Below are 143,105 nucleotides of genomic sequence, written 5' to 3'. Positions count from 1 at the left end.
ATAAAATGGAACCAGTCTCAGAATCCCAAATGGTGCCTCCCTAGCAGTCTCCAACCAAAAAACAAATAAATAAAAGATGAAAATTATAACACCACAAACAGGCACCAGCCACAAACATTCGATGCAAAAATCTGGAAAGTGTTTTCCTATAACCACGAGACTAAAGGAGGTGGACTGAGAAACGAATTTTGGCCTCCACATGTGCCACCCTCTGAAACAATGCAGCTGCCCTGGGCCGGGCGAGACCTTAAGAAGCCCCCGCCCGTGAGCTGCCTGGCTGGCCTTGGCTCAGCAATGTCAGGACACTCTTAGGAACTTCTCCGAATCAGCACCTCTTTTTCTATGTCATTTTGAGGCTGCAACTCCAACAATACATGAGGCAACTTGAAAAAGAGACGATAAAGCCAGTCTATTCCAGGAGACGTCGACATACAAATTATGGGGGAGGGGTGCATAGAACAAGACAGCCATGGGCAGACTGAAAATGCAAATGCACCTATACCCGCTGAAATCAGTAAAGACATGAAGTTGGGAAATAAATGATGTCACGGCCACCGCCGTGGGAAACCCATTCTCGTGATGCTGAGGAAGAGAACAGAGGGCTTGATCGTTTTCTCTCCCAGGAAAATAAGGTCAAGATGGTTACTTTTCAATAATGCATATTCCTGAGTGGAAACAAAAAGAGATGAATGATTTCACAATTCCTTATGAATTAAGGCACCTTCGCAATAGCTGATGGGGCCTGAGGGTTTTCTTTCCTATGTGTTCTTTGTTGTTTCATCTAAGGTTTCGAGTCTTATTAAGAAGAGGAGGGGCTTCCCTGGTGGTCCAGTAGTTAAGACTCTGCGCTTCCACTGCTGAGGGAATGGGCTCGATCCCTGGTCGGGGAACTAAGGTCCCACATGCTGTGTGGTGCAGGCGAAAAAAAAAGAAGTGGAACTGAGAGAAAACATAGAGTCCTTTCACGTCAGGTCCCACGTATGCAAGCGTTTCTGAGTGGGATGTGGCACTGCACCTTGGGTGTAAAGGCAGAGCGGTGCCCCTGGCGGCTCTGGGGCTGTGATTCTGCCACAGTGACGCACCTTCCCAGCACCCATTCCAGGAGCAGAAGACTCCGTTCCCTCTGTGTGGCCCTCTTTCACCCACACGGCACGCAGTGAATCGCCATCCCACAAAGGAAATATTAATGCCAGAAAGACCAGCAATGCAACCCAGGGTGGTGCTGGGACGCCATGGCAACGTGAGTTTTTGACGTGCCAAGAGGGTTCATACAGAAGAAAATGATTTGTGTTCATTTTCATTTTCTTAACTTATCGTCCAATCTATTAAGGGTTTACATTTTAAAACCTAGTTTCCTAAATTTATGAAAATCTGTTAATAGTGTGGGTTAGATGTACTTATCTCTACATTTAATTCTAAGCACTAAAGAAACACTTTCTGATCTGAAGGAAGTTGGGGTCTCATTCTGGGGGAGCCAGGCCACATGCAGACGTGCAGGTGAGCCCTTTTCATCACGGCGATGATGGCGGGGTCCTCAAGCCTACGCCCTGGAGGGCTCTGTAAGTCTGAGGTCAGGGCACAGCTGCTCCTGACTCCCCTGCCCTGTTTGCAGGCAGCTCACTTGCTCCTGACCTTCGGTGACCTTTGCTGTATTTAGTCTTCCTGAGGTGTGTTGCTGTCTCCCCACACTGCCGAGAACAGCTTCGAGTTACGCTCACACATAACTCTTCGTGACCCCCCTCAACTTGACCACGTGCTTGAATGCTGCTTCCCTCTGAGCTACTTTTCTGGTCTTTGTGGTCACAACGCACGCAGATCCAGCTCGACTCTCCTGCCTTCTCCTGATTCCACGATCAAAGTCACGGGCACAAGGAATCCACAGGCAGCTTTCCCAGAGAATTTGGGGAAGAGCACAGCCTTCCAGGAAAGTCAACGAGTGAGGACCAGGTAGCGAAAAACCGAACTTTGAACCAGGACAAACACAAGGAGTAAGACAGAAATAAAACACAGACATTTCAGCATAAATGAGTAATCTAGACCACGCGACCCAGAGAGAAGACAGGGCTTGGAAACGGGGCGTCTTTCTTACCACTTTGCAAGGAGACAAGAAAATCCAGTGTGCCTGGTGCCTCCTGGTCTGGAAACACTTTCAGTAAATCATCTATTCTCTTTACGGAACACAGATGTACTCATTCTCAGCCAATCCTGTGTGTTGTCTTTGAAAAGCAGGAAATCTGTCTGCCTGCGGAGGGAGACCAGGACCAGGAGCCCCGGCCGCGCAGCGGTGGTGGGAACAGCACAGCCGGGCAGCAAGTATCTCGAGGAAGCTCCCCGAGCCTGCCCTCGGCTGCTCCAGACCGTCACAAGAGCAGCTCCTGTGCATTACGGGCACTTAGACGGGACTTACAGATCCAAACTGACAAAACAATCATAAATATCACAAACTTTAAATTTAATTCCATTTAAAAATGCCATCATTTCATTAATTATTTTATAATTGACATGTACAGACTTTTTCCACGTATAGACTTAGGTTCTTTTTCCTTGGAAGAGCTAAACCATAACTCTCAAAGTAACATGGCCCAATTAAAACAGGCGATTTAAATTTCATCCTCATATTCTTTAGTAAATAAAATTTTTGAAAGAGAAAACAAGATAATAAAAAGCAAAACCAAATCTGGAAAAAGCATTGACTCTAATACAAAGGACAAAGTGTCAATTTTAAATTAAAAGCTAGAACAATCAGTAAGCAAAACTTTGGGCCCAAAAGATAAAGATATGAAGGATATAACAAGTAATCTAAAAATGAAACAAAGGGCTTCCCTGGTGGCGCAGTGGTTGAGAGTCCGCCTGCCGATGCAGGGGACACGGGTTCGTGCCCCGGTCCAGGAGGATCCCACATGCCGCAGAGCAGCTGGGCCCGTGAGCCATGGCCGCTGAGCCTGCGTGTCCGGAACCTGTGCTCCGCAACGGGAAAGACCACAACAGTGAGGGGCCCGCGTACCGCAAAAAAAAAAAAAAGGAAACAAATACTCAACAGCATATGAGATAATGCATATTCTCCCTAATAGTCAAAGAAAGGCAAGCCAAAATAATGGGATACTATTTCTTGATAATGAATTTAACAAGATAATGAAGGTATTAATAATCGAAGCTGGTAAGGAAACAAAAAACTCTTCGAGAAATATTTGTCTATATTTATCAGAATCCTTTCAAAGTTTCACTATTTTACTCAGCACCACTACTCCTAATAATCTTGAGAAGATACATCTAGATACAGAAACCCCTGTATACTCAAATATGTACATCAGAATATTACTTACAACACCAAAAAACAACTTAAATGTCTACTGTAAGAAGATAGTGAAGTATCACTTTCTTAAAGCGAAATAATTTTTCAGATTTCCATTTCTTTACTTTCTCCTCTCTTTCCCCGGGTACTGCCAGGCTGCAGGGGAAGGACAGCCGTCCCAGCATCGGGCGCATGTCCCGTAACTACTCCTGGTTCTTCCCCCACCAGGTACTAAACCACGCCGCGCTCTGGACTCCACCTATATCTTGTCTCTTTGCATAAACTATTTGAGGTCTCCCGTGTTTCTCCTCTGTGTTCTAGGGTAACATTAGCGACATGGTTAAATGCAACCCAGTAACGCTGGAAAGACCAAAGCAGAATATTCCATAGTAAACCCCACATGATACAGAAATGGAAAACTGAAAATGAATACCTACTAAATACCCTAAAAGCCACTGTCAGCAAGAAAGGGCTCTTATATTCTTTCATTAATGCCATCATTTCATTATTTTATCATTGACATCAGATGAAATTGGTGATTGTGATATTAATGTAAGATAAATTTGATGGCATAAGGTATATTTGTGACTCTCTGTTATACCTGCCAACAAATTTCATGCACTTTTGTCCTCGGAGGAAATCGTGTGGAGCGGTTTTCCTCCGTGCCTCACCTACAAGTTCCCTGACCTTCTTTCCTGCACTTCTCCCGGGTCTGCAGCCCTACCCCAGACCACACTCTCACCAAGGGCACCCATCCCTCTACATCATGCTCCTCTGTCTTCTTTTGATCTCTGGTTTCAATACCATGCATCTTTTTTGCCAGAAATCACAGCCTTGCTTGGCTATCACCTCAGCAAGGATAGATTAACTATGAACTTATTCCCACCTCAACAGTGAAGTATCTAAATGGATATATCTTTTCTTTTTCTTTTTTTTTTTTTTTTTTTTTTGCGGTACTCAGGCCTCTCACTGCCGTGGCCTCTCCCGTTGCGGAGCACAGGCTCCGGACGCGCAGGCTCAGCGGCCATGGCTCACGGGCCCAGCCGCTCCGCGGCATGTGGGATCCTCCCAGACCAGGGCACGAACCCGTGTCCCCTGCATCGGCAGGCGGACTCTCAACCACTGCGCCACCAGGGAAGCCCTCTAAATGGATATATCTTAAGACAAATACACCAAAGCCCTCCGCATGTCCAGTAAGCCCAAATCTGACAACCGCCCTCCGGGGCCACACTGGACCAGGCCCACGTGGCACAGCTGCGTTTCCCGGCAGGACTGTAGCGGTATCCTAACAGCCTCTCGGGTCCCAGCCGCCCTGCGGAGGCCCTGCTCCTCCTGAGCTGGTAGGATTCCCCTTTCATTTTCAGAGCCCGACTCTTAGCCGCATGCATTGCTAATAATAATTCCATTAGTACAAGTATAATCTTCTTCCAAAAGACTGACAAGTCTTACTCTGACAACTGAGCAATGTCAATGATGAAAAATACTACTTTTGAACCATATCTCGTAACTTATTCTGAGGGGCTCAAATCTTTCATTTTTGAAAGGGGATAATATCTCTCTCAATTAAAATTTATTAAAAAAAGGAAAAACTAGTCATGGGATCTGTCTCCTGCTTTCTCCAAAGTTATGTTATGTCCCTGGAATAAAGTCAGCACCATGGCAGCCACTTTGAATCAGCTCCTGAATAAGTCCCAGGAGCTCCACGTCACCCTCCTGACTGAGATGCAGGAGCTAATGCCCCCTTTGCCGACGCTTATGGACACAGCTGATTCTCATGAGGGCTGGACTTTCGAGCACCCCAGCAGGCATGCGGGGCTGGCGGGTCCCTCTCTCCACAGTCCAGCAAGAACAACCTTGGGCAGGGCTGGGCATCACCAGCCACGAGGGAGCGGCCAGCACTGACCACACAACCAGGAGGAAGGGGCTTGGAGGGTTATGGCTCAGAACTACACGCATGTATTCAAATCCAGGGAAGTCACCTGAAATTCATGAGATGAAAAATATTAATAAAGAAAATGAGGAAGGGGTTGGAGGGGGGAGGGCAGCCATTTTAGCTGTGGCATTAAATCTGCAAGACTCAGAGGGATTAGAGCCATGCACCTATCCCACTAATCTGTCACGTGTAACTTTCCCTGCGGTAGTGCGCCCATGGTATTACTTGCTTTGCCTCTTGTGGAGAGGGGAACGTTTATAAGGCGCCTACCACAAAGCCAGCCCTTGCATGTTTTTACCCTCCTGCCCCTACTAGGAGGTAAGTATCAGCACCCAAGACGCAGACATCTCAGCCGTGGAAGGCGAACCTTCCAGGCCCCTCTCTGTTGGTCAGAAAATGGACCAAGCCACCCTCTATGCCTAAACATGCATTTTAAATGTTAATAGGCCTGGATTAGAACTCAGAGCGGTCTTTTTCTACAAGCAGAAATTTCAAATGGTTGTTTGATGGACCATTTAGTATATGTTTTAAAACCAAAGCTTGAGTCCAGTATTTCGTTCTATGGACACAATTTTAAACATCAGTGTGAGGTGCACCGGAGATTCAATAAAACAGAAGAATACTCCATGCTGAAAAGGAAGCGTGAGATTCTAAGGTTCACCCTGATCTCGGAAAAGTGTTAGTGAACGGATAGCACGTATCTTAAATCAGATAAATACGGTACTAAGAGACAAAGCCCGTTAAACACACCGTGAGTCTGTTACTGAAGAAGTGTTGCTCCTTCACAGAGATCTTCTGACCATTGTGCTCAGACAAAACACAGGACTTTGGAACAATGAGGGGTTTTGTTAGAAATTTCTATTACAAAGACATTTAGCACTGCATTATTTTATCATCATTCCTCCAATTTAATAGCAGTTCTACAAAAACAAGTGTGGTAGAGAGTATGAACGTTTGAAAACCTTCCTGCAGGTTCTGCGTGGCCTCGTGGTTTCCTGAGATGCTGAACGTGAACGTCGGCTTCTCCAACTGCTGGCTCTAGGGTGGCAGCTCGTCGGGAGCCAGCGCGTCCCTAAGAAGTGCTGGTCCTCCTTCCTCCCATTCCTTCTCATGTGTGTAGGTCACATTTGCTTCTTTCATTCATGAAAATAACCTCGATGGCAATAGAGACCTACACAACGTTTTCTAATTGAAAATTTTCAAGTATTCAAAAAAGTTCCTCTGATCAGTTATGCTAAAGGGTATTTTGAGGCCAACACTTAATTTTCAGTATTCCACCTGTCAATCACCACACCCAGCCCCCTGCCACACACCTTACTTGCCTCCTAGCCTAGCTCTTCTCTTCTGGCTCTGTCACTCATGACCACTCCTCAGTATTACCGGCTGTGCTACTGAAAGGCTTCAAAAAGGAATCCAACAATGTCAAAGACCACACTAAAAATTTCAAACAGGCAATTGCAATGCATACTATGAACTAAGAAAAGCTGGTACACTACAGTATATGCAGCACAACCTCATTTGGGGCTGAGTGAAGCCTATCCAGGTGCACATCCCAGGATTGTTTATAAGAGGATAGAAAAATTTAAACCTAAGTACCCATCAGCAGAGGACGCAAAGGCTAAACTAGGTCAGTGATGGATGGGGTACAAAGAACACTTCAGGTGACAGCGATGGAAGCTCTGTAGTCAAGGACACAAGCTTCGTTTATTCATTTTTCCAACATTCAATACAAATGGAAGGTAAACTATGTTGCCAGGCACCATAACACGCCCTGTATTGCAGCAATCCAGTGTCAGGGAAAGGAAGCAGGTACGGAAAACAGCATCGATGGTACAGCCCCACGTAGTACACACACACACTCGCGTGTGCAATCACACAACAGTGGCACTCTCGGAATCAAAGCTTCAAACTTAAAGGGACAAAGTGAAATCAATATTCCCAAATACTCAAGTTTCATTAATATCTAACATTGCTTACATCTTTTACCAAAAAATCTCCCTCTGCATTTTTTTTTTTTTTTTTTGCGGTACGCGGGCCTCTCACTGTTGTGGCCTCTCCCGTTGTGGAGCACAGGCTCCGGACGCGCAGGCTCAGTGGCCATGGCTCACGGGCCCAGCCGCTCCGCGGCATGTGGGATCCTCCCAGACCGGGGCATGAACCCGCGTCCCCTACATCGGCAGGCGGACTCTCAACCACTGCGCCACCCGGGAAGCCCCTCCCTCTGCATTTTAATAGAAGATCATTCACTTTTCTGGGTTGATTTGCAGTTGATGTTACTTTCTCTTAATCCTTTCTCCTAATTAAGATTCTTTAAATTTTGTGGAACTCCTTCTCCATCTAATTCTTTTTCACAAGAATTTCAAAATCATTTCCTTACTTGCCGTGTATTGCTTTCTTCCTTCAATGTTCCTGTCCATGGATACCTCATTATTTTTTTATATTTCAGTTAGAGCAAATGTCCATCGGCACCGAATGACAAACACTTTCACTGTAAAAGAAAACACCCTCGATTTCTCTTTCTCCCCAGTAAAGGTCTACTTCCTAAGTTCATCTCCCCGCACTCAATGAATGCTGGCATGTAATCTTTAATATTACAAAATTGCACCAAAATACAGGCTGACAGATAGAAAAGCTATGATGTGAGACTTGTATGAAACAGAGGAGACCATATCTGGGCAGCGGCTGGGCTGAAGGCCACGGCCGTGACCGTGTCCATGCGTCCTGCCAGTCTGCAGCAGAAAGTGCTGGAGCTGGTTTTGTACATGAACGCCTAGACGACAGAACGCACAGGTGTTCCGTACTGCAGACTCAGATGAGCCACAAGGAACTGTGCACAGCGGAAGTATGTTCGCCAGCTGATCAGGCATCAGAGCAGGAGCTCGTCGACAAAACGCCGCCTAAGCCACGGAAGTAACTTCATGAAACGTGCTTTCCTCTTTTCCCTTTTAGAAGTTTATCATCTTCACGAATTTACTTCATACTTTCTATTTTCTATCATAAGCTTCCACAATACCCTGTGAACAGCTTTAAATATATGCTCATTAGGTGGATGGACCTAGAGTCTGTCATAGAGTGAAGAAAGTCAGAAAGAGAAAAACAAATACTATATGCTAACACATGTCTATGGAATCTAAAAAAAAAAAAAAAAAATGGTTCTGAAGAACCTAGGGGCAGGACAGGAATAAAGATGCAGGTGTAGAGAACAGACTTGAGGACACGGGGAGGGGGAAGGGTAAGGTGGGATGTAGTGAGAGAGTGGCACGGGCATATATACACTACCAAATGTAAAACAGATAGCTAGTGGGAAGCAGCCACATAGCACAGGGAGATCAGCTCAGTGATTTGTGACCACCTAGAGGGGTGGGATAGGGAGGGGGGAGACACAAGAGGGAAGAGATATGGGAACATATGTATATGTATAACTGATTCGCTTTGTTATAAAGCAGAAACTAACACACCTTTGTAAAGCAATTATACTCCAATAAAGATGTTTTTAAAAAAACACTATTTAAACCTTTACGTATTTTTTAGCTTTTCAATTCAAATTAGCTGTCTTGTGTTACCTATTTACATCATAAAAAAATGCAAATGCAAAATCTCATTCAGACACAGAAAAAAAGAGTAATAGCCAATCAGATTTTTTAAATATATAAGGAAAAAACATCTGCTGCAATTCTTAGACATCAATAAATCATAAAAAAGATTTACATACTTTCATTCTAAAAATAAGCCATGTAATGATATAAAACAATTCAAAAATATGAAAATACGGCGCTCACTCTTGTGAACTGGATGATAAAATGAGTTAAATTCTGCTTGTCCAACACAAGGAGACAGCTACAGGGGTAATTCTCGGAAGAGGTCATTACAATGTAGCAGGATGCTTGCAAAAGAGCATCACTGATGCATGATAAATGTGGCTACACTTCTCAGTAAGCTCAGAAGAAATCAGAAATGACCTATTTTCTATTTTACTGGAAATAGGACATTTGGGCCAATTGTGATTTGTGCTTCCCCTGAATTTGGACTTGCAGGATGACAGGCCTTACGGGGCTGTGGTTAGTTGGAACTCTTTGATGTACACTGCGTAAATGAACAGAAATTTAAGAAAACAAGCTATTAAAACATGGCGTAAACCTCCGTAACCTTAAACTCCTGTCCTTTCATCCCATCATATACCATTCCGATGTTTATTTTCAGGAAGTAAAACCAGCTATTTTCCCATCAAAACCCCTCAGAACTGTTTTTCCCAACCTAACACCTCTCATCCAAGAGCACACCACGGTGAGTCCTGGAACCGCACTCGGCGCTGAGAGACCCTGGGGTCTGCGGTGACTTGGCCCCTGTCCAGTCCCTGTGTGAGCACCTGCCCAGCACAGACGACATCCTTAGCCATTTCCTAAAGCAAATGCACTGAAACTCCTAACGAAAAGACACGCGGTTTTCAGAGAGAGGAATTCTCCCCGCGCTGGCATCCCAGACGGTCACTCATGGCCCAGGAGGGAGCATCTGGAAGGAAACTTCCCAGGACCCCTGTAGGGTCACCCCCCTGTAGGGGCACTGGCTCAGAGAGGTGCCCACTGTGAGGGGGCCTCACAGCACTGTGTGAAGACGGGTCTAGTCACGGCCCACCTCCTGCCTGGACTGCCCCCATGCCCTCCCTGCATCGCCCCGTGGCTCTCTGGTCCAGACATGGCCACAGAGCCAGGGACCAGGGGGACAGGGGCCACGGCAGACGCTGGGCAGAGCACGTGGAATCTGGAGGATGGTCTCCCGGAGCTGCTTTGTGCTCTCCCGAGGGAACGAGGGACCCTCAGACTGCAACTGCAGGACCCACCCAGCACGGGGGACCTGGGAACACCCCCGACAGAGGGGAACCTCGGAGGCTGGCGCTGGGTCCCTGAGCAGGAGCCTGGCTGGGGCTGCCGCCAGTGTCACCAGGTGCCTGCTCTTGGGAGCATGAGGAAGGAGCTAAGTGCAAAGCCCCTTCACCCTCCTGCAGCCCGTTCCCGACCCCGGCCCCGGCCCCCAACACGCAGAGCCGCACCCAGAGGCTGAGCCGGGCCCCTGGCGGCACGACTGAGCCATTTCCAATGTCCGCGTAGACAAGGGGACGCGCAGAGCGCACGCACTCGGGCGCTGTGAGGGCACCGGCCTCCTCCTCAACCCCTCCTGATGGCCCCCCGCCCGGAACAAAACCCTATGTGACCAAGGCCCATGAGCCCAAGGGACTGACCCCTGCCCGGGTCAGCGCCCCCAGTCCAACCCCACTCCTCCGTGACCCCGCTTCCCAAGAGCTGCTCCCCCATCAGCCTGGCTCCCTTCCCCACGTCACACACCTGCGGCTCAGGTTACCTGTCAGGGAGGGTCCCCCAAGGGGCTCAGGCTCAGGGTGTCTGACCTGCGTTGAACCCACTTGCTTCTTTCTTTGTAAGACTACAAAATTCTCAAGTGTCAGGACCTTGCTGTGTCATTCACTCATGTGCCCCTGTACTCGGAACAGTGCCAGATACCAGTGGCTGCCAATAGGTGTGATACAACTAAAGGGATTCGTTCATAGGTAGATTACTATACATGTGCACACGTGCACACACACGTGCAGGCATATGCATATGTATACACACACACGTACACATACACAAAGGTGCATGTGCATATGTACACATAAAGCCTGCACGTGTATGTGCACACGCATGTGTACATGTGTGTTACATGGATATACACATATGTACCCACACACTGGCTTTAAGGCGGGAGTTGTTGAAATAAACACTGACAGAGTAAACCACCCTGGGTTATTTCGACTGAATTTTTTACAGAGAGAAAAGAGAAGCACTTGGAAAACCAGATCTTGACAAAACTTAATCTCCTCAAAGTTTCATGTAAAATCCACTATTACTCATTATTTTTGTCAGAGCTATAAAAACAGGGAGCCTTTAAAAGAAATAAGTCGCTTCTTAAGGTGCATCTCCTCGAAAGGGCGCTGCAGGGTAAGTCGGGCGGGGAGAGGCTCCCGGCGCACGGCCCTGGACTCTGCGGGCCCGCCGGCTGTTCCTGCCCTTCTCCCGAGGCGACCCGGCGGGCTCTGCTCGGAATCGAGCTGCGCCCGAGCCCCCACTGGAGAAAGCAGGTTATGGCCCGACCCGGGCGCAAGGAGAGCTGTGCTCCGCTAGGGCCGGGAAGAGCGCCACCGGCGCGTGCGTGCGGGACAGGCGCGCTGAGCGCTGCGAACCCGCGCCTGCCGCCCAGGGACGGGAGGTGCGCGTCGTAGCGACCCCTCCGGTGGAAGTGACACCAGATCCATGCCGAGCCGGCCCCGGCAGAGTGGGGGGAGACACAGGAGCTCGGCTTCCCGCGTAGGACACCCAGCCGCCTTCATCTAAGAGAGCAGCTCACCAAGCCCACACCCACGGCCCAGGCCACGGGGTCCCTCCTGCCTGAGGCGAGGCCCCTGACGGCTCAGCTGGGCGCTAAGAAGGAGGTGGCGTCCCAGCCTGGTTAAATACTGCACCATGGACCAAGGAGTTTAACATGAACGAACAGTGTTTGGGGGAAAAAAAGGCAATTTAGAAGAGCAAAAAATGTATTTAAAATGCCAAAATGCCAAAACATAAAACGTTCACAGGGTGTTAAAGGGACTTGACTGACCCCTGCTGAGGTTCCAGCAGAAACAGACTCACAGGCCGCCTTTACGTCAGGGCCGTTGTGAACCTGAGGCAGGATAGACCCTCCCAGTGCCCCGTGGGCAAACAGAAACGCGCCTCCGCACCATGCAGATGGGCCCCTTAAACTACCCGCGGCAGCCCCCTGGGCTCTGACTACGCAAGGCATTTTTGAGCGCCAACTGTATGCCAGCCAGGTACGGCTCTGTCCTCAAGGAGGTCGGAGTCTCAGGATCTCACGGGGAGGGTGCGTCACACACCGTCCCCCGGCACGGAGAGCTTTAGGGAGGCACGGCCGCTGGGCAAAGGAAGGCCCCGATTTCAACCAGACAGGCCAGGGCGGCCTCGTGGGGCAGCGATGGGGCCAGTCTTGACACAGAAGCAGGACTTTGCTGCTGGTCCAGGCCACGGAAGCAGGTGGTGGGAGGTGCAGTCTGGCCATCCGCCAAGACCTCCCGGGGGAGTGCTGTAGACGTGGAGCATGTGAGCTCATCTGTGTTCTAGCAACAGCTCCCCGAGGCTGGACGGGAAGAAGCCGGCGTGGGGACCCTCACCCAGTGGCCTTCCGCCAGGGTTAAGAGCATGAGCTCTGCGGCCAGCCAGTGCCTGAGGTCACACTCACGGCCCACAGGTCTCGGGACTTGCCAATGCCAGGGTCTCAGCCGCCTCGTCTGTGAACTAGGATTCCTGTGAGGACACCACGCCGGAACATGTGGCACATAGGAACCCTCGGTGAGCAGTATTTATCACCATATGCACCCAAGAGGGGACAGGGAAACATCTGGGGTTTGCCCTTCTGTCCTGGTCAGTGCCCCTGGGGCATCTAAAACTTTCCAGGGCTTGGTGCATGTCACAGCAGCGCCCACGGGGCAAGAGAAGGGCCTGGGCCCAGCAATTCGGGCCCCCCTTGGATGCCCAGCCTGAGACCAGAGGGTCCACACCCACACCTGAGGAGACCAGGCAGGGATGAGACAAGAGCAGTGGCCAGAGTCTGCCTGCAAAGTTGATTCCAACTCGGAAGCAGCTGGGCCCTCGAGGAATTTAAAGCCAGACGTTGAAATGGTGGCGTGTGTTTTAGCAGCAGGGTGGCTGGGGAAGAGCCCGGTGCAGATGGGCTGCTTGGAGTGGCAGGAGACGGCTGCTGGGACAGGAAGGCTGACAGAGGGCTGGACCGCACACCCCTGTACCTCCCTTCTGAGGGTCTGCACTCACCGCGGTAACACACGTCAACCCTCTTCCGGGATTTTAAATACGAGTCAGTCTGGGAACAGACAGAGGCCTGGGGAGACCCGGGGACCAGTCCAGACCCTCCAATACATGGGAAGTTAAATGAGTTCAGTCAACCTGCTTCTCTATTTTATGTACCTTCAAAGTCCCCGTAAAATCAAGTTCTGTCTAACAATAGGAAGGACGTGGGATTCCAGCCAAACGCAGCCTTCTCTCATCTTCCAGACAGAATACATGTCCCAGTCCTCATCGCTATGAGGCGCCCTTTCCTCTCATTTTACGACGCTTAAAGAGTCAGCTTTGTATAAATGTTATTCACGCCCACATCTACCACCTTCTAGATGACAATTTCTTTGAAAGCAGAAATCATTTCTAATTCAGCTTCTGACCTTCTACTGCAGGAAGCAAAATTCTGTGCACTTCTCCTTAAACTCGGGGGAACAAACAAATTGTGTGAAATTAGTTGCACGCAAAGATTGAAAGTTTTCTAAGGCAATGTCCACCAGCCTTCATAAATTTGTATTTTAAAAATGGCTTCCAGTTAATGACTTTAGCATACGCTAAGAAATTCACATGCATTATCTTATTTAATCCTTATAACAGAGAAAAGTATTCTATGCAAAAGGTTAAAACATCTTCTTTTATGAAATGGAAACAGAGGAAGATGTCAGACGAAACAGCATCACGTTACTTTTCAAAATGAAATAACTTCTCTGAGAATATGAGTAAAACTGGTTACCTAAGTTGAAAAGAATCGTCTTTACCATTATTCTAAAGCCAGGGCTTTATTTTTATAAGTAAAAGAGCATCTAAAGCTCCAAAATCATATTTTTCATTTTTAACTTAAACAGATGAAACAAATTTGGGAACCAAACTGAAAAAAATCTCACACTAGGCTCTAATATGCCAAGTTTCAATCAAGTCTTTATGACTCTGTGATAAACTCCAGAAAGAAATAAAGATTAGAACATGCAAAAAAAAAATTTATAGTGGAAATGCTGACAAGCCATTTTCCACACGCAGAAAATGATGACGGTGATGACGACAGTGATGATGATGATAGCTTCGAAATGACCACCTTTAATAAGTCACGTACAATACATTCAAAAGTTAAATGAGCAAAGAAATCTTTTTCTAATTCTGTAACTCATAATACTTCAGAGACAGCAAGTGTCCGAAAGCATGGAAAGAAGTATGTTTTAAATGTAACACTTAACAGCATTAAAGGAACATCACATGGGAGATTCCTATTTATCTTCATGACTGAAACATTTTAACTGAAGAATGGCAATATTTGGTAAACTTAGTCAATTCTTACTGCATTATATTAACTAAAGACTCTAAGAAACTCTGCAAAAACTGATCAAATATACAACCCATGTAACATTTCAAGAGAGACACTTGGATGTTAGAAATATGTATCTTTAAGATAAATTTTATGTACTGCATTTTGAGAATAGTACATTAAACATTCTAAATGCTATTCGTCAAACTGTAACCCCTAGAGTCTGTGTGCAGGCTGGTCTTTTCAAGAAACCCATTGCCCTCAGCACGTACATCTCATTTCCTGTAAGGGACTGTATCCTTTGCTTCCTGTTGGTAACAGTCAGTTGTGACTCAGGTCAGCAGATTCCAGGGATGGACAGCTATCCCGGGGCACAAGGACCTGCGTCTGGAGGTGAACGCCTCTGCCCTTTAAGATTCTGTGCCGGGGCTTCCCTGGTGGCGCAGTGGTTGAGAGTCCACCTGCCGATGCAGGGGACACGGGTTCATGCCCCAGTCTGGGAAGATTCCACATGCCGCGGAGCGGCTGGGCCCGTGAGCCATGGCCTCGGAGCCTGTGCTCCGCAACGGGAGAGGCCACAACAGTGAGAGGCCCGCGTACCGCAAAAAAAAAAAAAAAAAACACAAAACAGTAAAAAAAAGAGAGTCCTCTTAAGCAATGTGGTAAGACTTCACTGAAATAAAGAGGATACCCTTGAATCATCATGCAGATTTCAGAAGGCATTATACATTAAACCCTTAATTTAGAAAGCCATTCCAAATATATCAAAAAGCAAAATTGTAGCTGTCGTCCTACAAACAAAGTTTTGTTCACAAGTCTCTTAGTTGTTCTTTCGGGTAACAAAGTGTCTTCTGAACTAAACTATGAGGCAATGAATTCATTGAAGGGGCCACCTCCTCAATTCCCGATTTTCAACCGTCAGCTGTGAGTATTTTTAAACACATCCTCTGTAGAGACAGACTAGCTACAACCTACAGAGAGAACCTGCGGATTCACAAAGGCTGCTTCGCATTCCCGCAGCATCTCCATGGCTGTCACCCAGTCCGCCTAGCGCTTGAAACACCCAAATGCTCCACCACATTTTAAGTGAAAATGGATTATCAGTAAAATCAAAAACTGGGCCCACAAACTAATCAAAGACAAAAGTGTAAACATTAACATTCCATACAGAATTAAAATGTCTTCTAATGTCAAACATCAAGGCTTAGAAGAATTTCATGCCCAGTAAAAACTACCGTTGAACCTGGCAGCAAACTGATTGCATCGTACCTTTGCATCTGCTAAACACTTTAAACAAAGTTGACAAAGGCTGTGCACTGTCAAAAACTCACTCGCTTTCCTTTGACAAATTTGGTGGATGGGACAAGAATGGGCTCCCGCCGTGACGGCGGTGCTGCAGCCGCACTGAGGTCGAAACCTCCAGGGTCCTGCTCCAGCCAGCAGCAACCACGAGGCCTGTGACTCGGTTGGGAACTCCTTCCAACCAGAGACGTACAGATGGATGATTAGGTACGATTCTGAGGCCCAACAGGAGAGGCCTGACCACAGCCCCTCCCCTAGCTGATCCCAGACAACTGGCCGGAGCCAGTGGGCGCACTGCTCAAAAGGTGGGGAGACCCGGGCGGTATGGATTTCCAGGTGGGAAGCCAAGAGTCTACTTAGAGGTAAGTGAGGCTGCAGATGTCAGACACCCCATAATAGAGGTGGAACGGCCGTCCGGCATGTAGGTACTGAGCTGGAAGACAGGTCTGAGACAGAGGTTAGACAGCGAGGCCGTGGGCGGGAGAGACCCCAGGCACAGGCTGCACACATGAAGGACAAGCCCTCGACACAGCACATGGTGGGTAAACTTCATCAATGTGGCATAGGAGGGACAATGTACCAATGACCTAACCTTCAATGTTTAGCCCAGAGCACTGTCTTAAAAAGTATATGTGGGAGGGCTCCCCTGATGGCGCAGTGGTTAAGCACCCGCCTGCCAATGCAGGGGACATGGGTTCGAGCCCGGGTCTGGGACGATCCCACATGCCGCGGAGCAATGAAGCCCGTGGACCACAACTACTGAGCCCACATGCCACAACTACTGAGCCCACGCTCCAAAACAAGAGAAGCCACTGCAGTGAGAAGCCCGCACACGGCAACGAAGAGTAGCTCCCGCTCGCCACAACTAGAGAAAGCCCGCGCACAGCAATGAAGACTCAACGCAGCCAAAAATAAATAAATAAAATAAAATAAATTTTTAAAGAAAGTATATGTGGCAGAAAAGTACAGAGTAGAAAGAGTACTAGGTTCAACAATAAACCCAATGCTAACACCAAAATACGCAGAAATCCTCACTCAACGCCAGAATAATCAGGGTGACACATTTCTGCTATAGGTGCTTTTTGGTTGGTTGGTTTGGGGTTTTCTTTTCGCAAAAGGTTCTAGCATAAAAATGTCACATTTCTAACCAAAATATACTAGAACCTGTAACACCTTGTATCAGTCCTTCTGAAATTTCAAGTATAACACTTTTCAAAAGAATCTGACTTAGACCTTTGAATAAATTAAAAGTTTATAAAATGAGTGTCTGAAGCTCAGAGCTTTGCTTCTAAATAAATTAAAATCAGTGCTCTTTAAGTTAAAATGATGATGTTAGCCACAAAAGCTCAAAACTTGAAGTTTTGGAATCAATTTCCTATCAACAGCAACTCCTATAATTTTTCCATCTTCCACATGAAATGGGGTAAACTGTTCAATTCAGCACAGGACGCACATACTAAGTGTAGCAGTTTACTTTTTAAATGTACTAAATTACTACGCTATTTAATAGGCCAGCAGCATCAGGTTATATCACCCTGCTGTATGTCATATGCTCTATTGCCTCCAGTTTTATTTTTCCTTTGAGGCTCTTTTCACGACTGAGATGAAGCCATTACACAAAGGACCATGAGCTCCCCGAGTTCCCGGCGCTCAGCCCGAGCCTGGGGCTTGGACCTTCAGTACATGCTTTTGCTGGAAGGGCAATGGTAAGGATGTGATGGGAGGACAGCAGGAGAAAGGATACAGGAATAAAAATCACTCACTGCTGATAAGCTAGTAATCTTCTGCTGCATCTGTCATGGGGATCCTGAAAATAGGTGTGCACCTGCTCTTCTGTTTATACCTGGAAGAGAATGAAATATGATCCATCATTTTGTTTCCCTTTCACTACAACTAAAGATTCTACCTTTAAAAAACTTGAAAATAAAAAAAAGGTTTTCATGCCACTTAATAATCATATTTTACTAACACTAAAGGAATAAGCGCAGCTGTAAGCACGAAAGGCGCGTCACACGCGACCCCTCCATCAAACCACAAGGACACCTGGATGCACAGCAAATACAGAGCAGGGATGGGAAGCGAGCACGCTGGTCTCGGGAAGAGGAAAGCGAGGGGGGGAGCGGGGCTCAGAGGGGAGGCCTCCAGTTTTCTCTGCAAGGTTTCGTTTCCTCAAAAAGTTTTGAAAACAAAGACAGTAAAGCATTAATATCTGCCAAAGTCAGGTGTGGCCAGGCAGGTGTTCAGTAGCCCACACAAACGTTCATCTGTGGATATATATGAAATATTCTGCAATTTCAACTTATTATAAACAGTAATGGTTCTACATACGAAATGAGTTAAATATATTGCTGAACCAGGGTGATGACCCCCTTTCCTGAGCACTGGCCACTGGCAAGATCACCCCAAGCCCAGGGACGGCCCTACAGGGAAGCTCCACGTGTGGAAAAGGGGGATTTCTGGTAACGGGAGGCTATTATCACATTTTGGATGGCATTTGTAAATGTAAACGCTTATTTACACATAACTCCTTGTTGCAATGCGGCACCCCGAGTCCAGAGAGGACAGGCCCGAGAGGAGATGACTGCCTTCATGCGGCGCCTTTGCTGGTGTCGATGTGATGCTCGAGCAGCTGAAACTCAAGGCCGAGGACGACAAAATAAACGCGTCTATGTAATAAAACTGCACAGACTGTACAGGCTTAGGAAATGTCTTTGCCCTGCAATGAAAATCAGTAATCATTACTAACAAAATAAATGTCAATAAAAACTCTACTGCTCTAAACATGAAATCCTTTCATCTTAACACCAAACATCTATTTATTCTAACTGTATAGAATGTACTTTGTTAGAACCAGCTTAGTTTTTGGTTTTTCTTCCTGACTTTCTAAAAGATGTTACATGATTAAATTTTACTGTAATGAATGTTTTGAATTCTGGCCGTCGAAAAACTCTAAAATAACTGGGCAGTAAACATATTCAAGCCAAAATTCTAAACCTGTTTTAAAACATAGTTCTGAGGTGTCTGCTGCCTCATTGCACAGCCCATGTCACAGGGTAGAAGCTGATAGGACTAAGGGCCTAAAACAAATTCCCTCTCTCTTCACTGCTGCCGAGCGCCTCACCCTGCAGAGGCCTGGGAATTAACCAACTTTCCCTTCCTGATTAGTTTCCCCAGGATTCAGTCCCTTTATACAAGACTCATAGAAAATAAATGCTAACAGCTTTCTTGAAAATATGCTTTTTGCCAGCACATAATCTGATGAATCGAAGCCGCGTCTCCTGTCATCACCTCTTTTCCGGTCATCTTCCTGTCCCCCTTTCCCATTCTATTTCCAAATGATCTCCTATAAGTTCACTGAAACACGGCATTTTTTTTCCCCAGAAGGTACTTCCTCCACATAGTATCCCTTGGGCATATTTTCATCTGTACTATAAAATCACGTTGAATTTATATTTAAATTATTCCAGTATTTTAGTATTAATTGCTATCATTTTTAGGCCACACAAACAAAAGGCTTATTTAACTGTGTGTACATTTGTGCACGCATGCATGTACTTGTGTGCTGTGCACGCATGCGTGTCACGTATGTGTACACACACACGCACACCACGCACGCACACACAGAAGAAAGTCCTGAACCATCGATCAGTGTCACTGTGCTGCCCAGCTGCCCAGCCTCCTGGTTAGGGTAGGACACGGGGACCCTGGAGAAGCTCTGCCCGGACAGCGGACTGCCCGACAGTCTCCCTGGGGTCACCATTACCAGACGCAGTGCCGGCTCTGTCCTGCGGACCGACCACACCTTCAGCGTCCGTCCCAGGAAGCGGACAGTGCTCACTGCTCTGTCGTGACCTGAGTGGGACAGAGCAGGAAGGACCGAGTACCTTCGTCCAAAACACCAGAACCGCACCTCGTCCAGGAAGAAGTAACGCTGGAAGCCAGAGGCATTTCCGAGCCAAGCAACCCAGGGGAACCAACACCCAAGGAGGTGGATTTTACTTCATTTAAAGGCTAAATATGGTTTCTGAAGAAGGTGTTGAACTGTGACGTAACCCATCGGCTTGACCAGCAATTACAGCATCAGAATAATTAAACTTGCAGATAACGGACCGGTTATCACTTACTGCATCCATCCCCTCCTTTTACAGGAAAATAAGCGTCTGCTCAGGAAGGGACAGGCAGTACTGCCCAGGTCATGCCGCTGGCCAGCGCGACGGCCGTCCAGACGAGGGGTCCCGCGCCCCGTCGGCCCCAGCGCTGGGCTGCCCGGCCCGTCAGCTCCGTCCTGATGAAGCGGCCGCAAGCGCTGTGGCTTCTGTCTGGGCCCCGTCCCGCCCCGCCCTAGTGACCAACTCGAAAGGCCTTCACAGCGGCGGCGGGGAGGGGCACCCTTAAAGTCATCCCCAGACGCTGCCACCGCCTGCCACGCTGAGGAGCCCGTGCGGCGAGAGGCTTCTTGGAGGTGGGTTCTTGGAGTCTGGGAAATGAAACTGCCGTCCTGCGAGAAGGGGTGCCAAACGGAAAGGGCAGGGCTGGGCTGCCCACTAGACTCCGGCGGGTGCGCCGGCGGGCGACGGGGAGACACTCGCTCCAGAAAACCAGCGATGCTCCCTGTGCTGCAGCAAAGCTGCGCTTCTGAGCCGCTGCCACGCGCTGGGAAGGGCTCCAGCCCCACGTCCTGGGCGCCGTGATCCTGGGCGATCCAAGGCCTCAGATCTCCCGAGTCTGACACTTCGTGACTGAAATCGCAGGGCTAGGAGACATCCTTGCCGTCGCAAGGAGCCTGTGCTCACGTGGGCTCGGCGTGTGAATTACAGATGGTAATTTAGAGATCAGACAGTGACTTGCAACATCACCACATCACACCTGTCAGAAAACTAACAGGAAGAACTGGAAACCCCGGGAAAGATGCACACTGCAGCTCTGTGACATGCCCTCGAGAAAGCTGAGCGCTAAAGTGTACCGAGCAGAAAACTATCCGAAATGGCTCTGCTGCCCTCTGGTGTAAGTTTCCGGGAGCTTCGCCGAAGCACCAAGGCCGGAGAAGGGGCGGCACCTCGGCGCTTCCTCGGGACGCCGCGCCCCCGCGCCCCCCGCGCAGAGACGGCGCTGCGGCCCCCGCGTGGGCGCGGCGGGCCCGACACCGTCCCTTCGGACCTCCAGACGCGCCCCTGTCGCGCTGAGCGGCCTTTCCTCGCACGTCAAACGAGGGCGCTCGCACCACCCACCTCCCCAGGCGGCAAGAGGCCGCGGGGCCACGCGTGGTGGATTCAGCGGGGCACCCAGTCATCCACTGCGGAGCGGGACACTCTCCTCTCGTCCTCCCAGCCCTTCCACCACTGACTAGCATTCCTCCCCAGCTCCCGACGGCGCGGCTGCGGTACCCAAGCAGGCAGGGGCGCCGCGGAGCAGACGCCGTAAGGAGCCTGCCCGGCGCCTCAGGACAGATCCGCAACTCCCAGTGACAACAACGGGACCCCAACGGGACCTTCTCCTCCAAGCTCCGCCTGGGCACACGAAGGGCGGAGCCGGAGGCCTGTGCCGACGCGTGGCCTCGGGGTGAGCGCCGGGACCCCAGGGACCCCAGCCAGGACGCGCTTTCCTCTGTGTCCACGTGGCACACACGTCTTCTCTTCTCTCGCCTCCGAAGAAGACCGATGTGCCAGGTGTGGGCTGGGACGCGCTCTAGAAACAGAGTGAGCGACACAAAACCCAGGCCCGCAGTCTTCCCTCCCCCAGGGAGGAGGCTCCCGCCCGGCCGAGGAGCAGGACGGACGGTGGGTGGACAGGGACGGGGCGCGAGGTCCCCACCAACAGGAAGGGCAGCGGGAAGGGGGCCAACTCGGCAGCGCCCAGACAGATGAAGGACTCGAGACCCAGAAGCAAGAGTTCTCAGCTCAGTTGCATCCTTTTATAAGAATTCGTGTTCATACAATTCCATAATACTTAATGAAATTTTAATTACTTTAATCTGGCTTTACACCCCTTGCCCTCAGCCCGACATGAGAGGGGGTGGGCCCCCCAGGGACGCGTTCAGACCCACCCAGCCTGTCCCCGCGTCTGCCCGGTGCCAGGCGCAGGCTAAGAGGAGGCATGGGGCCGGGCTCCCCACGTCTCCGTGCCGGACAGCAGCGTGTGGTGGGAAACGACGTTCTAAAGCCTAAAGCATAAACACAGACCCTGTTAGCAAATTAAATATCATTGTGATCCGTGGTTTTCACACGGGACACACCACCTGCTTGTGCTCTCAGAGGTCAGGTCCTCCAGGAGGGAATTTTAACTTAGCACCTAATACTGACCACAATCAAACTATCCAGAACACACTTCTCCTATTTCCCTTAGACGATGATGGAAACAAAAACCCACTTTCCTGCCTTCCGGGTAAACGCTGAGAGACCAATCCTATTTTCAAAGCTGAACCGTATGCCCATTAACCAACTACCCGCATGGGGTAAAATGCTGTGCTGATAACAGGAAAGGGGGCTAATGATGACTCTTTTCCCCAAAATGGAAATAGAGCCCATTTTAAAATGCAAGCTGGACTATCTACTGCATTTTCTTAACTCAGCAGAAGCCCTTTTGCCAACAATAAAATCCACAGAGAGACGTCCACAACCAACACAATCACCGTGGACACCCATCATGGGGGTTGCCTGGTGTACGTGCACAAGGGCCCCTAAGAGCGCACTCCCGACACAGGCACTGAGCCCGGCGGAGCCACGGGCCGTCCTGGAATTACATGGGCTAGAGGCTGGGTGGGTGAGGAAAAGAGACGCTGCAAGAAGCACGGCCCCCAGGCCCTGGTCTGCCCTTGGGAAGGGCCGCTCCTTCCCTCTGTCCGGAGCCGGCTGCAGACTCTGGGAAGAGCCGAGGCCGGGAACCCGGAGAGAGGCCAGGGCGTGCTCTCACCCACTGCCGGGTGTGGCCTCCCCACCGGCTGGGGCCAGTGACCCCTGGTTCCTCCTCTATAGTTCGCAAAAACGCACGGACTAGTGAAAGCTATTTTGCTTTTCGGCTGTTGTTACAATACCTACCGAGTGTAAGTTCTGAAGCAAGCAGCACAGGAGTCTCACGAAGAGGGGCGAGACCTCAAGGTTTAGGACCAGGAGTCTGCAGGTCCCAGTTACAAGGCCAAAGCGGCAGTGATTTTCACATCATTGCCCTCATCTCAAACCTGCCTGCTTAAAGAGGTTCTGTGCCTCGTTCCGTTCATAAAAATGTTTATTTACAAATGCTGCTAACTTCCAAACCATGTTTCTGTCCTGTCTGTAAGGCGACTTCACTCCCCCAAAACCTCGGGGCCCCTGCCACAAATATGCCCACGGTTCCGGTCTCACAGATTACACTCACACTTCTTGGTCTAGCGGAGCTCAGTGGAATCTGGTTTGTTAAATCTCATCATTTCATTCCCCAGTTCAAGCCATGGTTCTAGTCTGTCCTCGTCTTGAAGGGAACGGGAGTTGCACTTAGCAACTAATAACAGGACCATAATGAGGCCGAAACCATGCCCCATAGGGTTAAAAGGCCTGTCCAGAAACCATGCCCACAGGGTTAACAGCAATGGGTGACCAACAGAAACCCTCGAGCTCGTCCTACAGAACAGCAGGTGAGGGAAGAGCTGGTCAGGACCCTCACGGGTAACGCGTCCCGACCAAGCTCGCCTGATCTTTGACTCCCTAGCCAGCGCTATAGGTAACGCCTCTGACGTACGGGTTCCTTGGTTACTGGGGCTTCAGTCCCCAGCCTTGGGGAGCGAATCTGAGATGTGCTCTCCCGTCTCGTCATGAATAACCCCACGGCATCTCAGCGTCTGGCAAACGGACCTAGTTTGGTAACAAGGCCCACTCATAAATCCACATGAACTAAAATTCTACATTTTACCTGAAAAAACAGCAGGTGTCCCTGATCATCACTGAAGATCGTCATTGAAGACCAGGGACAAGTGGCTGACTAAGCCACAGGCCAGCTGCCGTCCATCTCCTGCTTAAAAACGTGAGAGGAGCTCCTTATAAATCATAACTCAGAGGAGCCACACTTGCAGCAGATAAAATGTAGACTCTCCAGTTAACCTGGTGCTCGTTTCCTCAGGTAGTGAGGAAGCCTGAAACAGGTAACAACACTTTCCCCATCCCCGGCCACCGAGGGCCCGCCGGGTGCCTCACGTCATGGCCCGACTTCTACAGCGAGGAGCCTGAGGGCGGGGAGCCAAGGGTCACGCCCAGGACGCAGGTCTGAGCCCAGGCCGCCCACTCAACAGCTCTTGAGAGGCATATGCTCGGCTAAGCCATTCCACGTGAACAGTTCCCTAAAACAAGGGAGAAATCAGTTATAGATCCAACATTCAAACTTGAGGGCCCACTTTTTAATCAAACACTCTGTAAGCAAGCACGTTGAGTATCACAAAAATACTCAGTTTCCTGATAACACTACATATCTAATTTCCTAAAATTATTCAAAACATGTCTTTGGCTAGAATTATATGAAAAACAGAAGGAAGTCAGCACAGTCATAAATAACCGTGAGCTTTTGGGATCTGCTCTGCACAGATGGCAAGCACTCATGGAGGTTAGGGTGAGGGGGTGCTGGTGCACGACAGACCCTGGGTTGGGAGCAAAGGCATGTTCTCACCTGTAAGCAAATCTAGGGAGAGAAATGACGTTTACTTCTGAAAAGAAGAGCTCAGAGTGAAGCTGCCTGGATGAAAACTGCCTCCCGACTTCTTCCAAACCTCACCGAGAAAATTGCTGAGGTCCCAGAAAGGAATTAAAGGCATTCTGATGCACCTGACATCACGGTGCTGCCACGAGGCCAAGGGTGCCCGGCCCTGCGTGCCCTACTCCACCTGGGGGAGGAAGGGCTCAACCCACTGAGGAAGCAGAAGACCAGGCCTCCAGGGGGCAGCTGGTGGCTATCCTGCAGCTTCCCTTTGTCTATGAATAAGCCTCTATGTGCAGCCCTCCTGCCAGGCTCCCTTGGAGCTTATGAAGGAGATGGCCCCACACACGGAGTGCAGACCTGGACCCAGTGCTCGTGTTGCAGGAACTGCAGGGCACACACAGACGCTCTGGGCTAATTCTAATAACGTTCCAGGGGAAGTGAGTTTTGATTTTAATCTCGACTCAAACAATGTCATATAACTTCAAGTAACCAAGATTTTTAAAATCTGTTTAAAATGGAACAGTGGGCAGGTAAGAGACTCTTACAAATGCAGAGAAGCGTGGCTCCGGCTGGACTGTGCACCTGAATACTGAACACAGAGCACGGCAGCTCGGTCGTGGGCCACGGCAAACTGCCTGATGAGCCTGCTTGACAGAGGACTCTCCAAAGGGCACTCCTCACTTCAAGGAGGATAAGAGAAAATAATTGAGATAGTCCAAAGTGGCGTTAGAAATAAAAAATAAACCAGAAACAAGGTGAATGTTTCCCTATTTACATGTATAACTTTACTCCATAACATTTATATATATGTTTACATAAATTTATATATATATATACATAAACTCTTATTCAAAACCATGAAATACCACCTATATGCTGCCTACAAGAGACTTACTTCAGAGCTAAAGACATACACAGACTGAAAATGAGAGAATGGAAAAAGCTATTTCATGCAAAGGAAACTACAAGAACACAGGAGTAGCAGTAATCGTATCAGACAAAACAGACTTTAAAACAAAGGCTATAAAAAAAAAACAAAGAATGGCATTATATAATGATAAAGGGAGCAATACAAGAGGATATTATACTCATTAACATATATGAACCCAATACAGGAGCTCCTAAATATATAAAGCAAATAGTAACAGATACAGAGGGAGAAATTGACAACAATACAATAATGGTAAGGACTTTAACACCCCACTGACATCAGTGGACAAATCATTCAGACAGAAAATCAATAAGGCAACATTAGTCTTAAATGACACAACAGAGCAGTTGGACTTAATAGATATCTACAACATTCCATCCAAAAACAGCAGAATACACGTTCTTTTCAAGTACACATGGAACCTCCTCCAAGATAAATCACGTGCTGGGCTACAAAACAAGTCTCAACAAGAGACTGAGGACAGAAATTCTATCAGGCATTTCTTCCAACCACAATATCATAAAACTGGAAATCAATTACAGGAAGAAAAATGAGAAAAGCACCAACATGTGGAGACTAAGCAACATGCCACTAAAAAACAAATGGGTCAATAAAGAAATCAAAGAGGAAATCAGAAAATACCTCAAGACAAATGAAAATGGAAACACAACCTTCCAAAATCTATGCGATGCAGCAAAATAAGGTCTAAGAGGGAAGTTTAAAGTGACACAGACCTTCCTCAAGAAACAAGAAAATCTCAAGTAAACAGCCTAAACTTCCATCTAAAGGAATTAGAAACAGAAGAATAAACAAAGCCCAAAGTCAGCAAAAGAAAGGAGATAATAAAGATCAGAGAGGAAATAAATAAAATCGAGACCAAAAAACAATAGAAAGGATCAATGAAACGAGATTTTTTTTTAAAAGATAGAACAAAATTGACAAACCTTTAGCCAGACTCATCAAGAAGAAAGGAGAGAGGACCCAAATAAACAAAAACAAGAAATGAAAGAGGAGAAATTAAAACCAATGCCACAGAGATAGAAAAAAACATTAGAGAATCCTCTAAACAGTTATGTACCAACAAACTGGACAACCTAGAAGAAATGGACAAACTTCTGGAAACATACAATCTTCAAAACCTGATTCAGGAAGAAATACACAATCTGAATAGATGGATCACTAGCAGTGAAATTGAACTTGTAATTTACAAACTCCCAGCAAACAAAAGTCCAGGACTGAACAGCTTCACGGGGGAATTCCACCAAACATATAAATAGCTAATACCTATCCTTCTCAAACTATTCCAAAAACTTGAAGAGATGAAACATTCCCAGATTCATCCACAATGCCACCATTACCCTGATCCCCAAGCCAGACAAAGATACTACAAAAAAATCACAGGCCAGTATCACTGATGAATACAGATGCAAAAATCCTCAACAAAATACATGCAAGTTGAGGGCTTCCCTGGTGGCGCAGTGGTTGGGAGTCCGCCTGCCGATGCAGGGGACGCGGGTTCGTGCCCCTGTCTGGGAGGATCCCATGTGCCGTGGAGTGGCTGGGCCCGTGGGCCATGGTCGTTGGGCCTGTGCATCCGGAGGCTGTGCTCCGCAGCGGGAGGGGCCACAACAGTGGGAGGCCTGTGTACTGCAAAAAAAAAAAATATATATATATATATATGTATATATATATATATATGCAAGTTGAATTTAACAATGTATAAAAAGGATCATACACTATGATCAAGTGGGTTTATTCCAGGGATGCAAAGATGGTTCACTATTCACAAATCAATCAATGTGATGCACCACATTAACAAAAGGAAGGCTAAAAATCACATGATCATCTCAATAGATGCAGGAAAAGCATTTAACAAAATTCAACATCCGTTCGTGATAAACTCTCATCAAAGTTGGTATGGAGGGAGCATATCTCAACATAACAAAGGCCACTTACGGTAAACCCACAGCTAACATCATACTCAAAGGTGAAAAGCCTGGCTAATACACGACACCGAAGAATCCCTGCTGGTGCGGATACGCTGGCACCGAAGCTGGGTAAGGAAACGGCAGTGTGCTTTAGACACGTACATGCAGGGGCTTCCCTGGCGCTGAGTGGTTAAGAGTCCGCCTGCCAATGCAGGGGACACAGGTTCGAGCCCTGGTCCAGGAAGACCCCACATGCCGCAGAGCAACTAAGCCCGTGCGCCACAACTACTGAGCCTGCGCTCTAGAGCCCGCTCTCCCAAACAAGAGAAGCCACCGCAATGAGAAGCCCGTGCACTGCAACGAAGAGTAGCTCCCGCCTGCCACTACTAGAGAAAGCCTGTGCGCAGCATCAAAGACCCAACACAGCCAAACATAAATAAATAATTTTAAAAATTAAAAGAAATGCACATGCAGGACGCAGAAGTAGCATCATGTCTGAGATTCGCTTTAAAATGTGAAACTCTTTGGGCTTCTCTGGTGACGCAGTGGTTGAGAGTCAGCCTGCTGATGCAGGGGACACGGGTTCTTGCCCCGGTCTGGGAAGACCCCACATGCCGTGGAGCGGCTGGGCCTGTGAGCCGTGGCCGCTGAGCCTGCGCGTCCGGAGCCTGTGCTCCGCAACAGGAGAGGCCCCAACGGTGAGAGGCCCACGTACCGCAAAAAAAAATAATAATAAAAATAAAATAAAATAAATAAATAAATAAAATGTGAAACTCTTCAGCAAAGGGAAACAAGAACAAACTTTTCTCACAATAAGTCTACTCTGTGCTGGCCACTAAGGAACCACCACCAGTATTTTTCACGTTTTGAATTCCTGTGAATTATACCCAACTCAGGAGAAGAAACGTCAGCACATTCCCCACCACAAACACCGTGTGAAAACACGCGAGAGGCACAGAAAGGAAGGAGTGAAGGAAGAAGAAAACGCTGAATTTGCACTTCGACGAACGTAAATTCACAAAACGACAGAGCGAAGCTAAACAAAGGTAACTCAGACAAGGAACCCCTCTGCATTTTGTATTTCAGACTACATTACACTAACCAGATTGTTTGTGAGTAGCCGGCTTAGTACTTTTTTCCTTAACAAGTCCGAAATACAGCGGAGGAGTCGATAAGACACAGGAGCTAAAATAAAAACACAAAACTGGTCTATGAGAGCAAACTTATATGACGGAGTTATTTCAAGGAGACGTGCAACTTAAAGGCAGTTTTGGACGATTAATTCATGCAGATACAGATGTGCAGCATTTGGAAGTGAGGAAAACCGTCAAGCTTATTCTTATCCTGCTAAAAAATGAATTCCTATTTTTAATAAAAGTCCTGTTGTAAAGTCTACCTTCTATCCTGAAATAAAATAATGTTTCACATGAAAATAAACCACAAGCCATTTAGTTTTAAACAAGATAGGAGCCATGGTGTGAGCAATAATTTCTTTATTGCTGGTATAGCTGGGAGTTTACTAAACTTTACTTCTATTTCTTAAGATAAAAAGGAATCTAAATTCTCCCGAGTGATAAACCCACACGTACACAACCTTCCTGAAAGACTGTACCGGGGTGGCACTGACAGATCCCTTCCCACACCAGGGCGCTGCTGAGACCTCACCGGGGCGGCAGGGTCGACCTCCACCAGGGCCATCTGATTTTCGAACATGTATGTGAGCAAGCAGAAGGCCTGCACGGACCGGTCGTGAGAGAATTAATGATGAACTCGAACTGTGCACACAGCTTTAGCTGTGCTGATAGTCACACGGCTTGCAGAGCCCCGTGTGATCCCCTGACCTCTCACACCCACAGTCTCAGTAAGCAGCCACTACAGCGCCGTTGGGAGAAAAGAAGGATAAAGCACAGTACAGACAGGTGCACTGTGCAGACTCTACGCACAGTGAATGGCTACGACTCACCTCACGACCACTGGTTTTGCTCATCACAGCACACGAGCCAGCAACGTGAATGCGGAGGCTCCTGAAATCTTAATTTCCAGCAAGGAGGAACAACCAAGCAACATGGCAGGGGTGCTCCCTGCGGTCTCCCTGAGTGCCTGCTGCACACAGGCTGGGGCCGGGGGCTCGACATCAGGACACCAGGACATTAGGAGGGAGCAGACAGGCCCTGCCACTGGGGCCCGCAGCTCAAGGCCCGGCCCACGGAGAGCTGACCCGGCCCAAGCCCGCGGACTAAACACATAACACGGCTGTGAAAGTGCTGGGAAGCGCAGCGTCCCTGTGAGAACACAGAGCCGGGTCTAGGGGACATCCAGTTGGGTCTTAAAGGATAGACCAGCGGGATAGGGGGCAGGCGTGGGCACTGAGGCCAGTGGAGGCTTGGAGAGTTCAGGGACTGTCACATGAGCGGACAGATGACAAGGGAGGGGTGACGTCCCACGAGGAGGTGAGGTGTGGCCTGGGCCCCACCCCAGGCCGGCAGGGATCCCTCAGGGCGCAGGGCGCAGGCAGTCGGCTCAGAAGTGGCCTCGGCTGTAGGGCCCATGGGGGGCGGGGGGGGGCGGGCAGGAGTCGGTCATCCCCGCAGCTCAGCGGACACCAGGAAGGGCGAGGAGACGTCGCTCAGCCTGACAGGTGTGAGGGTGACCAGGCACCACACCAAGACTGCGGCAAGAACACGGGCAGAGCCGACTTCAGGGTCCCTGACGCGGCCTGGCCGAGCCCCAGGACAAAGAGGGAGGGCGCCGGGCTGCCAGCGGGACTGGGGACGCCAGGAGAGGCCAGGGCGGCGTGGCGGTAACCCGCCAGCCTGGTGAGAGCAGCTGGCGCTGGGGACCAGCGCATCTTGTCCTCCTCACCTCTGACCTCCACACGTGGCAGGCAAAGCAAACTTTTAAAGTTACACAAAGTTCACACCAAAGATCCTTTGAACGTAGGTCTTACCCTTGCAACGTAAAATGGCCTCCAGTTCAAAGTCTGCCAACTTAAATATGAATAAACCCGCTGAGCTTCCAGTCTGCAAGCAGCTGGCATTCTCAGAAGAAAGACTAATTTTAAAAGAAAAAGAGAAAAAAGTGTCCTGATCTTCCCAGCTCCAGGGCACCGAGAATTGCGCTGGACCCACGTGAGAGGAACAGGTGATGCACAACCTTGGCGACCTGAGGGTCCCTCTGCCTGTGTCCCAGGGGCCAGTCCGATCACTTATAACCTCTCAGCACATCCCAGGGTCTGGGTTTCCTAGACACCCACTGTCCAGGGAAGACAGGGAGCTCAAAGGGCCACAAGCTGGGCCCAACTCAACTCTGGACGGAGGTTTTTCTCCCCCCTGACGTCACAGGAGGTCAGCACATCGGCCCCCGCGAGACCCCACACAGGTGGGCTTCCCCGCAGGCGGGCTCCATGCCTGCGTGACGGCTGCACAGAAGACCCTGCCGGGCGGTGCTGACAGGCTGGAGACTGACTGACAGCAGCGTGCACATCAAGGCACACACAGATCTGCCATTTCTTCTTTGTTTTTCCGTTTACAAACTAGACGCAGGCTGTAATCTGATTGATCAGCCGCCTCTGGTTTCATCAGACCTGGACTCAGAACGGCCTCCACAGACACCTCTGTCCCACATGCGCCTTGGCATGAAGCCAAACAGCAGCCTCAGCCACTGCCCAGGCTGTTATCGGGTCCTCAGCCTCCAACACCAGCCCCAGGGAGACCAAGCGAGTCTGAGCAGAAGTGGGATCACTGCTCCCTGAGGGACGGTGGGGACCCAAGGCCTCAGACCCACTAGTCAGCTCAAGTTCGGGCCAGGCGCTGTTCCGGACCAGGCAGGGGCACCTGTGCAGAGACACGACTGTCTGCTGCGCAAGCACAGAAGGGCTGCAGCCGCACCAGCAGCCTCCTCAGGTCTCCCACACCAGCAGGGCCAGAGGCTGCTCTTCAGTCATCTCCAGAGCTCTCCAAACTCTGTGTGGAGCCAAGGGGAACGAGGTCACGACATCACCCTTTGCCCTACTGCAGAAGTCAAGATCTGCCTAGATTTGGGTGAAGAAAATTAATCTCGCTTTTTTAATAAAATAGACTTTAAAATAACTGGCCGAGATTATCAACCTTAAGACATAAAATATGCAGTCCTAAGAACACTTACACTTACGGTTATGTCAGACAAAGATAATTCGGTTTATTTTAATCATTCTAGAAAAACAATGAACCTAATTTAGGAAGGAGGCTTTCTCCATACGGCCGTGGCAGAGTCCATGGTACTTACAAACCACAGTCACAGGGCGCCAGGCTCAGGACAGGAAGTGTCACTTCAATCTCTTCTCCTGTGTCCGGTGCCTTTGTGGAGGGAGGCTGACTGTCTTCTAGGGACAGAATTACTGACAATCTGAGAGGTGACGTTAAAATGATTAGTCAAGGTCAAGGCTAACAGCTGACCCAGTGGGATGTTGTAGGAAATACATGTTGCTGGAAAGCTCAGATCACGAAACAAGAAAAATCCTTAGGCTTATACATTATAAAGCACAAGGTTAGAAATAAACATTAGACCCTATATCATGAGGCCTGTGGGAGAGAGATGGAGTCTCAAGGACAGATCCACAGAAAGGGGGTGAGGAGGAAGTGGTCTACTTAGAGATAACTGTGAATTCCTAAAGTGGGCTTACTACTTCATAATAAATGAGTATTTACACAAGAAATAATGAAAGCCAAGGCAAACACATTAGGAAAACATAGATCTAACGGATAAAGGCAATTTCTGACCTGCTTTAAAAAGAAACCGCTTACAGCCATTTACCTATATATACACACATATACCACAAACTGAAAGAACACCAACCACGATAAATCTGAAGGCGAGCAGAGCAGAGACACACCTGCTGTAACAAGAAAGTGAAGGACGCAGGTGCCTAGGAAAGAGAATCCATGGCGGGATTAAACAGTAAAAGCAGTAGCTTCCCCAGCTCCTCCGGGGGCAGAGCGGCAGACACTCGGCACCTGGCGACGGGGACAGGCGTGGGGACGGAGGGGTGACGAGCGGGCTCAGTGGAAAAGCCGCGGACCCCTGGGCAGCCCCCGCTGTGACACTGCCAACGGGCTGGAGAGCCGCGGCCCACTGTCCACTAACACAGGCCTCCACCCGCCCCACCCCGCCGCTCCCACAGGACCTGCCTCGTCCGGGACCCTGGCTTCTCCTCCCCCTCCCTCTACCCCCTGCTAGGGAGGGGGTCGCTGTGGGCCTGAGCCCCGTGGGCAGGTCTGCAGGGCATCACCTGGCCAGGTGCATGGCTTGGACTCCACCCCACTGGTGCGGAAACTCTCTCTTTCCTCAGGTCAACGTGTGTCACACAGTGATAATGGTGTCCTTCCACCAAACCGAAGGTCCGAAGCTGGAAAAGCAAAACACGTCTAGACACGCAAGACCACGTGTAGACACAGGACTCTCACCAGGTGGTCGGATGCAAAGCAGGAAGCCAAGGAGAAGAGTGAGCAGGGAGCTGACAGGGTGAGAGGCGGTGCCCTGGCTGCTCTCCTCTGGCCTCCAATCCTTCCCTCCCTCATGCCCCCACCCGGGGGCGTCCTCCTAACGGCACATCGGGGGGCAGTGCCGACTTGAGGTGCAGACACAACCCAGCGGTCACTCGTCTTCTGCAAAACACTGGACCAAGCACGGTGTGCTCCCGTCCCCAGCACCACACGCCTGGTCTCTCCAAACACAGCACGGCGGACATAGCCCACACGGAGCTCCTAAAACCCTTGGAATCTCCTGATGAGAGTGACCACGGTGTCGCCTGTTATGTTAATGAGGTGACTTCTGGAAAGCCCTCAGGTCACCTAAGGATGGGGACTGGTTGCCGGGGAACCACTGCTGACCTCGGGGGAGGGGTGCAGGGGCTGGAGACGGACTTCTATCACCCACCGCCAAGGATCGAATCAATCCTGCCTAAGCAATGAGCCTCCGTAAAAACCCCAGAAGTACAGGTTCAGGGAGATCCAGGAGGGCGACAACATCCTCCCTGGGGTGCGATGCCCCCCACGTCCATGGGAACAGAAGCTCCTGTGCTGAGGACGCCCCCAAACCTTGCCCTGGTAGCTCTTCCTCTGGCTGCTCGCCTGTATTAATCAAGCAGAGGAAGGGGCCGTGGGAACCTCTGATTTGCAGCTGAGTCAGGCGAAGTTGTGGGTGACCTGGGGACCCGCTACCTGCGACTGGCATCTGAAGTGAGGGGCAGTCTCGTGGGACTGAGCCCTTAACCACCTCCAGGTAGACAGTGTCGGAACTGGGTTAACTGTGGGACCCCCGCTGGTGTCGTGCTGACTGGCTTCCTGGGGGACCCCCTCCCCCCGCTCTGGGGACAGAAGCATCAGAAGAGTGCGATGTGAAAGCCAAGGAGACGCACAGGAGGAAGACCTGGGTTACCTCCTCACGCGAGGTCTTTCCCAAGTTATATCAACAGCCACTGTTTTTAAAAGAGAACAGTATCCATGCTTTGTGAAGTAAACCTCAATTGCTCACCTAAAATCTGGTAAATGGAATATTTATAAATGGAATATTTCCTGCCATATCAATAAACAAAGGATGTCACAGTCACCAAAGATTGCAGCCCTGCCTGCAACTTGAGCGGAGGAAGCTCAGGGCTGAAAAGAAAGCTGCCGTCTAGCAGCCATCAGGCTGCAGCCACTCCCTGCGGCGAGCCCTGAGGCAACTCAGCGCGAAAATACTGGCCCCAGGTAGCTGAGGTCACGTCAAAGGAATGACTTCACTGAGGCCAGACTCTTGCGTCTTCCCATACATAGAAAAGCGCTGAATTCCTTAACTTGAGATGCCTGGATTTCTTTATTTAACGATAATCCTTTGAGGTTCCGACTAGCTGCCCTTTGCTGCCGAACTCCTACATACCCTGGCCCTCAGCCTCCCAGCCCCTCGCCTGGTCGGAGCAGTTCTCAGAGTTACCTGAAATGCCACGTCCCGGGCCGCAGTCCTCATTTTGCCCCAAATAAAACTTAACTCACAGCTCTCACGTTGTGCATATTTTTTTTAAGTCAACAAAACTAAGTTTTTAAAAATATCAAGTATCTTCAAATTTCTCAAAATATATAAATCTGACACTAGTGGTTGTACGCGATTTTACAGAGGACCGAGCCTCTCTGCAGGCGAGGCCCCGCGGGTATGAAAACCCCACCAGGCGCTGGAGGTACGGCCTCAGCAAAGGATACAAAGCAATAGTGAAACAGAGACCTTTGTGCACGTGTTCACTTAGTCATAACAACGTCTGAAAACTGGAGTTAGCCTGTGGTTCTCACCTGGCCATCCACACAGCCGGTGACCGGCTGCAGCCTTCGCTGGTCCACAAGGAGACTCAGGGGGGGAGAGGCTATTGGAGGGGGCACGTGCGTTCTTAGCTTTAAAGGTGCCTGACGGAGTTTAAACTGGGAGCCAGCACTTTTACTGATGGTATTTCTTTTAGTCACATGTGAACTATTCCAAAGTAAGTTCTTCACCAGGAAGTAGAAACTGTAAGTGAACAGAAATTTTGGAAAGTGCATGAGTGTGGGAAGACAGTGGTCGGAACGGCCCGGGGGAAGCCTGGGGGGTCATCCCAGCCCCTCCATGAGTCACTAACTCCCGGAGTGAGAATAGCACCAAACAACATTAAACACGCAGCAACAACGATTCTTAAGTAAGAAACAATAAGACTACGGAATTAGTGGTGAAAACAGCAATTAAATGAATGTCTCTTTTTTAAATCGTTGCCTAGGATGTCATTTCATTTAAAACTTACTGTGAATCCAGAGTGTCAAGGATTTAGAAGGAGAGTTAGGATACATGAATATTGAAAACACTGCACGTCCTAAATAAACTTTATAGATGACATCAAAATCAAGTTTATAATTGTTTTCTTAACAGTCAAATAAAATCCCCATAGTTAATTTCAGGAAAATAATTCCAACATAATTCCAAGAAGTATGCTCTATCCCTGAGACTGATAAATGGATTCAGACTGCCTTGACTGTCACAGCTCTGGCTTACAGGTTAACATGTATGTATTAGGTTACACATAGCCCACGGACAGAAAACAGGTAAAAGTTTTAAGTTACCTGTTAACACTGATGAGCTGTATGTTAATGATTCCATACGATGGTCCCAAACCTTTGGACAGACACACGTTTCTTTAGAAGAGGTAAAAATTTTGCCATTATTGCTATAGTTTGAACTAATACTTCTACCAAATTACAAGTTAATTTATGTGAATGGTTATCTAAAGGACAAAATAATAAGCATATAAATAATAAAACTACAGAAATACAATTAAAGATATCAGCATCATACATACAGGAAATAAACATTTCCAAAAATAACAACCTATAGGTTTGGAAGCCCCAGACAAGAGAAGGTAGGAGACATTTCCAGCACTTCATCAACACTGCCGAGAAGAGGGGACAAGGTCACTGTCACCTGTATCCTGACGAGAAAGGACCAGTTACTAAGCGACAGGCGCACCCTCCTGTTTTCCAAACATCCGCTCTAATTCTCACACCCCTTGAGGAGACGGAGGCCATCATTTCCATTTTCCAGATAAGAGAGGTCAGGCGAGCTCGGTTAATCTGTCAGCAGCAGCTGGTAAGTGGCGAGCTGGGGTTCTGGCCCCAGCAGCCTGCTGCAGAGCTTTTGCAAGTGCGAAATTTCAAGGTGACAACAGAAGCATTTTTACAATCTCTCTCCTCTCTCGCTCTCTCTGCAGATGCCTGTTAATCACCCCCAACTTTTCTTCAGCCACAACATAGGACATCCTCACTTTGTCAGTTAGAAAATACTCACAGTGCACTGACTCGGAGGTGGATGGGAACTGAGCTTGCGTTTTGCGTTATTTCCTTCTTAAGCCTAATTTAGCTCTGAATGAATCTTTTGATATTGGAAAGTGGCCCTGCTGCTGGGCCCCTAGGATATACTGTGGAGGTAAATTAAGGTGCTAGCTCTCCAGGGCCCTGGATTCCAGGAGAAGGAGGGTCCCGTCACTGACTCAGCCCACCTGGAATGCCAGGCCACCAGAACGTGCCACGAGCCCCGGCCCCCAGAGCCGCCCAGCAAGCAGCCAAGACATCGGGCTGAGTCCAGGACAGTCACCCCTCGGACGTTACGCGTGTGGCAGTGACCACGAACCAAAAGCACAACACAAATCGTTCACACACCACCACAGTCTAACGCCCGTCCCGTACCTCGAAGCTTCTGTCCTCGGACACCGCGATGATGACACGTGCCTGCCAAGTGCAAAACGCGGCCGCGGTCACTGGGCCCTGGGGACCCTGCAGCTCGGCTAGGGTAGACCGGCTCTGGGGGAATTGGTGAGGGAAGACCAGGCACCGAGTGTTCTGGTAATTATTATTTTTATTAAGAAGTTCTATGAATCTCACAGAAAATAGTTTCTATTAAAATTAATTCTACTTTACATAATCCCCTGGTCCGAATTTGGAACTTCCTGTGCATAACGCTGGAAGCTAAAGTTCAGGGGCTGAGCCGAGAGGGAAGCGCCGCGGTCCTGGCCCCCGGAGCAGCGACTGAAGAAATGAGACTGACCAAGGCCGACACCCCCGTCACGCCCTGAAGCAGCATCTGGGGCGCCCCACCTCCCCACGGCCCACACCCCGCACACGCTGCCCCGCCGCACCCGCCGCCGGGCCGGCCCTGCAGAGGCGTCCGCACTCCATGCCAGGCTCATCATTTTCTCTTTCGGGAGCATCTGCCTTCCTTCAAACACTGTACATGCTAAGTGTCGTCCTGCTCATCCTGGTTTACCTTCCCCTGACGTGAAGATGGTGTTTGTTAGGTATGGGGGGTGACCATCAAAAGGTGTCTGCACAAAACGTTTTAAATATTTACAGCTCAAATGCCAACGTGTCGCTGAACAAGCTCACAGCCCTGCCCTGATCCTAGGTCACCTCCACCATCTGACCTTTCGTTATGTGCGACCCTCAACTTCACAATCTGGCCCAAAATTGTTTGAAGACAGAAACGTCCACTCTGCACCGCAAACTGCCTGGCACACCTGAGGCCCCATGGCTTAACCATCAGTGAAGGTTTGGTGCACTAACGTCCCTCCTACGCTAGGTTTTGACAGTGGAAATGGCAAGAAAACGCCTTGCAGGCAACTAGCTTTGCTGACTGCATTCATCTGGCAAACGGAAGACAAGACACGACACCAGGCCCTGGAAGGTCTGTCTCCAAGCTGCGTCTCGGGCAGAAGGTGAGTTCTGAGGAAGAAGCCGCCTGCTCTCCAGGCCTGGCGTCCGGCCAGCGCGTAGAGCAACCAAAGCACAGAACCCGCAAGAGGTGGCACGCCTACTTAAACTCAGCCCAACTGAGAATTAAGGCAGAAGAGGCCAATTCTTGATGAACAGCAAATTTTGCTAGAAGAGATAAAAGCACTATGCTTTCCAGGCCTTGAAGAGACCGCTCAAGTGGGAGCCGACCAGAGAAACACAGTTTACCACACGTGTGCTCAGTGAGCCTGGTGTCCAGACTTCCTGGAAAGGTTTCCTAATTTACACAGAACAGCAGTATCTGGGTCCAGTGCTTTCCAATCGCAAGATAAAGAAATGATTTCATTCGCTGCCCCTCACATCTTTACAAAAACAGGCCCAGTTACAAACCCTGCTGAGAAGAGGCAGGTGAGGCCCAGCACCGGGAGCCGTGGGCGTCGTGCCGGGGAACTTCACGCGGTGTCGGGTCTTAGCTCAACGTCCAGTGTGAATACTTTGTTTCCAGCACACACCGCAGTAACATGATCGGTGGGACTAGGCCTTAAACACAGCACCTTTCCCAGGAGGGTGCCGAGGACGGTCCCTCGTGGAAATCGCCCTGGAGGGAGTTTGGTCATTAGTGTAATGTCCGAGATGACCTCATGGGAGATGCTGAGAGCGTAACCCTCTATTCCAGGATTACGTGCAGAATGACGTGAGCTTTGGTTTGATTTTGGCTCTTTGAGAGCATTAAAAACATTGAAAAGTTCTTCTGGAAACACGTGGAACACGGGCACTGTCTGTAGGGAAGACACTGCATCACGAGGATGACGGCGTGTCTTGCGGAAGGCCACGCGCACAGACGCCAGGTGAGTTGTGCATCCCGTCCTCCCTCCTCCCTGCATCCGCCGCGGCTCCACGCCTGGCCAGTGACCTGCTATGGCCCGTGGCAAGCAGGCAGAAGGGACACTGTGCCCGTCTGAGCAGAAAGGTACTCAAGGAGACAAGACCATTAGGTCAAAAACAAGAGAAATAAGAAATGATGGAAAACACCCACAAGTCGTTTAGACCTTGAAACCAAACCAGAACTGATCCAGGTGTCAAAACTACTAGATAAGGACATTTAAACAGTCATTATAACTTCATTTCATATGTTCAAAAGGTTAAACAGAGGCTTAGAATATATTTTTAAAAGACCCAATTCTAACTTCAAGAGATGAAAACTAAAATGAAAGATGAAAAACACACTAAGTGGGATTAAAAGCAGATTAGACATTGCAGAAAGAGAAGTAGGTAGTCTAAATAGGCCTATATCTGTTAAAGAAAATGAATCAATAATTGATAACCTTCTGAAACAGAAAGCACCAGGCCAAGATGGGCTCACTGGTAAATTCTACTAAACATTTAAGAAAGAAATCAGACCAATTCTCCAAAACGTCTTTCAGAAAATAGAAGAAAAATAAGAGGAAACACTTCAGAAGAAACAGAGGGAATACCTCCTTACTCATTCTATGAAGCCAGTATTACCTGAATACCAAAACCAGACAAAGACATGACAAGAAAAGAAAATTACAGACCAATACCTCTCATGAACAGAGATGCAAACATCAACAAAATATTTAAAATATTAGCAAATCAAACTAAACAATGCATAAAATGAATTATAAACCATGACCAAATGGGATTTATTCCAGGTATGCAAGGCTGGTTCAACATTCAAAAATCAACTAATCCACCATATCAACAGCCTAAAGAAGAAAAATCACACAAAAACATCAATAAAGGTAGAAAAAGCATTTTAAAAATCCAACAACAATTCATGATAAAAAAAAACTCTCAGTATACTAGTATCTAAGCATAATAAAGAATAGCTACAAAGTATCAAAAGTTATCATATTTAAAGGTGAGAAACCAGAAGTTTTCCCACTAAGATCAGAAACAAGGCAAGGATGTCCCCCTCACCACTCCTTTCACCATCATACTGGAAGTCTTAGCTAATGCACTAATACAAGAAAAGAAAAGGAATAGTGTCTGAGAAGGAAGAAGTAAAACTGTCTTTGTTCACAGATGTTTCTATGACTGTCTATGTAGAAAATCCAAAAGAATGAACAAAAAACTCCTGAAACTAAGCAATTTATAGCAAGTTTGCAGGACACAAAGTTAATATATACAATTCTGTTGCTTTCCTATACTAGCATTAAACAAGTGGACTTTGAAATTAAAAATACAATAACATTTACATTAGCAAAAATGTAATATGAAATAGGTACAAATCTAACAAAATATGCATAAGATCACCATGAGGAAAATTATAAAGCTCTGCTGAAAGAAATCAAAGAGGAACTAAATGAATGGAGAGATACTCCATGTTTGTGGACATGAAGACTCAACATTGTCAAGATGTCAGTTCTTCCCAACTTTATCTACAGATTCAATGCAATCCGAATGAAATCAACAAACTTACTCTGAAGTTTACATGGAGAGGCAAAAGACCGAGAACAGCCGCATAATACTGTAAAATAACACAGTTGGAGGACTGACCTACCTGAGTTCAAAGCTACTCCAAAGCTCCACCAATCGAGACTGTGTGATGTTGGCAAAAGAAAAGACAAACAGATCACTGGGAGAGAGCAGAGAGCCAGAAAGAGTCAACCGACCTTCAACAAAGGAACAAAGGCAATACAGCGGAGAACACTATACACTTCTAGAAGGTAACATAGGAGAAAATCTAGACGACTTGCGTTTGGCAACGACTTTTTAGATAAGACACCAAAGACATGAGTCATGAAAGTAAGAATTAATAAGCTGGACTTCGTTAGCGTTAAAAAATTCTGCTCTGTGAAAGACACTATCAAGAGAATAAAAAGACAAACCACAGACTGGGAGAAAATATTTACAAAAGACATATATAATAAAGGACTGTTATGCAAAATACACAAAGACCTCTTAAGACACAACAAGAAAATAAACAACCCAATTTAAAAATGGGCCAAAGACCTTAACAGACACCCCACTAAAGAAGATACACAGATAGCAAGTAAACATATGAAAAGTATATGTCATCAGGGAAAGTCAAATTAAAACAGCAGTAAGATACTACTATCCACTTGTTAGAATGGCTAAAATTCAGAACACTGACAACACCAAATGCTGGCGAGGATGTGGAGCAACAAGAACGCTCATCCTTTGCTGGAGGGAACGCAGAGCGGTGTGGCCACCTTATTAGAGTTTCTTACAAAATGAAGCATACTCTCATCACACAACTCAGCAATCCTGCTCTTTGGTATTTACCAAAGGAGTTGAAAATTTATGTCCACACAAGAATTTGCACAGAAATTTATGTTTATAGCAGCTTTATTCATAATTTCCAAAACTTGAAAGCAACTAAGATGTCCTTTAGTAGGTGAATGAATAAATAAACTCTGGTCCATCCAGACAGTAGAATATGATTCAGTGCTAAAAACAAATGAGCTATCAAGTCGTGGAAAGACATGGAGCAACCTTAACTACACATGACTAGAGAAAGGAGCCAATCCGTATGATCCCAACATACAACATTCTGGAAAAGGCAGAACTCTGGAGACAGTACAAGATCAGTGGTTACCAGAAGCTGGGGTAAGGAGGCGCGAACAAGCAGAGCCCAGCGGAATTTCAGGCAGTGAAAACACCTGCGTGGTGCTAGAGTTGTGGCTACATATCACTGTGCACTTGTCCAAATCCACAAAATGCACCGCACGGCAGGGGAACTCTAAGGCGAGCGATGGACTTCGTGTGAAAACAATGTCAATGTCGGTTCATCGACTGTAACGGATGTACCATCTGGAGGATGCTGAGCACGGGGGAAAACACGCATGTGTGGGCGCATATCACGGGGATATAGGAACTCTCTGTACTTTCCCCTCAATTTTGCTGTAAACCTAAAACTGCTCTTAAAAAATAATGGCCTCAAAATACAAAAAGCAAGTAAAAAGTAGAATGCAAAGAGAAATGGGTAGCCAAAATTCCACAGTAAGAAACGTTACCAGGGATAAAGCATGTCACTCCATAATGTTAATGGGGCCACTCCACCAAGAAGACGTAAAGGTACTGAACATCTACGTGCTTAACGACAGAGCTTCAAAATACATGGGGCAAAACGGATAGAAGAGAAATAGGCGAATTCACATTCAGAGTCATAGATTTCTATATGCCTCTCTCAATAACCGATAGAGCAGGTGGTCATAAATAGAAGACTTGAAGAACGCTATGAACCAGCTCGATCTAACTGACATTACTAAAACAAAAGACACACAAGTATTCATAGCAACTTGCTTTATAACAGTCAAAAGTGAAAACAACCTGAACGTCCACCAACAGGAAAACGGATAAACCAATTACAATATACACCCATACAATGGAATACTACTCAATAATCAAAAAGAACAAACTGTTGATACGCGCAACAATGTAGATAAACCCCAACATAATTATTCTAAGTGGGAGAAGCCAGACGGAGCGAGAGGCTGCCCGATTCCACTTCCATGAAACTCTAGAAAATGCACACACGCCAACGCACAGTTTACATTTAGGTACTAAAGAACCCCTTCAACTCAACAGGAAAAAGACAGATAATTCAGTAGAAAACCGGCAAGAGACTGAACACCTACATCACAAAAGAGAACGGCCAAATGGCCAATAAACGTGCACAAAGGGAACTGCAAATCATCGTTAAGCACCACTACGCCCACCAGAAGGGACAACGTTAAAAGGACCAAGCGTAGGTGAGGATGTGGACCCACCATGTGAAGAAGGACAGGTTGGTACAACCACTTTGGAAATCTTAGCTTTAACTTTTAGACTAAATATATGCATTCCTTAAGACTCAGCAATTGCATATACATGTGCGTCAAAAGACATATAAAAGAATGTAGCAATCAAAATATGGAAACCAACCAAACCTCCAATAATAGTAGAATGGATAAAGTGTGGTCTAGCCATACAACGCAACACTGCACAGCAATGAAAACAAGCAATGTGCATAAATCTCATAAGCATAACGGCAAACCAAAGAGACCAGCAAAAAAGAATGTGTGATGTGTGACACCATTTAGACAAAGTTCAAACACGAGCACAGCTACATGCTGGAAGTGGGGCCAGAGCCACCTCTGGGGACGAGACAAGGGAGCACCAGCTGAGGCAGAGCCTGGGCGGTGCCGCCCGGCTGTGTTCACTTTGGTATTATCACTACAATGTGCACTTAACACCTGGGACACATTTTTCTAAGTATTTTATGCTCGATAGAAAAACAAGAGAGATCAAGCCAGAGACCGGAATGTAGGGTCAACTCATCAATGCAAGTTGTGTTGAAGAAACACATAAAAACCTCTCTTAACTAAGTGGGAAAGAAATCAAAATACAGATTTCCCTTCAGCAATGATGAACAGCTTCCACTATTAGTAAAGTGTTTGCCAGCATAATTGAAAGTTAAAGAAAATTTCAAAGCAAATACGGTTTTGGTTTGCATGTACTGTCATCACTGTTCTCAAACCCCTGAAGCCCAAAATGAAGATTAAAACTATCCCAATACCAAAAACGTTGATAGACTTTTGCTTTTTTATTTTTTACAAAAAACCTGTTTTTAACAGTATTAAGATAATTATATTAGTCATAAAATAACCTTTAGAAAGAAAACTGATGTCTTTAAAACCCTATCAGTTTGATGTTAAAGATTCTGCAATAAACACAATAAACTCCTTTAAATGTTGTATTAAAAATCTACAATTAAAATTAAAAGTTCAACTTGTCTTGATTGTGTTAAGAAGAACCTCTTCTTGTTTATATTCTTACTCAAGAAGAAATTTTAAATGATTTTAAAGTATTTAAATTTATTTTTAAATAAAGTGATTCCAGTTTATTTCCTAAGTCAAAACTTAATATGCTTTGTTTTGTTAGCATTTTTCTCCCGTAGCTGGTAACTGAATCCATAAAGGGCAAACTCACCCAAACAGCATCAGAGGAACAGAGCTTGACGGCAAATTTCTGTGACTTAACAAAAAACATGTATAACTTTTTAAATACCTGGTGAGGAGGCTCCTTGGTGTCCCATAGACAAAGTGCGTTTCTATCTAAGGCGAAAGCACAGGACCGCCCACTGCAGGCGAGCTGAACGTGGGATGCACAGGACCGCCCACTGCAGGCGAGCTGAACGTGGGATGCACAGGACCGCCCACTGCAGGCGAGCTGAACGTGGGATGCACAGGACCGCCCACTGCAGGCGAGCTGAACGTGGGATGCGGACTTCTTGGAATCCACCAGGTATTTTTCCATGACTATATCACCTGCGTGGCCATCATTTATGGAGAAAATCTCTTGTGGTTCTTCCATCTTCAACCTGAAACACAAAGTACATATAAGCGGACTATGGGTATGGTATTTCATGCAGAGGACAGTCTGTTGTTTACTCGTAATTACCAGTATGATCACACACACGTCACACCTGGTGACTCGTCTTCCCTCCCCACCCCCAAGAAAAAGAAAATCACTGACATCCCGGAAGTTCCCTGTCATGACTGCTCACTGCTCCCACAGGCTTTCAAGTTAAGCAGACCTCGGTTCCAGCGCCACGGCTCCCACTGAGCAGACCTTGCTTCGACGCGGAGCGCCTGCTCCCCCACTGGGAACGGAGGGAACGCCAGCCACCCTCACAGAGGCCTCGCGAGGACCAAACGATGCTCCAGCACCGGCACCAAGAAGTGCTTTCAGAGAGCCACGACCAAAATCGAAGACTGTCAGCGACGATTAAGATGCAAAGTTATGGGCTTCCCTGGTGGCGCAGTGGTTGAGAGTCCGCCTGCCAATGCAGGGGACACGGGTTCGTGCCCGGGTCCGGGAAGATCCCACGGGCCGTGGAGCTGCTGGGCCCGTGGGCCATGGCCGCTGAGCCTGCGCGTCTGGAGCCTGTGCTCCGCAACGGGAGAGGCCACAACAGTGAGAGGCCCGCGCACCGCAAAAGAAAAAAAAAAACAAAAAACAAGATGCAAAGTTATGTTCTACACTGATGAACAAAGTCAGTGGTGAACTACAAAACAAATCCATACCCGTTGTGCATCTGGGACTCGTTCAACTAGTTCACAACATTCTAGGTCGTTAAAGTTGGTTATCTCGGCTTATACAACCACTGGTTCACTGGCTGTGCCTTATAAAGCATCAATCAGCGACACACAGACAGAAATGAAAACAGTCTCAGACCTGTCCCACTTCACAGTCAGTAACTCCGTAACGGCTACCAGGTTACACACGTGCGGCAGTAGCCCTGGGTCACCCCTGATTCCGCACCGCCTCACGGGCACCAGACACACCTGAAGCCTCAGCTACAAAGTCGTGAGCAAAGCACCTCGCCATCCGGCCACCAAGCTGGTTGTTTAGATTCAGAGAACCCAGCCACGTGGTCACCATGCTGGCTGTGTGGACTCGGCCTGGACAGGCATCATGGGGGAAGTGGTAGTTAACACAGAAGAAGACTCTGGACAGTTACCAGCAGAGATGGGGTGGGGCTAAGAAGTGGGGGCAGCTGATGCTCCCAAGGGGAGATCCTGGGATGGTCGCTGCTCAACAGACCACAGAGCAGGGCTCATCCTTATGCTCAGGTGACCCTGGGGAGCTAAGAACTGAGTCAATCAGGGCTGCCCGTCCGGAAACACACACGTCAATCTGGCCGCAGCGCCAGGGGTCAGAGTTGAGAGGGGCTGGGTGGGGACGATGGGGCTAAAGCCAAGTCCAGGCCTGGGGTCTGGCCCAGAGAGCCTGGTCGGTAGCTCTGCGAGGACAACGGAAGGTCAGCCAGCACCTCAGTTTCCACCCTCTCCTTCCCTTGCAGACCTCTCCTGTCCCCACATTTCTCTTAACCGCACAACCGTTTTCCTAGTTTCCAAGTTTCCAGGCACAAAGCTTGAGTGAATATTAATTCCTTCCTTCTTTTGCCCTCATATCCAATCCATGCCCAGCCCTTTCTTTCTTCGTGGGGAATTTCAGATTTGTCCCTCAAACACCCAGCGAGTGAAGGGTCATGCCAATCCTAAAGGTATAATCTGCTGCAGACACCTGGTGGATTACCTGCTAAAATTGCAGTGATTCTCTCTTTCGGGGGCCAGAATCCCATTAGCACAGAAGCAAAGAACGCGGAAGCCAAGGGCAAGCGGGATGCTGCCGTGGGGTGTGGAGCGGAGGACGCGCTGTGTAGAGAACAGCAGGACTGGGTCTGGGCCACTGGGTCCCAGCATTTGGTTCTACTCCTTCTGTCTTGAATTCGGTGGGGTTTCCCTTCATCTAGGCTATTCTGTTATTTCCAACCAGAGAGCCCTAAATAATGGACTATCTGATTTCATTCCAACTGTGAAAAGAAACAGCACACAATCTGAGACAGCGGGAGCGCAGGACCTCAGAGGTGGGAAGTTCACCGCCAGAGGGGACCGGCCGAGGGGCCTCAGGCTGGGGCACCCACGCAGCACGCACCCGCACGACGAGGAATGTACAGATCTAGACTCCCCAGGCCACTTCATGGAGGGTGACCCCCCCCAGCATACACCTCCTGGGTCGATGGGTGGGGCTGTAATCACCTCCCAGCCTACAGGTGCAGGGGTCGCGATTTAACAAGACAAAGGAGACAAACAAAAACATGCTACCTAAGAAACTCTGTTGGAAATAACCCCAAAGAAGGCAGGAAGCACTTCCAGTAGGAGGTGGATAGGAGGCCTTATTTTAGCACCTGTAAGGCCAGACACCAGACCCAGTCAGGCCTTGTGCGCTCCCCGATCTCCCCAGGACACACATTCTCTGTAGTAATAAATCAGAGACTTTGAAAGACTTGAGAAGCCTGCGATGTTTGGAGAAAACAAAAACAAAAATAAAATGTGTTGAATATTTTAAAGCACATTCTTCTCTAATTTACAAATTGGTTTTACTTACTTATTTTACATTTTCCAAGGTACAGCAGAGAGCTTCATATAAAAAACAGCTAAATGTTTCAAAGCTACCATGATTTGCTTTGCAAGTTTTATAATTGTAAAGTACCCAGTGCCTAGCACTGCTGGCACGTGGAAATGATGGGTGTACGTGTCCCCAGTGGATGAAAGGAAGTTACTGTGCCTCCTTCCGCTGTGTTTTGAAAGCATAAACATTTCAAGAAACACATGAAATAATATATCAAAAGTCACAATTGTTTCAAAATTTTTAAGAATCCATCCATCAAACTGTGATAAACTGTATTGTATTTGCCTTATTTCAACTGTCTTAATCTCTTCTGTAATTCCTATAGAGTTTATCACCATGATTTGCAAATAGTACTTTCATAGATACTAACATGTAGATTTGTGTTTATCAATAATACATTATACCACTTAATTCTTACAATAACCCTTTAAAATGGTTATATTTTTTCCCATTTTCCAGAGAACAAAATCAGAAAGATTAGAAAGTGTTAAGACTAGCCAGTGGAATCGCCACACCTACACTTTCTGACTCGTGGTGGGTAGCACCTCCACCAGGTGCTTTAATGTAACCTCACAGCCCATCTGGTCCCAGAAGGCGTTGCCTCAGCAGAGAAGGAAACACACTGAGGGGAGGAGCGTGGGTCTGGTCTGCCACTCAGGGCCACCTCAGTGGCTTGGCATCTATGCCCACGGCGGCAGGTGACCATGCTCGGAGCTGCCACCTCCAAACCTACTCACCCTGTTTATTCTGACTTGAGCCCCAAGAGGATTTGCCAACCCTCAGGACCAAGTGCACGGTTTGGGCTGGTCTCTCCCAGGACACAGATGTGGTTTTCCTTTGCACCGAGTTGCAGCCCATCCCAGCTAATTCTAACCAACAGGCTGAGCAGAGCCCAGGACAGAACTCTGGACAGACAGCTGAGCTGGGATACAGTATGAAGGAATATCACCCTGAGTGTAAGAAACAGACCATTTTAATTTTCAGGGACTAGACAAACACTTGGGAAATAATAGCAAAAACAACTGAATTTCAGATGGATTGCAGGTTACCAAACACAATTAAAAAATAAAAAACAACGAAGGGTTCAAGATGGTGGAGTAGAAGGATGTGCGCTCACTCCCTCTTGCGAGAGCACCGGAATCACAACTAACTGCTGAACAATCATCGACAGGAAGACACTGGAACTCACCAAAAAAGATACCCCACATCCAAAGACAAAGGAGAAGCCACAATGAGACGGTAGCGGGGGCACAATCACAATAAAATCAAATCCCATAACTGCTGGGTGGGTGACAGACACTGGAGAACATTTATACCACAGGAGTCCACCCACTGGAGCGAAGGTTCTGAGCCCCACGTCAGGCTCCCCAACCTGGGGGTCCAGCAACGGGAGGAGGAATTCCCAAAGAATCAGACGTTGAAGGCTAGTGGGATTTGATTGCAGGACTTCAACAGGAATGGGGGAAACAGACACCCCACTCGTGGAGGGCACACACAAAGTAGTGTGCGCATCGGGACCCAGGGAGGGAGCAGTGACCCCACAGGAGACTGAACCAGACCTACCTGCTAGTGTTGGAGGGTTTCCTGCAGAGGCGGGGGGTGGCTGTGTCTCACCATGAGGACAAGGACACTGGCAGCAGAAATTCTGGGAAGTACTCCTTGGCGTGAGCCCTCCCAGAGTCGCCATTAGCCCCACCAAAGAGCCAGGTAGGAGCAGTGTTGGGTCGCCTCAGGCCAAACAACCAACAGGGAGGGAACCCAGCCCCACCCATCAGCAGACAAGCGGATTAAAGTTTTACTGAGCTCTGCCCACCAGAGCTACACCAAGCTCTACCCACGACCGGTCCCTCCCATCAGGAAACTTGCACAAGCCCCTTAGATAGCCTCATCCACCAGAGGGCAGACAGCAGACGCAAGAAGAACTACAATCCTGCAGCCTGTGGAACAAAAACCACATTCACAGAAAGACAGACAAGATGAAAAGGCAGAGGGCTATGTACCAGATGAAGGAACAAGATAAAACCCCAGAAAAACAACTAAATGAACTGGAGATAGGCAACGTTCCAGAAAAAGAATTCAGAATAATGATAGTGAAGATGATCCAAGACCTCAGAAAAAGAATGGAGGCAAAGATGGAGAAGATGCAAGAAATGTTTAACAAAGACCTAGAAGAATTAAAGAACAAACGGAGATGAACAATACAATAACTGAAATGAAAAATACGCTAGAAGGAATCAATAGCAGAATAACTGAGGCAGATGAACGGATAAGTGACCTGGAAGAAAGAATGGTGGAATTCACTGCTGGGGAACAGAATAAAGAAAAAAGAATGAAAAGAAATGAAGACAGCCTAAGAGACCTCTGGGACAACATTAAATGCAACAAAATTTGCATCATAGGGGTCCATAGGGGTCCCAGAAGGAGAAGAGAGAGAGAAACGGCCCAAGAAAATATTTGAAGAGATTACAGTCAAAAACTTCCCTAACAGGGGAAAGGAAATAGCCACCCAAGTCCAGGAAGCACAGAGAGTTGCAGGCAGGATAAATCCAAGGACAAGACACATAGTAATCAAACTGACAAAAATTAAAGACAAAGAAAAATTATTGAAAGCAACAAGGGGAAAATGACAAATAATGTACAAGGGAACTCCCATAAGGTTAACAGCTGATTTCTCAGCAGAAACTTTGCAAGCCAGAAGGGAGTGGCATGATATATTCAAAGTGATGAAAGTGAAGAACCTACATCCAAGATTACTCTACCCAGCAAAGATCTCATTCAGACTCGAGAGAGAAATCAAAAGCTTTACTGACAAGCAAAAGCTAAGAGAGTTAAGCACCACCAAACCAGCTCTACAATAAATGCTAAAGGAACTTCTCTAGGCAGGAAACACAAGAGAAGAAAGGACCTACAAAAACAAATCCATAACAATTAAGAAAATGGTAATAGGAACATACATATCAATAATTACCTTAAACATGAATGGATTAAATGCTCCAACCAAAAGACACAGGCTCTCAGAATGGATACAAACACAAGACCCATATATATGCTGTCTACAAGAGACCCACTTCAGACCTAGGGACACATACAGATTGAAAGTGAGGGGATGGAAAAAGATATTCCATGCAAATGGAAATCAAAAGAAATCTGGAGTAGCAATACTCATATCAGATAAAACAGACTTTAAAATAATGTTCCAAGAGACAAGGAAGGACACTACATAATGATCAAGGGATAAATCCAAGAAGAAGATATAACAATTGTAAATATTTATGCACCCAACATAGGAGCAACTCAATACATAAGGCAACTGCTAACAGCTATAAAAGAGAAAATTGACAGTAACACAATAATAGTGGAGGACTTTAACACCTCACTTACACCAATGGACAGATCATCCAAATTGAAAATTAATAAGGAAACACAAGCTTTAAATGACACAATAGACCAAATAGATTTAATTGATATTTATAGGACATTCCATCCAAAAAGAGCAGATTACACTTTCTTCTCAAGTGCGCATGGAACATTCTCCAGGATAGATCACATCTTGGGTCACAAATCAAGCCTCAGTAAATTTAAGAAAATTGAAATCATACCAAGCATCTTTTCTGACCACAAAGCTATGAGATTAGAAATCAATTACAGGGGAAAAAACCCACGAACACATGGAGGCTAAACAGTATGTTACTAAATAACCAAGAGATCATTGAAGAAATCAAAGAGGAAATCAAAAAATACCTAGAGACAAATGACAACAAAAACACAATGATCCAAAACCTATGGGATGCAGCAAAAGCAGTTCTAAGAGGGAAGTTTAGAGCAATACAATCCTACCTCAAGAAACAAGAAAAATCTCAAATAAACAATCTAAACTTACACCTAAAGGAACTAGACAAAGAAGAACAAACAAAACCCAAAGTTAGTAGAAGGAAAGAAATCATAAAGATCAGAGCAGAAAAAAATGAAAAAGAAACAAAAAAAAAACAATAGCAAAGATCAATAAAACTAAAAGCTGGTTCTTTGAGAAGATAAACAAAATTTATAGACCATTAGCCAGACTCATCAAGAAAAAGAGGGAGAGGACTCAAATCAATAAAATTAGAAATGAAAAAGGAGAAGTTACAACAGACACCACAGAAATACAAAGCATCCTAAGAGACTACTACAAGCAACTCTATGCCAATAAAATGGACAACCTGGAAGAAATGGACACATTGTTAGAAAGGTATAACCTTCCAAGACTGAACCAGGAAGAAATAGAAAATATTAACAGACCAATCACAAGTAATGAAATTGAAACTGTGATTAAAAGTCTTCCAACACGGCTTCCCTGGTGGTGCAGTGGTTGAGAGTCCGCCTGCCGATGCAGGGGACGCAGGTTCGTGCCCTGGCCCGGGAAGATCCCACATGCCACAGAGCGGCTGGGCCCGTGAGCCATGGCCACTGAGCCTGCACATCTGGAGGCTGTGCTCCGCAACAGGAGAGGCCACAACAGTGAGAGGCCCACGTACTGCAAAAAAAAAAAAGTCTTCCAACAAACAAAAGTCCAGGACCAGAGATGGCTTCACAGGTAAATTCTATCAAACATTTAGAGAAGAGCTAACACTCCTGCTTCTCAAACTCTACCAAAAAATTGCAGAGGAAGGAACACTCCCAAACTCATTCTGTGAGGCCACCATCACCCTGATACCAAAACCAGACAAAGATACTACAAAAAAAGATAATTACAGACCAATATCACTGATGAATACAGATGCCAAACTCCTCAACAAAATACTAGCAAACAGAATCCAACAACACATTAAAAGGATCACACACTATGATCAAGCGGGATTTATCTCAGGGATGCAAGGATTCTTCAATATACGCAAATCAATCAATGTGATACACCATATTAACAAACTGAAGAATAAAAACCTTATGATCATCTCAATAGATGCAGAAAAAGCTTATGACAAAATTCAACACCCATTTATCATAAAAACTCTCCAGAAAGTGGGCATAGAGGGAACCTACCACAACATAATAAAGGCCATATATGACAAACCCACAGCAAACATCATTCTCAATGGTGAAAAACTGAAAGCATTTCCTCTAAGATCAGGAACAAGACAAGGATGACCACTCTCACCACTATTATTCAACATAGCTTTGGAAGTCCAGGCCACAGCAATCAGAGAAGAAAAAGAAAGAAAAGGAATACAAATTGGAAAAGAAGAAGTAAAACTGTCGCTGTTTGCAGATGGCATGATACTGAGAATCCTAAACATGCCACCAAAAAACTACTAGAGCTAATCAATGAATTTGGTAAAGTTGCAGGATACAAAATTAATGCACAGAAATCTCTTGCATTCCTATACATTAATGATGAAAAATATGAAAGAGAAATTAAGGAAACACTCTCATTTACCATTACAACAAAGAGAATAAAATACCTAGGAATAAACCTACCTAGAGAGAAAAAAGACCTGCAGGCAGAAACCTATAAGACACTGATGAAAGAAATTAAAGATGATACCAACAGATGGAGAGATATACCATGTTCTTGGAATGGAAGAATCAATATTGTGAAAATGACTATACTACCCAAAGCAATCTACAGATTCAATGCAATCCCTATCAAATTACCAATGGCATTTTTTACAGAACTAGAACAAAAAATTTTTAAATTTGTATGGTAACACAAAAGACCCCGAATAGCCAAAGCAGTCTTGAAGGAAAAAAACAGAGCTGGAGGAATGAGACTCCCTGACTTCAGACTATGCTACAAAGCTACAGTAATCAAAACAATATGGTGCTGGCACAAAAACAGAAATATAGATCAATGGAACAGGATAGAAAGCCCAGAGGTAAACCCACACACCTATGGTCAACTAATCTATGACAAAGGAGGCAAGGGTATACAATGGAGAAAGACAGTCTCTTCAATAAGTGGTGCTGGGAAAACTGGACAGCTACATGTAAAAGAATGAAATTAGAACACTCCCTAACATCATACACAAAAATAAACTCAAAATGGATAAGAGACCTAAATGTAAGACTGGACACTATAAGACTCAGAGAGGAAAACATAGGAAGAACACTCTTTGACATAAATCATAGCAAGATCTTTTTTGATCCACCTCCTGGAGTAATGGAAATAAAAACAATAATAAACAAATGGGACCTAATGAAACTTAAAATCTTTTGCAAAGCATAGGAAACTACAAATGAGACAAAACGACAACCCTCAGAATGGGAGAAGATACTGCAAACGAATCAACGGACAAAGGATTAATCTCCAAAATATATAAACCGCTCATGCAGCTCAGCTCAATATTAAAAAAACAAACAACCCAATCCAAAAGTGGGCAGAAGACCTAAATAGACATTTCTCCAAAGAAGACATACAGATGGCCAAGAAGCACATGAAAACCTGCTCAACATCACTAATTATTAGAGAAATGCAAATCAAAACTACAATGAGGTATCGCCTCACACCAGTTAGAATGGGCATCATCAGAAAATCTACAAACAACAAATACTGGAGAGGGTGTGGAGAAAAGGGAACCCTCTTGCACTCTTGGTGGGAATGTAAATTGATACAGCCACTATGGAGAACAGTATGGAGGTTCCTTAAAAGACGAAAAATAGAATTACCATATGATCCAGCAATCCCACTACTGGGCATATACCCAGAGAAAACCATAATTCAAAAAGACACATGCACCCCAATGTTTATTGCAGCTCTATTTACAACAGCCAGGACATGGAAGCAACCTAAGTGTCCATCGACAGACGAATGGATAAAGAAGATATGGCACATATATACAATGGAATATTACTCAGCCATAAAAAGGAACGAAATTGGGTCATTTGTAGAGACGTGGATGGATCCAGAGACTGTCATACAGAGTAAAGTAAGCAGAAAGAGATAAACAAATATCGTATATTAACACATATATGTGGAACCTAGAAAAATGGTACAGATGAACTGGTTTGCTAGGCAGAAATAGAGACACAGATGTAGAGAACAAACGTATGGACACCAAGGGGGGAAAGTGATGGTGGGGGGGGGGCGGTGGGATGAATTGGGCTATTGGGATTGACGTGTATACACTAATATGTATAAAATGGATAACTAATGAGAACCTGCTGTATAAAAAAATAAAAATTCAAAAATAAAATAAAATAAAAAACAAAAAGTATTGAAAAAATCTGAAACAATAAAGACAAAGAATCAACATCGTGTCAATTGAAGAAAAACGCACAACCTAAAAGTTGAGAGTTAAGTTTTATTCAGGGAACTTACTGAGGACTATAGCCTGGGAGGCAGCTTCTCACATGGGTCTGAGGACCTGCTCCAAAGTGGTCAGGGAAGAGCCAGGATATACAGGAGTTTTTGCTGAAAAACAAAACAAAACAAACGAACAAGAAACCTGCAGTCGAACAACGAAAGATTACTGCTAATCACAAAGAACAGACATCTCAAGTTAATGCTTTTCGTGCTTTTATATATATAGGAAGATGCAAGAGTCTAGGCTCGTTGAAATCATTCCTTAGGTATGCACCGTACCTACCTAGGGCCAGTACCCTGGTTTTCCCCACCCTGAGTCCCCTCAGGGTGCACCGTGGCAGATGGCTTGATGGCAGACAACATTCATTGTTTACTGGGATGGCAGGTGACATTCTTTATCCACTATCCTTAAAAATTAGAGAGCTATTATAAATAAGTGAGAAAAAGCTTAAAACCCATTATCATGCAGCCAGGAAAACATCCCTTTTGAGGCTAAAATCTGTATGGTTTCTTTCCTTCTGCTAACTTTGAGTTTTGTTTGTTCTTCTTTCTCTAGTTCCTTTAGGTATAAGGTTAGATTGTTTATTTGAGATTTTTCTTGTTTCTTGACGTAGGACTGTATTGCTATAAATTTCCCTCATAGAACTGCTTTTGCTGCATCAAATAGATTGTGGGTTGTTGTGTTTTCATTGTCATTTGTTTCTAGGTATTTTTTTATTTCTTCTTTGATTTATTCAGTGGTCTCTTGGTTATTTAGTAGCGTATTGTTTAGCCTCCATGTGTTTGTATTTTTTACAATTTTTTTTCCTGTAATTGATATCTAGTGTTATAGTGTTGTGGTCAGAAAAGACACTTGATATGATTTCAATTTTCTTAATTTACCAAGGCTTGATTTGTGACCCAAGATATGATCTATCCTGGAGAATGTTCCATGAGCACTTGAGAAGAAAGTGTATTCTGTTGTTTTTTGGATGGAATGTCCTATAAATATCAATTAAGTCCATCTTATTTCATGTGTCATTTAAAGCTTGTGTTTCCTTATTAATTTTCAATTTGGATGATCTGTCCATTGGTGAAAGTGGGGTGTTAAAGTCCCCTACTATTATTGTGTTACTGTTGATTTCCTCTTTTGTGGCTGTTAGCAGTTGCCTTATGTATTGAGTTTCTCCTATGCTCAGTGCATAAATATTTATAATTGTTATATTTTCTTGGATTGATCCCTTGATCATCATAGAGTGCCTTTCTTTGTCTCTTGTAATAGTTTTTATTTTAAAATCTATTTTGTCTGATATGAGAATTGTTACTCCAGCTTTCTTTTGATTTCCATTTGCATGGAATATCTTTTTCCATCCCCTCACTTTCAGTCTGTATGTGTCCCTAGGTCTGAAGTGGGTCTCTTGTAGACAGCATATGTACAAGACAGCATATGTACAAAAACAAGTACAGTCTTGTTTTTGTATCCAGTCAGCCAGTCTGTGTCGTTTGGTTGGAGCATTTAATCCATTTACATTTAAGGTAATTATTGATATGTATGTTCCCATTACCATTTTCTTAATTGTTTTGGGTTTGTTTTTGTAGGTCTTTTCCTTCTCTTGAGTTTCCTGCCTAGAGAAGTTCCTTTAGCATTTGTTGTAGAGCTGGTTTGGTGGTGCTGAATTCTCTTAACTTTTGCTTGTATGTAAAGTTTTTAATTTCTCCATCAAATCTGAATGACGTCTTTGCTGGGTGGAGTAATCTTGGATGTAGGTTCTTCCGTTTCATCACTTTAAGTATGTCCTGCCACTCCCTTCTGGCTTTCAGAGTTTCTGCTGAAAGATCAGCTGTTAACCTTATGGGGATTCCCTTGTACGTTATTTGTTGCTTTTCGCTTGCTGCTTTTAATATTTTTTCTTTGTATTTAATTTTTATGGTTTATTAATATGTATCTTGGTGTGTTTCTCTTTGGGTTTATCCTGTATGGGACTGTCTGTGCTTCCTGGACTTGACTATTTCCTTTCCCATGTTAGGGAAGTTTTTGACTATAATCTCTTCAAATATTTTCCCAGACCCTTTCTTTTTCTCTTCTTCCTCTGGGACCCCTATTATTCGAATGTTGCTGTGTTTAATGTCCCAGAGGTCTCTGAGACTGTCCTCAGTTCTGTTCATTCTTTTTTCTTTACTCTGCTCCCTGGCAGTTATTTCCACCCCTTTATCTTCCAGCTCACTTACCCGTTCTTCTGCCTCAGTTATTCTGCTCTTGATTCCTTCTAGAGTATTTCTAATTTCAGTAACTGTGTTGTTCATCATTGTTTGCTCTTTATTTCTTCTAGATCCTTGTTCAATGTTCCTTGTGTTCTCTCCATTCTGTTTCTGAGATTTTGGATCGTCTTTACTATCATTACTCTGAATTCTTTTTCAGGTAGCTTGCCTATTTCATCTTTATTTATTTGTTCTTGTAGGTTTTTACCTTCCTCCTTCGTCTGTAACATATTTTTCTGTCATTTCTTTTTTTTTTTTTCTGACGGGTGGAGCTGTATTCCTGTCTTACTGGTTGTTTGGCCTGAGACGTCCAGCACTGGAGTTTGCAGGCAGTTGGATAGAGCCGGGTCTTGGTGCTGAGATGAGGACCTCTGGGAGGCCTCACATCAATTAATATTCCCTGGGGTCTGAGGTTCTCGTCAGTCCAGCAGTTTGGACTCGGAGCTCCCACCACAGGCGCTCGGGCCTGACCTCCAGCCTGGGAACCGAGATCCCACAAGCTTTGTGGAAGGAAAGAAAGAAAGAGAGAGAAAGAGAGGGAGGGTGGGAGGGAGAGAGAGAGAGAGAAAGAAAGAAAGAAAAAGAAAAAGAAAGAAAGGAAGGAAGGAAGGAAGGAAGGAAAGAATGAAAGGAAGGAAGGAAGAAAGGAAGAAAGAAAGAAGGAAAGAAGCAGTACAATATCAAAGAATAGAAAACAAAATAAAATTAGAAAGATAAAAAATATATTAGGAAAAATAAAACTATAATTGAAACAACCAGTCGCTCGGGGTTCCTCCCATCCCCTTTGGTGTCCGTGGTCCCCCACCGGTGCCTGGTAGGTGCCCTGGCTGTGCAGAGACGCGAATTCCACGGCCTCCTAGTACTCCATCTTCTCCTGCTAGTTTTTCACCAAAAAACCCCTTCCACTTTATCCCTACAGCCAAACCACATTTCCCGGCCTCTCTGGAAGTGGCACAACCCAGCTGAATGCAGGGAGAAGCTGCAGCCCTACGCACAGGCTAGGCCCCACCGGCACGAGCCTCCGTCCACCGGAACACCAAGAGAGGGCGCTTAGTGGAAAGCACCTGGTCACCTGAGCTGCTACCCAGTAGGGTTCACCTGACCAGCAGCACTGGGCTGGAGTGGTGAAAAGCAGGAAACGAACTTCTACCGTGTCAGGCACTGAAACGTGAGATTATTTGCAAAAGCCCGCCCAGACGCACCAGAACACGGTATGCAGGTGGTCCACGGTGACGGAGCATCTGGTTAAACTCCACTTTGTAATGACCTGGAAGGCAGACCCCTCTCTCTGATCCTGCAGCCCTCAAGGAAATGATGGGAAAGAACCAGCATTGGTAGCCCACACTTAAAGTTGGCTCAAGCAAGCAGAAACGAGTGGAAACAGAAAGTATCCAGAAGCCTGGGGGCTTCAGGGAGGCAAACTGGAATGGGTTGCCCCTCAAAGCTCCAAAGAGACCAGGGACCATCTAGACTCAGCCTTCCCGGGAAGGTCAGGTCAAGGATGGTTACCTTCCCACTCAAGCCTTTAGTTCCACATAACCTCCAGGTCTCAGCCATTCAGTTTCAAGAGAGACCAGAGAGCAAGTACGCACAAAGAAAAGAAAAAGTCGGGCTTGAACAGCACACCCGGCGGGACTGAGGTAGAGCTGCCGGCTGGCAGGCGGAGCTGACAGGACGAACAGAGCCAGGAGCCCACGTGCTCCTGGGAGAGCCAGGAGGCCAGAGCAAGGGCACAGCAGGCACGACGGCTGACTGCTTAGGACTGAGCGTCTCTGGGCCCCCGTCTTCACGGCTGCAGGAGGGGGACCACGGCAGCCCCCTCCTCACAGACCACTTTACACGAGGCCATGGAGGGGAAGGTCTGAGGGGAGGACCAAAGGCTTCAGAAAACAGCCGTCCCGTCCCCAGGCAGCAGAGTCAGGGTCCACTTGGGAAACTCCTCCAACACCCACTCCACCCGATTTCAGCACTGCTATGGCCCTGTCTCCCTTAGGAAGGGGAGAGTCTCTGGAGGGGGAGCAGTTCATGGGTCACTGGGCCCTGAGGAACCACGTCCGGGGCTGACGGGGAGAGCAGTGCATGCTGGGAGTCCTCTGTGTCCCGCTGGACGCCCTGCCCAGGTTGTGCCCCGGGGAGGTGGGTTCTGCTTGTGGGCTCGGAGCCGAAGCGGACTTCTGGCTTTAGTCAGATAACGGAGGCTGCCCCTGTTCCCCGAGCCATTCCCTTCCCTTCTGGAAACTACAAGACCCAGCTTCCTTGGAGCTAAGTGCCACCACGCGGTTGAGTTCTGGCCAGGGCAGCAGGGGCAGGGAGTATGTGGGATAAGCAATGTAGGCCACTTACAAGCCCAGCCCAGAAAACCCTCCCACCTGACTCTCTTCCCTCCCCCGACCCCCTGGCTAGGGGGAGAGGCCTTGGAGGGCCTACTGAGGAGGGAACCACCAGGGGAGAGATGCTGAGGAGTGACATCCGGCCTGAACAGCCACAAGGACCCTGTAGGCAGGGAGCATGCTATTATCTGTCAGGGTCCTGTGCTTCTGCACTAGTCTACCCACACCGACAGAAATCGTTTAACCCTTTTCATGTACAAAAGCAATACAATGCAAAATATTTAAACAATGCAAAAATAATAGAGTTGGCCTTTCCCTCCCTACCACCCCTCCTTGCTGTGTCTTCCCCCGAGGAAAATCAATGTAAGAGTCCAGTATGCGCATCACAGGAACAAGTCTGAGAGGACACACTACAGTTAGTTTTAATAAGGTTCTCGTGTATCTCAGGCTACAGAAGCACCTTAGGAAAATCTGGAGACAGTGGCTGCTAGAGAGACCATTGTTTTAAAGTTAAGTCAGTAAATCCCAGACAGCTAGAGGCTGTATATTCAAGACCCTTTCACTGATACAGCAGAGCATGTAAATTGCACAAAATTAGAAAATCCAGACTAGAAAAAAAAACAAGGGGCACCACTGTTAAAACCTTGCGCATCTCCTTTTTTTTTTCATTTGTATAAATGTGTATATGTATATTTTTTAGAAAGAGAAAACTACTCCACTTTGAGTAAAAAAGATCATAATCTTTCTCTTTTAGCAGCTAAGCCAGCCAGAGATGTGCCAATTTATTCTTGAGTTAGGAAAACACAGTGTGGTAGTCAGACAGCAGGTTGAGTGCCCACAGGCACCATAATTAAAGTACCCTTAATGGCTTACTTTGTAGCAAAAGAAAATATAAAGTTCTACACATTCGCCAGAACCAGAGACAGGTTCTAATTCTAGCTACTTTGAGGACAGAACTAGTATAAAAATGGAGTAATGCTGATCACGGAGGTATGGGAACACTACCAAATTATACTCAGGCATTCCCGTGACTTTAAGTCCTTTCCTAAGTTATTAAACACTTTAAAAGGTATTACTACTCTTTATATTTAGCTGCTTTAATTAAAAATAAAACTGATACACTCTTTCTGTTGGTCAGGCTGAGTAAAGCCTGATTTCACAAACCTGTGGTTCTTGAAACACGAATTTTGTACTTCTAAGCCATGTGAATGAAGAAAGCTGTCTGCCATATCAGTAAACACAGGATGTTGCAGCCATCAAACCGTCACATTACAGCATCCCAACGGTGCACCCTGAGGGGACTCAGGATGAGAAAACACAGGATACTGGCCCCAGATAGCTGAAGTGCATATCAAAGGAATGATTTCAGTGAGCCCAGACTCTTGCACCTTCCCATACATAGAAAAGCACTAAATTCCTTAACTTGAGATATCTGGTTTTCTCTAATTAACAGTAATCTTTTGATGTTCCAACTACCTGGTCTTTGTTACAAAAGTTCCTACATATCCTGGCTTCCCCCTTGCCTCTTCGCAGCCGTCCCTCAGAGCTATCTGAGAGTCCTGTCTCCTGAGCTTGAAGTCCTCAGAATGCCCACCGAATAAAACATAACTCTCAGCTTTTAGGTTGTGCTTTTTTTTTCAGTCCACACCACCATGACTTGTTAGGCAAGCACAAATCACTGACTACCAATAGCAGTAATGATGCTAAAGTTTTAAAGTCAATCTTTTCCAATGATTTAAAACAGATTCAGATGTATCTCTATAACCTACACGCTCCCTTGTATTCCAGTCTGATATGCTTTCTTGACAGGAAAATGTTAAACTCGGAACAGCCCCGGTTCAGCGGGTGTCACATGTAACCAGATACTTCTTGCAGGAGGAAGTGTTGAGGTCCACTAGTGCCATCTCATCATCAACCCAAACCAGTAACTACCCACCTGGATACAATTTCTCCTAACTTCAGGCAAATCACCCCCCCCAAAATAATCAGCCTTAAGTCTGTCATGTCTCTTTTACATGCCCAAAGGTGACAGCAAATGTAACTATTCAATGCGGCAACAGACATATTCTTTCACCCAACACATGACAATCTCCTTAGCAACATGACCAACCCACATCTTGTAGCTACTTAGCAGAGTTCAGGTTCTGTAGAAAGGAGCACAAGGGTCACTGCCTGTTTTTAATATTTACACTCCACCTGTTTCCACAAAAGTGATTCATTAAGTTCTAAAATGAAACACAGGAATTGGAATCAACACGAAAGTGTGATACTAAAATGCACATAATCTTTCTTGGGAGAATCTTTTCCAATGGCCAACAGGCGTCCATTAACACCATATTCCAAATTAACAAAATAAATGCTGAATATAAATACAACTTCAGTCTGAAGCCTCTCTTAGGAGCATTTCGAGAAGTAACACAGTTAAGAGAAAGAGAGAACAGGTAACAGGCGCCCGGACAACGGTCCCTCGGGCGCACCTGTTTCTTACCTGGGGACCCTCTGGGACCTGACGCTGAACTCACCAAGTGGACGCGCAATCCAGGTGAGCACCCTGCGGCGTAGGGCTAGCGCCCCGCCCCCGTCGCCCTGGTTACGAGCCCCCGCAGCTCGGCGCCCTCACCACCTCGCCATTCTCGCGAGAACCCGGAGTCTACGCCCTACCCCATTTCCGGGCTTTGCCTCACTTCCGAGCGCCGGCCAACTACCGGCTTTCCTCACTTCCGGGCGCCGTGCCACCTCCGGACGCCTTATTTCCGGGCGCGCCTCACTTCCGGCTCCTCCGGCTCGGCCGCCCGGTCCTCATGCTCCCGGCACGGCGCCTGCGGGGAGTGGAGGTGAGTCCAGGGGCGGACACCGGACCTGCCGCCCGCGCCCACCCCGGCGGACCCTCCGCCCGACCCCGCGCCCGGTGGGTCCCCGGCCCACTCCCCTCCTCTGCCCCTCCCGCCCCGCCTTCGTGCGCGTCCTCCTCCCTGCGGGTCCCCTCCCCGGGCCGGGGGCGGGGCGGGCCGCCGAGGTGGCCGGGACCCGCCCGCAGTCTGCGGCTCCGGACGCGCTCAGCGTGTCCTTCCGCTGTCGTGTGTCCGCAGGACAAGTCACAGATGAGGAAGGCACCGCACTAGGCGCCCCAGTCATGGCAGCTCCGTGGAAGAGCGCTCTGCTGCTGCTTCTGGCATCTCAGGCTGTCTCGTCGTTGAACGCCTCTGACGAGGAGGAAGTTCCAGAAGAATGGATCCTTCTGCACGTTGTTCAGGGTCAGATAGGAGCTGGGAATTACAGCTATTTGAGGTTAAATCATGAGGGAAAGATAGTTCTTAAGATGCAGAGCTTGAAAGGTGATGCGGACCTGTATGTATCCGATAGCACCCTGCACCCGAGCTTTGATGACTACGAGTTACAGTCTGTCACTTGTGGCCAGGACGTGGTTTTCATACCAGCGCACTTCCAGCGCCCCGTGGGAATAGGGATTTATGGACATCCATCTCACCACGAGAGTGAATTTGAAATGAAAGTGTATTATGATACAACGATCGAACAGCACCCCTTCGGTGAGACTGCTTATTCAGACGGTACAGATACGAGTCGGAAGCAGGCTTATGCTCCAGAAGATGCATCTCAAGAAGAGGAATCTGTTCTTTGGACGATATTAATTAGTATTTTGAAATTGGTACTTGAAATTCTTTTCTGATTCTTTGAACATACTGTGGAGTATAATACCCTTAATCTGTGAAGCTGAGTGCAGTTCGCTGTGAACCTAGCTACTTGTACCTGGTTGGAATTCTGGTTACCTTTCCTAGATGGGGGATGGAAAAATAAAGCCATACAGTTTTGTTACCTCAGTCACCCCAGAAGTATGAACAGCATCAAGCACGATATTTATTTTCTCTCTAAACATCAAAATTCCTGTAAAAGGAATGTGCATAATAAAATGTGTAAACCCCATTTTGATTAGTTTGTCAGATGACTAAACATGATTGCAGTGACTTATGAAGTTACAAAGTGTCAGCGTTGAAGAGTTAACTAAAAGCAAGTCTGAAATGTAATGATTTCTCCACACTTGCCTGAGCATGGACTAAAGTCCCATGCCTACACCCCAAGCAGGGACAGCACCTCCTGTCCAAACGGCATTTCCTGGTAGGCAGGTCCCAGTTAAAGACGGTTCTAAACCCAGCTGCACCAAATCTCATCAGGTCATTTGTAATTTTATCATCTTGGGCTCCTATTAAAAGTCTTCCGTTATTAAATAACTTTGCTATGCTACCTACCCATGGTAGACAAGAAAGGCTATAGATTAGGAAAATTTCATGAAAATAATAGTAACTTTTAGGCTAACGGAGTAATAAAGTATTTCAAATTAAGCTGCATGATATTACCACTGAATTTCTGGAAAGAGACAGAGTACTAAGATAAAGCCCTTTTGGAAGATGGAACTATTCTTCTGCCTGAAATTGGTTTCAAGGGTAAGAGTAGCTTATAACAAAATGAATGAACTTGCAGATTTTAAGCACACAGTTTCAGAAATCTTTTATTGGCATAAAAATGAGAATGTTGTAAACTGGCACCAAATACTTCATTTAAATGCACGTTACAGTATTGGGGTCAAAACCTATCCCTCTTTGCTGTTCTTCCCCCTTCTGCCCACCTTCCTGGGTGTTGGGGGGGCTTGCTGACAACAGGCACAAATCCAGCGACCTAGGAGAAAAATTGTTAGTTAATACAGGATGGAATTTAACTTTTTAGGACTGAATTTTAAACCCAGTTAGCTCTCCTTCTTTAGCAACGGCTACTGATAATCCTCACTGGATTTCTGGTGGGACGGGCACTAACGAGTTCCTTAATTTAAGGAGAAAAATGCAAACTTCCCTTAAGGTAATCAGTGTCATCAATGCCCTGTGAAATGCACGGGGGGAGGGAAGGGGTCATGGGAGGAACTAAATGGTAGGGACCTTTAAACAGTTAAAGTCCTTTCTGAAATTCAAACGCTATCATACTCTGAGAGTTCAAGCATACAAATCCCAATATAAAACCTGTTACTGACTTTCGCTTAGTTTCAGCCTGTGCTGCTCAGCGGTAGCTGTGCGCTCCTGGCATCCTCTCAAGTGCTGGTGTGCTGCAGTCACACAGCACTGTAAAGTGTGTCAAGTATCTGACGGCATTGTGATGAGCTCTACAACATACTTGATCTCAATCACTGAACAACTCTGAATAATTAAGTTGCTTGCATCTCAACAAGTCCCAGGAGACCTAGGCATATATTTTATAAAGTATGAGACAGTGTCACCCATGCAAATAAGTTCTAAAGTTACACAATTATGTGTGTAATGTTTTAGTCCGATTACTGTAATTTATTCTTTGATTCTGTGTTCATTCTGAAGTTACCTGGAATTGTTATGCTGCCTCAATTTACAAAAATCTGGTTTAATATGTATAAAGGCATAGCAGTCATTTTGTTAAGTTTCTAAATGACTTATAAAATCAAGGCTTTGAAACAAATTGATGCTACTCCTTTAGCTATTTCAGTAGAACACTGGCTCAATCTATATACACTGAGCTCTACTTCCAAAACTTATAGGCAGTCTGATATCTCACTTGTCCTTTAGTCAGCTTGTCTAAGGATGAAAAACAGGTGGACATGACCACAGCTTTGGTCACTTCTTGTGAATAAAAGGATCTCCAGGCCCTTCAGGTGATTATGGTGTTTATGCAGCCTCAAAAAAAAAAAAAAAAAAATGCTGGAAGAGTCCCTTCACTCAAAGATAACATTCCTTCTTTTTTAATCTTTACCTGATGGAATAGCACCAAGGCCCACACAAAAAGTATGATAACCTCTGTCACACACATCACAGAACATCATTTCTTCTTCATGGTGGGGTTGTCCACATATAATGCAAGTCTTACACTCCATACACTGCCATGGGTAGGTCTTAATCATAGAAACAAGCTCCATGGTCATATCCAGGCAAGAAGGATGGCCTAAACCAAAACCAGTATTAGTTGTATTTCACACAAGAATTTGTAACTTAATATGGCATAATAAAATGCTAGTTTGCTTGGACGTCTCAAGAATGGCTACAATGTTTAACTGCCAAAGAGGAATGAAAACACACAAAGTCGAAAAAAATACATGGACTTTATATATTTGATGACTCTTTGGTTCAGGTCTAGCTGACAACTAAGAATCCTAGTTTTCGAAGCAACAAATAGGGTGGTTAAAATGTGAAGCCATGTCAGTACTTACCACTGTTATCACACTGGGAGCAGTGTATAAGTGATTCAGCCTTCCCTTTCTTGTTGGACTCCTTACCCTTCAGACAAATTCCACATAGAGCATTTGGAATGACCTTTGGCTGGAAGGGTAGAAGAGGGCTATAAATTCATGCCAGAAGAACTTACTATGGGTTCAAAAGGAATTATCACTGTATTGCCTTATCTTTACTCTGGTTAACTTGCTAATGAGGACCTTCTTGAAGGACATAACCTGACATGAATCTGCCTTCAACATACAACAGCCTACCGACTAAAGCCTTAGATTTCATTTTTAAATTTTGTCAATGGCATGATCTCATGTTAGGATTAGATATAGCATTCTACACTCCCTACATGCCCAGTAAGATCTGTATAATGAACTGGAAGGGAAGACTAATACATTGTCAAACTGCAGTGTTAACTGAAAGAGAAAAATCCAAGTACTGAGTGACCATTACACGGAAGTTTTAGGCTTGTTCCCAAAGAGAAGACTCCATTGTAAGCAGCTTATATGCTCATTTTGTTTAAAAAACCTGATATTCTCCAAAGTTGCAAAACTAGATCTGTAAAATCTAAGTTACAAAATCAATGTTTTAACATTTTTAATTGCAAGATGTCTCAGCATACAATCGTGCGCAAAAAAGGTTTGTCGGAATCCGAGTTGTGTCATTATTCCCTTTGCATATCTAATACATTAATAAAAGAGCCTATATTTAAGAGAAAAAGCATTCACTATGACATACAAAACATGAAAGAGAAAAGTAGTTCTCAGACAGGCAAAATATGAAATTATCACTTAAAAGTATGCAGACACCCTATGTTTTAAGTACCATTCATTTTTCAGATTAAAAACAGGCACTATCCAATGAAGGCATCTGGGCTTTAAGAAAACACTTGGCAACACATGGAAAAGAACAAAGAAGAAGGTTCACTACACCTGAAATTGGGAGGGGAAGGGGACATTGGAAGATCACAGCCTTGACCGTGGTAACATGATATTCACTGGCTCCACGTGAACATGGGGCAGTGGTAGGAAAGGAGAGCAAGCCGGGGCCAGGTAGGAAATGGGGGCCGGGGGCATGTTCACTCACTCATTCACTCATTCATTCATTCATTTATATAAAAACTGGGAGAAAAGGCATTTTAAGTAGAAATATTGTATTTCTGTTTAATACAACCCAGCCAAATGCATCTTATGTTTCCCTTTCCTAAGTTACTGAACAAAAGAGGAGCCTAAACAAAATTCCAACTTTGCATACTGTATTATTCCAGCTCTGAAATGTCTCACTGCCACCTTCAAAACCTGCACAGCCTAATTTGTTCTTAATTCTTTAGGGGTTTTTTTATTTTTTTAATTATCTTTCTCTACAAAAGATGACAGAGGCATTCAAAAATAATTTTTGGCTTATTTATTTAAAAAAAGTCAACCTTATACATAAATATTATAAAAACAATAACTCTAAACAATCACAAATGTCTCTACAAAATAATAAATATCATGGAAGTTAAAACATACATATAAAACTTTACTGTTGACTATTCTACATCTCCTGTATATCTTTATACCCTGCTCCCCAACAAAAGGATAGTGTCACATGCTCAAACCTCTTAAGTCTTGCAGTGTAGTTACCCTCTGTTGTTACTGCTACATTCTAAGCATAAAAGGTTCTCATTGTGTTTTCTCATACCTAAATAAAAAATAGCTAGGAAGTGCACTTCTATGATCCAAATTCTGGTTCGGTTATGACCAAATCTGTAACCGCCATAATATACAGCAGAAAGCTACCTCTCAATCCACCAAAAAAAGAGATATCTTTTGGTTATGGTACCTGCACTAAATGTAAAAGATACACCTATTTAATACTTATAGTTCAAGTTAGATACTGGCATGCTAAGTACTTTAATATTTTTCAGTAAAGTCAAGGAAGTAACCACACAGTATTGAAATCTAAATCAAGAACTCCTCATAGGAGATCCTTTACAAAAAATCAAAAAGAATAAAACACAAAGCTAGTCATTCACATTCTAGAGCAGTTCAAGTTCTACAATCATTAAAATATACATTGAACACCTATGATAAAAGGGATACCAAGAAAATTCTAGGTTTACTTCTAAGCTTAAAATCATAATGTTTTGTTAAACCACTTAAAATTTTTCTTACCCAATAGTCTTCATCTTGATGAAAAGAGGGAGAGACGGGTGGAGAGGGAGGGAGAGGGAGAGAGACAGAGAGAGAGACAGAGCTTTGCAGCATTTTCTATGATGATGCCACAGCTCAATATAAAAAAATACTTTGTTCACTCAAGCACTCTCGAGCTCTCTCAGAAGCCACACTGCTCACATCGAGGACTGTACACGTCGGGTACCAATCGCTGATTGGGAAGCTCGTCTCTCGGGCTTTGCAGTGGTGTGGAGGAAGGGAACAGTGTATGGAACTCTCTGAAGGTTAATGAACGGAACCCTCCATACATGTCTGATGGAGACAGCCCTACTTCGTAACAGCAGAACATCAAAATTTCACTACTGACAAGAAAAAAATAATCTCCCTAAGAGTTCTCAGCATCTCAAATAAAAGGCTCACAATACACTTATTTTCCTGCTTGAAAAACAACCAAAGATAGTGAGACTTTCATGTTAGCATTAATATAGTATAGATTTTAATTATATACTTTTAACATAGGCCTGAATCCTAATAATTATGCTGCAATTTCAGGTTAATGTAACCTAAACAATACTGTCCTACAAGATTAAGGGCAAGCACTAGTGAATCTTATTAAGCAAGACATCAAATACATTATAATTTTTCTTAACTCCCATATTTTAAAACATATTTATATATATGACCTTCAGCTTAAAGTACCCTAATATTTAGGCACATCTTGGCTTATTAATACTTTTCATAGAGAGGGTAGCTTTTAATAAACATGTTCACATTAATGTATTGTCTAGATACTGGTTGTTCCAAACTTTGAAATAACTGAAACATTTTTAGGTACTAAAAATATTCACAGATTATAAAATGTGCATTCTGCGTATCGACTCCCTTGAGTACTACCAATTTAGGTTAATCAATTCATTTCTTCTACCTTAAATCAATGATAGCATTGAATAGTTCTTCATTTTCAGCCTCTAAACATCTGTTTCAGTATTTTTTCTTTTTTAACCCATGATTAATCCAGGCTTACTTTCGGAAAGGTCTATGTAACACTGACAGTGTGCTTTGAGCTGCAACTCCCATTCCAAGCTCTTCCAGGACCAGAAGCACACTGTTTAGCAAACACAGCAGGCTAACTTTCCAAAATTTAATCTCTGGAGTTCATTTGCTTTCAATTATTAAGCATTAATTTAAATCTTTAGTTTAAAACAATTAGATTATGTATGTAAAACAAGAACAAAAATCACATGGCTGCAGCCTAGTGCAGCCGTCCTTGCTGAATGAAGCTGGGCTGAAAAAATATATACTTGAAAGCTGATGACATTTTCTGATTAGGCATTTTCTAATTAAATATGGAATATGCTAATTTGTGAAGTTGCTTTTTTACTTCAGGAAAAGAAAGGCAATGGACTGTTAGCAGGGCTCTGCTTAGGCTGAAGGGACACTGGCCAGCGCCCACTTGAACCCGTGCTTCTGGATTATACACCACAACCCTGACCTGACATACACAAGTGTTCAGCAACTCCGCTCAGCAAAACTTTCTGATCAACTTACTCTAAAATGCTCCTTCAAAACACCTTCATAACCACATAACAAGCATACTGATACATGCCAGACTGAAAACTGGGTATTTTACTGTTACCACTCAAAACATAAAACTTGCAGCTAATTCTACTCCTTTTATGATCCTCTTAAATCCCATACATGAATAAGGCTACTCATCTCTCACCCGACCCTCTGAAGGGGAAGGGGCAGACGGAAGGAGGAAATGATCAAAATAAACCTATTGCTGACAGCATGCTACCTGACTCTGAGAATAACCGGATCAAAAAGTTAACAAGTGCATCTAAGCCAAAGCACCTGCTAGATAATGTGTAAATCCTTGTCACAGAACTGCACAGGCTACCTGCCAAGGTTAGGCTGAAAGCCACCACAACGTAGACCAGTTTTACTGTTTTCCACCAGAGGGTTAGCTCAACGTGGCCAGTGAGTGGACCCAAGAGTTCCTAGATGAACCCAGATGGCTCTTAGTGAAAGGCACTGCAGAAATGCAGCCTGGCCTAGGGGCTCCCTCCCCACTGCATGGCTCAGCGGGCCCAGCTTCACCAGTACCAGGGCACCTTCAGCGTCAGACCATGATGCTTTTTAGTCTGAGGGAACAAGTATCAAGTTCTGCCTATTAGACCACTCCTTAAAAACCCATACTTGCCTGGTTATTATTTAAAAGAACAATTGTACATATACAGAAAACAGAAGCTGAACCATAGCCACAGTGATAGAAAAGCCACCAAGAAGATAAAGCAAAAAGGAAGGGAGGCCGACAGAGGGCACACACCACAGAAGAACAGCTAGTGAAGTGCAGCAGGCAGGAGCTCCACGACTTTGAAATTCAAAGTTAAAATATTTCAGGGAGAGAGGCTGGTCAGGAAGGAAGCTGAGTCAGGGGCTTTTTTCTTCTACCTTGTACCCAGGAACTGACTTGGACAGTACAGAACGTTTGGAAGCATCTTTTCGTGGAGGAGCAGCCTTGTCCCTGGACCTCTGTCTTCCCTGCAGAGGCTCCTCCTGGCCTTCAGGAAGGCCTTCCCCCTCAGACACGTTGCCAGAGGAGCTGTCCTGCAAGCCAAAGGCACAAACAGAGGTTCCTTGGAACTCATGCAGATTTGAAAACTACAGAATATATCCAAGAAAAGTTTTAAAGTTCCATCAATTCAAAAATAAAAAGATAATTCTCATCTACGAAAACATTTTCCAGTGTGAGACTGAAAGAAGTCATGGTAAGAATCATTTATCCATCTTACATTATAGCTAGTTCCATTTATATCAGCAAGTACCTTAATCGACTTTGTTTTCTGACCTAAGTCAACAGTAACAGAATTATCTACTTCAGCTATTATTACACGACACAGCTTCAACACCATTTTACCATGTCACAAGGGAGCATATTTGTTTCACACAAAAATATTCTTTAAAAAAGAAACTACTTTAACCAAGTGTGGGTATTTTTACTGAGAAATAAAGGTTATTAAAGAAGTTCTTCAAGCCCACACCTGTAACTTCCTAATGTTAAACGAGGCAGAGGGCCAATATCGTCAAGCATTTACAACAGTATCAGACATACTGTACATGTTCAAAGTTTAGGAGTTCAATAATCACTTAATTCTTCATTTTTTCATTTTAAATTTTCTAATTAGAATAAAAATGTTACATTCATATAAATTATGAAAATTATAAAAGACCAGGTTATCCATAACCACCCTGGTAAATATCCTGAGACAACGCCTGGGAACGTGATGTATCTCTTTTCTAGTTACGCGTTTGTACAAATACCCAGATTCACACACTAACACACACACATCCTACCTACATGTGTGCCCTCATTTTTTAAAACACAAACACGAAGCTGCGTTTTACTATTTTTAAGTGTTATGTGCATTTCATCACATCATTAAATATTCTTGGAACTGCATTTCTACCATGTAAATGTAATATATAACCCACTGTGGACATGATAGTTCTAATTTCTGCTATAGAAAATAACACTCCGATGGACGTTTTTTCATTGGATTTTAAATTTTGTTACCATCTGATCAGGTTCTTTGGATAAATTCTATTAGTGTATTTGCCAAGTCAAATTCCATGGAAGTTAAAAATCTTGGTACAGACTGTGAAAACACTTTCCCAGAAAGCTGTATTAACCAACACCCCCACTAGCAGTGTAGGAGAGTGTCAACTTCATCACACCCTCGTCACAACACAGCACCCCTGTACCAACGTGACGGAAGAAAAGCAGTGTCGTCACTTTAGTATCTGAAGAGCATCTTACTTTAATGCGACATGTATCAGTAAATATGTTTTAGAAGCTGTTAGTGACAAAGTGTAGTGCCCATTAATGCTAACACAACCCCACGTTCAGGTCGGCTAGAAAGATATAAAACGGCCAGCTGCTTAATACGCCATGCTAAATGAAAATCAAACCCCTGACTACTGTTCTCTTTGTTCTCCTTCAGTCCACAGAGCACGTCAACTTCCCAACCGTCCTGCAATTGCATTTTGCTACAAAAAAAAAGTAATGCAGGAAAACCTAACTAACAGCACAACATGCTGGTAACCTTAACATTATCCTAGAAGAGGCCGAAGACTATTAATTAAGCAACAGGAACACAAGTTAATGTGCTCCCCCTAACCCAAGATGGTTAAGCATCAGATTGTAAACCAATGTCTAGTACCCCACCTAACCTGCTCGTGAAAACCAAACAGGGGTAACTTTAAGGATAAAACTTACCAAAGGCCACACACTGATAGTCCGTATCAACACACACAATCAATAACTTTTCCTGATGGAAGCTTTTGGAACTTATATGCAACTGTCCTTTTTCAAAAAGAGGGTAGTGATACAAGTTCAATTTAACACTCCAGGAAAGCTACCAGCAAAAGTTCAAAGGAAAAGGAGACACCTCCTACTGAAGATAAACGTTCTCACCGAAGTGCCTTTATTTTTCCGTTTCTCATCACCTCGACCATCTTCGGCATCATCTGAATCACCATCGCTATCGAGAGCAGGGAGCTCAGGATCCAGGGGGGGCTCATAAAGCGCTGTGTTTAATGGCAAATACCGCAGTTCATCTGGCGAGTACCTACAGTTCAGAGAGAGGATTTTCAGTTTTCGTTTTTTTTTTTTTTTGGCTGTGCCACACGGCTTGCAGGATCTTAGTTCCCCAACCAGGGAGAGAACTGGTTCCATCCCGTGCCCGTGCCCGTGCCCCCTGCAGTGGGAGCTCGGAGTCTTAACCACTGGACTACCAGGGAAGTCCCCAGTTTTCCTTTATTGTTAAATATATATGGACTAATTTTGAACTACGATAATAGCCTTAATATTAACCACAAATACTTTTGAAAAATGATTAGAGGCAATAAATACTTTTTTCATTTTGGTACTCAAATAGGGGCAAGGAATAAAAAAAAGCCTAAACATTTTTTCACCAGTCTAAGAGTATAAAATGTGTATTTGATTCTTGTTATCAAAAGATTATGTCTCTCTCCTTTACCCTCAACACCCTCCCCCCGCAAAAAATGTCAGCAGACAAGGATGAAACTGTGGCAATACAGAATTCTGCCTGAGCACCTCCATCCTCCCACTTTCCTGAGTCCTCACTGCCTGTGCACTGCTGCTGCTTCACCTGTAAAGCAGGTATGGTAACAAGTCCACCTCACAGAGTGAACGTGAGCATCAAATAAATTAACACAGGTAAGTCACGGCGGTGCACGGTACAAGATACCATTTAAGAAACAAAATTTCCAGCAACAAATTATTTTAAACCAATTTGTGAAGCATGTATTCTAACAAATGTAATCATCTCTTTTATCTGAAACTAGGGATCGGCAACCCCTTCCCCAGGTCAATCAGCACACGGCCCGCGGATGACGTCCGAGCCATCCCCACAGGATCGCACCATCCTGTGGCGGCTATGATCTCGGAACCTCAGTAGGGAGAGGACACTGGATCAGCATCCTGCTCACCTAAGACGTCACACCAAAAAGCACAGGGGTTGGGACACAGGCCTATCACTCAATAATGTGCTTTGCCCAAAGTGAGAAAATGAAAATTTGCTGACCCATGATTTAAGTTTGACTTTCAAATAGTGTGATTGTATAGTCTATTTTTTTAAATTTTATTTATTTATTTATTTATTTTGGCTGTGTCGGGTCTTTGTTGCTGCGCATGGGCTATCTCTAGTTGTGGCGAACGGGGGGCTACTCTTCGTTGAGGTGCGCGGGCTTCTCATTGCTGTGGCTTCTCTTGTTGTGGAGCATGGGCTCTAGGCACGTGGGCTTCAGTAGTTGTAGCACGCGGTCTCAGTAGTTGTGGTTCTTGGGCTCTAGAGTGCAGGGTTAGTAGTTGTGGCACATGGGCTTAGCTGCTCCACGGCATGTGGGATCTCCCCGGACCAGGGCTCGAACCCGTGTCCCCTGCATTGGCAGGCGGATTCTTAAGCACTGCACCACCATGGAAGCACGTATAGTCTATTTTAAATACTACTGTCTAAAGAATATTCGCTATCCTAGAAAGCATAAGGTTTTTTATGAAGTAAAAGCTGAGATTTTGACACAAGTGACGCTGTGGGCCCTGTTTTCAGTTATATCCAGGTTGGAAAGGAGAGACAAGCAGCGTTCTTGCTACAGGAACGGAAGCAGTGGCAGGCCAGGGTAGCAGAAGCTCCCAGGTGGCCATGCCTCCCCACAGCCTCTCTGTGCCTTCCTTCACGCCCTCTACATCTGTGAAAATGCAGACGCCCAGGCAGAAGGTCGGGGGCGTGCTTGAGAGTCTGCATTTCCAATAAGCTTCCACATGACACCAGCAATGATGGGCCATGGACCATACTTTAAGGATGGAGGTCTGGAGAACCCCTGGCACCTGTCCACAGAAACACAAACAGGTGGGCAGTGAGATGGCACCCCAGGCTTTGTCAGCAGATGTTCAAGTTCTGTAAAGAGCATTCTTCACCACAGAACCATAGAAGATAGAAAAGACTGATACAAATCTTATACATCTTATGGTGATGCTTATAGAGCTAAAAACTTCTAGAAGACAAACACAAGGCTTTGAAGTCCCTCACCAACACTGATGTTAATGGTAAAAAAAAAAAAAAACCACTAAGTACCTTTTGTAATATTCCTGGAACTGTCCAGGGATGAGGGCCACCGGGTAAGAACTGACCTTGGTTCTCTCTGTCGGCAACACTTTGTACTTCCCTTGAGGCACCTGGATAACCTGGTTTAACACAAAGAGAAAGACACACCCGACTCCATGCGAAGAATCAAGGCTTTAGGAAAACAGCTCCCTCTTGCTCTCTACAGTATTTCTCCCCCCAAAAGCTAAAAATATAAGAGACATTAGGAGCTATGACCTAAGGGGGTTGGTATTCCTAGTTCTAGTGAGTTCGTCTGGCTGTTTACCGTGGCCATCATTTCTGAGGAAAGGCAGTGTGTCTGCTCACCACTTAAGGGCTACTTATAAAACCTCTGGGGCTCAACGTCCTCATCTATGAAACGGAAATAGTAAGTTTTAACCTCATGTGGTAAGGGTGAGAAGTACGTGAACTACTATGGAAGTCTCTTATACCTACCCCTGGGACACACAAGGATGCTATACAGCTACTAGACTCCTTCAGTAGCATGCCAACCAAAAAGCAAGAGACATATCACACACACGCAGAGAAGTGAAGCAAACAGTATCAGGCACATTAAAAACGACAGCTTCGGTTCTGGGGAAGAAAAGGACATACTGCTGGTACAAAACATTACGGTAAAGGTGTTCAGTAGCCTACAGTAAGAAGCAATTAGCGAGGTTCAGGGATTAATAAATGTAAGAGATCCTACATGTGTCTGTAAGTCAAAATAAGCTCTTCTTTCTTCCATACGTTCCCGGTTTAAGTTGCTGTTAAATTCAGCTGCTTTTTTGGCAGCTTTCTTAATGTACTCAGGCACTTTGCTGGCTTCAACTTTCTGAGTATTCTGTTGTTGCATTTGCTGAAATAAAAATATTACAGTTGGAAGTCACATCTAACTTTATAAAACGTCATTCCCCCAAACCAACACGGTGGTCACCTAGATACTTACAGAATATTCTTTATAGTGATCTGTAATTCGTTGGCGCTCTTTTTCTTGAAGAATGACAGAATATTCAGCATGTTTGGCTGGATATTCTTTTATCATTAAATCAATTACTTCATCACTGCGCAATGCTGTTAAGCCTGTTTCAGACCAAAGAAAAGGTAAGGAAGCTTTTTCAAGGCTAAGTGAACATACCACTTTTCAAAATTTGCTTTTCCTTCAAACTACTCTACATTTAAGAAGTTTTCCAATAGTCAAAGCAAAATAGTTTAATACATTCAAAAATAATAAAAAATAATACTCATAATACAAAGTCAAACAATTAAAAAGAAATAGATTACCAAAGTTGCAAAGGCAAATAAATCAATTTTTCAACCAAAACTTTTTTAAGATTCTACATACTATATATAAACATATCTCCCTTTACTAGAAACAATTGCTAAATAATGACACACACTAACCACTGGCAATCAACATGGGACACTAGAGGAGAAAAAGACTTTTTCAATATACTTCAGTTCTTAGTCTTCAAATTCGATATACTAGAAATATTATAGAGTCAATTCAAATTTCACCAAAAGCATCAGCACACACACATAAGTCAGACAGGCAATTTCTGAAACTCATGGTATCAGATTATACCAACTGCTGAGATGAACTCCCATGGTTTTATATTAAAAAGTTGCCTTAATATATTTATGAAGGGAAAATTACAAATAAAGCAGGGAGATAGATAACTATACATAACTAAAAATTGAGCAAAATTTGCCTTTTAAGAGACAAGGACCAATACTTTTAAAAAGTACTGTACAAATTTTGCACACAAAACATACACACACTTTGACACTTCTGTTAAAGTTATTAGAAAATGATAGTTATAAAACATCATTCTCTTTTGTATTTTAACAATAATCAAAAATGAAGTTAACAGCTTAGCATTTAAATAATTCAATCTATTTATTAATTCTGTAAAATATTTTGGGAAAGAGAATAAATACTCATCCGGTATCGCCTAATTAATGTTCATTACCTAGAGTGCACTGTGTTTCTGTAATGACATTCAGCTCTCTCAGGTACAGTTTCTCCTTATGAGACAAATCTCGTCGCTCTAAATCTCCAAAAAAAAAAAAGAATAAAAGACTATCAAAAATAGTCTTTTGCATTTGTAAAACTTTTAAAAGCTTAAAAACCTTTAAAAAATGTTTAAAGTTAAAATCTTCATGGATTTAAAAAAGTATTCCCTGTTACATATTCCAAATATTATTAAAAGACTACACAAAAAAGCTTACAAATTAAAAAAATGAAAGTTAAAATAAAACTGAAAACAGAGTAATCCAAAGCCAGAAGGTAAGACAAATAACTGTATTAAACTAGCTGATGAAACACAGCCTCTCCAAGTTTAGATATAGCTGATGTGGCTACCTCCATCCCTAAGGCCAAGAAGCAACAGTCAAGAAACAAAGCCCTCAGTTCATTCATGTGGCTACAAAATGATTTCTCCCTGAAGTTTTTCCAGGAAATTCATCTTCCTCATTTTGCTTGTAAGTCAGTTTACAAGACATAAGAGAGATGCTGAACGAATGAAAGCTGCAAATAAAAATCAGCCAGCAGACGAATATAAAACGTTATAGACAATCCGTACTCAAGTACTCAGCACTTGACACCCTATCAACAAGAATTACTATTAGTTAAAAGCTAGATTTAACCTGTTATATAAACTAAAACTTAATACCTGGATATTTCCGTTTAAAGGAGGTCACACCCAAATATTCACTGACTTGCTCCTGAAGCATATAGTACTCTCCTGTGTCATCAGGCGGCCATTTGTACTCTATCAAATTTTCCGCTGGATAGTAGCTAAAGCCGAGCACAGAGATATGTATTATGCCTTAAATGTGGCTGTTGTAACACTTGAATCACTTTTGTTTCAAAGGATATTCATTTTTAAACAGTTTTGAGAATGTTTTAAGGATTTGGAAAAACTATTTTAATTATTTAAATTCTCAGTCTTCTATGATTTTGTAATACAGAGAAGTTCTTATGATTTCATGTGCATCAATGAAATTACAAAAGAGGGAGAGATAAAAGAAACAACCATCTGGAATACCAAAGCAAAAAAGTACACTGGAGGACTTCCCTGGTGGCACAGTGGATAAGAATCCGCCTGCCAATGCAGGGGACACAGGTTCGATCCCTAGCCTGGGAAGATCTCTTCCCACATGCCGTGGAACAACTAAGCCCATGAGCCACAACTACTGAGCCTGTGCTCTAGAGCCCACGAGCCATAACTACTGAGCCCACATGCTGCAACTACTGAAGCCCGCATGCCTAGAGTCCATGCTCTGCAACAAGAGAAGCCACCGCAATGAGAAGCCCGTGCACCGCAACAAAGAGTAGTCCCCACTCACTGCAACTAGAGAAAGCCCACGCACAGCAACAAAGCCCCAACGCAGCCAAAAATAAATAAATGTTTTTTAAAAAAAAGTACACTGGACATAACATTTTCCACATATCACAAAGAACAAAGTCTCACAACTGTCAGGAACAAAGGCAACGTTTTTTAGCTTTTGCAAATCGGGGTAGTGATACCAGTTCTCAATTCTTTCTCATGGGTTAGCACCCATAGCCACTATTTCATGCACCCAAAGGATAAAGTAATCAACTTCTGTTTCCCATCTTCTGTTCAGTGAGTCACAAACAGCAGAGAAAGCAGAACTCTAAAAACCCATTTCTCAATAAACTGAACTATAAAGCACATAGACTCCACATACCCAGTGCACTGCAGATCAATCCCCAATCCTGAACAGTGAAGACTACAGATGTCTGGACCTGGACCAATGCAACCTCTGAATTTCATCAGTGGATAATACAGGCAGAATATAACACCATGTTATGCATCTATCCAATTAAAAGTAACAGGCAAAAGAACAGTTTTCTCAAAAGTGGTGCTAGGAATTTGGACAAGCAAATGCAAAAGTATGAAATTGAACCTTTACCTCATATCACACAGAAAAATTAATTAAAAAATGGATGGACGACCTAAATGTAAGAACTAAAACTAGAAAACTCTTGAAGAAAACATAGGGGTAAATCTTCATGATCTCAGATTTAGCAATGGATTCTAGATATGAATCCACTGCTAAATCTGAGCAGTGGATTCATAGCATGAGCAACAAAAGAAAGAGTAAATAATTTGGACTTGAGCAAAATTAAAGATTCTGTGTATCAAGACACTATCAACAGAGTGAAAAGTCAACCCACAGAATGGGAGAAAATATCTGCGAATCATACATCTGATAAGAATGTCTAAACAACAACAACAAAAAAACAATTTAAAAATGGGCAGAAAACTTGGACAGACATTTCTCCAAAGATATACAAATGGCACATGAAAAGACGCTCAATTTGACTGGTCATTATGGAAATTCAAATCAAAATCACATCAAGATTCCACTTCACACCTTTTAGAATGGCTGTTATCAAAAAAAAAAAAAAAAGGAAATACAACAAGCTGGTAAGGATGTGAAGAAGTCAGAAACTTTGTACATTGCTGGTGGGAATATGAAATGGTGCATCCACCGTGGAAAACAGTTTGGCAGCTCCTCAAAAAGTTAGACATAGAATTGCCATGTGACCCACCTGTTCCATTCCTAGGTATATACCCAAAGAAGTCTGAACAAATATATTTATACACCAATGTTCAAGGCAGCATTATCCACACCAGCCAAAATGTGGAAACAACCCAGTGTCCATCACCAGATAAAGAGATGAACATAAGATAGAGTATATTTATAGCAATGGAGTATAATTCAGCCTTAAAGAGGAAGGAAATTCTAGCACAAGCTACAACATGAATGAACTTTGAAGAAATTATGCTAACCAAATTAAGCCAGACACAAAAAGACAAACACTGTATGATTCTATTTACATGAGGTAACCAGAATAGGCAAATTCATAATGACAGAAAGTAGAATGGTGGCCGCCAGGGGCTGGGGATACGCGAAATGGGAATTTTATTATGTAAAAGTTTTGGAAATGGATGGTGGTGATGGTTACACAACACTGTGAATGTAATTTATGCCACTGAATTATGCACTTAAAAATAGTTAAAATGGTGAATTTAAGTGTATTTTACCACAATAAAAAAATTTTTTTTTAAATTGCACTAAGTAGCAAAAAGCAACTTTGCTGTCACGTTGTAAAACACAATTAAAAACATTCTACAATCTTTAATAATTGCCTTTGCCAGGGCTGGGGGATGGGGAGCAGGGAGCTAATGCAGAGAAAAGACACGTACCACAAAAAGCATTATTAAGCAATAAAATGACAGTACCCAAGATCCTGACTGGAAGTGTCACAGCTCCTAGAGCTATCTCCTGAGCCCATTCGCCTCCTTTTGGATGGTTGGGTCCCATCATTTGAATTATCTTCATTATCATCCTAAACATTTAAAAGATTCAAAAGATAACAAGACAAATAAATAAGGAAAGATTAATTATGTATCCTCCCAGACTTGCTAGAAGGCTCAACTTAAAGGCTTTCTAAGGACTATACAAATGTTAACGTCCTACTATAATTAATGAGGGACAAGAATCTGGAATGGGCAAGATCTGGGAAAAACTAAAAACTAATCTTCAATACAAATCAAAGTAAGAAAATTTTCAATAAACTTGTAAGTCTAAATCTACTTTTGCTTTCTTACCAAGAGGTTAAAATGCCTCCTGCTTTAGAGAAACACATAAAATTGCTGCAATACTCTGAAATTAAAGCAAATCCTCCTGCCCTAGCTAGGATAAAAATGTACGGATCATGTAGTGTTTAACTCAACTTATAGCTGGTTTATTGGACTATTCTAACTGGCTACTTTAGGTACTTATATCCCTGTGAAAAGGGGACACAAAAGGACTGAAAACAGACGATCAATCCTGTCAATTTTTTTTCTTACATTGCAAAAATTTAGCAAAAATATACCCTAATAAGAGTCATCAATCTATATAACACCACACACTACCTCCCAAAAAGGAGAGGCTTAAAAAAAATTTTAAGCAACATCTTCCACTACGTGACAATATGAAGAGCTGTTAAGTTAGACCGTTTCATTAAGGCAATGAATGATGTTATCAAGTGTCAGGAAATTAATTTAATCGCATATTAGTTAAGACTTTAAAAAAATAGATTAAAAAATAAAATCAAGGTAATGTAGCTTCCTAAGACAATACAATTTTGTTAAATACCACGGTTCTAAGAATACAGAGGTAGTAAGTATGTTGGTCAAGCATGCCAAAGCTGGACTGCCTGGAATCTTACTGGGCACTGCCCTTCACGGGCTGAGTGGTTATCCTCTGTGATCAGCTCCTTATCTGTAAAACTGGGACCCTAATACTGCTTCCAATACTTGGCTAATGTAGAGATTAAATGAGTTAATACATGGGAAGCCCTTAGAGCAAGGCCAAGCGAACAATTAAGTGCCCAGTAAAAGTCAGTTAATATGATTATGATGATATGATTATAAAGTGTTAAAAGGCTCCACCTGGGCTTCCCTGGCAGCGCAGTGGTTGAGAGTCCGCCTGCCGATGCAGGGGACGCGGGTTCGTGCCCCGGTCCGGGAAGATCCCACATGCTGCAGAGCGGCAGGGCCCGTGAGCCATGGCTGCTGAGCCTGCGCGTCCGGAGCCTGTGCTCCGCAACGGGAGAGGCCACAACAGTGAGAGGCCCGCGTACCGCAAAAAAAAAAAAAAAAACTCCACCTGTTAGGAATTTACTCAGATTCTTTACCAAATAGCAAAAAACGGGGAATATTCTCCTCTTCAGTTCTTACAAAATAAGCATTCAATTGAAGAGCTCTGCATACTCCTATAAAGAAAAGCAACCAGGTAGGAGATGGAGAACAGTCTAAATCCATTCTCCAAAAACTTACACATAACAGTAATTCTCCCAAGTGAAACATTTCATATTCAATAAGCATTCGAGTATCATTTATATTTTACTTGCTTCTGAGCACTTTAAGGATTTTAATATCCATTGAAGCACATTTCCCTTGGCTAAAAAATTTAGACACTCAAAAAGAGACAAAAAGTTAAAAATGCTAAGTCCTCAGAAAAGCTGAAACCACAATTTCACAAGTAGTGTTTGAATTTACTATTATAAATTCTAGGCAAATGTGCTATTACATAAGGTGAACAGCAATATATACCTCCTAATATTACGATGGAATACAATTAAGTTGAAAGAACGTCGCTTGCAACCTCGATATTGACCCAGAAGTCCTAAGCTTTAAGGCTGCCGAAATCTCCGATATCAGCTATCTGCATTTCAGAGTCACAGGCGGCTCCCACCTTGGGATTAAACCCGTTTCTGGGGGTCCCACACTTGCTTCAGACACGCTCCTGCAGCTGGGCCTGGACTCGGGGGGCCCCGCCACACGCAGGCCAGGCTTCAGGTTCTGCGAGCACAGCTGCGTGGAGACCCACCGCTGTCACCAGTCGGGGCACCTGAGGGCCCTCGTGCACAGAGGACCGCACAGGAGGGGCTCCTGGCAGGGGCTGCCTCGCCATAGGACCGAAGAATCGTCCCTATGCCAACGCTGACCCCGGATCAGCGAAGACAAGGGTCCTCGGGGTTCCGGTTCCCATCACGTTGCAATTCCAACTTTTCACTTACAACTGAAACACTGGGGTTGTACAACTCATCGCTCCATTGGAACCTTCTGTCACAAACTAGTAAACTAACTTTGAAAACAAAATGTTTTAATGCACGACATCCTACCGCTCATGTCGATTCCTCTCCACTCCTCTCGGACTTTAAAACACTAAGTCTGTTTTACTTCCTTAAAACAGTGCAAACTACAAAACTTGAAAACAAAAAAGTCGGCCTGAAAATAACAGAACGGTTATTTGTTCTCAAACCAAGTTCATTAACTGGCTGGCTTGTTTTTCCACTGGAACACATTTCTGTTTTTTAGGAAGAGCTCAAATATTTCAGAAAGATACTCCTCAAATGAAGGAGCTTTTAAAAATACAGCATCCCAGACTAACGTGAAGAAAACTCTCTCCGTTTCTGAGGAAAGTTTTATTTCTACGCGGAGCAGAAAGTCCCCGGGGGACGTGCTCAGAAGCTCCTTCGGCGCAGAAACCGCCAAAAAGACTTCGGACCGAGGCCGACTCGCCCCCGGACCGCGCGGGGCTCCGCGACTGTGCCAGGGCTCGGTGGGCCGGACGGGCCAGCCCGACGCCGGGTCCCCGCCGCCCCCTCACGGCCTCCTCACGGCCGCCACCCCCGCCCCCGGCCCGAGGCCGCCCCCAGGCCCCCGGGCCCGAGGCGCCGCCGCCGGTCCGCCGCTCCTCACCTTCGGGGACTGCGCTCCGGGGGTGGCCGGGTCGCTGTCGCACGGCCGCGGGGACAGCGCAGCCCCGGGGCCGCCCGCCGCCGCCATCAGCCCGAGCGCCCCGCGCCGCCGCCTCCGCCGCCTCCGCCGCCTCGTCCCGGCCGCCGCTGCCGCCGCCGCCGCCGCCGCTGCCGCAGCGCGGGCCGCCCGCCGCCCGGGCCCCGCCCCCTCCGCCCGCCCGCCGCCCGGGGGCCGGCCCCTGCCTCCACGCGCCCCGCGGCCCGCCAGCGCCGCCGCCACCGCCATGGCCGCCGCCAGCGCGCCGCCCGCCGCCGCCGCCGCCGCCGCCGCCGAGGACGCCGCCCGCCGAGCCCGCCGCCGTGCGCGCCCGCTGGGCCCTCTGCTGCCTCGGCCGCCGCCGCCGCCGCCGCCGCCCGCCGCGCCCGCTGCCGCCGCCGCCGCCCCCCGGCCGCTGCCTTCGGCACCGCGCGGCCCTAGCCCGCCGCTACCCCGCCTACCGGCCGCCGCAGCCCGGCGCGCTCCGCGGCCCCACCTCCCGCCGCTCCCCTCGGCCCCCAGCCCCGCCCCGGCCCGCCACCCTGGGCGCGCTCGCCGCCGCCCCCTGCCCGCCGCCCCCGGCCCAGCCCCTCACACGTCAGCCCTCTCCTCCCACCTCGCCGCGCCCGGGGCTTCCCGCCCCTCCCCCTCCTCCTCCATCCCGAGGGTCCCTCCCCGCCCCTCCCTCCCAGGTGTCCGCGACCCTGTCCCCACCCCCTCCCTCCCGGGGCTTCCCTCCCCTCCCTCCCCTCCCTCCCCTCCCTCCCCTCCCCTCCCTCCCCTCCCTCCCCTCCCCTCCCCCTCCTCCTCCTTTCTGAGGGTCCCCGCCCCCTTCTTCTCCCTACAGGGGTCCCTCTCCCGCCTCTGCCCTCCCCTCCCTCCCGGGGTCCTCGCCGCCCCGCCCCCTCCTCCTCCTCCTCCTTCCGGAGTCTTCACCCCCATCCTCTTCCTCGTGGGGGTCCTCTCCCTTCCGGGCGTCCTCTCCCTACCGGGGGTCCCTCCCCAACCCCCCTTCCCGGGGGCCTCGTCGCGGTGGACTGTGGGGGCCCTGCCTCATCTCCCGGTGTTCCCGGTTCCCAGTCGCTGCCCGTCGTCCGCCTTTGTTCTCTGCTCGCGGCCTCGAGCTGTCTGGGGCTCCTGAACCACCTGCCATGGAATGTGTACTTTCCAAAGACATCCTCAGCTTGCTTTCATTTGAAAAGTTTATCCACATTCACCTCAGTGCGTGCGGAAATCATAAAACTTACAAGTTCACGTTCGACTTCGTTGGGATGTAGCTGCTGCAGCAGCTCCCACCCAAGACGGGAGAGCGAGCCTGCGGAGAGGGAGGACAGCGCTTCCGCAGCGGAACATTTGGGGAGTATACTGGCCTCCGTTGGATTCTGCCTCGCTTTTTCTGGCTGCATAGCCTAGCCGATCATTTATTGAATCTTCAGGGTTGTTGTAAAGTGCGTACAATGGTAGACCCATAAAAGTCACCAAGAAAGAGACCTATTTTATTTGAACTGAATTTATTATTAATCCGAGTTCTTAGGCTTCACCTGGTCACTTTTGGACTTCACCAAAAATTAAAAGAAAAAAACAAAGTAACTGAACCTTAAAAGAACACGAGAGACAGCTGTGTTAAGATGACAATGGTATATGACCCAGCAATCCCACTACTGGGCATATACCCTGAGAAAACCATAATTCAAAAAGAGTCATGTACCACAATGTTCATTGCAGCTCTATTTACAATAGCCCGGAGATGGAAACAACCTAAGTATCCATCATCAGATGAATGGATAAAGAAGATGTGGCACATATATACAATGGAATATTACTCAGCCATAAAAAGAAACGAAATTGAGCTATTTGTAATGGGGTGGATGGACCTAGAGTCTGTCATACAGAGTGAAGTAAGTCAGAAAGAGAAACACAAATACCGTATGTTAACACATATATATGGAATTTAAGAAAAAAAATGTAATGAAGAACCTAGGAGTAAGACGGGAATAAAGACACAGACCTACTCGAGAATGGACTTGAGGATATGGGGAGGGGGAAGGGTAAGTTGTGACAAAGTGAGAGAGTGGCATGGACATATATTCACTACCAAACGTAAAATAGATAGCTAGTGGGAAGCAGCCGCATAGCACAGGGAGATGAGCTCGGTGCTTTGTGACCACCTAGAGGGGTGGGATAGGGAGGGGGGAGACGCAAGAGGGAAGAGATATGGGAACATATGTATATGTATAACTGATTCACTTTGTTATAAAGCAAAAACTAACACACCATTGTAAAGCAATTATACTCCAATAAAGATGTTAAAAAAAAAAAAAAAGATGACAGTGGTGCCAGAAATGTGTTAAAGTTGACCTCTCAGCAGACGCTTTGTATCTGAGAGTGTAGATGACTTGTTTTATGGCAACAGAGAAGATTCTTGGATTTAGAATGCAAGATGGCTTCCCTTTCCTTCATTATTTTCGCTTACACTCAGCAGACAAGTTTGGAAAGATAAGACAAAGGGATTGTTTCTAGCCCATCACGTTGACACAAAGGACCTCCTTTGACTCTCCCAGCCCACCCTTTCCTGGCTTCTCCACTTGCATCAGATCAGAGATGGCATCACCAACAACTCAAGACTCACAAGCTGCTGCTAATCTAGACTTTGCTTTATCTCACAACCTCAGTCAGAGCAGCTCCCCATTTCCCTGTCAAAAGCCCACTGAAGAAAATGGCCTAATTGTCTGAATGAGCCAAGAAGAACCAACATCTTTCCCCCAAATTCCCTCAACTGATCCAGACCCTCAGTTAGATTCTCTGGATAGAGTTTAATGTTAAATATATATTTGTATATTCAATTACTTGGTTCTACTCATGTCCCTTGGGTATTCTGTCTTTAGATCCAATACAAAGTTAAAACTCTTCATTCCAAGTCAATAAACACTGATTCAGCCTTTCAACATGAAAGGTAAGGCATAATATTAAGGTGGCACTGTGCGGATTACAATCCCTGCACATAGGCAGTTTCAACACTGAAAGAATATGATAGAAATATACAGTTGTACTTAAGGCAATTTAGGTGTGTTGACTGAAAAAAAATGCACAACCTAGAAGTTTAGAGTTACGTTTTATTCGGTGGACATTCTGAGGACTTCAAGCCCAGGAGACAGGATTCTCAGATCACTCTGAGGGACAGCTGCGAAGAGGCAATGGGGGAGCCAGGATATACAGGTGTTTTTGCAACAAAGACCTGGTAGTCGGAACATCAAAAGATCACTGTTATTTAAAGAAAACCAGATATCTCAACTTAAGGAATTTAGTACTTTTCTATGTATGGGAAGATGCAAGAGTTTGAGCTCACTGAAAGCATTCCTTTGATGTGCACCTCAGCTACTGGGGGCCAGTATCCTGTGTTTTCTCATCCTGAGTTTCTCAGGGTGCACTGCCGGGGTGGGCGGGTGCTTCAGCACCTGACTGCGGGATGGTGGGGCATCCTGCCGCCACCCTGGGTCCCCCCAGGGCCGACTGTCGGGTGGCCATAACGTGATGGCTTGCTGGCTGCGACATCCTTTGTTTACTGATATGGCAGGCGACACTTTTCGTTCACAGGTGGGAGAAAATTTACTTGCAACCAGAAAAATTAAGATTTTAAGGTTGACATAGAATTTGAAAAGTATCTCAAGAGACTGGTAGGACAACTTCCTGTAAATGTGCAATTAGAAGTGGAAATATGGGTTCAAGCCTGAAAAAGACTGAGAGGTGGGAAAATAAGAGGCATATTCAAGTGCAAAGGTCATTCCATTGTGGCTTGAGAATAGGGTAAATGAAGGTGGATTCTTGGAGTTAGGAGTGAAATATACAGGGAGGCAGTTTGATGTAATGGCAAGAACAAAGATTTGGAATTAAGACCAAATGACTACCAGCTGTGCCACTTATTAGCTGTGTGATCGTGGATAAATTATTTAATCTTTCTGACCCTCCATTTCCTCATTTGCAGGATTAGAATAATAATGTCCATTCAGTTATTTCACAAATATTTTATGGAAACCAACTAAGAACTATGTTAGGTGATAAAAATACAAGGAATCATTTATTCACTCATTCATCAAATACTACCTTACTATGTATTAAGTTAGGCCCTGAGTAAAGCACTGGCAATAGAGTGGTGAAGAAAAAAAGCCACAAAACTGTATGAGGTCACTTGGCATATGTAGATATAGGTGAGAAAAATGCCCAAGTTCAAGAATTCCAGAGATACTGGCGGAAATAGAGAAGAAGGGAGAAAACTATCAAGTGTTGTGAGCTGAGAGGGTAGAGTGCCTCAAACAGGGGACTGATCAACATGTCAGTTGAGAAGTTGAGTAAGATAAGGACAGGAAAATGTCCATTGTATTTAGAAATTTGGTAGTAACTACCAATCTTTATTGTCCCAAGCTGTTTCAATGGTGTGGCGATTTCAGAAGCTAAATTGATGTCGATTAGGGAAGGAATGGGAGGCTAGGAATTGGAACCAGAGTGCTGCACAGAGAGAAGTGTGAGTAATAAGGAAAGAGGGTGGGTGGAGAGGTGGGTTGCTGTCGTTTTTACTACAGAAGACACTAGAGCATGTTTGCATGCTGACAAGATGACTCAGTAGAATGGGAAAATCATGATGCAAGAGAGAGAGGAGATAGGTGCTGGAAAGTGCCTGCCATGAGAAGGATGAAGGCAGCACAGACGTTGGGATAAGCCTTTGATAGGAGGAAGCACAGTCCGTTTATTGTAACCAGACGGAAACCAGACTGGCTGCAGATGCAAGTGGCTTTGGAGATCTGGTGGCGGGAACTTGAGGGATTTTCCCTCTGATACTTCTTCTTTCCTTGATCAGGTGTGAGGTGAGATCATAAGCTGAAGGTGAGCAGAGGAGAGGAGTATAGGAAACTGGGGGAGAGAGGAGGTGTGGGGATAGGAGAACAAAGCTTCTAGGATTCCAAGTATTTGCCCACTGGAGGTTTGTGGTCGTGAATTTAAAGTGAAACCACTCAGTCAAGTTCAGCTATTTGAACTCAGGCTTGGACAAAGCAGACAAGGGGATTCGGGATTGTTCGGGAAGGGGTGTTCCCAAAGGAAGAAGAGGGGCAAAGGAATTTGGAGTGTGTTTGTCAGGGAGTGACTGTACAGCAGTTATAAAGATGGGCCATGAGATCTGAGGCAGAAAACAAGAGAGCTGTGAAAGAGCGAGGAAGGTCAGTGAGCGGGAGGGTTCAACAAGACTGAAAAGTGACTGTCTTCAGGGTGTGCCAGGTGGTGAGCTGGAAGCACAGGAAACCACTGCATGAGAGTAACCTGCTCGAAACTGAGATTTCAGAGGTCATACTGATCTTGAGGCTAACAAGGTCTACAGGATGAACCAAGGAGCAGATGCCCGATGTGTGCTAGATGAAAAGGTCCTTGAATGTGAGTTGGTCAAGGAACTGGGAACCTAGAGCACAGACAGTCCTAGTTGCATGATAGCCCAGGGCCATAAAAACAACCATGGAAGCTGGAGTCGTACAAAGTAATCTTATTAATCAAAGAGAAAAAGTAGAGTTCTTCTACGACTTTAAAAAGCTTTCGTTAAAAAACTGAAAACTCCCTTACTGACAATTATACACATGTACAGAATTTTTTCAATGTAAAACTTCTATTTAGTGCACTGTAATTTGAAACATGACAAACATTGAGAATTAGTATTTTCTTTTAAAAACTTTACCAAGAGTAATTTAAATTGTGCTTGCCTTTTTCTCATCCTGTAACTTATCTTTCCTATGCCTTGATAAATTGTCATACTTCTTTCGAAGTTTGGATGGCTTCCAGCATTTTATCTTTTGCATTTTCAATGTTGTAAGTAATCTCCAAGAGTCTCTTTAACGTGAAGTCTCTTAGCCTCCTTTCCTCTGGACACCTCCAACCTTTTCTCACAACAACTGTCTGTAACTAACCTGTGACATCTGGGTGCATATTTCACAGCAGATTCACCAGATAGATCGACATGAATCAGTTCATGTCGACGCCTAAAAGGATGGAACCAGCCTTTACTTGCAGAAAAAGGTTGGTTTCTGTCTCTTTGTAATTACAGTTTTCTTTCAACAGAGTAACTAACTTCAACGCTTTCGCCTGAATGCTAGCCAAACTGATTGCGATTTTTTTAAATTATTATTACAGTTGATACTTGAACTGTGCAGGTCCACTTATACAGATTGTTTTCACTAAATATATCTACACTACTACACCATCTGCCATTGGTTAAATCCGCAGGCGTGGAACAGCAGATACCGTACAGTTTTCTATCCAAAGTAGAAGGAAGTCTTTCACAACCACAAGTGGCTTTCTGTTCCTAGATAATTTAAGCTAAAAGATGTTGACGCAACCTCACCTTACTTTTCTTACTTATTGGACTTTCTCCCCATGATTCCTGCAGTACTTCCACGCGGGCTTAGATCTCATCCTATCTTGGTTTTGCTGTTGTCATGTTCAAATTTCCTAACGAATTTCATTTCTAGCATCATCACTTCTTCTTTGATGCACTTTCACCTTTTTTTTGCCCCATTTCCTCTTTTGGTGGTCCATTTTTGTAAAACATCATGTGGTTTTGTCACTGGGAGACAAGGAGGCAACACAACTACATGATTTGCTGTCTTGTGACATGAAGAGCTGAATACCAGAAGTGCAGTGACCAGTGACTGACGGACTTTGACAGAAGGCTCGTGACGCCCACCTGCTATTTACGTAGTGACTTGAGGACTGAAGAGCTGGCTGAGGAGTTTGTACTTTATGAAGTTACTCACGGTTAATATACTGTGGTCACTGAAATGTGAACCATGTTGTTGGGGGACTGGTGTGATTCAACTAAACTGTAGTAGCTACAACTTGTGCAAAGCGAGAGCTGCCTTACTGGATGATTATCTACGTGGATATTGAAGTCACAAAGAATGACAGCAGGAGTTGAGTGGAGATGAAGCTTGCAATCCAGTAGCTCAGGTTTTCAAGAAATGAGAAGGAACAGGCCAGGGGACTAGTAGGCAGCAATGACACACAGAAGTAAAGAGCTGTATATCCAGATAGCATAAATTTCCAGGAGCCTGAGCTTTTTAGTCAGTGGGGTTGCCTACCTACCTCCTGGCTCTGAGGCATTAGCGATGAGGGATGAGAGAAAAACTAGCTTTTACTTGAGAGGGCTGCAGTGGGACTCTTCCTCAGGGAAAAGTCAGGTCCTTGTTAAGGAAAGAAACTCGGAATGCATCTGGAGGAGCGGGTGGGATGACAGAGGAGTTCTGTGAACCATGTAAACGATGGTCAATAACCTGCTATAAAGCTTTGAGAAGCAGGGGATCAGATTAGGGGGTATTCAGATTTCTGTGGTGACGTATGTTGAAAAAAACAATTAACACATGAATAAATAAAAGAAGGACTATCGAAATAGTTGTGAGAGAGTGAGGACCCAGGCAAGAGATATCACAGCAGGTTTTTTTTTGAGGTGGACCATTTTTTAAAGTCTATTGAATTTGTTACAATATTGCTTCTGTTTTATGTTTTGGCTTTTCGGCCGCGGGTCATGTGGGATCTTAGCTCCCCCACCAGGGATGGAACCCTCACCCCCTGCATTGGAAGGGGAAGTGTGTTTTTGTTGTTGTTGTTGTTTGTTTTTTGCGGTGCGCGGGCCTCTCAGTGTTGTGGCCTCTCCCGTTGCGGGGCACAGGCTCCGGACGCGCAGGCTCAGCGGCCATGGCTCACGGGCCCAGCCGCTCCGCGGCATGTGGGATCTTCCCGGACCGGGCCACGAACCCGTGTCCCCTGCATCGGCAGGCGGACTCTCAACCACTGCGCCACCAGGGAAACCCGGAAGGGGGAGTCTTAACCACTGGACTGCCCAGGAAGTCCCAAGGGGATGATTTTGAGTCACTTCAAAAAAAAAAAACAGAATCCATAGAATTTAACAATTAAGTAGGAATGGGGGTTGGGACAAGGGCAAGAGAAAGCAGAACTGAAGGTAATTCTGAGCTGTCAAACTGAATGATAACAGGTAACATTTCAGGATTTGGTATGCTCCAGGGTTATGCTAAGTGCTGGGCATAAGTGCCTGACTATATATATTACCTCACTTAATTCACAAACCAACCCTAGGAGGAAGGCATAATTCTCACTTTACAAAGTCACGTTTATAAGCATCTGCTCTATACCAGGAAGTGTGCTTATCCTGAGGAGGTCATCATTGAGGTCATCATTGCTTAACAGAAGCCCTTCGTAGGTTTGTTATTACTGATTTTTCTGTGACCAAAGTTAGCAAACAATAAATCCTGTTTTAAAGATTCTTTGGGCTACAGCTATCATGTCTATGCTGTATAGTATGGAACTGCCAGTCCTGGATTATCCAACGCATTAAAACACACAAGTGAAAAGAAAACTCTCCTCTGTCTTTCTGTTTTCCTGTTTATAGATTATTCAACTAATCAGTATTTTTACTGTCCATTAAGTTTGGCATGCGTTTTCAAGTTCTGACTATAACTTGAAAATAGTATGAATTATCACAGACATTACTACTTGGCTCACCAAGCCCACCCCCTGCCTCCTTGCAGGAGAAGCCCCGATTGACAGTGGTGTCCATTCTCCACATGGCCGTGTGCTTCAGGGAAGGTGAGCTCCAACCCAGCTCAGGGAGTGAATCATGATGATAAAGCCATGAGAACATGGTTTAATTCTACCAAGTTAAACTCGTGTACATAGAATCTGAGGGGAGCGCAGGATGACAGAAAGAACCCGGATCCTTGATCAAATGCCTGAGAAATACAATTTTCTTCTTTTTAAAAAATAATTATGTTAGGTTTTTCGGTTCTTGCAGCTAAAAAGAGCTTAACTAATGGACTAGCAAATAGAAAGACTGCACACTTGGAAGTGTTTTGATTGGAGGGAGAGGTGTTAGGGAAGTATTAAATATATCAACATCTTTCTTTCAAACTTGGTGACTTCTTTCAAAAGAATGCATGTAGTATATTAAGATACCATTCAAAATATCTGCCTTTGGGAGTTTTCCAAAAATCTATCTTAACATTTACTTAATTTGACATTTTACAAGGTTGCATCATAATATCCTGTAGCAAATTCTAATTTTCTTAAACCTAACTAGGATGATAAATAATTCCCCCCATTATAATCCATCATAAGCATTCATGTATTCGTATATATACATGAAAAAGGCATATACATATACCTCTTATACTTTTATACTTCGGGGTAATACAATGTTAATAAATATGATAACTAGTAAGTATAAAGGTAGAAATCCAGCTTTAACTTTGTTGTTAAAAGAATACAAGTAAGAAGCTTCAATTGGAGATATAAAAATATAGCTAATCAAAACTACTATGAGGTTCACAAATCTATAAATTTCATGTATTTTTGAAAAGTTGAGAAGTAAACACTCTTTAGTACATGTAACAAGCTATTCACAGTAAAGAGCAAATACTAAGGCCAATGCCACGTAAGTTTCAGTTTCGTGTTTCGCAGCAACCCAGCTGTCCCACGCAACATCCCAGATCCATCTGCTGGCAGTCTATGAGAGAAATGTTTAGAAGACCCACTTTAGATCGAACATGTTAAGTGGTAATTTTTAACTCTATACAATGTTTGATACTGTTTAGAAGATGCATCACTATCTCAGAAAGTTATATTTTAAAAGTAATTTGTCCAATTTTCCCTTTGCTGAAAAGACTTGACAGTGATGCTTCCTGGGTCCATCTTTTCTTTTACTGGAGCTGGTACGTTATCTAACACAGAATGACCCTCCCTTAGCAGAGAGTGTCCAGGGGCAGGAACAGGAGGCACTCTGTAATCTGGGTCTAGTAGTTCTGCATGCAGTACTACTCTGCGGTGTTATAGTTCGTAATAAGGAATTATTCTTCCCACCCTTAAAAGATTTTCGACTGAAAGTTTGTCTTGAAATTAAAAAATGGTATTGACTTTGTGAGCAGGCTGTTAAAAGAGAAACCCTAATTCCTTGCTTCACCTGCAAAGCCACACATAATCTTTTTCTGTGGTGGCTCTAAAATGGTCAAAAACCCTCTGTGGCATCTCCCATCAAGAGGCTGTCTATTTTTCCACCCTGTGAATATGAATTGGCCTTGGGACTTGCTCTGAGCAAAAGAATGTAACACTGCAACTTCCAAGAAAGGCCTTAAGAGGTCTTGTGCTCTCACCTCCTGGAATGCTGTGAGGAGCCCCGCATGTAAGGAAGCCCATTCAGTCCACTGGAGGATGATGGCTCCTGTGCAGGGGGACCCAGGTGCCCCAGCCAACAGCCAGCACCAACTGTCACACCTGTGAGTGAGGCTGTCGTGGACGTCTAGGTCCAGCCGAGTCACTGGATGGCTACCAGAGCATCCGTGAGACCAGCAGAAAATCTAAACAGCTAATCCAGGCTAAGCTGACCCACAGAATGGTGAGCAAATAGGCTGCTAAATTCTGGGGTGGGGCTACCTAAATACACCACAACCTCTCTGGTTATTAGTCAAGCACAGCGAGTTCGCCCATCTTAGCGTCTCTGCGCTCCGTGTTTTCTCTGCTTGGACATTCTCCCTGATCTTTGGCACGGCTGGTTTCTTCTTGTCATTCAGACATCAGAGGCCCTTCCCCGTCCCCAGACAATCCCAAGTAGTCACTCCGTCCGTGGAGCACTCGTCACTATCTAGAAGCGTCTCGCTCCCCGAGTGTGCACGTAGGCTGTGGTGTAATTCTGTCCTCCCCAGAGCCTTGCTGACTGCCCTGTGGGCGGCAGCCTTCCGCCCAGCCAAGTCCTCCTGCCAGGCTTCCTCATGGAGCCCCTCAGACTGTCCCACCCTACACACTCATGCTCAACTCGCTAGAAACGCACACAGCTCTCGGGGTATTGCAATCTTACTTGTAAGTAATAGTAATAAGCCTTTCTCATGTAGGAATTGCTCAATAAATATTTATTGAATAAAAAAAATAAGCCTTTCTGTTTATTGAGGACTCTGGGCTGGGCACTCTGTTAAGGATTTTAATACGGATAAGCAAGTAGGTTTTATCGTCCCCATTCTACAGAAAAAAAAACTATGTCCAGGCCAGAGGCAGTGTGTGTTGCTGCCAGGATTCATATCCAGGCCAACTGGACGCTAAAACCTAGGCTATTACATTCTCTGTATCATTTTATTTTCTTACACTCTAAACTGTGTTGCTTTATTTTCTTGACTGGAGTAAAAACTCCTTGGCAATCATGGTCCATGTCATATAATTTTCTGTATTTTCCTCAGTACCTATACCTATTATTTAGTGCCCTAAATCAATTTACTGGTTAATCAATTATTAAATGACATTAAATTGTCAAAACTGTTATGGTCAAGGAACAGAATACCCATACAATTTAATAAATTATTAACAGAAAATTACCATTTCTAGCTTAGTATTTTTCAAATAATTCATAGTGAAAGAAAATATAGTTCACATAATTATCCTTTCAGTCAAGATGCACCTCAGGATCTGGAAGTGCCTTTGAGACATTGCAATAAATATCAAGTCACTTAGAGGGGAGACCTCATAGTTGAACTTGGTAGATGCTGATCAGTGAGGTACTTACATTGATTGCCTGACCCGTCTTTTGAATGAGTAATACTTTTATAATGAACTTATAACGGTGGAACCCAAATTCTTTGACTGCTAACAATATGCGATCTGCTAATTCAAGCGACAAATGAGAGAAGACTTTGTCATCATATTTGACATCTTTAAGATTTTCCTTTAAAAAAATTAAGAAAAATATTTTAATTTTCAAACCAAATATTTTCTAAACAAAAATTGAAGTAGAAAATGTGTCTGATTAATACATATAACTTTTTGAAAAACATACATATTTCTAACCAAGTAATATTAAATGGTTGATATGTTTACCAATTTATTTCAATAATAATTTTGAAGAAAATTTAGTTTTATTTATTTACTTATTTTTTAATATTTGGCTGCATTGGGTCTTTGTTGCTGTGCGTGGGCTTGCTCTAGTTGCAGGGAGCAGGGGCTACTCTTCGTTGTGGTACCCGGGCCTCTCATTGAGGTGGCTTCTCTTGTTGCAGAGCATGGGCTCTAGGCATGCGGGCTTCAGCAGTTGTGGTGCGTGGGCTCAGTAATTATGGCTCACGGGCTCTAGAGCACAGGCTCAGTAGTTGTGGCACATGGGTTTAGTTGCTCCACAGCATGTGGAATCTTTCCAGACCAGGACTTGAACCTGTGTCTCCTGAATTGGCAGGTGGATTCTTAACCACTGCACCACCAGGGAGGCCCTAGTTTGGTTTCTAAATTATGTTCAGTTGCCCTTCATTAGCAACCCTTAAGCTTAAGTTTTCCTTTACTAGATTACTGTGCCAAGCAGTTACTAGGGAGACACAAGAGGAATTTTAAAACAAAGCTTCTAGGAATTCTTAGGTAGAGAATCTTAAATGTTTTTCAAATTTATGTATTTGCTAAAATTCAGGAGCAGAGCCTGCATTATGTTTTTCCTGTCTCTTTTTTTGGCCACGTGGCACGTGGGATCTTAGTTCCCTGACCAGGGATCAAACCCACACCCCCTGCATTGGAAGGGCAGAGTCTTAACCACTGGACAACCAGGGAAGTCCCTATTCCTGTCTTCTTGTCTCCACAAATTAAAGGCCACTTCTTTCTAATTCTGCTTCTACGGCTTCTCACTCTACTGCTTTTTTCTGTGGCCTCCAGGAGAATATCAAGGAAATCAAAGATTTCTCATGTTTATTACTAAATTAATATATAGCTGGGGGCAGGTGGGGAGACAGATGTGGGCCATGAAGGACTACATTTTCCTACAAACCATAAGCAGACCTGAACCAGCTGGTGAGCAGGTGGTGCCTGGCTTTGATTAACTGACTCAGACCAATGATAAATTAACCAATGTTCTGAGTTCTAATGACAACAAATGGATGCCTACCTGGTAATTTTATAGGCAAGTAAAACCAAATAAATTACCCATTTTTTGGTTTTGGTTCCCTCCTAGAATGGTTCTGGATCTAAACTGGGTCTAGAAGAATTTAGTTCCCTCAGGCAATTGGCTCAATCTTTTGGACACTTAGCGACATCCATTCTCCCTTCTGAATCTGCCTAAGAGATCCCAGGCTTTATCTACATAAGTGTTCATTTTTAATAAATAAAGAGCACGTGCTATAGGAAGATACCTATAAGCTCCATCAGTATATACTGTTTCTGTGTCTAGAACTGTGTTCAATGCTCCCTAAACACAAAGGAAAATCCCCGGCCTCTCTATGACCCCTAGCCTTCCACCTATATTTCCAATTAGCTGTTCCAGACCCCATCATGCTCAATGCAGTTCTATAAGCTATCACATGCAAACACAATTTGAAATTCTACTATAGTCAATAAACTTGAACTCAGTCTATGTAGTAGGGCTGAGTGACACACCAAAATGTATACTCAATCACAAATGCTTGCTATTAGTGTTTAGATCAGAGAATTAATAATTATTTTATTGTATTGAATTTATTTCCTGAAGTTATGAGCCATAATATCTTTACCAAATATTATCTGATAATTATTAATTCAGCTTAGAAATGTATCTATGTCTATGGTGGTGGAGGGAGGTTGGAGGGTGGGTTTCCTAAGTATTCTTCCGTATTAATAAAGGTTAATTCATTTAAGAATTAACTTTGATACAATTAAAGGGCCATTAATCATTTATACAGAATAAACTAAACATATGCTTTCTTCCCAATAGCTAGCTTACATCAGTTATTACTAAAGGAGTGCATCTTGTAAATTAGAGGTGGGGGAGGGAGATTAGGCTGGGTAGAGTCCCACAAAGGGAATCTGGTCATCAGAAAAATCCTGGGTGCCTGGTGCCCAAAGGTGAAAAGGGGATTCAGAAAAAGTGGTCCCTTAAACAAACATTCTATAATTAAAGTTTTTAATTTGGCCCTTTATTAGGAAAGATGGTGAAGGGAATTCTTTCCATCTGAACCATGTAGTCTTCAGATACCAACACTAGCATAATTAATATTGGTATTCGTATTACAGTATTAATTTTGTAAAATTGAAGAAGCTTTGTTGGACTAGCCTGAAAACATGTGTCTGAGTTTCAAACTGTCCTAAATGAACTTTAGATTCCAGCTGGTTTAATGAAGAAGAAAACCGACGCATAAATTGGGGACTGCCTGTTCTTAAGATGTTTTAGCGTCATCATGAATCAATTTTTCACACATATTCAATATGTGTTCTTTAATTCATTCCTCCAAATATGGGAGACACATGGAACCTGAAGGATAAATAATTTATGGATAATTAAGAATTAAATGAAATACCAAAAGAATATTCCTTTTGGTCTAGCTTTAATCATAGCATCAACATGAAGATTATTGAGTATGACTCCAAAGTACTTTCATATTTTCAGAGATAAAAGCTACAAAAAAATCAATCAGGGTAACTATATGGCCATAAATCTTAATATAGTTTATCAAACCCCCAAAGCTAAGATATTACTATCATATGTATCTATCAACCTACCTTTAATATCTGCTGGACTTTCGCTTCTACTGAATAAGCCTGGAATTTTTTCAATGGCTCCATTCTATATGAATTAGCAAACTTTAGTTTGGCCAGGGTACTCTTCCATTCTTTACCTATGTCAGCAATTGCGTCATCAAATGGTGGCTCTACGTACTGAACATCATGAATTGATTCTCTCAGTCTTTCTTTTAAAATCTGTGCATACTGAAAGGAGGGAGAGAGAGACAGAGAGAGAGAGATTACTTTTTTAATTGTAAAATGAAATTTCGTTTTTAAGAACCCTGGTGCAATGGGACAGGACTGACACAAAGCTTGGAAATCCATTATAAGACTTCAATGATTATGTGGTTGCTAAATCCTAGATTCATTTCTGGCTATCAATCTGGTAAAAGAAGAAAAAAGAATATAGCTATCATCTATCTATTTATCTATAAACAGAAATACACACAAACGCAAATTTGAATGCATATATTTAGAACATCCATGGAAGATGCAAAAGAACTAGAAACAAGAGTGGCCCCTGAGAGGGCAACTGAGTGGCTAGAAGACTGGTATGTAAGGAAAACCTTTCATGTTCCCTGCCCTGACATTATGAAAATATTATCCTTTGTTGTCTTCTTATAATTTTAATTATTTTATCTTTGAATAAATAATACAATTATTTACATAACACATTTCTAAGTCTTAAATTGAAAAGATAACAAAAGTGTATTGATTTGGTATATACATCTTTCTGTGCTTTTTACATTCAACATTTATTGCCTGACATTCAACCTGTCTTAAAGAACTACTTATTTAGTGGCTACTACGCTTCAGTTAAGTACTCTAGGCTCTGAAGTTACAGTGGTGAACTTCATTATAATAACCAGGAATTAATTGTTTTACTTGTATTAACTCATAATCAAGGACTCTGCACTCATGGAGTTATCCTTCTAGTGGGGAGGAGGACAGACAATAAAAACGTATATACGGTAATGAATAAGCCAATTTAAATAGTGGTAATTGGTATACAAATAAAACCACATGACTTGATAGAAACTCATCATGAGGGCCTAATTTGGACTGAATAATTGGAGACGTCCCTTCAGTCCGGTTTGGGCTGAAGTCTAAAAGGAACAGGAAATAGGAAGGACAAAGAACATGTTCTGAGAATAGACGTGTGTTTGGTGTGTCTGGATCGTTTAGAGTGAGGAAAATAGTAGTAACAGAATAAGGTTAAAAAGGTATCATGGGGCTTCTCTGGTGGCGCAGTGGTTAAGAATCCACCTGCCAATGCAGGGGAAATGGGATCGAGTCCTGCTCCCACTTGGCGCGGAGCAACTAAGCTCATGCGCCACAACTACTGAGCCCGAGCACCTAGAGCCCATGCTCCGCAACGAGAAGCCACCGCAATGAGAAGCCCACGCACCGCAATGAAGAGTAGCCCCGCTCGCCGCATCTAGAGAAAGCTCGCGCATAGCAACGTAGACCCAACGCAGCCAAATATAAATAAATAAAATAAATACATTAAAAACAAAAAGGTATCATGCAGGACTAAGAGTTTGAAAAGGAATTTGAAACTTATTCTCAGAACAATGAGGAGCCAGTGGAAGGATTTAAACGGGCAAGTGATATTTTCTAGTTTACAGTTTTAAAAGATTATTGTGGCTGCTGTATGGTGAATAGATTAGAGGGAGATCAGGGTCTGAGGTAATAATTTATAGTTTAAAATACTTGTTTACAAATAATGTTAATGATAAATAACTTCGTAAGTGTACAATAGCGTTTCAAACCAGGAACATGGTTTGCTTCTGCATTTACAGAAGAACTTTTATTTACAATTAATTTTTTATATTACAAGAATTTCTTTCAATTTATTCTGAAGCATTAATTCCTGTGATATTCTTTCAATGTCCCATTTAAGGTGATTTAAAAACACATTTTATGTTTTTAGGAGTTGTATAACATAAAAATACCATTGTTCCCTACTAAAATTTTATTAATTTTAATGTTTATTACATCTTGATTTTCCTACAGTTCTACATATTTCTATCACTCCTCTTCATTTTTCACACCTTACTTCATAGACCAGTAGTTTAAAGTGTATACATTAAACATCATATTCCCAGGAATACTATGGGAAAATATTTATTCTCTACCATTGATGTTTCTATGTGGCAGAAACTTATGGAGCAATAGTTCCCCTTCTTTGCCCTCTGATTTGTTCCTCTCTGAGGGAGCTTATGTGATAAGCAAGTTAGGAAGAGGAAGAGCATGTTTAGTGCAGAATCTCCCCACCTCTCCTCTTGACATCTAATTATAAGTAGTACATATTTTCTGTTCCACCACTGCATATGCTTTACAGAGATAGGACATCATCTTAGATATATGTCATCATCCAGCTACACCCATGACTGGGTGAGCTGCTTTAATTTAGGTAGAAATGTTACCAATTTCCATCCTATTTTTCATCCCTAATGGTTTGTTAATACGGTGAGTTACATTGATTTTTGAATGTTAAACCAACCTTGCATTCCTGGAATAAACCACACTTGAGCATATTATTATTATTATTTTACTGAAGTTTGTACCTTTTAACCCCCTTCACCCATTTTGCCCACCCTCCAGCCCTTTCCCCACACCCCAACCTCTGGCAACCACCAATCTGTTCTGTGCATCTGTGAGCTTCCACATATAAGAGAGATCATATGGCATTTGTCTTTCTCTGACATTTCATTTAACATAATGCACTTGAGACGCATCCATGTTTTTGCAAATGGCAAGATTTCACTCTTTTTTGTATATATACACCATATCTTCTTCATTCATTCACTCATCATTGGACATTCAGGTCATTTCCATATCTTGGCTATTGAAAATAATGCTGCAATGAACATGAGGGTGCATATATCTTTTTGAATTAGTGTTTTTGTTTTCTTCAGATAAATACCCAGAAGTGGAATTACTGGATCACATGGTAGTCCTATTTTTAACTTTTTGAGGAACCTCTCTACTGTTTTCCATAGTGGCTGCATGAATTTACATTCCCACCAACAGTGCACAAATGTTTTTTCTCTACATCCTCACCAACACTTATCTCTTGTCTTTTTGTTAACAGCCATTCTAACAGTTGTGAGTTTTGATATGAAACTTTCCTGATGATTAGTAATGTTGAGCATATTTTCATGTACCTGTTGGCCATCTGTATGTCTTTTTTGGAAAAATACCTATTCAGATCTTCTGCCCACTTTTTTCATCAGATTTTTTTTTGGAATTGGAATTGGAATTTTGATAGGGATTGTATTATATTAAATCTGTAGGTTCTTTTGATACTATGGAAATTTTAACAATATTAATTCTTCCAATCCATGAGCATGAAATATACTTCTATTATGTCTTCAATTTTTTTTCATCAATGTTTTACAGTTTTTAGTGGACAGGTCTTTCACCTCCTTGGTTAAATTTATTTCTAAGTATTTTATTCTTTTTGATGCAATCATAAATGAGATTGTTTTCTTTTTTTTTTTTTTTTTTTTTTTGCGGTACGCGGGCCTCTCACTGTTGTGGACTCTCCCGTTGCAGAGTACAGGCTCCGGACGCGCAGGCTCAGCGGCCATGGCTCACGGGCCCAGCCGCTCTGCGGCATGTGGGATCTTCCCGGATCGGGGCATGAACCTGTGTCCCCTGCATTGGCAGGCGGACTCTCAACCACTGCGCCACCAGGGAAGCCCGAGATTGTTTTCTTAATTTCTCTTTCTGATAGTTCATTATTAGCACATAGAAACCCAACAGAATTTCTTATATTGATTTTGTGTCCTGCCACTATACTGGATTTGTTTTTTAATTCTAATGTTTTTTTTTTTGGTAGAGTCTTTAGGATTTTCTATATATAATATCATGTCATATACAAAAAGCAACAATTTTGCTTCTTCCTTTCCAACTTGAATGCCTTTAATTTCTTTTTCTTACCTAATTGTTCTGTCTAGAAATTCCAGGACTATGTGAATAAAAACAGCAAAAGTGAGCATCCTTGTCTTTTTCCTGACCTTACAGGAAAAGCTTAGTTTTTCCATTATTTTATGTTAGCTGTAGGCTTTTGATATACAGCCTTTATTATGCTGAGGTACATTCCCTCTATAACCACTTTGTTGAGAGTTTTTTTAAAAAACCATAAATGGGTGTTAATTTTTGTCAAATCTTTTTGTGCATCTATTTGAATGATCGAGATTTTTATCCTTCATTTTGTTAATGTGGTGTATCACACTAATTGATTTGCAGATGTTGAACCATCCTTGCATCCCTGGAACAAACTCCCTTTGATCATGCTGTATTATCTCTTTAATGTGCTATTGAATTCAGTTTGCTAATATTTTGTTGAGGATTTTTCCATCTATGTTCATCAGGAATACTGGCCTATAATTTTCTTTTCTTGTGGTGTCCTTGGCTGGTTTTGGTATTAGGGTAATGCTGGCCTTGAAAATGAGTTTGGAAGTGTTCCCTCCACTTCTATTTTTTGGAAGAGTTTGAGAAGGATTGGTATTAATTCTTATTTTAATATTTGGTAGAATCCACCAGTGAGGCCATCTGATCCTGGACTTTTGTTTTAGGTAGGTTTTTGATTATTGATTCAATCTCCTCACTAGTAATCAGTCAATTCAGATTTTTTCTTTCTTCATGACTCAGTCTTGGAAGGTTGTATGTTTCTAGTAGTTTATCCATTTCTTCTAGGTTGTCCAACTAGTTGGCATAGTGATCTCTTATGATCTTTTGTATTTCTGTGGTATCAATTTTAATTTCTTCTCTTTAATCTCTGATTTTATTTATTTGAGTTTTCTCTCGAGTCTTGGTCAGTTTGTCCCCTCTCCTCACTTAGGGACTCCAAAGACAATAAAAGTTTTTGCCTGAAATTTCCCATAGCTCATGTCAGATTTTCTATTGCTGTCTCTAAATTCACTAAGCCTGCTCTGCAGTGTCAAATCTGCTGTTAATTCCACTGTTTATTTTACATTTCCAACATTATATTTTTCACCTGTAGAGGTTTGATTTGGATTTACCACGCTTAATCTTTTCTGATTTTTTAAAAAAATATTTATTTATTTGGCTGTGCCCAAGTCTTAGCTGCAGCAGGCGGGATCTTTGTTGCCACAGGCAGGATCTTTGTTGCCACATGCAGGATCTTCAATGAGGCATGCAGAATCCTTAGTTACAGCATGCAGGATCCTTAGTTGTGGCACGTGGGATCTAGTTCCCCGATCAGGGATCGAACCCGGGCCCCCTGCATTGGGAGCATGGAGTCTTAACCACTGGACCACCAGGGAAGTCCCTCTCCTCATTCTTGAATAGAACATACTAACTCTTTTATAATATCAGTATTTTATAACTGCTTTAATGTGATGAAAACTAATATAATACAATAACTATTTTATAATAACCACTTTAGTGTCCTTTTATACTATCTTTTTATCATTTCTGGGTGTTTTGTTTCTTCTCTCCATTTTGAGTTGTACTATTCTGCTTCTTTGAAGGTATGCTAATAAAATACCAGATATTGTGAATCTTACCTTCCGTTTTTGCTGTATATTTTTGTATTCCCACATGCATTCTTGAGCTTTCTTCTAGAATGTAGCAACTTGGAAACATTGTAATCCTTCTCAGACTTATTACGAGGCAATTTAAAATCCAATTTAAGCTTTGATAGGCTGAACTAGAGAAAACCCTAAGTCTAGGGTCTTTTTCCCCCAATACTTAGACAATACACTTCTTAGCACTCTAACCAATGCCCTATGATTTACATGGTTTTCCATTCTTACTGGTGGGAAAAAAAAAAAAAAAACTATTTTGTGTGAGTCCAAGGATTTTTTTCTGTTTCTTTTGGGTGGTTCTTTCTCTAGCCACACCTGACTTCCTCACCAGATGCACTGATGTACTAAGCTGAAGACTTGAGGAAAATCCTCTGCAGATCTTGGGAACTGTTTGTACAGCTCTCTCCTCTCTAATACTCTGCTCTTATATCACCCTGAACTACCCTGACTCCCAAATCATTCTCAACTAAGGGAGACATCTCCATAAGGTATGGGCTGGAAGCCCTCACCAGGCAGTACATTAGGGGAAATCTTGGGGCTCACCTTTCTTGTTTGTAATCTCTCAAAGATCACAATCCTGTCTTGCCTTACATCCAGCCAGTGGAAATAAGTACTTCATACATTTTGTGTAATTTTCTGTAGTTTCTGGTAGGAGTTGGCTTCTAGTAGAAGTCCTTAATCAGAAATAAACCTGCTGTTTTAATCATCTGTCAGACTGCTTTATGTTTTAGTTGTGGAAGAGAAGCATTATAGCTCCCCAAACCTCTTAAAAATGAAATCTTTATTTTGTTCTTTTTGATTAATAGAATGCTTCTCCAGGGTACTGCCATCTTCTTTTCCTCTCACAATACACCCAAGGGATACAACTATATTATATCATTAATAGTGGCTCTCAACTGCAATGAATTCCTTGGGGATAGGGCATGCATTTGTGGTTTAAAAATAACAATCAGAGATCCTAATATGCTGAAAACTCACATCTCTGCCATTTCTTCCATATATATATTGGCTTTCTGATTTAGTATTCTCTTTATTAAGAGTATTTTATCTCTTAATTAAGGAAAAATCTTTGTAGTCACTTCCAAAACTTAGAAATAGGCTTTAAATATGAAGAACTTTTTGGTATCTACTAAAACAATCTGAGTTTAATTGTTTAACCTATTGATATGGCATTTCCTTATGTTGAGCCTACAATCCTAGAAAAAAAAGAGCATGGTCATGAGATGCCATTACATTCATGTATTTCTAAAACCTGTTTGCTAGTATTAAAGATTTTCAAATGTACGTAGACAAGTGACACTAACCAAGTTTTCAATTTTCAGTAATTTGTTTATGGTTTTGGAATCTTTGGTTGCAAGCAATAAGCACGGAATTTTGTTAACCATATACATAACTAATTGGAAAGATATGGAGTAGCTCACAGAATGGAAGAGAAGCCTAAAGAGTCTGACACTTGAGGCAGTTCAGTATGCCGCCTTCAATTTAAATTAACCTCGATCATTTTCTTTAATTATTACAGGAAGAGTTCATCTAATCAGCCTAGTTTTGGTCTCATCCTCACCACAAAGTTAAGGAAGGTGACTGACAGTCCCACCAAAACTCTATCCAATAGGGAATTAGTTAATTCTCCAAAGGAAAACTGAGTTGCTACTAGTAGAAGAAAATAAATGGATGCACGAGAGAGAAAATCAAAAAACATTTATAACCATTAAATTGTGTGTCCTAATCTTTCTTATGCTCAGGATCATGAGAATAATCAGCTACCTGAAAGTTAGGAATGACTAATTAGTGACTCACTGCCCTCAGGCACATTTAGTGAGCATTTGTGAAATCTTTTCTCAGTCTCTTCCCAATTCAAATTTCTTACCTGTAGAAGCCCAGATTTTAAAGGCAGCTATGGTTAATCACATTCATAGCAAATAAGCAAGAACTGCCTTGGTCCATGTTCCCTTTTCCCCAGATTCTGGCCTATATACCAAGTGAACCTATCTGTCGTCCCTCCTTTTGGATTCAGACTTCCTCACTTTTCAAGACTTCAGATCTTCAGTAGACAGTAAGTTTATAAAAGGCACCTCAAAATACAAATATTTTTCATTACTGCAGGCGACCTATCTTTTTCTCAGACTTATTACGAGGCAATACAACAAAGTTTCTGGGAGCATGAATTTAAAATCCAATATATTAAGGTTTCTGGCCTTGCTGTGCTTTTGCTTGGTTATGAGAACTTGCCCTATTTATTTTTCCTCCTTTTGTTTCTCTTTCCTCTGTAAAATGTAGACACCAAAGAGCAGTCATTAGAACCCTGAAATGTTGCCATGACTTTTTTTGGGGGGGGGGGGTTGGGAAGGATTCTGTTACTTGAAATAAGGATCTTCAAAAATTAGTGTTTTGGGCTTCCCTGGTGGCGCAGTGGTTGAGAGTCCGCCTGCCGATGCGGGGGACACAGGTTCGTGTCCCGGTCCGGGAGGATCCCACATGCCGTGGAGCGGCTGGGCCCGTGAGCCATGGCCGCTGAGTCTACGCGTCCGGAACCTGTGCTCCGCAACGGGAGAGGCCACAGCAGTGAGAGGCCCGCGTACCGCAAAAAAAAAAAAAAAAAAATTAGTGTTTTGCCTATTATCTCTCCTTCATCCTGTTGATTATGGGTCCCACGAAGTAGGTATGAAAAGAAACAATTATAGGCAAGTGGACCAGAAGTCCCAGCTCTATGATTACAGTTTTGTACTGTAATGGTTTTCACACTATGCTCATACAGAAATCATGGTGTTACACCACCAATAAAACTGAATGTCATTTTGCATTAATTTCAGACAGTAAGTTAATGAACAGAATTATTTTCAATTTAACTTTCTCGTACGTTCCTCAAGTAGTGAGGCTGCTGCTGTTTACAAAAACTCAAAACATCTCATTGTTCTGCTTGTTATATCCAATCCAATCCAAATATTATTATTATTATTATTTTGAAGCACAGCACACGTACACCTACTTCTGGCTGGTAAAGCTGCGGTTTGTGTGGTGGCACTAAACACACTAAAATTACGTATTTCTGGGGAAAGCGCCTCTTAGGAAACCTGGGCTGAACAAATCTGAAGAGAACTGAAGAAGCTGTTTCAGTCAGTTAGCGCGGTGGTCTAGGGTCTACACCACAAAAGCCGGAGCTCTGCAGCCTAGGGGCTGGCCCTCGTCCCGAGTCTCCTCACTCACTGCCTCCTTCTCGAACATGCTAGGCCTCCTCTCTTTCCGAGGCATCATCAGCGGCTGCTGAGGCGCCGCGGCCGAGGGCGGTTTCCCACTCCAGCCCCGCTTCTCCATCGCGCAGGCTCTCGCGGACGATTTCCGCGACAGGGTTTCGCTCGCGCCTGCGCCGCGGGAGCCGGAAGTGCGCCGCAGGGAGGGCCGTGACGTAACGTGACGTGGCATGGCGTGGCTTGCGTCATTCCTCGGCGCCGTGGACAGGAGCCGTAAGTCATGGAGGTAGAGTTGCAGTCGCCGGTTCTCCTGAGCGCGCCCCTCGGGGTGCGGCGCGGGAAGCGCCGTCCGGGCCGCAGCCGGTGCCGCGGCGGAGGGCGGCCGTGCCTGCGCTGGGTGGCGCCTGCTGGACCCGTCCCGCCCCGCCCTCCTGCTTCTTGGCGCCGCCCGACCCCACGTCGTTCCTGGGGCTCGAGGTCCCGGCTGCAGTCCGCGAGGACGTGGTGTGGGGGCCGAGGGGACGCCTTGCGCGCGTGTGGAGGCTCTGTGGCCGCGACAGCCACGGCCCGGAGCTGTTCACCGGGGCCGGGTCGTGCACGCACAACGCGCCGTTGGTTATAGTTTTTGTTCTGACTGGTTTTCGCCCCAAGGGAAGTTTTCGCTAGGTGGTACCCTGAGCAGTGTGGGAAGTATGTGTAGGAATACTCGCCTCTGGCTCACATTTGCAAGTCAGAATTACATTGGACATTTTTAGGCCATTTTGATAACGTAAAACTAAATCACAAGGGTCTCATTAACTGACCGTAGATCGGATTCAGTGGGGTTGCCTCAAAATAAGGATTTTACTTACATTCCTGCCTCGGGGAGTTCAATGTCAGTCATCTGTCAGCAGTTTTAGCACTAGCTGCTGCTTTCTGAGTACTGTGTGCCAGGTGCTTTTCAAGTATCATCTCTAATTACTGCAACCAGAGAAGGCGATAATATTTTGCACCGCTTTACAGTTAAAAGCCTCGGGTATGTTAAGTAACGTTTTCAAGGCAAGAGGTAAAGAGTCTGAGAAAGGATTCAAACTCAGATCATTCTAGCTGTCAAGCACAGGCCGTTTGCACTACCCCATGCTGCTCTGGACAAGACACTGAAGTATCAAAAAGGGCGTGGGAGGTGCACACACATGTACATAAACATGCAGGGTTTCTGGCTTCTGGGGGGGGACAGGCATGTTCCTGAGTGTAATACACAGGATGATGTATTTATTGTCATGAGTGACAGAGCATTGCAGCATCTAATGTTTGTTGATTTGAGGTTGGATTTTATTGTCCAACAGAGTATGGGCTTAAAAGTTAACCTAGAAGCCAACTTGTAGAATTGTATGTGTGTTGGTAGGGGTAGCATATAGCCATTCCTCAGATCTGAAGGTCTTGGAGACCTGGAGAGGTGTATTGCAGCTCAGGGTAGGAGGAGCCAATCATTCATGTAACTCTTATTTTTCATTTATTGTGTGCCAGGGTCTATGCTGTGTCCTGGGGTTACAGCATTGTGTAAGGCGTGGTCTCTGTGCTCTAAGATCTTACTGTTTGGTTGAGTCTTAGGGACAAGTGTGTCGATCCAGTGCCTACAACCAAAAGGAACCCTTTTTACAACTTCAGGTGCCAAATCCAGGGCCCATTCTGCTAGTGGAGTAGATGGGCTTTTGTGCAGAAATATCAATTCTGTCTGTCACCTGTCACTCCAGAACTACAGCTCATTCCTTTAGAGTTCGAATCCTTTTTAAAAATGCAAGGAGTCCCTTTTGATGTGAATGTGACCTTTTAGAGTTATATTTCTGTGTTAGTCCAGAGACAAACCACACTAGTTTTTGCACTAAGATAATTTGGTATAAAGAGTTAACTAGGTAAAAATTGTTAACTAGTTATCTGAAAGGATAAAAAGGGATCTCTGCAAGTAGTATTGTGGACACGGCAGCTGCGGGAAGCAGTCACTCCCCCTAGGACTGAGGGAGCTAAGGGAAGTGGTCGGAATTTTAGAGCTTAGAAACTTAGAGGAGGGCCCCTGCCTGGCTGAAACTCAGGGGTCTAAGGAGGAAACTGTGCTGCCCAGCTACGTGTAAGGGCCTGGCAAGTCTGGGAAACAGAGTTCTGAAGGGAAGGCACTGACGCATGGTGGTATGTCTGTGGTGGGCATTCGGTGGTAAAGCTGGGCCTACAGGTGTCGGGAAGACTGCAGACTGAGTTCAGCTGCTGCTGCAGGGCGGTGCTCAAAGGAATAGGAAGCGCACAGGAAGCCCCAGGCTGCAGGCAGCGGGAGCAAGTTCCCTCTCCCCTGCCGTCCCGCAGTGCTCCTAGGGGTGTGCACCGACTGGCTGAGCAGGTGTCCCAGAGGACCACTGAACATTCCACACGAGTCTCTCGGGCAGCACCTCACCTGCTAGGGCCTGAAAGGATTGGTTGACAGTCAGGCCTGAGAGGGGGAAGTGAAGCCTTTGGGGACAGGAATAGCGGGCAGGATAACAGGGTGATGCTGACCGGGATGGAGGAACTTAAGCTGGCTGGCTTCCAAATCAGGGAGCTGCCAGGACTTACTGATGTTAGAACACAGAGACCCCTGAACTTGGTACATCACATAAAGACCCCAGGTCAGTTTTAGACCTAGAATGTGATCTCTTTGCAGCTTTATAAGATGAGCTTCATGTAATGTCGGGAAAATTATGAAAATTTGGTTTTATTTAATCCTTCATGGAAAAGCAGTGTGGTGTGCTGCTTTTTACACCATATAGGGAGTCAGAGTTACGGTTTTTCCTTCTCTTTTAACTCATTATGCTTGATTTTCTGTTTTCCCACTCCTCATTAAAAAATGCTTATTTTGATAACTTTGGGATAGCAAAAGAATGCTGAAAGGAATAAGGCACTATCCATAAAATATACTGAGCTTCTGTAAATTCTTAAATACTATGATTAATAAAGTAATTAAAAATCTTTAAGCATTTACTTAGAAATATTTGCATAAGTAATCTTTAGTTAACATTTAATCACAATGTTTTAATCATATAGTTCTCATGACATTCGGAAAGTGTATTAACGCAGTAGCTATACCTGAGTATATTCTATACTCAGAATAGACAGAATAGAATTTTCATGCGACTTAAATATATACTAAAATTAATTTTTACTTCATGTTAAACAGTGTTTTATGTTTTATATTTCAGATATTAATAGAGGATCCTATTACCACGTGTCTTTCTCCTTCAGTGTATGATATGATTTGTAAACTCGGGTTTGAAGCCAGAGAAAATTGCGATATCAGTAGTATTGTAACTCAAAATGGTGAAGTATGCTGGACGACAATTACAGACTGTGTGGTTTATACAGAATCAGGTTTGTACTTTCTCTGAAGCCCAAATGCCCGTCAATACTGTTGCATTTAAAATGTCTTGACCTGTAAAATTTCCCTCTCTGCTCATTGCTTTTTGGGTTAGGAGATGTTATAGTACAGCCTTAATTTGAAAGAGAAAAGGAATCGGTGTGGAAAGAGGGAATGAGGCAGAGAAGCATAGGAGAGTTAAGGGAAAGCTGGGCTCTGAAAACCAGGTGTGAGGAGGAAGGGGTCGGGAGGCAGTGAGGGCTGAGGGGCTCTCAGCTTACGGCCTGTGATCCAGGTGGAAGAGGGAAGAAGATAGAAGTCATAAGAATTAAGGGTGTAGAATGACCAGTGATATATACAATTATTTTAAATGTCTTCCAGGCATTCTTGTATGTCTTTTGAAGTAGGGATGTGGGATGGGAAAAATAATAATAATTGTAAAAATTATAAGGGAATGTGCTGTGGCCCAGCAATTCCATCCAGGAACGTACAAGACAGGCCCAGTCACAGGTATGAACGTGTGTTTGTGCCAAGTTACTGCAGCATTTTGTAATAGAAAAGAAAGAAAGAAAGAAAGAAAAAAGACTGGAAATAGCCAAATGTCAAGCAGTAGTGGATTGATTAAATAAATTATGGGAAAAAAAAAATGCATGCAAGGGAATATTATGCAGTGGTGAAAAAGAGTGAGGAGGCCCATCTTTCTGATCCAGAAATCTCTCTGAGCTGTATGGCTGAGTGAAAAAATAGGAGGAGCACATACATGTATTATTTGCTTGTGTATGTATAAATATTTCTAAATACACCCAAGGAATTTATAACAGTAGCTGCTATAGGAAGGAGAACTGGTGGCAGGAGGGAGACTTTCACCGTTTTATATTTTTTGGTCGTGAACCATGTGAATGTTCAACCAAAACTTACCAAAACAACAAAACCAAAAATTCATATTCTAAATATGTTCCAAAATAATAATAATAATTATTAATAATGTCATTGGAAATCTCATAGTCTAATAATGTTACATTAAAAAGTCAAGTTAAAATATTATATATAACAACATGAAGCTGATTTTGTACAAACTTATATACAGATAAAGAGATTGAAAAAATGAAAAAATATTTGAACCTTTATTTTTCAAACTCGCTAATGAGAGTTTTTCTTTTATAAGCAGATAAACACTATGTAACTTATTTTCAACAACATGAGTATCTTTATTGTAAGTCCAATTATAAACTGGTTGCCAACTTTATGGAAATTTCGTAATTAAAGCCCTTTTTCTTTGATGATTTAGGCATTTGCATCACACGATGTGGAGCTGTGGTACTAACTTGCTTTCTTATCCTTGAAGCCCAGGGTCTGGATTACGGGGGAAGCGTGAGGCTGCTGGGCCCTGTGTGCCAGGCTGTCCACTTACATCTGTCGTCTCTGACCAAGGGGCAATTTGAGACGCGATATTCATCGGGGTTCCAGTGGACAGGTGTTCCAGAGGTTCGGCTTTTTAACAACCTTTAGAAATAAAAGACTTCAGATTCCACTTAGAGGTCCTTAGTACTTGCTGATTTTAAAGGGGTCTCCTCCATCCTCTGGGCCCTCAGCTGTAAGAAGGCTTGAGTGTTGCAAGGCAAAGTTCGAGCTGTTGGCAAAGCCCGCAGAGCCTGAGCTGAGACATCCTTTGACCAAAGGAAGTTTTTGGATGCAGTGTCAGGATTGGGGTTTAGGGACGTGGGTTGGTGCATGGGTGCTCGTCCTGGGACAGAGAAAAATGGACAGCTCCAGAAAAAAAGAAAGACTTTACAGACTGGTAGTAAGGTGTTCTTGAGACGGTGAGACCGGGAGACCGGAGGTGGGGATGCTTGGCTTGTTGAGGGCGAATAGAAGGGAGGAGGAATTGCTTGGGGCCCAAACCTTGTTTTGGATGGCTTGATGGTTGGTTTGGTGGTTGGTTCAAACCAACCATTTCACTTGGAACATTAAATTATTACAGTAGAGCAGTAACTATAAAAGAGTCTAATTCTAAAATACTCTGGATTTCCTAATGGAGGGTCAAGGGTGTTCCCTTTTCCCTGTGTAGTAGCTCCCTTAAGTGGCAGGCTGAGCTGCCTTATGTTTACCTATTTTTAAGAACTAATCAAAATGGGCAATAAGATTAGGTCAAAATATTTGACCTTTCAATTTACAGTTACGCCAGATGTATTGCTTTTAATAAACATTTAAGTAAATAAAGAACTTTCCAAAAACTCCTTAGATATTGAACGTCTAACGAGTTAAACATCTCTCTGATTCTTTGGATATTGTTATATAGAAAATGTTTACCTATACCAAAAAAGTCATTAAAATATGCCAATTGAAATCATCAGAGGTTTGAACTTCATTAATAGAACTGTGCCTTTGAGAAATAATACTTATTGAACACGAATTCTAACATATGTCTTATTCTAAACAGTTATTTCCTGAAATGTTTGATGCCTTGGGAAGTCTTCAATCTCTTGCTATTTCTCTTAGCTTAATGAAGCTGACATCATGTCTGGAGCGAGCCCTGGGTGACGTAAGTGTGAGGACTCTTTCGTTGTTGGTCCAGTAAAGTATCAGAAAGAACATTAACCTGTTTTGCAGTTTAGCTCAGATTTCTTGATTTTAAGTATTGTTTTCCTATACAATCACTTAGCATAGATTTTTTAAATATTTTTCTTTTTGAATGATTATGAGATCAAAAACGTCAGTGTCTTCGGTACTTTTGTCCTCTCATTTGTACAGACACTTGCTTTATGGGCGATTTTTTTGTTAACATCATCTGACTCATAATACGATTGTTACACAATATTTGTTTGAATTTTAGGTGTATTTACTGATTAGGAAGGAATGCCCCTTTCTTTTAAGAGATCTGATTGCATCTGAGGAGCTCTCTCAAGTCTTTGGGCAGTCTGTGGTAAGCTTGTTTGCCTAAACCTGATGGAGTAGACACAGCGCAAAACAGTCGATGTTAGCTGTACTTCTGTTCTTCAAAAACTGATGCTCTGGGCTTCCCTGGTGGTGCAGTGGTTGGCAGTCCACCTGCCGATGCAGGGGACACGGATTCGTGCCCCGGTCTGGGAGGATCCCACATGCTGCGGAGCAGCTGGGCCCGTGAGCCATGGCCGCTGAGCCTGCGCGTGCGGAGCCTGTGCTCCGCAACGGGAGAGGCCACAACAGTGAGAGGCCCACGTACCGCAAAAAAAAAAAAAATTGATGCTCTGTTAGGAAAAAATTAATTTCAGTGATTCAAGCATATTTTCCTTTCCCACATCCCCTTTCCAGCCAAAAGACACACCTCCCTCTTGTCCTGAGTGTTAATGTGGTTTGATAATAGCCTCTGTTGTGATGACTGCTGGTGTGAGGGCCTCAGGTCTAAGAGCCTCAGGTGTAGTAGTAACCTTTGATGTGATGACCTCTGGTGGGATAGCCTGTGATACAATAACCTCTGGGGGGCCAGGCAAATGAGCAATTTGAAGTCTTTTGATCCACTAATTATGTATTAATTATAATGCTAATTCTGCAAGTTATAGATTATAATACTTATTCTAGAATAAAATTTTAACCCTTTAAAGAGTGATATTATAGTTTTATTATTAAAAAGATCAATATTTTTAACATCCGAGAAATTACACCTTTTGCAGCTGTTCAAACTTACCGTGGAAAAAAAATTTAGATGCCAATTAAAAAACATGCAGAGCTATGTACGTTCTCAAACCTTCTAGAGGCCACATGATCAAGATCGTTTAAGACCAGTGAATAACCTTCAGGCAACTGAATAAGGCTGGGCTGAGGTGAAGGGGGAAGCCAGGGTAGTGCCAAGCCGGGAGGACACTACAAACAAGACATTAAGAAATCCGTTGTCAGTAGAGCTTTCCCACTCTTACGGTGGTGGTTCCTTACCCCTTGTCAGCTTAAGGATTGTTTTCTTTGGTGGAGGGTGTGGAGGGAAATACAGACTGCTTGGTGTCATGCTGAATTCTTAAGTTCCGTCGTTTTCTTCTGCTCTTTATTTTCTGCCTGTGTTGTGCAGTGAGCCTTTTGCCTACCTGCAGCCCTTTTAGCTCCCAGATAATTTTCCTAGTTGATTCGCATATATATTTCTGATTGCCCAGATGGTATGAACAATTAATTTAAAATAATACTAAATTTAAATCAATATTAAATTCTTAATATTATAGTCATTAACATTTAATTAAGGTAATAGTAAAGTATTTAAAATTAGTGTAGAGCCAAGACTTCCCAGAATAGCGTCAAAGGACCGGCTGTCAAGCTTTTTGACATTGAGTTGAAACCCCTCTTTATAAACGTCCTGCCCTTTGAGGGAAGTCCAGAATGCATCTGTTTCCTCTTCCCAGCGAGTCTTTAAGTTGCATGAAGACAGCTTCAGTCCTCTCCTGAGTCTCCTGGAGGCTCAGCTCTTCTTTCATGTGACGTGGGGTTGAGTTCTTTTAGTCTCTGAACGGCTTCCGTTTTTCTGAATCTCCTAAGGTGTGGTGCTCCAGACCCAGAGGTAGCCCATGGAAAGGTATAGTTATTGCAGTCTGATAAGCAGGGTCCTTGTATTGGGAGGGTCTTTGCTTTGTAGATGGAGGGACAGAGCAGGTGAACGGTGAGCTTCAAGTCAGAGAAGAGGCTGGCGCCTCTTGGTCTGGCTCTTCGTCACTGCCCTCTGTATTTTATCACGAGCACGCGCTGTTTACTGTGGAGTTTCTGTTTATCACTTTCTGTTTTGTTTTATCTAGATACTGGCCATGTTGATGTATGGTATGAAAGCAGTGTAGCCTGGGTGGCATCTCATCCCTCTTTGTGGCTTTGTGGCCTCTGAAACCTTGGTCTCACCTCTCCTTGCTTATATTTTTCTCTTCTGCATAGTGGGAATAATAGTACTTTCCTCAGAGGTTGTCCTGAGGGTGAGTGAGTAACAAATAAACACAAAATGTGTCTGACATGTTGAATGCTCAGCAAGTGTCGGTCTATTATTATTGTTATCATTACTATATACCGTTGGTTCCATTAATTCCAAGAAGAGAGCTCACATAATCCCAGTGTTGTATTGGTTTACTCAGTGACCCGGTGATCTGCCCCCTCACTACCTAGATGGACGTGCTCAAGGTCTTCGTGGGCTCTCCGCGTGGACTCAACCTTCGCAACGTTCTGTGGCACGGCTTCGCGGCACCTCAGGAGATTCCTCCAAAGTAAGATGCTGGGGGAGGGATTCTCTCTCTTTTTTGATATACTTAAGAGTTTGTTTTATTTTGAATTTCACATCAAGGAAAGATGTATTTTGAGAAGAATGAGAGTTTGGGGACAAGATTTTGAAGATAAAACTGAATGTTAGTGGCAGAATGACTGGCGTGATAGGGTTATGATTTCGCTGACTTGCGCCCCAGAAGCTCAGGTGGTGACGGGCACAGCACCCTGGTGTGTGGGAGACCCGAGGTTCAAGCTCACAGGTTTCTGAGATGCCACTGGTCCTCCCGACCACTGCACAGCTCCATCCCCACAGCCCGTGGAGTTTCCTGCGATTTAATGCTGTTTTATTTTCTTAATTTTAAACTTCTTGTTTTTGAAAGTAGAGCTTTTTGTATGTGTGCTGAGTTCATTTCTCTAATGGATCTCTATGGTATTTCCCACTAGATACTGTTCAATGATGATATTGCTGACAGCAGGATTGGGTCAACTACTAAAGGGTTACCTTCAACAAACTAAGTTCACATTGGCACATCGACCTTTCATAACTCTTAGAAGCTTAGAGGATTTGATCGTTTTCCCTGGTAAGTACCACATGCCACATTTTTCCTGAATATATCTCTGTAAAGATATTTATAGAGTTATTAAATAGCATTGAGACTTGAACTCTGTAGGTGGAACAGTTATTCTCCAGGGGCAAGATGCCTTTGAAAGTTTCATGAAGAACCTCTTAAATTTGGCCACATCAACCCTTACCTCTTCCCACAGTGCCCCCGGGGTTATCTGAGGGCCATGGCTACGTGACTCAACGTTAATGATAAAGTTAGTTCATCGTGCAGATATGTTGGCATACAGATGGCTTTGGACCAGTTTGTAACGCACTTTCCCTTCTCCTTTTAGCTCTCGTGTCTTTGTACTCATAATCCTTATGCCAAAAGTACCACTAGCATAAATGTTCTCCTGTATCATCTTTTGTTTTCTTTTCATGAGAAAGCCATTTACCAAATTAGTGGGGTTGGGGGCCACAGGACTTTGAAAGAGCAATTAAACCATGTGTTTGCTCCAGGCTCATTCTTTTCCACTTTGGCTGAAGTGTTGTGTCTGTATTTGCTGATGTTAATCCTGGAGGGAACAGTACGGATCATCTTGGTCCCGGCAGCCTTAGCCTTTTTGTATCACGGATCCTTCTGGTAGTCAGGTGACTGGCAATAATGTATATAGTCTTTTTTTTTTTTGCGGTACGCGGGCCTCTCACTGTTGTGGCCTCTCCCATTGCGGAGCACAGGCTCTGGACACACAGGCTCAGCCGCTCCGCGGCATGTGGGATCTTCCCGGACCGGGGCACAAACCCGCGTCCCCTGCATCGGCAGGCGGACTCTCAACCACTGCATCACCAGGGAAGCCCAATGTATATACTCTTTAAGACTTTATTTTTGTAGAGCAGTTCTGAGTTTACAGCAACATCAAGAGGGAGGTGTGGAGATTTCCCATCCACACCCCCCTCACCCCCGCCCTCGCATAGCTTCCCCCATTATCAACACCTCCCACCAGAAGGTGCATTTTTTACCAAGGATAAACCTACATTGACAAGTCATAATCACCTTAAGTCCATAGTTTACCTTTGGGTTCACACTTGATTCCTGTATCTTCTGAAGATATTTTTAATTTTCTTGGTCAGTGTGGTCAGCTTGTTGACCCTGAACTCCTCTACTCAAAGTTGTTGTAGCTTAAAGAGATGTAATTGCCCACGTTCCCTTTTTCCAAGGGTGCCTGTGGTCACCTGCAACCCTGGCGCTAGTTCAGGTGGTCTCACGCTTAGGTGGCACGCTGCCCAGGGCCCACGGTTTATTTTCCTGAAGAGGTCGGCTCAGTGGCATCACTCCCTAAGTGTGTTTACACCTTTTTTTTCAGTTGATTAATGTGGTTGTGCTTAAAAATATTTGCTATTTTTACAGATGTTACTTATGAGGTACTTTCAGTATTAGAAGAAGTGATGAAGAAATCCACTTTTATACTAAAAATCATGTTGCCATATTGGGAAGTTGCATTACTCAACTTCAAGTCTCACAGGTACCTGAAGTGTGGCATTACATAGTGGTCATTGGCAGCTTGGAGGCCAGGCCTTCTAAAAACCCTAACCTTTCTGCTTTGTCGCTATTGGAGTTGGAGCAGGTAGGAGCGGGACTGACTCAAGAGCAGACCCGAGCATAGAATGTCTTCATATAATTAACTAAAAGGCATCTTGTAACTGTGTTTTAAACATTATTTTTTGTACTGTTTTTGTGCAATTAATAGAGACAATTATTTTTTATTTAACTAATGAATTTATTTTTATTTAAAAATTAAAAAAAACTTGGGCTGCATTTTGCAGCTTGTGGGATCTCAGTTCCCCCATCAGGGATTGAACCCGAGCCACAGCAAGCAGTGAAAGCCCGGAACCCTGGCCACTAGGCCCCCAGGGAGCTCCCTGATGATCAGTTTTCAGAATCAACTTATTAATAGTTTTTTGAGTTCTTACTGTGACTGAAACATAGTGTCCAATGTTAGAGAATCATGAGAGAAAGAAGATGACAGTTTGTCTCTATGTTCCCTGGGGAGCAAGCCCAGGAGTGGAAGCATCAGGAGGTCAGTGGTCTTTACTTCCTTTCAAGTTACCTTATCCTGATATGTACATTTGATTGGATACCTTGAGAACCCACTGAAATCCTGGTTTCTGAGTATTTTTTAGAAGTGAAGAAATAAGTTTAGCAGATCTTTGATGACACTTTATTCTACTGCAGCTGCTAAAAGTGTTGCATCATACATTAAGACACTGGAAAATAGTTTTACAGTCACTAGTCTAATGAGACTTTGATTCTGTTTTTGTTTCTCATATTAGTGAGTAATGTCACTCCTCCTTGCTTTGGACACATATTGGTAGTATCTGGAATACAGCACCCTTATTATGGTGTTGGTGCCAGTGTTTACTTTGAAAACATGAAGTTTTGCTTATTTCCTTCAATTTCACAGGTTTGCTGACTGTGCCATATTGTTATTGGTGCAACTAGAGACTGGACTTAGGAAAGTTTTTGCCACAGTTAACAAATGTCCAAAGAGACTTCTGACTGCTGAGGTACACTGCTTTAAATGGTTGATGGTGACTGTTGTTGCTGTATTGACATTTTTCCGTGCCTAATTAAAAGCTTTTAATATCATATTTTTGCTTATTGTTAAATGAATTTTTTAGCTAAGAACTTTCTTTGGAAGGCCTGACTGTCATTTTTTGTGGCTTCCTATTGTGATTTTATATGTTATATATTTATTTTATTTGTGATTGTCTTTGAGGGTTCTGTCATATTTCCAGGTAGTCTTTTAAACCTAATGGTGTCATCAGATGCGTTGATGCTTGTGTTTCCTCTGTAGGCATATTTACTGGTACTATTGTAACCCCATGAGGTGGGCCGTGGGTGGTCTACAGCATGCCCTTCTCGAAGGATACTGCTTCCTTTTGGCCAGAACTGCCAGGGAGGCTTAGCAATGTCTCTGGGTGGCCACGGGCCTAGTTAGCTATGGGAGAATCCATTAGGTAGGGGAAAGGAAGAATATGTATTATGGGACAAACAGCAGCATCTACCATACTTGGGATTCTTGTTTCTTTCACTAGTTCAGCTTCCTCTTTGTGCCCCTTTATATAGGCATTCCTCAGAATTCTGTTCTCAACCCTGTACTCTCTTTATATTTATTCCTTGGGAGACCTCACATAATACCATGCCTTAAGCTGTTACCTGTGTGGGAGCAACACCAATTAGTAAATACTTTGAAACTAATAAAAATGAAAGCACAACATGGCAGAAGTTGTTGATGCAGCTAAAGCAGTGCCAAGAGGGCAATTTATAGCATTAAGTTCCAGCAGTCTCCAAGGCATTGTCTCTAACTCACGGTTCTTTGATCTCCTGAGTTAGGTTTACACCTGTTCGTTGAATATCTTCATATGAGTTTTCCCCAGCATCTCAAATTTACTTTATTTCAGAAGAGCAAATTTTTTCTTCCACAAATTTGTTCTCTGGTATTCCTTATTATCCTTATTCTCTGAATTGCTCTGCACCAAGCTTTAGCACCATCTTATGCTCTGCCTGCACTCCATTCTCTTCATGGACTTGCCCTGCCGATCAGTTCTACCCCTGATTTGTCTTGTGGTCCTTCAGTGCTGAGGTCTCACCTGGCTCCCCATCACGCTCACCTGGTAACTCATCTTCCACAAGTCTTCATGATTCTCCTTCTCTAATCCATTCTCACACTGCCACTAATTGTTTTCTAAACTCACGAGTATTCCTGTGTCTTTTATGGTTTCCTCTGCTTAGAAACCTTCCATGGCTCCCAGCGCCTGCCTGCAAGGCTCACGCTTCTGCATGGCTTGTAAGGATGTCAGAGTCTGGCCTCAGCCTTTCTCCAGTTTGTTTTCCCTCTGATTCCCAGCATAATTTAAGCTCCTTGCCAGTTCCTGAACATGCGTGTCTTTCCTCTCACTTTGCCCACTGTCCCCTGCCTGACCACTCCCGGCCACAGTGGTGACCTCCCAGAGCCACATCTACTTGGATCTAACAGCTGCTTTTCTCTGCGTTCTCTTTCTGTCTTATCTTGAGGCAGTTCTGCTTTGCCTTATGTGCATTTTTGTAGAGCTCTCTGGTGTAGGCCCCTTTGGAGTGGGTCATCCATATATGTCCGCTGGTGCCCACACCCGGTGCCTTTGATGTAGGCTCTGCCCAGTCCAGTGTTGTGGAGTGAAGCCTGGGTCTTCCAGCAGAAACTAGAGCCCCAGTTGTCACAGCTCTCACTCGAGTGCTCTTACAGTTGACTTCATGGTAACCTGACCAGTCACTGCACGGCTCTGTGATGCTATGAATTTGGTTATTTAGTTGTCATTTCACTGCACAAATAAATAGTGTGACTGTTTCTACAGAGGCTGTAGTTTATCGAAGAATATCTTAAATTTTAGCCCAGGCTTTTATCCAGAATAAACATAGCATCAATTTATTTACAAAGCAATACATACATGAAAATTATAAAGTGCTGTGCAAATGCCGTAATTATTTATTGAATACTTGTTATGGCATGAGGTCTCTTCAGAATCAATGCAGGATATGAAGATGAGCAAAGACCTAGGGACTTTTAGAAGCTTGTGTGTATTAGGGGTGAGAGATAAGACATTTATACCAACTCCATAAAATAAGGTAGAAGTTGGGCATTCCCTGGCAGTTCAGTGGTTAGGACTACGCAATTTCTCTGCCGTGGCCCAGCTTCGATCCCTGGTCAGGCAACTAAGATCCCGCAGGCTGCACGGCGTCGCAAAAAAAAAAAAAGGTAGAAGTTAATTCACATCGTTTATGGAGATGAATGAAAAGTTCAGCTTTTTTGAGGAAGTAGTGGGGATATTTAGTAGGCAATTGAATATTTAGAATAGAGCTTGGAAAAAATTTTAGGGTCAGCAATACATGGGCTTTAGAGTCATCTGCACAGTAATAAATGTTCAGGAGTATTTGATAGTATTAAAATGAAAATATGTTAATAAGCATTAATAAGTTTAACACATTTCTTGAGCACCTGAATGTAAAATCCTACTGAATTCCCCAGCAGCCTTTGAGATGGGCATTCCTCACTTGCACTTCTGCAGAGAAAGCTGAGCATGGAGGTGCTCAGGGTCTCACTTGTAGGAGGTGTGGAGTTGGGATTAGAGTGCTGAGGCAGCCTGGCCCCGAGCCGTGTCTATAAAGTCTGGGCTAATTATACCAAGAAGCATGAAAAACAAAGGCTATTTGTTGGAGAAAATATTCAGTTGTGCTCACTTGCACACAAATACCAGCCATCAGTAGAAGTGCTCTGTGTGAGTAGTGATTTGTGAAGTTGTGGCATCGTAAGTGTTAGAGGTATCTGAAAGATGTTAAAAAAAACAAAGCGGGAAAAAATGCTTGGAGGGTAAAATATTTAAGTATGCTAGTCAAGTGTATGCTTTAAAAGCCCAGTTTGTATGAAGAAATTGAACAGCCATCTTACCCTTAATTTGCAAAATAAAAATGCTATTTTCTTATCAAGTCCTTAAACTCAATTATACACTTTAAATTCAAATCTATAAGATCATAAAGACCCGTTAGCTGAGATATGCTGATTTAGATCAGACCTCTGGAAATCTGGACTATGATACTTCTGACTTTTTTTGTCATTTCTGTCTAGTATTTATTACTGCTTTCACTCAGGCCTGATTCTCAAATATTGGCATTAACCTAAAATGGAGAGCTAATGATTGAAGTCACAAATAAGCCAGATGCTTTCTGTCTGTGATCAGTAGTCCATGAACAATAAAAAAACATTTCTCAACAGAAAAGAAAAAAAAAAAAGAAGTATCTGAGCTACAGTCCTTGTTAGAGCAGTATTCTAACATGGCTAGACTGCCAGGGTTGCTGTATTTTCATGTCTTTTATATTGTGTTTATGTTGTCAATGACATTCTTCCCAAAGTGTTGCTAGATAAAGATTTATTTACACAAAAGGAGGTTTCATATTTGTGGCCCTGTGCTAGAATTTTTTCCTGCTTGAATAGTGTCACACTACTTGTATTTTTCTTTTAATTATTTCTTTTATTTCCTTTTCTGAAGTCAACAGCTCTTTATACTACCTTTGATGAGGTAAGTAAACTTGTAAGGTATTTTGAAACAAATAAAACATTATATTCTTTTAAAATTAAAATTAAAGATCAGCCATAAATCATATGCTTACAGGAAAATGTTGATAGTCATATAAGCAAAAAGAAAAAGAAAAAGGTGATGATAGTGTTGAATATAGTTTTCAGACTAATTGAGACCCAGTCTTATTAACCTAGCTTCTGAAGTTATGGAAAGGCCATAGCATACATATATACATATATACACACGTATATACATGTACACATACACAGTGTTTGCAAATACACATAAACACAATATACACGTATACCTGTATACACACACTACACATAAACACACAAATACACATATACATATATATGCACATAAATGCACACAGACATATACATGAATACACATGTACACACCTGTATACATGTAAATATACATAAACACATACACACAATTAAGAATACATACATATATCTTCCTAAAGTCATTGTATTGGTTGAGAAAACCTTTTCTGAACAGGTGGTTGCTATGTTCTTAAGACTGTCCTTATTTCATTTAATCTGCTTTGGACTTACACAGCATGTCATACCAAATGTACAATATCTTTTGACACTGAAAGTTCTGTATATGTACCAGTTAATCACCTTACTTCTTTTTGGTGTTTTAGATATTGGCAAAACACTTGAATGATGGTAAAATCAATCAACTTCCTCTTTTCCTTGGAGAGCCTGCAATGGTAAAGTATTAGGCATTTACGATCTAACATCCTTGTATTTATGGATGTGATTAGCACTTCTCAAAAATGATGTTAATTTTGGCTTGTGACGTGCCCATAAGAAATGCTTCTGAAGCCCCCATGCCTGAACTCCATTGTCTGTGCAACTGTCTTTCGCTGGCTCTGAGCCCAGCTCAGGTACTGTGCTTCATGCTTTTGTTTAAATGTCCTTCTCCTAAGGCCTGATGACTTAGCTGACCTGATTCTGAGCAATATTTGAATTTGTGGGTTTTGTATTGCGCTGGTAGCAGGGACTGCATTTGCTTCGTGAATGACAGCAAAGTCAGATGCGACTAGTAAGACAGAGTGTTGGATGAGAGAAGGTAGTTATTTAGAGCCATTTTCTATTTATCACAGTTTTGTATTTTATGAAGTTATTGCAGTGACTACTTTGGACTGTAAATAGAATTTTCATATTTTCTCCTTTTAACTGGGAGTTAGCAACCTAGGTTCCAGTTCCGGCTGTGTGACACTAGTCAGATTCCATACGCTCTCTGGGCGTCCTTTCTGCCATCAGGAAATTAGGATGATTGAAGTAGTTTGTCTAATTCTGTTTGTCCATCAGCAATTTGCCTGGGTCAGCAAATTGGGTTTTCTGACTTATTTTCCTCTATGTTGTGGAAGAGTCCTTGGATTTTTGCCATTAAGAAAGAAGCAGTGTCTTCATAGGGCTTCAGAAGTAAACGAGTGATGTGAGAAAGGACATGTAAGAAGGAGAGCCATGAGGGGAAAGAAAAATGGTGTTGTCCGTGCAGGAGCACAGCAGTGGATTCTTTTATTGATTGGAAAGTTAGCTTCCAAATGTGGTCAACCCAGTTCTCGTTTTTCACGAGGGTGAGAATGAGAAAGGGTACTTTTACTAAGCACTGGAGCCATGCAAGCAGTTTTGCAGCCCTGGTGGTGAGTTCTACAAACTTCTTAGGTTCTTATCAATCAGCCAAGGAGCAGGTACAGAAACAGGGCTCCCCAGGTTATCCTACCTGAGGAGCAGGCTGTACAGTTAGAGACAGCAGGGTGCCTCAGGGGAGTCCTGCCTGAGGGGTGGGGTGCAGTTACAGACAGCAGGGTGCCCTCAGGGGAGTCCTGCCTGAGGCTGTGGAGTGCAGTTACAGAGGACGGGGTTTCCTCAGGGCCATCCTGAGCTAGTGGGGTGCAGTCCTGCCTGAGGTAGTCGAGTGCAGTGATAAAGCCAAGAGATCCAGGGACTATCGTAACTTGATACTTTTCTGTTGCGTGACCTTGAATGACTTTCTTTTTCAGTCTAACTTTTCTGTAATGAACATTGCTGCTCCTCAGATGTTTTGGGCTTGCCCTTTCTGGGCCTTCGGACTTTCCTTCTTTCTGCTGAGAATACTAACCAAATATTTTCTGTGTCCTTTTTTTGATAGGAATTTCTCTGGGATTTCCTGAACCATCAGGAAGGTCCCCGTCTAAGAGATCGTTTAAGCCACGGGGAAATCAGTTTACCTGAATTTCCGAAAGAAGCAGCCAATCAGTTGCTTGCATTTTCCTTTGTACTTTTACTCAGATTTATTGATGAAGATCTATTATCAGTGTTTAAGGTAATGTGTAGGAAAGAAAATTAATTAAATTCACGGTCATTAAGTTATGAAGGAATGTAGTTTATTTTCAGATGTAATTATATTTTAATCATCTTTTAATTTATGTGAGTACAGTGTACCTCCATCTGAACATGTGTGCATGTGTACAGGCATTGTCTATAACAAATAAATCAATATTACTTGATCTCACCAAGAATAATTCAGCCTATTTCCTAAGCATACATTTGCTTGTGTTTTTAACAGTGATGGGATATTGCAAACCAGAGAACAAAGTATAAAACAGGATTAACTAAATAAATTGGAAAAATTTACAGAGGACTATTAAATGAGAGAGTAGAATATTTGCATTTGTCAATAAACTAATTCTTTTATATATTAAAAGAAATAGGTTAGATTGTTAGTTATATTTTAATCTTTTTTTCAGACTGTACATGTAACAATTATGGGAAAATTTGTTTCAAAATTCCAACAGGATAGAATAATTAATACAAAAAGTGAAAGTTCTCAGGAATTCCTTCTCCCAGAGGTGACTGCTGTCAGTAGCTGAGTGTCTCTGCTTCCACATCTTTCCATGAGCCTGCAGTGCGGGTTCCAAGCAGGACATACTCTGTTTTATAACTAGCATTTCATTAACAGTTTATTTTTGGCAACTTTGTTCTACCTTACTCTGTCTCAGCTGCTTGATACCCCATCTTATCAATGTGTCATTATTTGTCTAAGCTGTCCTTCATTGATGGGTGATTTAGAATTTTCTCTGCTGTGGAAAATGTCTAACTATGATGCTGAAATTCTTTTGTGAACTTCCTGTTAACATCTTTGCTCTGTTTTATTCAGTTTCATTTTCCTCACTGGTTTATTAGCCTTATTTGCCATTTTCAGAGTATGTGTTGCTTGTTACCAGTCTTTAGGTTTTGATGTTTTTTCTCTCTGACTTATGCATTTGAAGTCCTTAAAAGACCCTTTGCTTTCCAAAATTATAAATGTAATATGTTTTCCTGTATAGTTTTATAGCTTTTTACATCTATTGATCATTTACATCTATTGATTTACATCTGTTGATGTAAATTTACATCATTTACATCTATTGATTTACATCTATTGATGCAGCTGGAATTTATTTCAGCTGGGAGTAAGTTAGAGAATCTAGCTGTACTTTTTTTCTTTTTTTAACAAATTGCTTGCAAGTTGGCCAAACGCCATTTAGAGAATAAATATCTCTATACTGTGTGCACTGGACTCTCTTTGCCTGTCTTTAATAAGCTTCATGGTACGGTTTGATATCTGAGAGATTACTTTCCTGCCCCTCTTCTTCTTCAGAATTGTCCTGCCTCTTCTCTAATTGTTATTATTCCAGTGAACCTGTGTAGTTAAACACAAAGCCCAAGCCCAACCAACCAGCCCACAGGAATGGGCTCCTGATGGATTAATGTGGGGGTAATTGACATTTTTGCAAGATTGAACATTGTTCCCTGACACAGGCCAGTCCCCACTCTTCACTCTCCACGTTCAATCCTCTACCTCAAGCTGGTGCCCCAGATCTGCATCCCCCCTCCTCTGCCACCCCCACTGCTCCCCTGAGCCCCTGGGAGGGGTGTGGCCCCCATGTGTCCCCACTGTGCTCTGAGGCCCTCCTGAGGTTCCTGTCTCAGGGGAGAAGCCGTGTGTGCTGTGGTGGCTGCCGGCTCGTCACTGACTTCAGGTGTGAGTCCTGGCGACCCCGCCGGACGTTCATCACACAGTGAGGGCTGGTTTCTCTCTGCTCCGTGTAGCACCCGTGTAGGTATCTGCGTGAGTGAAAGTTGAGTGCATCTCTTCTCCAAGTAATGACTAACTATATGAGTTGTTTTGTGCTATTGAGAGTTCTGGGTAGTTACTGCTTATACGTAGGAAAGCTCTTGACTTTTGTGTATTAAATTTGTCCACTCTCAGCTCACTGACTAGGTGATAGTCTGCCACCTTGGGTTTTCCAGTTATACAGATGCGTCAGCTGTAAATAATGTTATATTTACTCTTTTAAAAATGTATGTTTGGCAATTGAGTGTTTATAGTATGTAATCCTCTTTTAGTTATATTGATTTTTAATGTTTAAATTCTTATGTCCTAGTTTTTTAGGAGAATCTCTTACATTTTCCAATTGTTTGGCATCTTTTTTTCTCCCATTTATTTCTTGTTTTGCTGCATTGTGGACAGAGTGGCCTTTGTAATTTATCATTGTTAATCAGCCTCATTTAAAAATTTTGTTGGTTATGGTTTGACTACTATGTTAGACCTGTTTTTTTTTTTTTTTTTTGCGGTACGCGGCCCTCTCACTGTTGGCGGCCTCTCCCGTTGTGGAGCACAAGCTCTGGACGCACAGGCTCAGTGGCCATGGCTCACGGGCCCAGCCGCTCCACAGCATGCGGGATCTTCCCGGACCCAGGCACAAACCCGTGTCCCCTGCATCGGCAGGTGGACTCTCAACCACTGCGCCACCAGGGAAGCCTTGTTAGACCTATTTTAATGAAGAGTTTTGCTTTCTTTTAGCTGAGAGAATTATGTGAAGGAAGCTGATTGGAAATTGGGACTCTTAAATGACCTAAGATGCAATAGAAGAAAAGTAGGAGCCTGACCAGAAGTTGTAGTAACAATTATCTGTTTTCTCTAAAGCAGGAAAAAGCAGCAGTGAGAGCATTGGTGAGCATTGCAGAAGCCTATGGCGCTCGCTGCCATCCAGTTTCTCAGCTTAAAAAGCAGGTGTGTGGGGAGGGGCGTGTGCAGGTCAGTTGTTGCAGAGATTTGAGAGGTACAGGCCGGCCTTGTCCAGCCGGGCTGCAAGTCCGCAGAGCTGGCTTTGTAGCCTGCGTTCACCTTGGACACATGGCCTTGGCCAAGCCACTGTGTCTTTCTAAGGTCCAGCAGTTCGGGTTGTGGTGGGGTTTGTGTCCTCGGCGTTCTTGGTACTTGATGGGTGGCTGAGTGCTGGTAACCCGGGATCGGTCACAGGTGTTGCTTTTCGGTGGTGAGGGACGCCAGCTTTATGAGGCCAGCCTTTGTTAACCTGTAAGGTAAACAAGCAGGCAACAAACTTTCTTAAGCATTTCTACCAGGAAGTTAAATTTGGCGAGTAGCCTAGAGACTTTATTTTCTGTATGGTAGGCGGTACGAGGGGGCAAAAATGGGGTCGTCTCCAAGAATATAATAATCATGATAGTTGCTAACTGAGAAATTCTAAAAGGAAGCTGTAAAGTCAGCACAGAATGGATTGGGGAGATTTGCGGTGGCGCCGGGGAGAAGCCGAGCCTGGAGAAGACAGGTCCTGAGTAGCATCAGGCAGGAGGGGGTTAGCAGCAGCTGTGCAGGAGCAGAACCCAGCGGCGCTCTGTCCTTGCTGTTTGCGGGAAGGAATCAGCCTGAGTTCCTGTGTCAGCGGGTCCTGTTTGCGACGGCGCGTCGGGCTGCTCTGGTACCTTTATCCACTCGCATCGCACTGTCTGCCCATAGTGATTCCGAGCTTCCAGAACAAAAGCCGTTAGAAGGAGGACCCAGAAGCGTTCAGGGAGGGAGGCTTCAGCAAAGGACGGAAGGTTCTGGAAGGAAGAGAAGCTTCGGGGGGCCAGCCTTCCTGCTCCTTGGCTGCTGCTTCCAGGTCCCTGGTCAACGCCCCTTCCTTTCCCCACAGTGGGCGTTCTGCACCTTCACCTTTTCCGTGGCCTCGTACTCCTGCCGCATGTGATTTAGTCACCTTTTATTCTGCAGCCAATCTTGCATCCTGTTCTTTCTAAGTCCGCTGCTCAGGATATCAGCTGCGTAACAAAATACCTCATTTGGTGGCATCAACAACAACCACTTAATTTGCTTGTGCTTTTGTGGGTCATAAATTTGGGACGGACTCTGCCGGACAGGAACCCATCTGAGAAGTGGAAGTCTGTGCTGGGTGCTCGGCCAGCTGCACCCGAGCAGAGGTGGGGACGAGGGGAGGGGCCCGTCTCCGACCTGCTTCTCCCTGTGTTCTCAAGGCCACAGCTATTCGCCATGGCTGGCCCCAACCAGGGGCGGGGACACGGACCAACTCTCATCAGGAGGTGTCAGAAGAATTTTGGACACTTCCTTGGAATCCCATATTTCACCTGCCTTCCTTTACCTGATTTGATTGAGTAACAGACCCATCACCTAGTTTTAAAGTGTGGCATCTGAAACAATTTTACAGATATGTCTTTTCTTGGAAGTGATGACAACATCTGTAACAACTTAAAAACATGTTTTCTAGAACATTATTTAAAAATTTTGAAAAGCAGTTGTACATTGTCCTGTCAGGTGCTGAGCTGTGAGAGGAGCATCGGAGTTTGGCCTCTGCTGCCTTTGCCTGAAGGATCCGAAAGGGAGGCTCAGCGGTGAGTGCCCCCCAAGTCACGCAGGCCTCGCGGGGGTCTGAGAATGTCAGCCTCTGAACGATTTTTTTTTCTCTGGCAAGCCTGTTGGGAGACAGATCCCAAGGAGGGGTTGCTAGGTCTTGGTGACTGGAGGGCCAAGACTGGGGGTTCAGGGCCCGGTCGTGGGGGAACCGTTTGCAGAGACCAAGGGCACAGGGACGAGAGGCAGGCCTTGTGGGGAGGAGGGTGGCATCTGGCAGAAATGGCTAGTGGATGGTGTGACAGCGGGTCTGACGCTCAGGAGAGGAGTGGGCGTGGACACACTGCAGAGTCAGCTCGAGGGAGGACTCTCGAGGGTCACAGGGCATCTTCTGACAGCAGGTGCATCGCCCACAGTGTGTTGTGTCGTTTCTTTTTACCTCTCCCTCTGATGGTGGCTTTTTCATTGTATTTTTGGGGAAAGCGAGTTGCAGATTGAGTGCTTTGCTCAGCGAACCACTGAAATAAATATTATTTTGCATCTTGCTCATTGTCATGTATCTTTAAATGTTTTCTGTTTTTCAGATCAGAAGGTAATTCTGAAATAAATGCCTGCCACTCTTTAATCACAGAAATCGTGGCTGAGCTGTGTCACCACGTGCCCGAGACCCACCGCGTTCCTCACGCCTCGGAGCACCTTCCCCCTGAGGAGTAAGTTCGGGGTGTCCTGGGGGAAGTATTTTGGGGTCGCCGACCTCGCAGTTTTCTGTGTTTGAAGTCTTACACGTTGAAGGTAGTGTTAGAATCCCACTGTGTCCCAGGAGGAATTATTAGATAAGCCCTGATGGTGCGTGCGTTGGTCTGTCTGACGGACGTTACAACACACGATCTGTTCTCACCATCGACACCCGCCCAGTGTAACGATTGCAGCAGGAAACCGAGACCGCGTTGGAGGCCGCGGCAGGTGTGCAGGCCACGGAGGACTGGTGACCGTAGGCCCTCGGGACTCTCGCTCTGCCCTGCAGGTGGCCCCAGCTGCTCCGTGAGCTCTGCAGCATCCCTGTCCGGACCCTGTTCTGCCCCAGAGCCGTCCTGGAGGTGCTGGCCGTGCTCCGGAAGATCGGCGCCCACTGCCGCCGCGTGTGTGGCCAGGTGGCCACCTGCGCGGAGCTGAGGCGCCGGCAGTGGGAGGACAGGAGCCTGCGCTCCCGGCAGCGGCGGAACTACCTGCGCCTGGTTCACAGGTGCGTGGCTCGCGGGTCTCGTTTAGAGGAGCTCTGCTGGGCAGCTCTTACCTCAGGGTACACTTCTACCCCTGACTTCAGAGAAATATTTATTTTCAGGAGAAGTTACATATGTGTCACTTAAAAATACCATTTATAATTTTGGGATATGGGTTCTACGGACCCGGATTTAAAATACGACAGCAGATTTACCTGGGGATGCCAGCATTGTGTATTTTAGAATGTGCTACATCCTCATGAAATTACCATTTTGGACAAATTCCTAGAATTTCTGGGTTGAATGGTATCTGCGTTTATAAAGCTTTTTAGTAAGTATTCCTTTGCTTTCGGAAGGTTACATACAGTTTACACCCTTACCGGCAGTTTATGAGATGATGCTGTTACATCACACATCCTTCCCCAAAACAGGATATATTTTAAAATTCCTCCCGGGAAGACTGGAGTCTGACTTTAACTGGAATTTGGTCCCAGAGACGTTGAACCCATTCTCATGTTTAAGCCATTTGTGTTTCTCCTCTTGGGAGAGTCCTTTGCTGAACGCTGACTTGTAAGGAAGGAGCTGCCACTGGGCAAAGGGACCGGGTGCCGACCTGGTGGAGCCTGGTCCTCAGAGCAGGCAGGGCGCCTGTGGGCTCAGAACCAGGCGAGGAGCTCAGGCCCAAGGTTGGGGGGCATCCCACACAGCCTGCAGGGGCCAGGGCTCACGGCCACTGGGATAACGGCTGTCCACATAAGAGTGTTCTTTTGAGAAGTTTGGATTTAAGGACTTTTGAAAGAAGGATTGGTTAGGTGAAACATTTTTCTCCTTATAAAGGTGATAAATACTTACGTTTATTAACTTTTACTTTATTTTTAGTATTAAGCTTCTGTCTCCTATGCTTTATCTGATTTTATTGCTGATTGCACTGGAATTGGTCAACATTCATGTGGTTCTTGGGAAAAATACTTCGGAATATCAGCAGTATCTAAGGTCAGTGCCCTCACATACAGGAGACGCAGCTGTGTTTTGCTAATTCTGAATCATGTTCACTCCTGTTGGTTATTTTCTTGGTGATTTTTTCAACCCCACAGTCTGGTCCTGAACTGTTCTTCTCTGTGGACTTCAGTGCAAATTTGTGAGCCTTTAAAACTGACATGTTTCAGAAAATTTAATGTGATTTACATGGGAATGATTTCGGAATTCCTCCCCCTGGTGTAAGAATAACGTCCAGACAGTGTTATCGGGAGGAAGCTGGAGAGGCTGCCACCGTCTCAGGCAGCTGTGTGGATGCCTGGGGCCAGGTCACGGCTCAAAACCGTGGACTGTCTCTGCCGCGGGTCTGCCCCGGGTACTGTAGGGTGGTGCCCTCCACCCACTAGATGCCAGTAGCCCCCAGTTGTGATGACTAAAAATGGCTCAGATGTTGCCACAGTCCTCTGGGGGCAAAATCACCCTAAGTGAAAGCTACGCCTCTAGACAAAGGGTCTGTGGATTTTCATCGTATTATTCTTTTAACTGTTCCCTAAGTTTGAAAATTTCAAAAATTCATAGTTGGAGAAAATTTTAGGCTACTTGGGAACCTTTGAGGAGAACTTGGAAAATGTGAAAATAGCGCTTCTTCCCATCAGTCAGAGGTAATTCCCCTGTGAACTTTCTGACGAATTATCTTTCAGGAAAAGCCTTTCAACAGCAATAGCTGCTCCAGGTGGGACGTATCTCCTTTGAAGGGGTGGCCCCTCTCTCCGTCGGGTGAGGCTGGTCATCAGGGTGGGAACAGGAGGCACAGCCCCCGAGGTCCTGTGTCCTGTGGGTTTATTACATGTAAGTGTGGTCCAGACAGCCTCTAAGGTCCTTTCTGGAACCGAGTCCCATCAGCTAAGAGCATCCGTCATATGTGGATTTGGGAGAGAAAGATGGAGAGTTTGTGAGCTGTGTGGAGTCTGGGTGTCTATCCCCTCCAGTGACACTCTAGTTCGGCGTTCTTCTCCTTCATCCAATTTGTATTCTCTCATTTCTGTTTTGAATGTATTTCTTTTTCTTGAATCCTCAGATAAAAATTAACTACAGAACTTTAGTTGTAATTTCAAAATGAAGGGGATACATTTAAATCATTATTGCATTTTACAAGGGCATAGATAAAGAAATTAATTTCTTTCTTTTAAACAGGTTCTTAAAGTCCGTCTTGCAGTACACAGAGAACCTGGCGGCTTACACCAGCCAAGACAAGAACAAGTGGGATGAAGCTGTCAATCTCACACAGGTGGCCTTGTTGAAAATTTGGACTTTTAGTGAGAAGAAACAAATGTTAATACATTTAGCCAAGAAATCCACGAGTAAAGTAGTCTAATAAGTCAGGATGCTTTGGGATCTATCAGAAAACCCGACCTGAGTAGACTTTACAGCATGTGAGTTGAAAATCCAAAGGCAGGGTGGATTCCAGGTACTGCCTGATCAGGGCACAAGGTCCGTTGCTCTGCAGTTTCCTGACTTGCTTTTCCCAAGTTGTTGGTGTGAACCTCAGGCTGAATCCCTGGGAACCAAATGGCTGTAGCAGTTTTGGGCCTCATCTCCCAATGCATACTGTCCAGAGAAGAGATTTTTCTCACCCAGCTCTCACCCAGGAATGGGCGGCTTCATCTTACTGGCCACAGGCCTAATCTTGAAACGATGGCTGTGGCCAAGACCCTGCCCCGCACTCACCAGTCAGGCTAGGTGGACGTCTACTCCTGGACCGGCCACTGGGGCGTAGAGGGAGGGCTTGGGCTGGTCACCCTTGTCCCTGGAGCTGAGAGTGAGGTTGATATGATTCAGATCTCGAGGGAGAGGGTTGGGGAGGAACAGCTCCTGGAAGACGCTGGGCAGCACGCCTAACAGTCTGCACGTCCCCAGGTTTCCAGGTCTGGCGGGTTTAGTGCAGGGACCAGGAGGGCGGAGGAGTGAGGGCCAGGGCTGCAGCCAGAAGAGCCAGGTCAGCCCTCGCAGGAGGCCCTGGGTGTCTACTGCAGGAAGCTCCTCGTCCGCTTCGGTGGCAGCAGCAAGGCTGTGTTTCTCCAGGAACCCCTGCAGGGCTGCCCCCAACCCCAGTCTGTATGTGCTCAGCTGCACCCACCTGCCGTGATGCACAGCCTCCTCCAGCCTTGCTGGCAGGTCTGGCCTCCCAGGAAGGACTTCCCACAGCCTGTTCTGGCTTCTCAGCTGTCAGAGATGAGTGTGGAGGCCGCCGTTGGGGAGGTGGGGCCGTGTGACAACAGCCATCCGTGTTCCATCTGTCGCTTCACCAGCCCAGTACCTGCAACCCCCTTGTAAAGTGAACTTGTGGGTAAAGACAGTGAAACCTGCTTCTGCCTGATGTGATGCCAGACGCCCACGTCAAGTGTCCACTTCTGGAGAGGTGCTCCTGTGGTCGGTCACGGCCTCCTGGGTGTGGGCTCGAAGGCTTAACCACCCCTAACCCTCCTGGTGTTGGCGCTGGAACGGGCAAGGGGGAAAATGGACTGATCTGTACTATCACCAGCCAGTGCAGGATCTGCAGAGCCCCGCGGCCACTAGGCTGGCGGAAGCTCGTGTTAAACGCTGCTGCTCTACAGCTCATCGCGTTCCTTTGCCCTCAGCTGCCCACCTCTGTTGGTTGTGGGTCTTCACCTGGTAGGTTGACCCAAACCTCATTCCTGAAAGGGCTTTCCCGCTAGCAATCTTCCTAGTTTGGGTAACTAGTTTTCTGTTGACTTTTATCCCTAGAAATGGGCATCCTTTCCCATGGGCCCCCAAGTCCCCGCCTGTGGCCGCAGCCCTGTCCTCAGGGGCGTGGGGGGCGGTCACCCGCATTACAGGCGGCCCCTCTCGGTCCTTTGGTTCCCTGACACAAGGCCAGCACTGCGGGCGGGCCCTCAGTCCTGTGTAAGGGCTGCCTTGGGGGCCTAGCCTCCCCACAAGCCGTGGCTCCGAGGGGCTCACAGCGATGCTCCCCCCTCACCTGCCTCTTCGATCGACCATGTGTCCTGGTGGCTCAGAGAGGAGGGCGCCTGTCGGGTGGACAGCAGCCCCCAGCGTCCCCGTCTCCGCCATGTCCTCCAGGGGCTGCTCGCGGGGCTGCAGCGCGTGCTGAGGTCTTGGAAGCGGTGCCAGGAGAGCCGCCCAGCGGATAAGGCTTCTGTGCCGTGGTGATGGGGTGTGGTGTCCACAGGTCACCGTGTCACCCGACGCCAGCGGAGGGTGCTCTCGTGGGACAGACGTCAGCATGCTGTGCACTCACCTCCTCACGCCCACGAACCACTCTGATACCTCTGGCCCTCGCCTTCCGGTCTCGTTGCTTCCAGGCCCCTGACCACCTGGCCACACTTACCAGTTGCTTCCTCCGTGTAGACCCACCCTCACGGCCAAGGGTCCTTCCCGGCGCTTGACCTGCCCCCCGAGACAGTGGGGGGGGCTGCCCTTGAGGCTGTAACACTACAACTTTCTCCTTTAGGTGGTGTCAGTGGATTTTGCAGAAATCAAACAACTCGTACTTGGGGCAGCCGGCCGTAGGAAGCTCTCCTTAAGCCTGTGGGCACACGGCGAGGAGGTGTGGGCACGTGAGCCTTTTGTCTCTGACCTGGGCCTTGGAACGTGAGCAGCCTGGTCCTGCGTGGGCGTCTGCGGTTTCAGAAGGAGATGCTCCAGCAGGCGCCAGCCCGATGCCGCAAGGGCTCGGACGACACCTCCCACCATCTCGGTCACAAGGACGCTAGGAGCCTCGGTGGAGTCGGGGTTCTAGCCGGTACACGGTCCGGAGGGCAGCTAGGAGAGTTACTGTCACGGTTGTGTCCCAGAACCCTTGGGTCTGTGCTGTGGGCCTGTTTGTGGCTCAGCCCCAGCACCGCACAGGCCGCGCTCGCACACCAAGATCCTCTGCGAAGGCTCGACACCCACACCCCAGATGCCGGTGCTGGCGACTTCAGAGTCACATTCGGCCGTCACTTCGCAGTCAGCTTTCCGTCCATTCTGCCCCAAGACCATCTCCTGTCCTGCCCAGGACTCTCGCCGGTCTTGGTCTGGCCTTCGAGGTGGGGGAGGCCGGGCGCAGGCCTGTGTGGGTGCTGCCCCCGTAGTCCGAGGACCCCAGCGTGTGCTCCCAGAGGCAGCGGCGTGCATTCTTTTGGTTTGGCGCTGCGCTTGCAGGCCCTTCCCGCGGCTCCCTGTGGGCAAACGGCGGCAACGTGGCACCCGTGACAAGCGCTGCCCTTGCTGGGGTGCCGGGCGCTAGGGCGGTGTGGCTGGTGCCTGCCCGCCCTCGGGGAGGCCACGCCGCTCCCGGCCGGTGCTGGGCTGGGCACTGCGCACGGGCTTCCTCCTGTCCGCCCGGTCTGTTTTCTCTGTCCGCCCTGCTCCTGCAGAACCCCTGCCTTGATCGGATGCCTCCCTGCGTCCACGTGGGTGGCAGCCGCAGCAGAGGGGGCCGAAGCTCATTGTTTTCCTCAAACAATGTCACATGTCTGCTGCTCTTCGCCGTTGAGCTGATGGAGAACTTCACTCCGAGGGGCAGGCGTCCTGAGGGCTGTGCCACACCAGCTGTCTAGCCAGCGGGAGTCGCCAGGGTAACAGGCGCCGGCGGCTGAGGGTCCACGACCCGATGGGCACCGTCCGTCACGGCTGAGGAGGCCAAGCAGCTGAGAAGCGGCCAGAGGCGCCTGAAGTTAGCGAGTCCGCCTCATGCTCCCCCGGACGCTTTTTATTTTCTCTGCTGGCCGAATACCTTCAGCAGATGGAAGTTGCTGCGAAAAGGAAAGAAGTGAAGATTAGCTAAATTTGTTCTCCATCAAAAGCTCGCCAAGCCATTCGAGAGCGAGCCCGGGAGGGAGTCAGCTCGTGCCGGCCTCAGGAGCGCGGCCGCAGAGGGCAGAGGCCACAGGCTCGGACGCTGGACACAGGCTGGACCCCGGCTCCGCCACGTCTATTCACGGGCTCAGCCCCCCACACCGTTTTCTCGTGGGTGACGTGTGGAGGGTACCGTCCCGCCCCGTTAGGTTGGCGTGACGACCGTGTGCGGGCAGCCCCCAGCCCCGTCCTGACCCGGGCGTCGGTGGCCCTGCCAGGAGGAGGGACTTGGGTGCCTCCGTGTGGCAGCCGAGCTGCGTGCCTGAGCCCGGGGTCCCCTCCCCCCACCGCAGCCTCCGGGTCTCTGCGGGGTTTTCGGTGAAGGAGGGGGCGGGGAGCCGGCCGCTGCCCCCCGTGTGCCCGTCGGCGCTAAGGACAGCTCGGCCTCAGCCCGAGCGGCGCCGCAGGACCGCACCGGAGCCACGGGGGCGCCCCTCAGGTGGGTGTCCGGTGTGCCCAGACGCGCGCACACCTGCAGGAGGGTCGCTGGGTCGCGTCCCTCGGCGCCTCCTGCCTCGCTGTGCTTCAAGGGTTTGGTCGCGAAGCTGCTCTCGCGAGTAAACTCCGGGTTCCTCAGGCGAGGGCCTCTCCGGAGCTCTGTGAGCGCCGTCGCACGGGCTGGGCCCGCGCCTCACGGGGTTGCGCTTCTCTGTCGGGTCGCGGGGCGGCGCTCTTCAGCAAAGCAAGGCCGCGGCGGCCGCGGGATGCGCTGGAAGCCTCTGAGGGGAGGGGCTGGGGGATCATGGATCCGGGCGGCACCTGCTCCTTCCTTCGGCCTTCCCTGCAGCGGGCAGAGCCCGGGCTGCCCGGGAGGGTGAAGAGCGGCCGCCCGCTTGTCGCAGGGCCCACGGGGCTTTCCCCGGGAACGAGCTTTCACTCCGGCCCGGCGAGGCAGGAGCTCCCGTCCTCAGGGAGGAAAGCCCGGGCGGGATTGACCGTGTAGCTCAGAGAACGAACCGCAGGGGAGAAGCTCTTTGTTTGAAGACTGAGGTTGATTTCCTGCAGAGGACGGTGTTCGGCGCGGAGGTGCCGTGGAAGTGGCCCCCTGACGGCTCCCCTTTACCGCGAATTCCCAGCTGGCGTTGCGGCGTCTGGGGGCGGCTAAGAAGAGCCCGCAGGGACGCAGGCCTCCGCAGGGCGTGGCTGCGGCCGGTCTACAGCCACGCTTCGCAGTGCCAGTAAGACGACGTCGCTCTGTTGGTGCCCGTGCCCCCAAGTCTTCGAGGCAGACATAACCTGCACCTGGACCCCTCAGGGTCCCCGGGGCCCTGGATAATGTGACACCAGAGTGAATCGATTTGGGACCGTTTACAGCCCATCTAAGATCAGTTATTAAGTTTTTCCAAAGAAGACCCTGGATGATGCAGGAAGTTCTTTTGACACATCATTCAATTCCTTTAAGACAAGAGTATTTTAGGGTACATTCAAGAAAGCCCGTCACGCACTGAGCCCCGCAGCACTGGTTACAGTCGGGGCGGGCGGTGGCACAGCTGCGTCTGTGTAAGTACCGGGTGGGCGCCTTGTTCCCAGAGTACCCCGAGGTCCTTATTGTTCACGTCCGCCCCCTCTTCACCCGCACCCACCCAGTAGGACAGCTCCTTCAGGAGCGAGGGGGGCCTGGGAAGGCATCTCCTCGGGGGAGGAGGGCGGGGCCGGGGTGGGGCTGGTCCTCTCCCCGAAGGGGGCGTGGCCAGCGTGGCGCGTGCCACCTGGCATCTCCTCTCCATCTCATCACAGCCCCGTTTCTACAAGGCTTTGTAGGTGGGTTCTCCCGAGAGCGAATCCCCACAGCAGCACTGTGAAGGCGCAATCCCGCCCGCTTTACAGGGGAGAGAGCAAGGACCCGAGAGAGGGGCTCCCAGCGTCGCGGAGGGGAGGGTCTTGATGCAGGCCTGCGTTCTGGGCCGGGGACTCACCCAAACGGAGGCAAGGCCGGTTGGGTGGCGGCACCGCCTAAGCGTGTTCTCTGTTCTACTACGAGACCCCTGAGGGTGCTCAGGGGTGTTCCTGGGCCTTCCTGCAGCTCTGCGCAGGAATTTAACTTGGCAGCTGCAGCCCATGAGTAACTGTAGTTCACAAAACCTCGCCCCTGAGTTACTGCACCTCTCCCCTCCCACTTGTAAGACGTAACACGGCTTTGAGTGTCAGTGAGGAAATGTCACGAGCCTGCCCTTCCTGTGAACGTGTGTTAGCGCTGTCAGCGCTCTGGAGGGGCCCAGTTTCTTGCTGGAATCAGATTCCTGTATTTCAGCTCATTTCTTTCTTTTTCTTCCCTGTAGTAGTTGATAATTCCGATTTCTCTGGCTTGGATGAAAGTTACATAATAAATAGAGATAACTAATCAGAAAATAAGTACTTCATTCCACTGTGGGCAAGACATTCTGCTAGGGAGGCTGAAGGGTCCCAAGAGGCTGCAGAGGGAAGAGGCCATCGCCGTGGATGGCGGGGATGGATGGCAGGAAGTGCCGTCGGAGAGGCGCTGGGTCTGGGCTCAGCAGGGGCCCCAGGTGCCATAAGGTCCTGCTGTTTCCCTCTCCATCCTTGGTCTGGGTTGGAGTCATCAGATTGGCCTTGGAGGGTATGCCAGGTGAGGAGAGAGGTGAGGACGAACCCTTGGGAGGAATGATGGTTAGAACAAAGCACAACCAGGAAGGCCAAGAAGGATCCAGCCGAGTGCAGGAGGGAGGCCCCGGGGGTTCAGAGGAAGACATGACCCCAGAAATGTCTCGGGACGAGGCTGGGGAACGTCCACGGCTCTGGCAATCGGGGTCAGGTGGGCGGGAGGGGGCAGGAGGCAGGAACCACAGACTGTGTCACCGGGGGTTCGCAGAGAAGGGGAGGGGCCTGGCAGGGGCTCTGCTGGAGAGCCCAGAGGGCCGGGGAGACCAGTGCATCTCAGGACTCAGAGTGTCTCAGGACTCAGAGTGTCTGAAGGAGGAGAAAATCCTGGCGCAGGTGAGATGGACAGGTGTGCGGAGCCCTGCGTGAGGCCGCCTGACTTCAGAGAAGAGGGAGGGAAAACATGGTGCAGAGGGTTTCAGGGAGGAAGGAAGCTGAAGAAATGGACACACAGCAGCTAAATGCCCTCGGTGAAGCAAGAAGAGAATGGGTCTTCCAGGAGCGGAGAGGCCGCAGGAGGGGCTGAGGGTGGGGATGTGGGACCAGGGCTTGGAGGAGGTGAGGGCATCGCTCAGCGGAGGACAGCACTGCCCCGGAGCCGGGGGCGAGGAAACCTGCCGCCGCCCCTCTCAGGACACGGGAGCGAGCCGGCTCCATCCTCCCGTTCTTTCTCTGTGGACGGTCGACCTCGGTTACTTACGGGTCCGGGGGGCCCTGTGGCCCTTTTAGCCTGGCCATCGCCTCCACAAGTGGGGATTCAGGACGGGCTGGTGCTGGGGGCACCTGGGAACCAGTCGAGGCCCATTTGCTTCGTGCTGTTTATCGTGGCGCGGCAGGAACGCAAGAAGGTGTGAGAGCGACCCCAGTGGGGCTGCGGCGGCGAGACAAACGCTGGGGTGTCACTGCCTGTAAAGCCTGTTGTGTCCAGATGGCCGCCGCCCGTCCAGCCCCGTCGCTGTGTTTGTAACACGTCCTCAGAGCACCCCCCTCCGCTGCCCCCCGCTGCCTCCCGGGGCCACCGAGGCCCTGCCAGTCCGGCTCTGCTCGCGCGAGTCCCCGCGGCTTCCTCCACCTTCTGCCGGCGCCCGACGAGCATCGGAGGGCCGAGGCCCCAGGGACTGACGAGAGGGCGTCTCCATCCCGAGAGGGACGCCCCCTGGAGGCCGGCGCCGGCACTGCCGACTCCACGGTGTTCGTCGCCACAGAGGTTGCCACGTTCTCAGCTGTCACTCGTGCAGAGCAGGTGCTCTGTGAACCCAGCGGTCCAGGCACGCCCTCCGCCCGCGTGACAGCTCTGCCGTGGCTACCGGGACGCCGCCCGTCGGGTCCGAGAAGAAGCGGCTAACTTACCCCCACCGTCCCGTCTTTTCTAGGGCATTCGTGACAGGAGGTCTGATTGCTGAGGATGTGGTGGTGAGGCACTTTTCACACCAACTTTCAGACCAATCGGCCGCTCACTGAGGCAGCGTCTCCCCAGACTCCTTGCTCACCCTGCGAGCACCTGTGGGGCCGCCGCGTCCTCGGGTCCAGGTGGAGGCTGAAGTGGGTGGAGGACAGGTCAGGCCCTGCTGCTCCCTCTGTGTGGGGGCACCGCGCCCACAAGGCCTCAGTGGGCAGGAGGGGAGCCGGCGGGGCAGCCGCCGGGGCGGGGGGCGGGGACACCCTGCAGAGAGCTGGCAGCGGTCAGCCAGAGCCAGGGTGTGTTTCAACCTCAGAGAGTGGGCCGAGCATGACCCCAAAGTGAAGGACAAGGGCAGAAGATGCTGCAGGTGCCAGAGGGACCCCACGCGGGGTGAGCGCGTGTGAGACGGGAATGGGACCCAGTGGACAAAGGCAGCAGCACGGTCACCGTGGCCGAGGTGGCTGGACGGGAGGCTCCTGTCTGACCCAAGCGCTCGGCCTGGACTGGATGCTGAGTGAGGCCTGCGGGTCCACCTGAGGATGGAGGAAACCAAGCGTGGCCAGGCCGTGGGCTGTGGCCTGTCAGCCCTGCAGGGTTTGGAACTTCAGCCTCTGTGGGACCAACACAAAGTTCCCAAGTCCACTGGGTTCGATTGACAGTTCTGATCTCTTCTCTGGCTGGCTCCGGGAAAGAACTTTTGCCAATATAATAGGTTTTGTATTTTTATAGTAAGTTTGAGCGTCTGTTTGTATTTTTTTCCCCTGGACTATATAGAGGTTTTGTCCATTTATCTGTTGGGTTGCAGATCTTTGTCTTGTTGATTTCTAGGGGCTCTTTATATACTAAGGATATAGCTTGTGATAGGAAGTATATATATATATATATATATATTCACACACATATATATTTTTTCCTCATTGTCTTCCCTTATTTCTTAATTTGCTGATGGTAGTTTTCTTTTATGCAGAAGTTTTTATTTTTGTGTAGTTGAATTTATAAATCCTTCTTTTACTGCTTTTGGATTTTCAGTTTTAATTAGAAGAGTCTTTCCTTGACTGCAAAGTTATAAAGGAATTTGCCCATGATTTCTGTTAGTACTTTTCTGAGTTTATGTTTAACATTTAAATATTTGACTCATTTGGAACTCATTTTGACATACAGTGTGAGACATGGTTGCAGCTTTTATCTTTTCTCATTTATTTTGTTGGATAGCTACTCTGTTGTCCTAATGCTGTTTATCCCGCGGTTGCTTTTTCACTACTGATCTGAGATGTCACCTTTACTACATACTAATTTACCACATACTTCCAGCACAGCAATGGTCTAATGATTAACACTGGATTTGCCTACCTATTCTTGTTTCTTTTTCTATTTGAACTTTCGAATCAAATTGTCTAGTCATCTCACAATAAAAAATTCAATGACCCACCTCCTAGAGAAATGGAAATAAAAACAAAAATAAACAAATGGGACCTAATGAAACTTCAAAGCTTTTGCACAGCAAAGGAAACCATAAACAAGACCAAAAGACAACCCTCAGAATGGGAGAAGATATTTGCAAATGAAGCAACTGACAAAGGATTAATCTCCAAAATTTACAAGCACCTCATGCAGCTCAATAGCAAAAAAACAAACAACCCAATCCAAAAATGGGCAGAAGAACTAAATAGACATTTCTCCAAAGAAGATATACAGACTGCCAACAAACACACAAAAGAATGCTCAACATTATTAATCATTAGAGAAACGCAAATCAAAACTATAATGAGGTATCATCTCACACCAGTCAGAATGGCCATCACCAAAAAATCTAGAAACAATAAATGCTGGAGAGGGTGTGGAGAAAAGGGAACACTCTTGCACTGCTGGTGGGAATGTGAATTGGTTCAGCCACTATGGAGAACAGTATGGAGGTTCCTTAAAAAACTACAAATAGAACTACCATATGACCCAGCAATCCCACTACTGGGCATATACCCTGAGAAAACCAAAATTCAAAAAGAGTCATGTACCAAAATGTTCATTGCAGCTCTATTTACAATAGCCCAGAGATGGAAACAACCTAAGTGCCCATCATCGGATGAATGGATAAAGAAGATGTGGCACATATATACAATGCAATATTACTCAGCCATAAAAAGAAACGAAATTGAGCTATTTGTAATGAGGTGGATAGACCTAGAGTCTGTCATACTGAGTGAAGTAAGTCAGAAAGAGAAAGACAAATACCGTATGCTAACACATATATATGGAATTTAAGAAAAAAAAATGTCATGAAGAACCTAGGGGTAAGACAGGAATAAAGACACAGACCTACTGGAGAATGGACTTGAGGATATAGGGATGGGGAAGGGTGAGCTGTGACAAAGCGAGAGAGAGGCATGGACATATCTACACTAACAAACCTAAGGTAGATAGCTAGTGGGAAGCAGCCGCATAGCACAGGGATATCAGCTTCGTGCTTTGTGACCACCTGGAGGGGTGGGATAGGGAGGGTGGGAGGGAGGGAGACGCAAGAGGGAAGAGATATGGGAACATATGTATAACTGATTCACTTTGTTATAAAGCAGAAACTAACACACAATTGTAAAGCAATTATACCCCAATAAAGATGTTAAAAAAAATTCAAAATCAAATATCCAGAAAAGCCTCAATCCATCCTTATTTTTGTTGTGGTTGCATTAAGTTATGAAACAGGTTGGGGAGACTGTGTCCTGTGATGTTGAGTCTTCCTGGTGAAGAACGCGGTAACCTCTCCATTTGTTCACGTTTTCTTATATGAATTTTTTAGGGTATTTAAAAATGTCTCTCAAATAGATGTTAATTTCTTAGGTTTATTCCTAGAAACTTTATCTTTGTTTTTTGGATAATTAAATGGAGGTAATTTCTTCCATTATATCTTTTAAAGCTATTGGTTTCTCTATTTTAATTTTATACACTGATATCTTACTAAATTTTCTTATTATTTGTAGAAGGTTTTCACTTCGTGTTGTCTTTGGGCTGAGATAGATGTATTTTGCCATGTTAAGGAAATATTTAATCCTATTTTATTGAGGGTTTTTTGTTTGTTTGTTTGTTTGTTTGCGGTACGCAGGCTTCTCACTGTTGTGGCCTCTCCCGTTGCGGAGCACAGGCTCTGGACACGCAGGCTCAGCGGCCATGGCTCACGGGCCCAGCCGCTCCGCGGCATGTGGGATCTTCCCGGACCGGGGCATGAACCCGTGTCCCCTGCATCGGCAGGTGGACTCTCAATCACTGCGCCACCAGGGAAGCCCTTTATTGAGGTTTTTAATGCTGAATTTTATGAAATACTTTTTCAGCTTCTCTGAAGATGATCCCATTAGTTTTTAAATCTTTAGATCTATTAAGAGATAAAACAAATTACCTATAACCACTTTTGAAACCAGCTTTTTAAAAGTTTTGAATTTTATTTTGACATGTAATTATGTTTAGCTGAGCTCTATAGCATGTACTATTGAAAACCCAGTTTTCCATGAGGACGTACTATTTTCTCAAGCATCTGGAGTTCAGCAGCATCTTGAATTCATTTAACAAAGCCTTATGGCAAAAAAAAACCCAGAGCTGTGCAGTCATGCCATTATTTAAAAGCTGACATTCGTTCTCTGAGTTTGAAAAATAATAGATATATATATTTTAATGAAGAAAGTGACATACAGTATGCTCGTCTTAAACAAAGCAAGCGTCTTAAAGCAAGAGTGCACAGAAGTAGGTATGTAGGAAGCTAGAAGGATTAGATAAACATTGTCAATAAATTTAAATTGACGGGATACACACTTTTAAAATGCCTTTTAAAAATAACATAAGAAATAAGTTAGAAAGCAAATACGTAGGAAATCGAAGTTCACAGATGCCTGCTATCAGACGGACCTGCCAGGACGCCAGTCTCCATGGCAACAGCAGAGTGAGGGACCGGAGACGGAGGAGCCGCCACAGTAAGCCTATGGATCCCCTGAACACCTTCATTTCCGAAGCTTGCTTGTTGCCTTTCAATTTTACAGAATCACATTGCAATTTTGTGGTGACTGGAAACCAAGAGGAGAAAAGATTTCTACCTCCAAGATGGAGCAGGCACTCACCACTGAAGGGGAGCGATCTTGAGGCTTTTTACAAAATATTTAGCCCCCGGGACTTTGGTCAGGTGCAAGGAGCCCAAGCCCTGGGTCTGGATGACACGCAGGACCCAGTTTCTGATATTATGTGTGTCGTGGAGGTGCCTGTAAATGGGCTACAGACACTGACTTATGGGTTATTTATTTGTCGCCTCTGCAGTGCAGTTGGCAGTAAACACACCACCTTGAGGTAGGGGCGCTGGGAAAGCCTCATCACGCCGAGAGCTGTTCACCTGCTGGCATTTCCTCCTGAACCTCCTCCTTAGACAGCTGGGCAGGGACCGCATCCTCTCCGACGTCTGTAACGCTGGGTGATGGATCTCACGCGGCTGCCAGTGCGGGTGGAGCCCGGCACCTGCGTGCTGTCTGATCCAAGCCTCCTGGAACATGTTTGTTTAAACCAATCAACGCTTTCTGATGATGGCACGAGGCTTAAAGCCTTGACGCTGCCATTTTTCAAAAGGGGCAAAGCATGGCTGACGATAACAGAACTCATCCCCACAGCAGCAGCCTGGGAGATGAACCAAGGGTTTCCCCGCGTGCTGTCCGTGCCGCCGCCTCTCACCTGCACGTGGGGTAAAAGCCGCACAAGAGACTAACCAGAAGCGAAAGACTGGAAACGAATGAGAAGGCACCGGGCAGGCTCCCGCTCAAAAGGCCCCACCAACCAGCTGGATCTCGGCCCCCTGAGGTCACGTTTGCAGTGGGGCCTTGGGCGGTGGGTAAACTGCGGGAGGGGTGATCCGGGGGTGGGCGGCCGAGCAGAGGAGCAGAACGGCTTCTTCAACGTTTTAAAGATGGCTTAACGAAGAAGCCACTGTACGGGGGCCTACGGCCCATGCGTATCTGCTGACTAACTGGCGTTACACGGCCGTCTGTGTGCTCAGCTCTGCCCCAGGGCTCCTGTGCCTGGAAAACCTCCTGTTCCGTCAGGAGGACCTGCCGTCCACGCACAGGACAAAATAGCCGAGGCTCACGTGCCCCCAGGCAGCGCTGGTGGATGGCGCACCCTGGACGGAGCGGCTGGCGTGATGTGACATTTTACATATGTGGCCAGGCATC

At 45.3% G+C, this 143,105-nt stretch overlaps 5 protein-coding genes across 16 annotated transcripts; 2 read left to right on the top strand and 3 right to left on the bottom strand.

Moving 5' to 3' along the window:
* Window positions 1–34,749: 34,749 nt before the first annotated feature.
* Window positions 34,750–56,135, bottom strand: WDR27 (WD repeat domain 27). The gene is made up of 4 exons (XM_067701513.1): window positions 53,980–56,135; window positions 53,712–53,804; window positions 43,508–43,820; window positions 34,750–35,363 (listed from the first exon to the last, which is right to left on the bottom strand). Exons 1-4 carry the CDS (start codon window positions 54,057–54,059, stop codon window positions 35,247–35,249), a joined length of 603 nt encoding a protein of 200 aa, XP_067557614.1. The 5' UTR covers window positions 54,060–56,135; the 3' UTR covers window positions 34,750–35,246.
* A 4,835-nt stretch (window positions 56,136–60,970) lies between these two features.
* Window positions 60,971–62,206, top strand: C13H6orf120 (chromosome 13 C6orf120 homolog). Its single transcript, XM_067701512.1, has 2 exons — window positions 60,971–61,098; window positions 61,354–62,206. Exon 2 carries the CDS (start codon window positions 61,398–61,400, stop codon window positions 61,950–61,952), a length of 555 nt encoding a protein of 184 aa, XP_067557613.1. The 5' UTR covers window positions 60,971–61,098; window positions 61,354–61,397; the 3' UTR covers window positions 61,953–62,206.
* Window positions 62,207–62,762: 556 nt separating this feature from the next.
* On the bottom strand, window positions 62,763–82,926 carry PHF10 (PHD finger protein 10). Of its 4 annotated transcripts, none has more exons than XM_067701511.1 (12): window positions 82,908–82,926; window positions 78,615–78,719; window positions 76,012–76,144; window positions 75,310–75,393; window positions 74,286–74,419; window positions 74,046–74,195; window positions 73,328–73,437; window positions 71,149–71,302; window positions 69,126–69,281; window positions 64,503–64,611; window positions 64,049–64,237; window positions 62,763–62,956 (listed from the first exon to the last, which is right to left on the bottom strand). In XM_067701511.1, the coding sequence occupies exons 2-12, from the start codon at window positions 78,663–78,665 to the stop codon at window positions 62,871–62,873; spliced, it is 1,356 nt and encodes a 451-aa protein (XP_067557612.1). In that variant the 5' UTR covers window positions 78,666–78,719; window positions 82,908–82,926; the 3' UTR covers window positions 62,763–62,870. The 4 variants fall into 4 exon arrangements, with proteins under 4 accessions (XP_067557612.1, XP_067557609.1, XP_067557608.1 ...); XM_067701508.1 differs by lacking the exon at window positions 82,908–82,926 and adding an exon at window positions 81,625–81,769 and having other exon boundaries at window positions 76,012–76,136; window positions 78,613–78,719; XM_067701507.1 differs by lacking the exon at window positions 82,908–82,926 and adding an exon at window positions 81,625–81,769.
* A 7,196-nt stretch (window positions 82,927–90,122) lies between these two features.
* DYNLT2 (dynein light chain Tctex-type 2) lies at window positions 90,123–105,121 on the bottom strand. The gene is made up of 4 exons (XM_067701506.1): window positions 104,964–105,121; window positions 96,196–96,402; window positions 93,254–93,412; window positions 90,123–91,213 (listed from the first exon to the last, which is right to left on the bottom strand). The coding sequence occupies exons 1-4, from the start codon at window positions 105,069–105,071 to the stop codon at window positions 91,103–91,105; spliced, it is 585 nt and encodes a 194-aa protein (XP_067557607.1). The 5' UTR covers window positions 105,072–105,121; the 3' UTR covers window positions 90,123–91,102.
* Window positions 105,122–105,148: 27 nt separating this feature from the next.
* Window positions 105,149–131,377, top strand: ERMARD (ER membrane associated RNA degradation). Of its 9 annotated transcripts, none has more exons than XM_067701498.1 (18): window positions 105,149–105,233; window positions 108,151–108,319; window positions 109,651–109,790; window positions 110,746–110,847; window positions 111,139–111,228; window positions 113,412–113,509; window positions 113,952–114,088; window positions 115,460–115,574; window positions 116,514–116,616; window positions 120,133–120,162; window positions 120,818–120,886; window positions 122,314–122,487; window positions 125,137–125,220; window positions 126,781–126,857; window positions 127,401–127,526; window positions 127,841–128,059; window positions 128,916–129,029; window positions 130,206–131,377. In XM_067701498.1, exons 1-18 carry the CDS (start codon window positions 105,228–105,230, stop codon window positions 130,384–130,386), a joined length of 2,034 nt encoding a protein of 677 aa, XP_067557599.1. In that variant the 5' UTR covers window positions 105,149–105,227; the 3' UTR covers window positions 130,387–131,377. The 9 variants fall into 9 exon arrangements, 8 of the variants coding, with proteins under 8 accessions (XP_067557599.1, XP_067557598.1, XP_067557601.1 ...); XM_067701497.1 differs by having other exon boundaries at window positions 125,134–125,220; XR_010933523.1 differs by lacking the exon at window positions 130,206–131,377 and having other exon boundaries at window positions 125,134–125,220; window positions 127,746–128,059.
* The last annotated feature ends 11,728 nt before the right edge of the window (window positions 131,378–143,105 follow it).

The sequence above is a fragment of the Pseudorca crassidens genome, chromosome 13 (assembly GCF_039906515.1).
Source record: "Pseudorca crassidens isolate mPseCra1 chromosome 13, mPseCra1.hap1, whole genome shotgun sequence".
Lineage (NCBI taxonomy): Eukaryota > Metazoa > Chordata > Mammalia > Artiodactyla > Delphinidae > Pseudorca > Pseudorca crassidens.
This window is presented reverse-complemented; position numbering and strand designations above follow the sequence as displayed.

What these genes read in the sequence shown, in the direction of transcription:
- C13H6orf120 (XM_067701512.1), top strand. Translation starts at nt 61,398, where the DNA reads ATGGCAGCTCCGTGGAAGAGCGCTCTGCTGCTGCTTCTGGCATCTCAG.
- PHF10 (XM_067701507.1), bottom strand. Translation starts at nt 81,711, where the DNA reads ATGGCGGCGGCGGGCGGCCCCGGGGCTGCGCTGTCCCCGCGGCCGTGC. An exon ending in CCGGAGCGCAGTCCCCGAAG is followed by an intron (nt 78,720 to 81,624) that starts GTGAGGAGCGGC and finishes TTAAATGTTTAG; the next exon opens with GATGATAATGAAGATAATTC. An exon ending in ACACTTCCAGTCAGGATCTT is followed by an intron (nt 76,145 to 78,614) that starts GGGTACTGTCAT and finishes ATCTCTGTGCTC; the next exon opens with GGCTTTAGCTACTATCCAGC.
- WDR27 (XM_067701513.1), bottom strand. Translation starts at nt 54,059, where the DNA reads ATGTTGTCTGCCATCAAGCCATCTGCCACGGTGCACCCTGAGGGGACT. An exon ending in AACCAGGGTACTGGCCCTAG is followed by an intron (nt 53,805 to 53,979) that starts GTAGGTACGGTG and finishes TTTGTTTTTCAG; the next exon opens with CAAAAACTCCTGTATATCCT. An exon ending in CCAAGGAGCCTCCTCACCAG is followed by an intron (nt 35,364 to 43,507) that starts GTATTTAAAAAG and finishes GTCTGTCCAAAG; the next exon opens with GTTTGGGACCATCGTATGGA.
- DYNLT2 (XM_067701506.1), bottom strand. Translation starts at nt 105,071, where the DNA reads ATGGAGAAGCGGGGCTGGAGTGGGAAACCGCCCTCGGCCGCGGCGCCT. An exon ending in GCATGTTCGAGAAGGAGGCA is followed by an intron (nt 96,403 to 104,963) that starts GTGAGTGAGGAG and finishes CCCTCCTTTCAG; the next exon opens with TATGCACAGATTTTAAAAGA. An exon ending in AGACGGGTCAGGCAATCAAT is followed by an intron (nt 91,214 to 93,253) that starts GTAAGTACCTCA and finishes TTTCTCTCATAG; the next exon opens with ACTGCCAGCAGATGGATCTG.
- ERMARD (XM_067701497.1), top strand. An exon ending in TTTATACTACCTTTGATGAG is followed by an intron (nt 120,163 to 120,817) that starts GTAAGTAAACTT and finishes TTGGTGTTTTAG; the next exon opens with ATATTGGCAAAACACTTGAA. An exon ending in TCCGAAAGGGAGGCTCAGCG is followed by an intron (nt 126,858 to 127,400) that starts GTGAGTGCCCCC and finishes TCTGTTTTTCAG; the next exon opens with ATCAGAAGGTAATTCTGAAA.